The sequence below is a fragment of the Panthera leo genome, chromosome C1 (genome assembly GCF_018350215.1).
Source record: "Panthera leo isolate Ple1 chromosome C1, P.leo_Ple1_pat1.1, whole genome shotgun sequence".
Classification (NCBI taxonomy): Eukaryota; Metazoa; Chordata; class Mammalia; order Carnivora; family Felidae; genus Panthera; species Panthera leo.
In genome coordinates this window covers 217621086-217746301 of record NC_056686.1, presented here as the reverse complement: position 1 = coordinate 217746301, position 125216 = coordinate 217621086, and the positions used below count along the sequence as shown (strand labels likewise).

The 125216-nt window shown below is 57.7% G+C and overlaps 5 protein-coding genes across 9 annotated transcripts; 3 read left to right on the top strand and 2 right to left on the bottom strand.

Annotated features, from left to right (window-relative positions):
* The first annotated feature begins 5667 nt into the window (after positions 1 to 5667).
* Positions 5668 to 45212, top strand: PER2 (period circadian regulator 2). 3 transcript variants are annotated; one of them, XM_042950730.1, is made up of 23 exons: positions 5668 to 5765; positions 14596 to 14819; positions 15306 to 15368; positions 16215 to 16369; positions 19173 to 19294; positions 20057 to 20258; positions 22236 to 22287; positions 23430 to 23572; positions 25189 to 25267; positions 27657 to 27763; positions 28321 to 28474; positions 28756 to 28864; positions 29642 to 29767; positions 30189 to 30276; positions 31805 to 31964; positions 32053 to 32177; positions 33001 to 33165; positions 34316 to 34555; positions 36444 to 37255; positions 38441 to 38618; positions 39518 to 39710; positions 40840 to 40990; positions 43032 to 45212. In XM_042950730.1, exons 2-23 carry the CDS (start codon positions 14614 to 14616, stop codon positions 43179 to 43181), a joined length of 3780 nt encoding a protein of 1259 aa, XP_042806664.1. In that variant the 5' UTR covers positions 5668 to 5765; positions 14596 to 14613; the 3' UTR covers positions 43182 to 45212. The 3 variants fall into 3 exon arrangements, with proteins under 3 accessions (XP_042806664.1, XP_042806665.1, XP_042806663.1); XM_042950731.1 differs by lacking the exon at positions 5668 to 5765 and adding an exon at positions 5806 to 6016 and having other exon boundaries at positions 16218 to 16369; XM_042950729.1 differs by lacking the exon at positions 5668 to 5765 and adding an exon at positions 5806 to 6016.
* Positions 45213 to 49464: 4252 nt separating this feature from the next.
* Positions 49465 to 51396, top strand: HES6 (hes family bHLH transcription factor 6). The gene is made up of 4 exons (XM_042953520.1): positions 49465 to 49754; positions 49829 to 49915; positions 50034 to 50115; positions 50335 to 51396. The coding sequence occupies exons 1-4, from the start codon at positions 49674 to 49676 to the stop codon at positions 50757 to 50759; spliced, it is 675 nt and encodes a 224-aa protein (XP_042809454.1). The 5' UTR covers positions 49465 to 49673; the 3' UTR covers positions 50760 to 51396.
* A 20846-nt stretch (positions 51397 to 72242) lies between these two features.
* Positions 72243 to 94100, top strand: LOC122226853 (ILK associated serine/threonine phosphatase). 3 transcript variants are annotated; one of them, XM_042950727.1, is made up of 13 exons: positions 72339 to 72372; positions 79849 to 79937; positions 80385 to 80441; positions 81737 to 81820; positions 82950 to 83066; positions 84608 to 84734; positions 86491 to 86597; positions 86975 to 87068; positions 87259 to 87346; positions 88689 to 88810; positions 91865 to 91984; positions 93517 to 93598; positions 93821 to 94100. In XM_042950727.1, exons 5-13 carry the CDS (start codon positions 82967 to 82969, stop codon positions 93959 to 93961), a joined length of 981 nt encoding a protein of 326 aa, XP_042806661.1. In that variant the 5' UTR covers positions 72339 to 72372; positions 79849 to 79937; positions 80385 to 80441; positions 81737 to 81820; positions 82950 to 82966; the 3' UTR covers positions 93962 to 94100. The 3 variants fall into 3 exon arrangements, with proteins under 3 accessions (XP_042806659.1, XP_042806661.1, XP_042806660.1); XM_042950725.1 differs by lacking the exon at positions 81737 to 81820 and having other exon boundaries at positions 72243 to 72372; positions 79849 to 79914; XM_042950726.1 differs by lacking the exon at positions 81737 to 81820.
* Positions 94101 to 95257: 1157 nt separating this feature from the next.
* ERFE (erythroferrone) lies at positions 95258 to 103087 on the bottom strand. Its single transcript, XM_042950728.1, has 8 exons — positions 102902 to 103087; positions 100595 to 100717; positions 99946 to 100048; positions 98682 to 98926; positions 98490 to 98598; positions 98306 to 98396; positions 97348 to 97426; positions 95258 to 96467 (listed from the first exon to the last, which is right to left on the bottom strand). The coding sequence occupies exons 1-8, from the start codon at positions 103085 to 103087 to the stop codon at positions 96369 to 96371; spliced, it is 1035 nt and encodes a 344-aa protein (XP_042806662.1). The 3' UTR covers positions 95258 to 96368.
* An 8313-nt stretch (positions 103088 to 111400) lies between these two features.
* KLHL30 (kelch like family member 30) lies at positions 111401 to 119815 on the bottom strand. The gene is made up of 7 exons (XM_042953574.1): positions 119042 to 119815; positions 117625 to 117757; positions 115818 to 115904; positions 114922 to 115077; positions 114074 to 114262; positions 113021 to 113166; positions 111401 to 111652 (listed from the first exon to the last, which is right to left on the bottom strand). Exons 1-7 carry the CDS (start codon positions 119813 to 119815, stop codon positions 111401 to 111403), a joined length of 1737 nt encoding a protein of 578 aa, XP_042809508.1.
* Between the last annotated feature and the right edge of the window lie 5401 nt (positions 119816 to 125216).

Genomic DNA, 125216 nt, shown 5'->3' with positions numbered 1-125216 from the left:
GGGTGACGGAGACAGCTACCTGGGCTCTGAGGTCTAGCCGGCCCCAGACTATGTGGGACCCCGCCCCTCTCTGGCACGTACAGACTGGAGCACACGGTCCGCGATCTCCCAGAAGGGAGCACAGAGGAGCCGGCCTCATCCCTCATTCTCTTTCGCTTTGAAGGATTCACACAGGGTGCAGGGAGGCCGGACCAGGAATGGCCTCACGGGGGGCCCTAGAGCCACACGTGCTCTGCCCACAGGAATCCCGGGCTGAGACTGTCAGACTGTGGTGCGTTCGCTCTTCCGTTTCACCCGCTGAGCCTTCCTTCAGGGGGGCTAGAAGCTCTGCCAGGTGGCCCTCCCAGGTGAGAATGACAGGCTCTGATCTCCCAGGGGCCCCGGCCTTCCACTTTTGTCTTCCTTCACCACCGCCCCACAGCCCCTTACCTACTGTTGCCACAGGCCCCCTTTCGTCCCCCTCGGTCGTCCCCCTCTGTGGTCCAGGGCTTGGCAGGCCATCCTTTTCCCTCTGGGTGTCCTTTGTTCCCAAGCCATAGCTACACAGCTTGGGAGAAGGGCAGGTCCTCCCTGCCCCAGACAGGGATCTGGGAGGACTGTCCCATCCCTAAGCCTGCCTCCCAAGGGGCAAAGCCCCCACCTCCCCTCTCTGGAGGGCCCGCCCACATGAAACCGCCCACTGCCTTCTGAGTCCAGAGAGTGTTGTCAGGGGGGCTCTCTGGATTCCCACCAGTTCTCTCAGGGGCTCCTGGCCTCCGTGGGGTGTCCTAGTTTACGCCCCGGGTCTGAGGGAGCTCCCCCCCGACAGGTCTGCCGAATTCCCTCGAGCTCGCATTCCAAGACGCAGGCAGGGATGCCCCGTGGACCGGACTGCTGGCTCTGCAGCAGGGCCCTGGGCTGGTCCCCACCGCCTGCCATCTGCTTTGCTCAGCAGCACTGATGTCACCTCTCATTGTGCAGACAGACCACGCGGGCTTTCTGGGAGCTCCCGGCTCTCCTCTGAGCACCTGTGTACTCCCACCCGTAAGGTCTCCCCACTGCAGCCTGGGGCCCAGCAGCTTCCATGGTGCCAGGGGGTGGGCGTATCCTGTTTCCCTCCTCCTCCCTCATGGGACCCGACCTGTTGAGGAGGAGCCGGGAGATGGGCACACGACAGCCTTTCTCCTCCAGCTCCCTTCCACGTGGGACCGCTGTGTGCCCCAAGGCTACTGCAGTCCACAGTCACCTGCGCTCAGTCAGGTGACCCACCACCGCCCCTAGAGGGGGTGGCTCCCACTCTGAGAGCAGTCCAAGAAGCTCTGCTCTGGGGACAAGTGTATTTTTTCCATGTTGGGCAGCAAGGAGAAGCCGGTGAACGAGGGCAAACACTGCGACTGATGCGCTGTGAGGCTCAGGGCAGAATTCACCGGAGGAAAACCGGAGGCAGAGACTGAGGCAGAATCAGAGGGCCCTTTCATGCCAGGACAGGCACTGTGGGCCCACATGGCTGCATGGACAGACACACGGTATGTGTTGGGACATGTGGAGGACCTGTGTTCCTGCTGTCTACACCTCTGAGCCTCTACGGATCTGAAAAGGAGTTACGAGGATTCAGGGGGCACCTGCCAGCCACGTCATAGAGGGAGATTTAGGGTGGGGAGGATGTTTAGGGGACAAGAGGGACACCGGAGCTTGGACTCTGTCATCACCTGGCTCCCAGACTCCACAGGCACAGGGTGGCGAGGGTGGCCGCGAGATCATTCTATGTAGGCAAAGGTTGTCCCATTTGGTGACATAAGACCTAGCCCCACACGATTCCTTGGTGCATCATGACATCAAGGGTGCTTTTGCAAAGGGACAGTGGGGATCCGGACACGTGCCCTACAGAGGTGTGAGGGATGAGGAAGAGCCCACGTGTGGAACACCGAGCTTGTGCCTGACACAGTAAGCACGTGCTGAATCATAGCTTGTCAAGGGCGAGGGGCACCTTGAGGTCCGTGCCCACCCAAGAATGTGCCGCCCAGACCCCAGCCTCCTGAAGGACCGGATGGGGAGGGGTCTCATTTGTCCCCCAGGACACGCAGAGCCCCAGTTCCCGACACTGCCCCAGGACGTTGTGGTTGGGGGGCGCCTGCTGGGCTACCCCTCAGAGCCCACCCCAGCACTACAAACAGAACCAAGCTGAGGACACACGACGGGCAGAGTGCGACTGGACAAGAGACGCCACTGCAGGGAGCTGCATTGTCCAGCCGAGTGGCATGCCAGCCGATGAGAGACTTCCGCCCTCTGAAGAAAGAGACACCTCGGACATGGGGGTCGCCTCAGACATCGGGCATCACCTTGTACACAGGTCAGCTTGTTGGCCTGCTGTCTTTCCAGGAGACCGAGGGATACTGGTGGCCCAGGACCTTGGGGGGTGGGGGACAGGGAGTTGAGCTGCCAGAGACCAACTGGCCCAGAAGTCAGCCCTCAAGGTCTAGGCAAAGATCTGGCCAGCAACCCCACCTGCCCCCTTCCTCCCCAACCCTCCTCACCAGAGGGGACAGTTTTCTCCTCACTTTGTCCTTGGGCTTTAACGCCCTCATGGCCAGGGCATTCGAAGTTTTAGTCCTTTCTCAAGTGACATGCTAGCAAACAGGTTTTGGGCTTCCGTTAAAACCATGTCTTTTATTTAGAAAGCAGATAATAATAGCATAAGAAAAGCAGAATCTTGGGCACTAATATTTTCATTCACTTACATTTTTGGTTGTAAATTACGATAATGAAGAAAGCAAGTGTATACAGATTGTTGTAGAGTGGAGACAAAGCTGTGGTCATTTAAATTATTTGCAGATCTGCAAAAATAGACTGATTGGGAGGGGGTATTGGAAAATAACAATAACTGCCATGGATGAAAGGCCCCCTACACCTAGGTACGATTTTAAAAAACAACCAACCTCTCAGCAAACTGTAAGAGAAGGGAACTTCTCTACCTGATAAGGAACATCTGCAAAAAACTAAACACCTGAGGCTAACATCACGCTTCAGGGTGAAACATTGAGCATTTTCTCCCTCAGACGGGGAACGGGGTGGGAATGTCCACTCTGACCAAGGCGGGTAAGTCTGGCCAACACGGGGCGTGTCACAGAGTAGTTGCCCAGGAAACGCTGGCTAACTGAGCACCGGAATGAACATGAACGAGACTCTGCAAGGGCCAGGAAGGCCAGGTGCAGACCGGCCCTCCAGGCAGGGCGCAGGCATGGGTGGGCGGGGCTGACTTGAGCCACGCCCACCGGAGGAACCGTTGGTAGAAATGGACTGGGGGCTGGAGAAGAGCCGCCTTTGGCTGGGAGGCAGGGTGAAGGCTGACACCGGAGGCCAGCTCCTTCCACCGACAGCATTCCCCAGGGCTCACCATCCCCTTCCCCCGACTTCCTTCTTGCCAGCCTGCTTCCCCTAGTGCTAACAGCAATATGCTTGGCCAAGAGTTCTGTGCTAGAGGTGACAGCAACCCCAACACGTTTCTAGGTCAAGAAAGGATTCTTTCCACCTTCCCACCTAATGCTGCAACACACACACACACACACACACACACACACACACACACACTCACTCATGATTCTTGGTCCAGTGAGAATGGCATCCACGGACTAAGCCTGGTCCTGGGGGCGTCACCTCTTCTATGTTGCAAACAAAAGATCCAGTGAGATACATTTTTGCATAACCCCCAACACTTAGGTCTCAACAAGTATTTGTGGAGGGAATGAAAGTTTCCAACAAGAAAAAAACAACCTTGCAGGAAGACACTGAAAATAGATTAGGTTCTGAAGGGTTCTAGGGGTCCGCGATGTTTGATAATTTTTAAAATAATGGACTCCAACATCTTTCTACCAGATTGACAGTAGAAATAGAAAGAGCTAAATTTAGGGAGGAAATGTGACATTAGGCTACAGGCTGAATATGGAGCGAGACCAAGGAGAAGCTGAGCAGAAGGAGCTCTGTGATGTGGATGAGCTGTTTATTCTTGTTTCCAGAACAATGGAGCTCCCCGTGACGTCAATGTACATGAAGAAACAAAAGGCCTTTGGGTGTGTGCAGGGTGCAGCTGGGCCTGGATTTACTTGGTGTGTGTGTGTGTGTGTGTGTGTGTGTGTGTGTGTTAGGGAGGCTCGGAGGGTTTATAGGTGTCAGTGTTAGAGAAACAGGAGGAGGGGCCGCTCTCACCTTGGAGTCTGAGCCACAGAGCAGGCATCCCAGGGCTGATGTGGGAAGAGCTGTGCTGATGAACTTGGTGATTGCCCAGTTTACATCTGTGTCTCACAAAGTTGTATACGCACCTTGTCAAGGGGAGGGGAAGAAGTGGCTCCAACACAGGAATTCCTGGATGTGGGTTCGGCTTTGGGAACTAGCAGCTCAGTTTGCCTGCAGGCTATTGAGCAGGAAGAACGGGACCAGTGGAGGGAGATGCTAGGGCCCCCTCAGCCCTTCAGAGCCCAGCCAGCCTCCCCTGCCTGCTGAGACCCTGTAGTTACAGAGCCTGCTTCAGCTGAACTGCCTGGGAGCCTGCGTGCTGTTCCATGTCCTTCAAGCAAGCCTCGGCCCTCCAGCTGGTCTGAGAGTAAGCTCCACTCTCTCCTGGCACTTTAAACAGAAACTCCGGCTTAACCGTGCCCCCAGAAAACGCTTACAGAAAGAAAAAGTGGCAGCCAGGATGCTCCAGACCTACTCTCTCCCAGAACCCTATACCTCTGGCCCACGTGTCTCTGCGGCTTGCGCCTTCTGAAAACCTCCTTTTTCCATGCCTTTCCTTTCCCCTCTTCAAGTGCTGCTTCCTCCATGGACCCTCTGCCGATAACTCTGGCCTTGGTGAATTTATGACGCACACCGCCCCATTTAGTATTTAAGTTCCCTTTTTATGAATGAGATGGTCTTTTTCCCCTAATGACGTGGTTGGGAGCAGGGACATCATTTATTTGGTACCCCCTCCTAGTAACAATGTCTCTATTTGCTGAACCAAAATTTGCAACACATGATCTCAAAAATAAGAAGCTGACCGTCCTGGCAGGTGTGGACCTCGGCGGCCGGGGTGGGCGTGCACCCGGCGCTCCTGCTGGGCAGCCCTGGCTTGGTCCCCCACGCAGTTTCAGCGCCTAGGGAAGGATGAATGGGAGTGAGTAAATGAATGAATGGGAATGAAAGATGTCCGCAGGGAGTTTCTCGCGGGGGCGCGCCTCTGGCCCGTAGCCGCAGGTGGCAGCCTTCCAGGGCCCGGGCTTCCGCGGCATTTCGGCCGCCCCGCCGGCCGGTCCCAGGTGCACTGGGCCAGGTCGCGTCCGGTACCCAGCTCCCCCCGGCCCGCGGTGGTACGCGCCACTCCGGGCTCCCCCAGCCAGACGACGCCAGCTGTCTTGAATGGAAGACTCCGAGGCCGGAAGTGGGAGGGATCACTCGGGAGGACGAGGAGGGGGAGAGGAGCGCGCCGCGTCTTCATTGAGGAACCGACGAGGTGAACATGGAGTTCCATGTGCGTCTTATGTAAAGAGAGCGACGGGCGCTGTAGCCAATGGACACGCGGCGCTCGCAGGCCCGTCCCCTTCGGTATGCAGATGAGGCTGAGCGTCGGCCAATAGCGGGAGGCGGGGGCGGGCGCGGCGCGCGCTGTCACGTTTTCCACTATGTGACAGCGGCGGCGGCGCTGCGGGCTACGCGCTGCTCTAGGCGGCGGCGGCGGCGGCGGCGGCGGGAGCCGGGTCGGCGGGCCGGACCGACGCGCGGACGGACGCGCGGACCAGCGGGGACGCGGCTCGGTGAGGGCGCGGCGTGACACGGCGGGCGGGGCGAGCGGATAGGCCGGTGGGTGCCAGGCTGGGGCGCCGACCGCGGTCCCGCAGCCCGGCTGGCTGGTTACGTAACCGACGGGCTGGGCCTCGGGCAAGCGGTCTGGGGTCCGGTGGACGAGCTCCGGGCGGGCGGCGGCGGCTCCTGCAGCCCACGGAGGCGTGATCCGAGAGTTTTCCGGGCCATTTGACTCCTTCTCGTCTCAAAGGGGTGGGTTGGGGTGAGTACTGTTATCCCCATTTTGCAGATGGAGAGAGTGAGGTCCAGAGAGCTTAGGCAACTTGTCCAAGGTCGTGGAGCTACCGAGTGACTACCACACGGGACTGTTCTTCTCTAGATGATCTTCTTTAATGAGCCCTGCCTCGCCTCCCTGTGCCCCATGGGGAGAGGGTCCTGGGAAGGCTAAGGCCACAGGTTCAGTGCCACGGTTCTGGGAACGTGCAGAGCCCCTTAGGGGGCTGATTTCCTGCTCTGAGGCCAAAGAGCCAAGTCTCAGGCTGGGGAAGGGCCACTGATGGACGCTGGTCTAGGAGCTTTACCTGGACAGCCCACGGGTCCCCTGGGCTGGTTAAGCAGAAAGAGAAGAGAGCTCCTGTGCCAGGCCGGACCTAGAGCCCTGTGGGCAGGGAGGCGGCCCCACCCCCTTTGCCTCCCCTGGACCTCCTTGTATTTACTCCCTCTCCCCAGATTGAGTAGAAGGGGGCCCCACTTTGTGATGCAGCACTCACACCATCTTTTTGGGGTGTACCTTGGCTTCCAAGGCCCGGACATGGACCGGGGGCAGGTACTGGCCTGCTTAAGCGCTCCAGAAGGGCCAGGTAAGGGATGAGAATTGGGTTGCCAGGGTTTCTGTAATGTACACAGAAGAAAGCAGTTTGGAAAGCTGATTCATACAACAGAGACAGAAGGTACCCTGGAAATCATCCAGGGTAACACCTTGGCTTCACAGATTAGGAAACTGAGGCCCTCATCCCTGCTGGGCACACACCAAGGAAGATCTCCAAGGTCTTCCCGTCATCCTGAGGGTCTTGATCTGGGGTGGGATGAGCTTCACACATTCTACAAAGGCCTGAAATTGGGTACTGAATGCTGAGTGGGCCAGAATCTGGGGAGAGGAGTCCCAGGTCCCCCAAATGTTAAGCGCAGAACCATGGCAGAAATTCCTCCATGAATACTTCTTACCTCCCCTGTCTGATGCCGGGGGGGGGGGGGTGGGCAACTGTCTTCTCCCGGCTGCAGAGGGGCGATGCCCTGCCCCCAGCCCCACTGGGGGTTTCTTGCCCCAGGCTGGATTTGGTGGAGAAGAAACTGGGCTCTGTCTGAAGGCTCTAACTGGAAATTGAGTTTTTACATACAAAGTTCATCACTTTTCATAAGGTGTATGAGTAAAACGAGGAAAGGGACTCCTCTTTTTCTCAGTGGGAGCTACGTGATATGCCAGTGCAGGGCTGGCACTGTGGGTGTTCACAGTTATCCGTCAATGTCATCTCGGTGTGACTCACTAGGACAGAACTAACGCAGCCCAGCTTTCTGTGGGGGCTGAGGTGCTGGGCAGAGAGGGGGTGACTCAGCCACCCCTCTGGGCCTCAGTGTCCTTGTCTGCACGGAGGGGCTCAGATGAGCCAGACTGCCAGGTCTGTCTCCACTCCTAGGCTTTTGGATTCTGGCTCCTCTACGGCTGATTTCTCCAGGCGCTTGGGCAGGAGACAGGTGTCTGATGCGCTCTCTCCTTCCTTCCGGTCACATGACATTTCCCTGTGAGGTGTGTCCGCCATGCTTCGAAGAAAGTAGGAAAGGTTCCCTCTTTTGTGTTTCTCATGCACACGCTCGACTTTCAGAGAAATCCTGGTGGACACGCCTCTGTTTTTAGACGGTGATGTAACTTCACGGGGCCTCAGCAAACCACAGGCTCTGTCAGGTCACCGAGTGGCTGGCAGGACCTCTCGGCGTTTATTCCAAAGAACAAGTGACCCTCAAAACGACCTTATTGGGCAAAGCTCAGGAGAAACACACAACCCCTCCGCTGCGCATCCGCTCTGGGCGCCGGCCCCCATGGGAAGCTGGCCCACCTGCTGACCCAGCAGAGAGCCGGGGGGCTTGACGGGCCTCGGATGGGCCCTGCCCCTGAGCTGTCGTTAGGCCCGGCTTCAGCTCTGTAAGCCCGCGGTGTGCAGGCCTGCAACAGGCGTGTTACCGTCTTTGCTCGGCTAGAGCAAATCGCAAGCAGGTGGCGGGAGGCCCTGAGGGCTCCGGGTGCTCCCGCCGGGTCACAGGCGCCCAGGGTAGCACCCCCTCCCTGCACGCTGGAGCCAGGAAGCTGAAGTTGCCGCATTCTCGGTTTTAAGTCTCACGCCTATCCACGTTTGAGGCTTTGGAAGGCAGAGCCGAGAGAATCAAAAGGAGTCTCGGTGAGGCCGCCGAGAGGCGCCTCTCTCCTGCCTTCTTCCTGCCATATTTGGTCGGCGTTTTCCCCAGTCACCCGGCCGTCGCCATGGAGAGCGCGGGTGTTTATCTAGCAGGACAAACATTTTCTCTGGATTACGGCAGGCTGGCCCCGGGGGAATCGGCTCCTATCAGGAAGTAGCAAACGTGTTATAATATTCGGGGTTGTAAAATACCGCAGGCTTTCAGACTCCAGAGTGTGAGATCCCCGTCGTATAAAGTGTGAAAAGCGGCAGAAGTAACCCGGCCGGGAGAAGTCGGGCTGGCGATGACCCCGGGGGTGGGTGATGGTTGGGGGGTGGGAGGGGGAGCCCAGGGGCCTTCTGGGGGGGCTGGCAGTGTTCCACCTCCAGAGCTGGGCGCGAGGTATGCGGGTGAACTCAGTTCGTGGACGTACATCAAAACCTTACAATTTAGGACTTTTCTGGATGTATCTTAAACATGTTTCAAAAAACGCGAGCACCTGAAGCGATGGAACCACATATACGCTGACTTCTGATTTCCACCAAGAGATGAAGTGGTTCAAGGGTATTGAGTCTTGAGAAGCCGCCACTGTCCCCAAGGCCTGCCAGTGGCCGTGGTGGGTAGACCGAGGACCAGGCTGTGCATTCGTTCCCGGGACTTGCTTTTTTTTTTTTTTTTTTTTTTTTGCTATTTATCATGGAAACTCTGAATGCCTGTAAAGTAGGATGGTGTAATGAACCCTCATGAACTCATCAGCCGGCTTGGACGGGCTGGCTCCCGGCCCCTCTCCTTCCACGCCCCCACCCCCCTCCTGCTCCTCCCCACCCCGTGGTATTGTGAGGCCCGTCCAGACTGTGATCTCACTGTGGACTGTGCTTTCTAAATGTTCCCCTGTCCAGTCAAGACAACCCTCGCTAGTCAAGTGTGGTCAGTGACCAGGGTCCTTCCCTTGGGTCTGCCCATTCTCAGGGGCAGAGCCAGGGGATGGATGTCTGCGAAGGGGGCAGCAAGGGGGCCTCTAGGGACAGGAGCACCCCAGCTTCCCCAGGAGTCCCCTTTTTGGCCTGGGTGTCTTTGCCTTTCTGGGGCCCCTGGCGCCCCAAGCTCTGAGCACCTCTCCCCGGGGGTGGAAACAGGTGTGCCCGGGGCTCCCCAGGTGCTCCGGGAACATTTGTGGAAGGCAGGAGGCAAAGTCCGCCCTGATGAGCATGTTGGTTTTGCCAAGTTGGCAAAACGAGTTCGGTCCGTCAGAGCCCTCGGTGCTGAGCGACGCATCTTCTGGGATGGTGAAGTTTCGGGTGGTTTGGATGGTGTGTTCCTTCACATTTCTGCCTCCTCTTCCGACCCTCTTGGTGAAGATCTGCCCTCCAGCTCAGCTGATCTTGTGGCTCCTACCCGGTAAATCCTACTCCGCCAGGCCAGGCAGGCTCCCGGGGGCCGGCAGGGCCGCGAGGCGGGGAGCTGAGACACCAGCAGAGTATGCGATGCCTCCGTCCAGGGATGGGGGGTGGCCGGCTAAGCTCCTTGTCCTTTAAGTACAAGCCAGGGGCAGCTCTGGTGGCAGTGAAATATCTCCTTTAAAGAAACACACTATTTTGTTGCCCCATCTGTTTGCCTGTAGTGATTGGTGGTCCTGAAGAAAGCTAGCCTTTGTTGGACACGACTGCGTTCGGTCAGCTGGCACAGGCTGGCTCACTTAACCAACGAGAGGCGGGTGCCGCTGTCACCCCCGTCGTGGGTGAGGAGACGAGGCACGGCAGGCTCAGGAACCGGCCCGAGCTCACACCACAGGCAGGAAGAGGTGGAACCCACCAGAGCCCGTGCCGTGGCGGCTCACTTGACCCCTCAGCCTTGAGCCTCACTCAGCAGGGAGGACGGGCCGCTCGTCTGGGGAGGGCCGTGGGACGAGGTGGGTGACATCCAGAGTGCTGGGGCAGGAGGAGGGCAGCGGGGGGAGAATGCCCTCGGCGCCCCGGGCAGCCCCTTGGCACCTCTACTGAACTGTAGCAAGGCCCCTTAAAGGTCTCCTTGCTGCCACCTTGCCTCTACCCATTGCCCTGTCAGAGCGTAAGGCAGATCTTGTCGCACAGAACTCCGTTTCCCATCTTACTCGGAATAAAGCCAGAGCCCTGTCTGTGCCCCAGCGAGGTGCCCTGTGATCCAGCTCTGACCTTGTATCGCCCTCCTGCCCTCCGCCTCGCCTGCTCTGCTCCAGACTGGTCCATCTTCCTCACGTGCCCCTGCCTCAGGACCTTTGCACTTACTCCCCGACCTGGAATATTCTCCCTCCAGCACCTTCCTGGCCCACTCTCTCACTCTCTTCACTCTTACAAGCAGAGTCCAGGCCGAGACCCAATGGTAGCATGTCACTGGGAGGTGCAGTCCCAGGGCAGCAAGAGTGAGGGGAAAGGGAAGCAGAGAAGGCTCAGATGAGGCCCCGCTGAGAGCACATCCCGCTGAGACGGTGCCCCTCCGAGACGACGCCCTGCTTCACAGATGCCCAGCTGGTCTCTCAGCCCACTGGGGCCTTGTCACAAAGGCTATCCAAAAAAAGGAGGAGAAGGAGAAGAAAGGAAAGCTTCGGAACTCCGTCCAAGGGAGGGGTGCAGGGGTGCTTCCCTGCTCACCGGTCCTCTCCCCCATCCTCCATGGCCAGAGTTCACGTCCCTCAGGCCCGTTTGGTCCACCAGGCCCTCTGGCGGCAGCTGGGGAGGAGCAGCGGCCACAGGCCTGAGGGAGAGTGAGGCCGAGGGGCCGTGAATCGGCACCACCCGGGGTGGCGGGGCTCAAGGACAAGGTCAGACGTTGCCGACGCACAAGCCTTGCCCGGCGGCCCGCCCGGCCTCTCCCACACAGCAGCCCGTGGTCTCCTGCTCTGCCGCCTCTCTGCAGCACTTAGCAGTTCGTCCACCTCCTCTGCCGTTCCCTTGCCGATGATCTTCTCCCCGTTGGAACGTAAGCTCCACGGGGACAGGAAAGACACCTGTCCCCATCCCTGACCTACTCCAGCCCAAAGCGCCACGTGCCGTAGGAGCGCGTGAAGCAACGGAAGGCAGCGCCCAGCCCCGCCTGAGTGCCGTCCGTCGCTTTGTTGTTATTTCTTGTCCTGTGAGGTGTTCCTTTGTGTCTTAGAATCTTCCTACATCAGTGGGTCTTGTCTTCCTCTTTTCAAGAGGTGCACAGTATCCCCTAGCACAGCTGTCCCAGGCCTCATGCCTTTAGCAATTTGTGCGGGGCCCTGGGGTGACAGCAGGGAACGACTCAAAGCTGCAGCACACCAGGGCGGAGGGCAGGGGGAGTCCGGCAGCAGGCAGCGTCAGCACCATGGAGGAGAGGAAGCCAGGCCGGGGATGTGGAACAGGTGAGGAAGTCGGTGCTGTTTGTGCAGGGTGGTCAGGCTGTCTGCAGGATGGAGCCTGCGGGCACCAGGGAGCAGCACGTGCAAAGGTCCTGAGGTCGGAGCTCAGTGTCAGGGCTGAGGAGGCAGCCAGGGAGGCGTCGCAAAACTGTGGACCGTCATGCAGACCGAGGCTGTGCTCTGAGCCGGGGGAGCGGGGAGGTCACTCACTACTGTGTGGACAGGTGAGGCACACGCTCAGATTGAAGTCGAGGCTGGCACTGGCCGGGGTGCTCATGGTGGACCAGGTGCCTGAGATGACCTTTGGTGGTTTGTGCCTCTCCAAACACCACACTCGGGTCTTCGTGCAGGTGTGTAGACCCTCCCACGGAGCGGAGGGGCTCCTAGCAGTGGGAAGGGGTGCAGCTTATAAATGTTGCTGAACATGCCCAGAGTCCCCTCCAGAAAGACTGAGTTAGTGACCACAATGCACAGAAGTCCTCCGCCTTGTGGACACTGGATGTCGTCAGTCCCCTTAATTTCTGGTGACGTCATCCTTTGCCTTTTCCTCGTGACCACTGAGGTCGAGCATCTCTCCAGCTTTCTAGATCTTTGGTGTTTCTCTTGGTGGGAATACCTGTTCCTAGTCTCCGGTCTCTCTCTCTCCCAGAGTTAACACCTTTCGTTCTGTCACCGGATCAGCCAGAACTTGCCTGAAATGTTAAAAACAAACAAGCGAATCGGCAACACGAAGGCTGAGTAGTAGACTTGTTGTTTTGTTCCTGACTTTGCTCGGGTGTTGTGGGTTCTCTGATCCAGGACCCCGCTGGCCAGCTGCTGAGGCCATAATGAGCAGGTATGCTGGGCGGAGGTCTCCTCCCTTTGACCACAGCCGCCTCCTCTCTGAGCTGCATGTGGACTGTGTCTTCCACCCAAGACTCACGTGACTTTCCATCCTTTGTAGGTAATCCCTTGTTTCTCCTGTTTGGATGCAGGTAGATTCCGCCCCCCCTCCCCCCCCGGAAACATCGTTTGTCATCGGGACGTCGCTGGCTCCGACCGTCTCTAACTTTGCCTGGAACTCAGGGAGTCCTTCAGCCGGCAGGTGGGAATCCGTCTTCAGCCAGGCTGGCTTTCTTGGGGTGTATCTTCCGTTATAATCTCTGCTTTAAGGTGCGGGGTCTCTTTCAGGAAGAGCTATCACCACAGGTGAAAACACGAGGCTCCGATAGCATCGCCCTTTCTCTTGCCGCTTTTCAAAGTTCCTCGCGCTCACCTCCCCGTCGCTGAGGCCATCTTGTGCATTAGGGACTCTGGACTCAGTCTCTCTGGTGTTCTGTCTAAGGTGGCATTTTCTTCTCATTCTGTGGCTTCGGCTCATCCCTCGTTACTTGTTTCCTTGAACCCGCCGTTTCTCGCTTTTTATTTATGATACGGAGTAGGTGCCGTCCTAACTCTGCTGGTCTCCCCCACGCCGTGTGGCTTCTGTTCATCTGGTCCTTGTGGCACATCTTAGAAGGCGCACGTTGGCTTTTGCCCATCTGTTGGTTCACGCGCAAGACGAGGTCTCATCACGCCTGCTGTTTTCCGTAGAGTAATGTGGTTGGATTCCCCGTGGGCGCCCGTCTTCGGGAGCAGGTGGACACGGGATCCAGCCCTGTCACCTGCCATGCGTGGCCTTGAGTGGGTCACTGGCCTGCTTTCTCATCCGTAGACTGATACCAGGAATGGTTTCCTATGTGGTATCCGATGAGTGATCACGAGGGTTACGTGAAACACTGTGTCCATAGTCTCTGCCATCAACCGGGTGTCTGCTCTGTTTCTCTGAGCGCACGGAAGCCGTGGGGACACATTCTGCCCCTGGGGACTCCGCTCAGTCAGGGCACTTCGGCTGGGCCCTCTGGATCTTCCCTCCCCGCTCAGTGCCCAAGGGCTGGCCTTCCAGGCCTGTGCCAGCAGGGTCCCCTCGCTTTCCGGCTCTCTGAACGCTGAGGGCAGGAGGAGAGAGGAGCCAGGGGTCTATGCCCCCAGCTCTGTTCCCCCAAATTGCAGGTCGTCTCGGTTCTTTGGTTTCATAACCCTCCTTCCTCCTGCCCCTCCGGCCGGGGCTGGGGGCGGGGGGGGGGGGGGGGGGGGGGGAGGGGGGTGGAGTAGCAGCTGCCCCTCCCCCACCTGCCTAGCTTTTCTTTCCCGAGAGACCCTGAGGGAGACACCGTCCTGGGTCGTCCTTTCCCAGGGACACCTCTCTGCCCATCCCTAGGCTTCCGGTCAGTCCCCTCCCCCCTTGCAAACTCATGGTCATCTCATTCTCATGGTTGTGTTCCAGGATTGTTGCAGAAACCTTAGGGCTGGCCTGGCTCTAACCTCAGCCCCCTCCACCCTCCCGCCCCTAATGCGCCAAAGTTCCCGCATAGTACGGTGGTGAGGACCTGTCTGAACGCAACAGAGTTCACGCGTCTGCTACGTCTGCTGCCTCGAATCCTTCAGTGGCCTCACACCGGTCCCTCTCCCTCCACGTCCCGCGTGCACTCACCCCTGTGCCACTGTCCGGGCTCCCGCCCACTCTGCCCTCCTCACAGGGCAGCGCCTGCCCCACGGCCTTCTCTCTCCCGGAGGGTCTCCCCCGCCCACAGCCTGGGCTCGGGGTCTCCTGCAGCTTGTGATGCAAAGACTTCTGAGCCCTCCTGCTCTCCCAGCGTCACCTGGGGAGACTTGTAAAATGCAGGTTCCTAGGCCCCACCAGCCATCCGGTGGGAATCCGTGTTTTTGCCAAAGCTCCCCACGTGCCGGGCGGCGGTCGTTGATGCTCTTGTCGCCTCCTGACCAGGCCGTCGGCAATTAGAGACGTCGGGGGGCTGCGGCCACGCGATTCATCCGCTTCCTAATTCAGGGCAGGTAGGAGCTCAGTGAACAAGAGCAAAGAATGCCCACGGTTGACTCTGACCGCGCCCGGCTTACTTAGCGGACCCTGGAGACAGATCCCAGTGAGGCGCCCCACGCGGCGGCTGCGGTGACTGAGCTCTTCGAGGCCTGATGACATTTCTCTCTTTTCCCAGCTTCACTGTGGAGCCACCATGAACACGTACGCGGAATACCCCCCCAGCCGCCCGGCCCAGGAGCCCGTGGAGCCGCCCCGGCCCCACGGAGCCCCCCTCCAGGAAGACGTCGACATGAGCAGCGGCTCCAGCGGAAATGAAACTGAAAACTGCCCCTCGGGGCGGGGCTCGCGGGGCGGCAAGGAGCTGGGGGTGCTGGTCCGGCCGCCTGTCGCCCCCCCGGGGTAGGTGGGACCCTCGGCCCACCGAGGCCGGGCTGGGTGTCTGTTTTCTCTGTATCTCATCCTGTTGGATCGCTTTTGTGATCTTTAAATCACGATGGCCCGGTTTTTCAACATTAAAAAGAGAAATCTCATTAACCCAGAATAACTAAAATTTACTGTAGCGATGCGACCGTCGGTGTCGCGTATCTGGTTGCCGGTAGACAACCGCTCACGAGAGTGGTGAGGTCTTGGGGGCCGAGGACTCGGGAGCCCCGCTAGCGGCCGGGCGGCCTCCAGAAAATGAACTCGTTCCCTCAGTCCTTCTCGGAACACTCAGTTTTCCTGGTGTCTGAAGGTTTTATGCTCCCGCTTCCCCTTTCCCTCGTGTTTTTCCTCAGTTGCCTTGCTCTGGTATAATCTGGATCGTTGTCTCTGGCGGGATGGGGGAGAAGTGGGTGGAGCGTGCCGCCCTCTGAGTCTGGCCTTACCTCTCGCTCGTGCTTACAGTCCAGATGCCTTTGGCCTCCTGATGGCGAAGTCTGAACACAGCACGACGACAAGCGGCTGCAGGTGAGCCGGTTAGAACCCCCTTGCTTTCGGGTCTTTAGAGACATGGAGATTTGTTACTGGAGGTTACGTTCCCCTGGAACATTCCGCGCCCACGTTAGGTGTTTGTGACACAGGCATCCTTAACTTCATATCCACAGACATTTTCGTATGACTGCCGGAGCAGACGCCGGCTCTTAAGCCCGGGTGTGTGGGCACCTGGCCACCTCGCCCTAGAAAGAGACCTGGTTTCTAACCTTCTTTCTGCAGCACCCTCTGCTCTTACCAGGAGGTGCCCACCTGTTCTGACTTCCTCCTCTCTCTGTATCCTTAAGTTTAGATGTCCTTCTTAGAACCTTCCTCTCTGAGGACTTCTCGTGTTCCTCATTCACATTCCTGCCCCCCGGGAAACCAGTTTGCTGCGCTCTGTAATGGCCATCACCCGATGCTTTTCTGTCTGACACGGGTCAGGCAGGCAGGGCTCCCGAGGGGTAGCCTGCTCAGCCAGACTGCGGGTCGACCAGCAGGCCATGCTGGGCAAAGCCCGGCTGTAGCCATGGGGGAAGGAAGCCCAGGTGAAGGGGCTCGTGCCGCACCCACTTGGGTCAGAGCAGTGGCCCCCAGCCGGGGCGTCTCGTCCCCCTGCAGGAGATGTCTAGCAGGGTCGGGAGACAGCTCCGGTTGTCACAAGTGGCGAGGCGATGCTGGCCTCTGCTGCTGAGGCCAGGGATGCTGCGATGCGTCCCACAGTGCGCCACAGAGAACCACGCAGACCGAAATGTCCTGGGGGCCTGGTGCAGAAATGGGCCTAGAGGCACAGGAAGGAGGAGTCAGGAAGCCAACGTGTGATGGCTTTCTTTAATGCCACAGCAGCGAGCAGTCTGCCAAAGCAGACACGCACAAGGAGCTGATAAAAACCCTGAAGGAGCTGAGGGTCCACCTCCCTGGAGACAAGAAGGCCAAAGGGAAAGCCAGCACGCTGGCGACCTTGAAGTATGCGCTGAGGAGCGTGAAGCAGGTGAAAGGTAGGTCCGGCCGCGTCTTTGATCCAAACTCGTAGAAATCCGTTGGGTGGTGTCGACTTTCTAAAACCCAGTCCTGAAACTGCAGAAGGAAATTGTGGAAGTCTGGGAAAAGGCAATGATGGGAAACCTTAATTCTCTGGAAGTTTTCTATTGTACTTGGCATTTAGAGAGAAAAAAAAGAAAAACAGAAAAGCAGCTGATATAAGACGTGTATTTACAGCGTAAAGCTTCTGTGCTCTGGGCTGGGGTCAGGTGGTGCTCAAAAGACACAGCTTCCTCCAGGCTCAGGCGGGAGCTGGTGGCCCTACTGTGTGAGCAGCTCGGATCACGAATGTGAGTTGAACTGAGGGCCGGTGGCTCCTTTGAAAAATAACAAGAGATGCTCCTCTCCTCAGTTGGTTAAGCGTCCTACTCTTGATTTCAGCTCAGGTCATGAGCTCACAATTTGTGAGATCGAGCCCCATGTCAGGCTCTGTGCTGACAGTGTGGAGCCTGCTTGGGATTTTTCTCTCTCCTCTCTGTCCCTCCCCAGTGCATTCTCTCCCTCTCTCTCTCTCTCAAAAATAAACTTAAAAAAAAAAAAAAAAGAGATACGAGGGAGGCTTTTGCCAGATCTCACCCTCACAGGACGGTATTTTAGGGCCCCTGCTTTAGACCTTCTGGTTTGTGTAAAAATCTCCATGTGAGTCTCCGTGTGGTTGTGTCTTTCACCCAGGAAGCCAAGCAGGGAGCCTCCTTCCATCACAGGCCCCGCCCAGACTCCACTCCCGCTTGGGGGCATGTTTGGATCTGACTCTCAGGTGGCAGATTATGTAAGAGCCCTTAGGGCTGCCCGTGGTCTAGACTAAGGCTTCCACCTGAGGGTGCCTGTGCCCAAGTCCTCATAGATGCAGTGCGGGAATCTGAACAAACACTGCAGTTTCCAAAACCTTTGCATCGTCCGGCTCAGACACTTGACGTTTCAATAAACTCCAAGCCCCTTAAGTAACTGCCGACAGAGTGGGGACTTCCTTCACTCACTGTGGCTGGACTTCGCACTGAGCAGGTACCCCGCCCCCATCTCCTGGGACTCAGGCAACCGCAGGTGCCTCTGTCTCCGGGACGGGTAAGGGGCACACTGCCCTAAGGACACACACACGCGCGCACCAGATTTTCTAGAGAAGCAGGAACTTGACTGCTGGGTGAGCCCTTCTGCAGACACCCATCCCAAGGAGTTTGGGCTGTGACCCCTCTGTTTGGGTCACTTCGGGATGCTTTAGCTACGGGACAGTCAGAAAGGTTCGTGCAGCCTCGCCTTTTGGTCTGTTGCTGGGAATGGGGATATGAGCTTTGAGAGTTTTTTTAAATTTCCTGCAGTGCTTGAGAGAGAACAGCAGACAGCTTGGGGGAAGTATCCCTGATCTTCGAGCAGTGAACCCTCAGGCGAACCTTTCCGTTTTGCTGGGAACCCCCCACTCCTGCACTTTGAGGAATCTCTGAGCTGTTTGGGCCCCTTATGAGCAGGAAACAGAGACAGAAGAAAAGCCAACATCTCGTTAGGGCGGACGAGGGGGTACACGTCCCTCTACCAGGGAGCCCCAGCCCCGCTCTACCCACTTGACCTTCGTGTACCTGTCACAGGCACGCGGAGGGCCCAGTGGACCCTGCACAGTGAAAATGTGGGTAAGAAGAGAAAAACCCGGGAGGTTGAGATAAAGACTCAAACAATGGCTTTGTTCTGTTATCATCAGTTACTCCCTCCAGGCAGGGCTTAGCTCACAGCACGTTTGTCACTAACGGTGATGGATAAGAAGCCATACTCCAAATCGTCTTCATATTTCCTGACGTTTGAGCAACTCTTGTCAGAAGGGCGCCCTTGGTCTCCCATGCAGTCTGGTGGAAAGGTCCGGTGCTGGGCATGGGGGGGTCTGCGGTGTGTGGTATCCGCTGGCCTCCTGGGTGCCCTCGTCAGCCCCAGATCTCTCTTCAGGCTCCTGTCTAAACCTGTGTCTGTTTTGTGAGGGTTAATAGAGTAGAAACAGAAGCCGTGCTCAGCCAGCCTACCCAAGGGCGCTCACAGACTGCAGGGGTAGGGGCTTCTCTGAAGGGCGGGGCTGCCGGCACCCGTCCCTGGGGGCTGCCCCCCACCCCGGAGGCCTGGGGGGGGGGGGTGGGCAGTACCATGATATTGCCCTTGAAAGCTGTAGGTCCTGAGATGAGTGGATTCTGTCTGGATGGGAGCGCCAGGGCCACAAGGAACCACATACTGGGGCCACGGCCATCCTACAGAGAGACTCCCTTGTTGGGTCACAATTAAAGACCTTGTGGGCAAAGTGAGGGTTAGGGGGAACTCTCCACCCAGGTTACTTAAAATAATGTGTACTTACCATTTTATTTTATTTTTTGTTATTTATCTTTTGAGCAACAGAGAGAGTGTAAGCAGGGGAGGGGCAGAGAGAGAGAGAGAGAGAGGGAGACACAGAATCTGAAGCAGGCTCCAGGCTCCAAGCCGTCAGCACAGAGCCTGATGCAGGGCTCGAACCCACGAGCCATGAGACCGTGACCTGAGCCGATGTCGGCCGCTGCACCGACTGAGCCTCCCCGGCGCCCCGTGTACTCACCACGTTAGAAGTTCTGTAATCGCAGGTCTTCGGGGTTTTCAGGACAAATGAAAGATTTCTGTTTGCTTTGCCTTCACATTTCTCTTTCCGTTCTCTCGGCGTCCGAGGAGGCTAGTGTGCGTAGCCCCCCTTTCCCGTGAGAACAGTCGCGTCCGGACGCGCAGAGGCGGGAGCCATTTTCAGCCCCTTGGTCTCTCCCGCAGCCAGTGAGGAATACTACCAGCTGCTCTTGTCGGGCGAGAGCCAGGCCTGCGGCGCCAGCCTGCCCTGCTACACCGCGGAGGACATCGAGGGCGCCACTTCCGAGTTCATCGTGAAGAACGCGGTAAGCGGAGCCTCCCCCCGCCAGAAGCCGAGTCCTTGATCCGGTTAAGCCACCGCAGGGACGACGAAAACAAGGTCAAGTGAGCGATTCAGAAGCAGGTCGTGTAGCACACTCTTGCGGCTTTCTGTGAGGCTGTCCTTCTCTCACGGCGACTCCGCCCCATGCCTTGTGCGTGTAAGACCGAGCCCCACCTTGACCGAGCAGTGACCAGGTGATCTTAGGCTCACTTTGGGGCACCTGGGATTTGAACTCAGTTCCCGAGACTCCAACGCTCATGCTTTTTTAAGCAGCCTGTTAGGGTGGGGGCACCCTTGGGGGTCTGGGGGAAGGGGAGCGAGTGCTCCCTTCCCTGCACCCCTACTTCTCAGTCAGAGAGCAGGCTTAAGGGCAGGTGGGGACCCAGACATACTGGAACCGTGGCAGAACTGGCCTGGAGAGTGGGGCTCCCCAGTCCTTCCCGCGTCCTTCCTCCAGTGTCCCCACTGCAGCTGAACCCCCCCCCAGAGCTCCCCGGGCCAGGGCTCAGGCTAGCCGGCGGGGAGGGAGCCCAGGGCAGGAGCCTCTGGGGCTCCCCGGGAGAGAGATGGGCTGGCAGGGGAGAGGCCCAGGGGAGAGAGATAGGGGTAGAGGCGAGGAGAGTTCTGGCCAGGGCTGAGGAGGGGGACCAGACGCCTCCCCTGAGCTCCCAGTCTGTGGCCCCGGGGAGGGGCAGCCCATCCGGACCCCATCTGCTGTCCCCACTGAGCCCCTTCTTCCTTCCAGGGTATGTTTGCTGCAGCGGTGTCCCTGGTCACCGGGAAAATCCTGTACGTCTCCGACCAAGTTGCCTCCATCTTTCACTGTAAAAGAGACGTCTTCCCCGGCGCCAGGTTCGTGGAGTTCCTGGCGCCCCACGACGTCAGCGTGTTCCACGCGTCCACCACGCCTTACAAGCTCCCGCTCTGGGGCGTCTGCAGCGGAGCAGGTGAGGGCCCCGGGGGGTGGCTGAGCGGTGGCCACCTGGCCTGGTGTGCCAGCGGCACGGGGGTCGTGGGGCTCTGGGGCACGTGCCACATCTCACCTCTGCCAGAAACCGGCAGCACGCCCCTGCCCGACAGCTGTCGAGGCCAAAGACAGAAAGCTGCTCGCTCAGGATAAACTTAGAAAAGTAGTCTTTTCATGAATTTCAGAGAGGGAAAGCTGTTTGAGAAGACTCTAAGAAACATTAGGCATTTTAGAAACGAAGTCATTCTGAGAAGCTGGGGTCTTGGCGTGAACCCGCAGAGTGCAGAGACCGGGCCCTGCGTCCTGCGGGCGCCATGGCGGTCAGCCGCAGTGATGTCGCAGTGACGGGCGGGCGCTCCTCCCCTCGGCCAGGGGCGGCTTCGTGCTGGCGGCCTGCGACGTCCTCCTGGGCTCAAACCGCGAGCTCTCCGGGCTGGTCAGGCTCCAGTCTGCACAGTGGCTAGACGAGTCTCAGCAGAGACGTGGCACCGGGTCCTGGCAGAAGGTGCCAGACAGGGGAGGGGCCCAACCGGCTCAGGCCTTCCCTGAAGCCTCTCCACACTTCCAGGGACCAGGGAGGCCAGCAGAAGCCCCCCTTTTGCCGTGTAAGTCCTCCACCATCTGTCTACCTGTCCCCTGTGGGGCTCTGGTCTCTCGGAGCTGAAGTTGAACCAAAGGGCAGAAACACTAAGGAACCGGGAGGGACGGGACACAGTGGGACTCAGTGTGACTGTGGGGGTCATCCCAGATAGGCGTGACCTCAGTCGTGATCTTGGCTGGAGCCTGCCCGGGGCTGCATCGCCCAGAACCGGCTCCCGTTTCGCCCTTGGCTCGGGGGTCAGCATCTCTGCTCATATCACATGCTCCTCAGCCCCACTGACACCGTCTCCTGGATCGCGGGCCCCTGTCCCCACCTGCTCCCTCCTCCTCCTGCTTCCGGTCTGCCGGCCGGGCCGCCACCCCACCCACCACAGCTGCACGGCGGAACCTTCCCTACAGCAGACAAGCCAAGCCGGGAGTTGGCCATAGGGTTGACTCGTGAAAGGAGACACTCACTTTTGGTTTCAGATATAGAGCCACCTGCCTTCTCCCGGAAATCCCACCAAGGACTGTCCAATCAGGTCACTAAAGCTTGCAGGGCGTGTCATGAGGACCCGTAGGTCACTGCGTGGAAGGGACATCGCTCTGCACGTGGTTTACAGCGTGAACAGGCGGGCACCGTCTCCCTAGGATGGTTGCCCCTGAATTTTTGTCTGAATAAAAAAGAAGGACCGGGTGACTTCTCCGAGGCCTTTCCAGACCGTAACTCTATGCTGTTTTCCCTCGTTAGGGATTTCCTACTTTCCTCTTTCTTTCGAGTAGACGAAACTTTACGTGAAAGATCAGCGTCTGAGATTTCTTCTTAAAAAATTCCTTTATCGTGGAAACGCCATTCTCTCATCTCTGATGACGCCGCCTGAATGACCCCGTGTTGCTCAGCGTTTCAGATTTTGAAGAAGGTTAATATTTTAGCAGAAGGACTGACGTGAGCTTGGGTAGGGCCTTCTATCGGAACCGAATATCCCCCCAAACATGTAGGTGGAGGTATTAGAGCCTTACACACACACGTTCGGCCCATCAGTCAGTCGGTTTCCCCGAGTTAAATGGCTTGTTAGTTGGCGTGTTTGTGTCAGCTTCGGAACCGTTTCAAAAGTGGTAAAGTTCTGGCGGCAGGCAGACTTTTAGCCCCTCCTGATCCGGTACGTGCGACACTCACGAAGCACGTTTCAGTCGGAAGTGTGATGAATGGCCTCTGAGGGCTCCGCTTTGTGCCTGTGTGAACATGCCTTCGCGCCTGACGATTCCCCCGCCTCTCTGTGGCTTGGGAGAAGCCAAGAGTGCCAGCCCGTGTGTCCTGTCGTGCGATGGGATGAGATCGGATGGGATTGGGTGTGTGACTCCGGGCTCTTTCTTTCAGATGCGTTTACTCAAGACTGCATGGAGGAGAAGTCTTTCTTCTGCCGAGTCAGGTAAGCCCGTGCCTGGGTGTCCCAAGCTGGGCACGGTGCCACCACTTCCCCCCCGAGCCCCGCTTGTGAGGCTGAGGAGGTGTGGGAGCGGCCCCCACCGGCTCCCGCTGTGCCGTGACCCCACCCCGCGCCCCTCGCCCCTCGGCACCTCTTCAGGGTAGAGGCTTATGCGGGCACCCTGCCATGCAGTGCACATATTCCTGAAAAGTCTGTGTGAAAACTGCATTTCACATGTGCACAGGGAGGGGGCGCCTGGGGGGCTCAGTCGGTTGAGCGACTGACTTCGGCTCAGGTCAAGATCTCGTGGCTCGTGGTTCGAGCCCCACGTCGGGCTCTGTGCTGACAGCTCGGGGCCTGGAGCCTGCTTCGGATTCTGCGTCTCCCTCTCTCTCTGCCCCTCTCCTGCTTGCACTCTGTCTCTCTCTGTCGATGATAATATTAAAACAATTTTTTAAATAAAACAATGTGCATGGGGAGTTAAGGCAGCATGGTCAGCAGTGGGGTGATTGGACCCTTCCTCATGGAGAACATCAGCCCGAGGAGCCTGGACTTGGTGTCCGTCACCTGGGAAAGCCGCCCGGGCCCTTAACCAGGAAGGCACGTACCCCAGGGCCCAAGAGGACCCCGAAAGCACATGCAGCCTGTACCTCAAGTGTGTGTTTTTTCCAGAAAGAGCCCCCAGAGCTTCCCCAACAGGCTTTTGGCCTGAAACAAGGTGACCGGTTGAGCGTCCAGCCGCAGTGTCAGGAGTGACCCCCTGGCCGGGCTCTGGTACCCTGGGCAGTTGGGGCTGGGGCCTCAGTAGTGAAGCAACGTCTTCTCCCCCAGTGAAAATGTGACCCCCTGTAGAGAACGGCTCCTGGAGGAGCTCCCACTGCCCAGGGCTGTTCACTCTTCGCTGTGCCCTTTAATGTCGCTGACACCCGAGGGAGCGGGGCAGAGGCCCAGACCCAGACCCCGGGCGGCACCTCCAGCTTGGCCCAGGTCCCCAAGAGGGGAGCCTGCCTCCGCCTCCCGGGCTTCGGGACAGCCATGCAGGGATGCTCTTGGAGCAGCCGCTGCGGGCAGAGGTGGCTGGCAGTAAGCAGGACGGGATTCCTTCTGTCCTCGAGCCACATCGCTGACCCTGCCGTCCTCCACAGTGTCGGGAACAGCCACGAGAACGAGATCCGTTACCACCCGTTTCGCATGACGCCTTACTTGGTAAAGGTGCGGGACCCGCAGGGCGCCGAGGGCCAGCTGTGCTGCGTGCTGCTGGCGGAGAGAGTGCACTCGGGCTACGAAGGTAAGAGCCCGGCCCAGGCGGGGACACAGGCTCCGTGTGGTGCCTCAGTTAGTCCCGTGGCTCACCCCTAATGTCAGTAAGGCTGACTGCCAGCCCTGGCCTCTCCCCCCACCTTGCACAGTGTCCGTCTCCCTCTGGTTGCACGCCCACCTTTGTCCCCTGGGCCCCCCGGTGGCCCCTGCCATACCGCCTCCCCCTGTCCATCAGAGGGTCTGGGTGCCGGCATCTCGCACCCGTGACCAGGCTGTTGCTGTGTCCAGAGCGCCCTGCCCCTTCCCCAGCCACTGCCTTCCATCCATACAGTGAGGATGGCCCTGCCGGGTCCCCAGGTCCCTCCCATCCTCATGCACCTCCCACCTCGGAAGCGCAGGGACAGCACTGCCTGCTCAGGACCCCACACCATCCGCCCACTCGGGAAATGAGGCTGTGGCTCGTCCTACCTTCTACTGCATTCCCCGCCTTCCCGACGTGCAGCCTGGCGGCCTGGCTCCCACTGTTCACTCTGGTTCTTTCCTCCCTCCCTCTGCCTGTAGAAAACCACAGTACAGCAGGCTTATCCCACCAGGTGCCCGTTCCTGGTCCTGCTGGCTTCTCAGACCACCTTCTCCCCCCAAAAACCCCAAATCTGGACTTTCCCTTGAAGCCCAAAGGCCCCCAGGCACTTGGCCACCCTGATTCTGTCCTCCTGGTGACTCCACCTCCTGAACTGTGGTATGACACGGTCCTCGTGTGACCCACTGCAGGACCGGGCCGGGAGCCCAAGGTCCTCGCCCCAGCAGCTCCGCAAGCCACGTGACCAGAATTCCCAGAAAGCAGGCGCCATGTGCAACTACTGAGCCACAGGGATCCAGTTTGGTGCACGTTTCGTTGTGTGTACAATCTTGTCTCAGTGGTTAATGATGCCAGTTTTTAAAAAGGCATTTATTTCTTAAAACCGATAGAGATGTTTTAGGCATGTGGCCCTTTCTCAGATGTTTGAGGGGCTCCTCCATATGGAATATTCTCTTCCAAATATTCGAGAAGGACTGAGAAGGGTTACCTGGGTTGCACCGAGTTGTTCATCCCAACAGGATTCTGCTTCACGAATGGAAAGCTTTGGAATTTTGAATGTTTTGCCCATGAATTTGGTAGCTGAGGGAGATTCCGGATATGTGATTTCCTTTGTGCAAGTTACTCTATCTTCTTTGCCCGCCCTAGAAACTGTAAAGTCCCCGTTACAGTGACATTTGCTGAGAATGTTGAATCTAAGCACTTAACTCATCTTTTTTTTAAACAATTTGTTGAGCTCACCCTCGTTGGATCTGAAAGATCACGGATATGGCCTTCCGGCACGATTTTGCCGAGAGAAGCCTACGCGACAGCACGTGCTTCTGTTAGTGTGGCGGTCCTTGGCCTTCTAGACTGAACCTGCCCACAGAGGAGTTGAGGCTGGCTGGCGGTCATCTAGCGTAGGGTCTGCTCTGCTCCCTATGTGACAGGCTGTGGTTCAGAGTCCCCTTAATTCCTTCCTCCGCCACACATCCTGTGAATCGACACGGCGTTTTCCGGTAGCTATAATGTAACTGCACTAAGTGTGTATTAGAATCAGAAACTTGTGTAAAATTCTCTTCTTTCAGCCCCTCGAATTCCTCCTGAAAAGAGAATCTTTACGACCACGCATACACCAAATTGCTTGTTCCAGGATGTGGACGAAAGGTAAGCCGCCTGGCGCGGTGCCCTTTGCATGTCTTGGAATCACTGTCGCGCCCTTCGTGTCGGCAGACTCGACCACGTGATGTTTAGCGTTTCGTCATTATCTTGGTTTTACTTAATAGCAGCTCAACACAGCCCAGTCAATTTTTATGTTTTGGGCATGAACGCTATGCAGCTAAAGTTAAGGCTGCATGTTGGTTTGAGAAGGTAATCCGCAAAGATGTTGAACTGTAGGCAATGAAACGATTGTGGAATTGCACTAACAACCTCCCGAGATAGGAACGTTGTGTAAATGGAGCATTCTGGGGAGCTGATCATCGTTCTAATGGAGTCTATCTTCGTTATCCTATTTAAACTCATTTCAAAATCGCACACGACTAAAGCACGGCATGGCCAGGGACGGCGTGCTCGGGTTAGGATTGGAGCCGGAGACGCCATTGGCAGGATCCCAGCAGAAATGTGTCCCACACACCAGCGTGTGTGTCACAGCCTGATCCCCGCGGGGGGGGAGGGGGGGGCCGGCGGTCACCTCCGTTCCTGCCCGGAGCTTCGCTCTGTGTCCCACTCAAGGTGCTGTGGCCGGAACACATGGTGCCTGTGGGAGTCGGGAGCCCCGCCCTTCTCAGAGGGTTCTGGGTTGGCTGACTTGGGGCCGAAGCCCACGGAGCGCCTCCCCCCGGCCCCTCCTGCACAAAGACAGAAGATCCTGCTGGCTGCCGGCAGTGATGGGGAAGAGCCCCCCTCGGAAGACCCACAGGAAGTGGGCCCAGAAGCACCCCGGGCTTTCTCAGTCGGCCCAGGCGACCTCCACAGATGCTGTCGAGGATCAAGCCCACCCCGCTGCCTGCGCCTGACCTGGAGACACCAGGTACCCGGCCTGGACGCAGGGCCAGGGAACCGTCAGCCTTCAGCTCTGGGCGGCTCAGGGCTGCTCTGCTCGCCCCCTGTGGCAGAATCACCAGAGACACAAGGCTTCAAGGCGCAGGTTCCTGGGCCCCACCCAGCCCCATCCAACAGGGCTCGGCGTGGGGGCCGTGGGAGCTGCGTTCACAAAGCGGCCCCAGGATAATTTTTATTCTTCCAGGAGTCTGAGAACACCTGCCTGCAAACCAGCACAGCTGTCACTCGTGTGCAGGTGTTGTGAGCAGGTGCACAGGGCCTTCCTCAGCAGAGCCCTGCGGGCGGCCCAGCCCACGGAGCACAGGACACCTGGGCGGTGGCCCGGGCTCCTCCCCACCCTCTCCCTCCTTCCTCCCCCTTCTCCTCCTCCCCTTCTTTCTTCTCCCTCTCTCCCTCTTCTTCCTCCTCCTCTTCCCCTTCCTCCTCCTCCTCCTCTCCCCTGGCCAAACCTTGACCTGGAAGGGCACCAGGAACATTCTGTACATCCTATCAAATGAAAACATGAAGCCTGGAGAGTGTGTGTCAGACCAGGAGGAGAAGATCGAATCCTAACGCGGGGCCCACGAGAAAGCTCCATTCGAGGGGAACAGGCAGGCGTGGCTCTAACGGCTTGGAGAAGGCCCTTTCGCGTGAGGGCATCCGCTCGGAAGAGGTTGGGGAAACATCAGTTCGATGCGAGAAGGCTGGTCTCCAGGGTGGGGAGGCTGAACTGCGGCTCAGAAGAGGGAACAGTGGCTGCGTGGGCAGAGAATGCTGGCCGTGGGGGCAGAACGGGCACCGAGACGGTCACCCCAAAACCTCATCCTAAAAGCTGCAGGAGGAAGCCCGGTGGCCCAGAGCGAAGGCCCCCCGCCTGTGTGGCACCTTCTCAGAACCAGACACGGCGGCCGAAGTAACCGAAGCACAGCATCCTGAGCTGGAAAAGAGCCAAACAGGGTTTTCCGGCGTGCAGGCAAAACTTGTTTAAAAGAAGCCATGCCCAGCCCCATCCGGCCAAACTTACAAATGACATGAAGAAAGAAAAGACCTTAAAAGACAAAAAGCAAGAACGTTATCATGATTTACTCTTTCAGGAGTGAAGACGCCGCCCCGTGCTGGGGCACTTGGCCGGTATGCGTTGGGCCTCCTAGGGCGGCTGGGGCACTTGGCCGGTATGCGTTGGGCCTCCTAGGGCGGCTGGGGCACTTGGCCTGTATGCGTTGGGCCTCCTAGGGCCTAGCTCCCCGTCACAGACCTGTGGGGATGTTGTCATCTTTTGTTTGCCAATTAACTGAAAGACTGTTCTCTGTGAGCCCAGTTCCCCAGCTTTGCTCTCTGGGGAATTTGGAGTCTGTCCCTTCCCTGCCCCCCAGGAGGAGGATGGTCCTTAGAGATGAACTAGGGCCCCCCCTTCGAGGCTGTGTTCCAGACCGCGTCCCGAAGCGCAGCCATGAGGCTGGGGCTGGGGAAGGGGGGCTGCACAGGGACCCCCGTGTGTGTGCTTGCTTTGCAGGGCGGTCCCCCTCCTGGGCTACCTACCTCAGGATCTGATCGAGACCCCCTTGCTCGTGCGGCTTCACCCCAGTGACCGGCCTTTGATGCTTACCATCCACAAAAAGAGTAGGTCCCCTTTTCACAGTAAATCCTGCCATCAGCACCCAGCCTAGATGGGTCAGGCCGGCCGCCAGTGTGTGTGACGGGTGCCCCGGCCGTGCCCGAGCCCTAGTCCCGTGGGTCAGGAGCGCTCATCTCTCGTGGGGCCTCTGTGGCCCACAGCCTGAACCGTGGCCATCCTGCCTTTACGGTTGGCTTCCCTGGCGGGTGGGGGGAGGGGTGCGGGTTCAGCTGTGGCGACACCGGTGCTGACCAGGCCAGGGGAGTGGATGACACGGGTCCCCACTGAGCCCAGGCCTCGCAGACACGGGGGACGCTGAGCGCCCCCCTGGGGGCCGGTCAAGGCTACAGACGCGTGTGCCGAAATGCGTGGTGGCGCTTTTGGCAACGGTCCGTTGTTGCAGTTTAAAGCGGGGCGGGGCGCCGACAGCGGTAGCGTTGGGGAGGTTGGCATCTCTCAAGTTTCGAGGTGACTCCAGAACGGAGCGCCTCTCCCTCCCCTCTTCCCGAGAGCGCCAGCCTCTCGTCCTCACGCCCGCACCCTTCCCCTCCCCCTCCCCCAGTCGTGCAGTCCGGCGGACAGCCCTTCGACTCTTCTCCCATCCGGTTCCGCGCCCGGAACGGTGAATACGTCACCCTGGACACCAGCTGGTCCAGCTTCATCAACCCGTGGAGCAGAAAAATCTCCTTCATCATCGGGAGACACAGAGTCAGGGTGTGAGTGCTCTCAGTGCACGGCGCGGCCCGGGGACCCTGGCTCCCCCACCAGCACACCGCGTGGGGCGGGACCGGGTGACCAGGACCCAAGTCACCTTCCGCCACACGCCTTGCTCCTGGGGCGGGGGGTTAGGGGGACACCTCACGCAGGCAGAGCAGCGAGTGGAAAGGAGGAGGTCGTGAGTGGGTAGGTGGCAGCCCACGGGTCTGCAGGGGGGAGGCAAGCCTGGCAGGGGTGTGCGGCATGGGGCCCAACTAACAGACAGATTCACGCGGCACAGGGGCCCTTTGAACGAAGACGTGTTCTCGGCTCCGTCGTGTGTGGAGGAGAAGGGCCTCCACCCCAGCGATCAGGAGCTCACGGAGCAGATACACCGGCTGCTGCTACAGGTGGGTGCATTGCCTGCGCGCCCTCCTGTCCCCCTGTGGAAGTGGCCCAGGGCTGCTCGGAGACCCGGGGTGCCCCTCCCTCCCTCCCTCTCGGGCTCGTCTCCCCGCATCCGGCTCCCCCCTGCGCCCCGGTGCCCCTGGTCTGGGCCCCGGACAGTTGGGCACACCTGCCGTTTGCACCGTTGGGGGCAGCCCCAGCCATACATGTTGGGGCGTCTGTGCCTGAACGGCAGCCCGGGGCCAGCCACTGAAGGATGGCACCCAGCCCCCGAGTCCGCCCGCAGGCCCTGGTGCTAGCCCACGCATGGCCCCCCACCGGTGCACTGGGTGAGAGCGGGTCACCTGCTGGGCCCCGGGGGACCAGAGAATGCCTTCTGCGTGTTCTGGGGACAGACGCAGCACTCGAGAAAACTTAGCGTGGCCACCAGTCCCCCCAGCCAGGCAGCTTCTGCCTGTCCGTCTCCTCAGACCGCGGCGACACCACAGCACGCCCCTTCTTGTTCCTAAAACCCCTGGGTAGAAACCAGACTGGCCCATGAGGGAGCTGAGGGACAGGGTCGAATGGTCCCTCTTTCAGGGAGTGTGTGCGACTGGGATCGGGGGATGCATCCCGCAGCCTGACCCGGGGTTGCAGCCCAGCCCCCACCTTGTCCTTGCCCTGCTCCCCAGGGCAGGTCACAGCCTCTGCGAGACGGCCGTGTTGGGGGGCACCGAACCCGCAGTGCCAGCCATGTCCCCCAGCCACGTCCAAGGCCTTCCTGTCTGCTGTCTCCCCAGCCCGTCCCCCACAGCGGCTCCAGCGGCTACGGGAGCCTGGGTAGCAACGGGTCCCACGAGCCCCTCATGAGCCAGACGTCCTCCAGCGACAGCAACGGCCACAAGCACTCCCGCCGGAGGCGGACCGTAAGTCCCTATCCACCGTGTCCCTCCCTCTCCGGGTAGACTGACCCGCGGCAGCCCTGGAGCCCGCACAGCCCCGGCCACCTGCCCTCTGAACCTGCTCGCTCTGGACTCACTCTCGAGTCTCTAAGGGGGGAAGCGTCCAAGAGCTGTGGCTCAAGTCTGGGTGAAAATCCCTTAAAGCAGGCGAATCAAGCAGAAGTGAAGACGCAACAAAACCGTAACCTGCCGGGTCCCTTGATTTGTGTTCTTGGGACCATCAAGCTCGTTTTCTCTAGCTCGGCCACACTCTGATTTCTCGTTCAGAACTTACTTCTGCGTTGCTGGGAGTTGTCAGCTCTTCTCTGACCTCACCGTGGGGGACAGGCTGCGATGCCAGAGGGTCCCCTCGAGGGAGTGACGCGTTCTTGTGTTTTTCCTCAAGGAAATTTGTAAAAATGCTAACGGCAGGGTCAAAAGCAAAAGTCCTTATCCTGGTGACTCTGGAGAACAAAAGGAAAAACGTGCTACAGGTAGAGCATTATTCTCTGTTTCCTTCGTAAAACCTTTTTTTTTTTAATGTTTATTTTATTTTTGAGAGAGGGAGAGAGACAGAGCGTGAGCAGAGGGCAGGGGTGCAGAGAGAGAGGGAGACACAGAATCCGAAGCGGGCTCCAGGCTCCGAGCTGTCAGCACGGAGCCCGACGCGGGGCTCGAACCCACGAGCTGTGAGATCATGACCTGAGCCGCATTCACACGCTTAAACTGAGCCACCCAGGTGCCTCTCCCTGGCAAAACTCTAAGTGCGGGAGGCGGAAAGAGGAACCTGGTTTAACGTTAACTCCAGGTGGCAGGGATTTACCCTTCCAGCGTGCTGCCTCCCCTCCCCATTGGGCAGCCCCGCTCGGTGGCGTGCCGCCAGCGTGGGCCTTCACTCATTCAGTTTCGCCGACCCCGGCTGTTATGTGGTCACCTGGCTCCCCGCAGGCCTGTTGGGATGTGGCCAAGGCGTGCGTTTCTGCCCCATCGCCCCGTTCTAGCTCTGCGTACTGGCCGTGGGGTCGGCGCTTCCAACGACGTGAGCAGGTGCCCTCGCCCCCCTCGGGCTGCCCGGCCAGCCCACAGCGCTCACACCCGTGAACGCGGTGTCTGAAGTGGACAGCGCCAGCTTTGGTCAAAGGCCTCCCTCTCACGGGGAGCCAGTGGCCCAGGGAGCTGCCCGCGCACCCCCTCGCCGCCTGAGCCCACCCCACCAGGTTGTGTCCCTGCGCCCTCGTGCCTGGGCTCATGCTGTTCCTCTGCACGTACGTGCACACGCACACACATGCACCGCACTCCTCTCCCCGTCGTGGGTTCTTGCTCTTCCCTTGCACTCAGGGCTCGCCTCCTCCAGGAAGCCTCCCTGGGCTGCCCACACCTGGTCTTCGCCAGGATTTTTGGCCTTCGGGACGTGTGGGTGTGCACTTTGCCCCCAGCGGACAGACTGCATGCTGCGGTCTGTGCTGGGTGTTGGGGACACAACAGAGGGCAGGGCGTGGCTCTGCCCGTGAGGGCCCTTAGGGGAACGCGGTTTGGTGCGCGTGGTGAGGGCGAGAAACGTCCACAGCAAGCCGCACTGGAGACCATTACGACTGTTATCACCCACTGGGTCATATTTGGAAGGACTGACCCTCCCAGAGACAGGGAATGATATTGAGCAACTAAAAAGCGTCTGCAATCTAATTGGCCCTAGAAGCTTCAGGACTTTAAGTAAGAACTGGCCTTCCCCACTGCTGAGTCCCTGACCCTGGGGATAGCCCGGGCCGAGGGCCGCCGAGCCCCAGAGAGAAGCAGGCCTTGGCCCTGGTGACAGCTCCCTCTAGGTTCCCTCTGTGGGTGGCACAGTGACACTTGCCCCCACAGAGCTGCCTGAATATCTGGCTGTCCCTGGATTTCTGTGTCTGTGGATCATATTCTGAGCCCCGAGCCTCATTTGTAGGCAGAATTAAGAGACTTTGTAAACATACAGAATACTGTTTGGGGGAAGCAGGTATTAACTGAGCTATCTGGTCCTTCTTTCAGAGATACAGAGTAGTTCCTGTGCTCAGATGAAAGCTGTCCCCGTGGAAAAGGACAGCTCGGGCGCCAGCCTGCCCCCGGGCGGCTTCCCCGAGGAGCTGGGTGGCAAGAGCCCGCCCGCTGGCTCCTACCAGCAGATCAGCTGCCTGGACGGCGTCATCAGGTGCGGCCCCTTTCGGTCCCCCCCTCTGTCGTTCGTGCACTCTGGGGGCTCCCGTGTCACATGAAGCCCTTCCCGGCCCCCCGTGCAGGTACCTGGAGAGCTGCAGTGAGGCCGCTACTCTCAAGAGGAAGTGTGAGTTCCCGGCGAACGTGGCGACGCAGAAGGCCGGCGATAAGCGGAAGGCGGTGGCCGGTCTCGGGCCGCATGGCACAGGTGTCTTGCCCGTTCGAGCTGCGGGGGGTGTGGTAACTTGGATGCCCGCTGTGGGATCAGGTGTCCCGGAAGGCCTGGAGCCCCCCTCCCTCCCAGGGCAAGTCTGAGGGCTTCAAGGACACAGTCTGTGGGTGGAGGCTGTTTCTTCAGTAACCAAAGTAGCTCCAAAGTTAGCAGCCGTCTCACAAGCTAGACGTAAAGGTGATCTGGGACTTCGAGACGAGGGTCCTGTCGGGGCTGCTGGAGCGGGAGGACCGGGGGCACGTCACACGGTCGTTCTTGGGCAACATGGTGTCTCAGCAGAGCACCGGCCTCTGAACGTTGCTGCAGCCCTACAAGCCAGGTTAAGTCCCAGGCCCCTCAGACCCTGTGAGTGTCGCCGGTGGTCATTCCGAGAGCCAGAAACCGGGTGTCCCGTTGCTGAAAGAGCACAAGCTGGGCAGTCACACTGTGAGGGACTGTCTGTGCCCGGGCTGCGGGCAGAGCGCTCAGCAGAGGGCGGGCCCCTGGCTGCCTGTGCGGCCTCTCTCTCGGCCCGCGGAGGGGGTCCGGGCAGAGGCCCCTGACCCAGAGGACCTGCGGCTGCCCGGCCGCCCACCCCCTTTTAGAGGACTCGGGACGGGAGAGGTGTGATTCCGCCCACTTCAGAATTTCCTCTTCTCGCCCCGGGAATAAATACCTGCCGACAGACCGTCACCTGCCGGGCGTGTGCGGACCAGGTGGGCCCGTGGGTGTGGGTGCGTCGCACAGACAGTGCTGGTTCTTATCTGAACGGTCTGCTTTTATTGCACGGTTGTGTCTGTGTCCTTTCTGCCTCACAAAGAGACGGCCTCACCCTCCGAGGTGAACAGCCACGCGGAGGTCAGCGCGCACTTGACCTCGCTGACGCTGCCGGGCAAGGCGGAGAGCGTGGTGTCCCTCAGCAGCCAGTGCAGCTACAGCAGCACCATCGTCCACGTGGGCGACAAGAAGCCACAGCCGGAGCTAGGTATGCTTCTTGGTTCTCGGACGATGCCGAGGGTTCTCTGACTTTAACGGTAAAAATTGGGTTTTTTTAATTAAAAAAGTTTTAATTATTTTTTTAACGTTTATTCTGAGAGAGTGAGTGTGAGCAGGGGAGGGGCAGAGAGAGAGAGAGAGAGAGAGAGAGAGAGAGAATCCTAAGCAGGCTTCATGCTCAGCGAGGATGGAACCTGACCACGGGCTCAATCTTAAGACCCTGGGATCATGACCCGAGCCGAAATCAAGAGCCAGACATTCAACTGGCTGAGCCACTCAGGCGCCCCTAAAAATTTGAATTTTTGGCTGCCCTCCTAAAATTTTCTTTAAGTTTGTCCAAGTGCAAAAGAACCCTAGCACTGCCCAGGAACGGAGACCCAGGAAATCCTGGAGCATGAAAAACAGGTGGGGGGTTAAGGGGGGGGGGGGGGTGGCGCACACGGCGCCTGTGCCTGTCCGAGTCCCCGTTGCTCTCTGGCACCACCTGGTGGCAGGTGTCTGTTCAGGCATGAACAGGGAAGACGCTGAGGTGGTTCTCAGCCTGGGCCTGTGGGGGGCAGGGGGGAGGCAGGGGGACTGAGTAGGGATCCTCCGGTCCCCACCCCCTCCCCTGTTTGAGGACAGGAGCCAGCACAAGTCGTACAGCACTGAGTTAGCTTCTTTAGAACACCCGTGAGTGAAATGAAACCCAAAATTGTTCTTTTCTGGGCAGAGAGAGACAGGAAACAGTGCAGGTAAGAGAGTCGGTGTCCAAACCCCTCTTTCCGGACGGTCAGTGGGTTCCACCTGCCCCTGTCCCGTCACGGCTGTCACGCCTGAACCAGGATAGGGGTCATGCGCTAGCTCTGTCTGTGCTGCTCTAAATGCTAGGGACTAGGAGCGTCTCCAACGTTGAGCTGAGCCCCGAGATGCCCCACGTTTCACTTTGCTTAGAAGTCTGCTCCTGGAGCCGCCCCAGGCAATGAGACTTCCGTCATGGACTTGCGTCTTGCGTTGTTAGCCTTCTCAGGGCGCTAAGTGAGCTCACCGTGGATCTCAGCTTCACGAAGGATTTCTCTTCTTCAGAGATGCGGGGTGGGTTATCCATTGTTTTAGCCCCCGGGGCCCTCGCACACCGGAGGTGCCGTCTCGTGTTACAGAGCTGGTGGAAGATGCTGCGAGCGGGCCCGAGTCCCTGGATGGCCGGCCCTGCGGCCTGGGCGCGGAGAAGGACCCCCTCCGGACGCTGGGCCTCACCAAGGAAGTGCTGGCCGCCCACACCCAGAAGGAGGAGCAGAGCTTCCTGCTCAAGTTCAAGGAGATGCGGAAACTCCACGTCTTCCAGTCTCGCTGCCATTATTACTTACAAGAAAAATCCAGGGGGCCGCTGAGCGAAAGAAGTAAGTGGCGATACCTGACCTAGAGGCGGATTTCTAAAAGCTTCATACTCTTGGTGGAATGGGGTCCAGTGCTTCTTTCGAAGCGCGAAATGCCCCCAGTTTGGGACCCCCGCGTTTGTGAGATATGTGTTGGAACTTGGAGGCGATGCAGTCTCTTGCGGTAGAAACAGGTGTCCTCTCGGGTCCCCAAGGGCACAGTGCCATCGAGAGCGGCGACAGCGCCAGGCTGGCCCCCGTGGAACATGGGATGGGGCCGTTGCAGGGATGCCACGTCAGACGTTCTCACTGGGTGGCTGTGAGGGGCAGGGGACCCCATCTGTCCGCAGTACTGACGGGGCATTCGGTGTCAGGCTCGTGAGCGGGGAGGAGCCCCGGCTGACATCCATTCTCCTCGGGAGACGTGCCCTCCTGGCTGGTCTGGCCTCAGGGCCGGAGGACAGCCCCTGGTTGTGCAGAAAGCTGCCTTTTGGGTTGAGAGCCAGCGGCTGGTTGAAAGGCGTGGGGGGAAGTCAGATAGACAGGGCTGGACTGATCAGAGACACCACGCTTTCCCTGGGCCCCCGGGCCAGACACAGGGATCAGAGCTAGTGGGCCCAGGAGACGTGCACCACAAGCTCCCAGCTCCCACCATCTCTAGGCAGACACGCCAGGGTGAATGTATAAGAAGTAAAGTAGCTGATGCTGTCTAGAATCGTGTCTCTTCTACTCTGTTCCTTTTCTCCTTCTTCCCCAGACTCAGGGTGACTGCCAGGCCATAGAGAATCTCTGTGGAAATGAGAAGAAGGTGTCACCTCCCACTGTGGGCAGACCCACCCTGAGGGCCTGGCTTGGTGCGGAGTTCCAGCTCCCTCTTGCCCGCTTGGCCCAGTTTTTGCAGTGCACAGACTATACGGCTGTCCACAGCAGCCCTGTCTAGACCCTGATGTGCTATCCCAGGAGCCCAGTGCTTCAGCCACTAGTCCCACCAGGGGACAGATTTCCTATAGGAAGAACATCAAACAGAGTCTGAATCCCAAAACCTCTGCCCACTTACCACTTTGCCTTAGACTGGCTGGTTTGTCTTCAGCATGGAGCAAAGGTGTGGACCACACCCTGGCACAGGTGTCCCCGCATACCCGCTGCAAAAGTCCCAAATTACCCTAGGTGACACGAGAGGAGACGCTGAGGTTCCTGGGACCCATCCCAGGCGTGGCATGACACTCCGACCCAAAGTCCTGCTAGCGCACCAGTCGGGGCCCGGGGTGGGGTGGGGATGTGCCAAGGTCCTCCGGTTACCAGCACAGACCTCCCACCTTCTAAAGAAGGCATCATCTCTGCAGCACTGGTCGCCTGATAGACCTCCACTCAGGTGCAGTCCGGGCTTTGACAGGTGAAGCAGGAAATCTCTTGTTTTAAGGAACAGTAGTGATAACACTTGTAAAATTCAAAAATAAGGTTTGATGAGATCAGTGGGTCTATCCTTCAGGTTTCACAGACCAGTGTCAGGGAACAGCATAGATTCATCAGCCTTTTTACTTCTTTTGGCCCAAATAAAACCTTCTGAATACTACTTTTCATCACTATGATTTTGCAAAAGAAGGGACTTTTTAATAGCAGAAGGAAACAGGCATGTGATCTTGTAGTTAAGGGCAGTCTTAAATTGGTTGACTCTGGTTTCATGAGTATTTTGCCCTGATTATTTCACTTCACCAAGGGTCAGGGGACACCTTTACGGAGGCCCCAGTGGGCCCCAGGCTGACATTTGGAAACCCCAGACTGCTGAACTAGGAGGTGCCCTCACGTTTCTAAACTTCTACAAGTCTCCAAAAACCAACACAGAAGAGTCACATAAACACTTACATCTTAACTCTGGTGAGTTGTTTTTTTTTTTTTTTTTCCATTATTTTAGCCACCCCTGGACTAAGAAATGCCTCTGGAATAGACTCATCTTGGAAAAAAAACGGGAAGAACAGAAAACTGAAGTCCAAACGGGCCAAGCCTCGAGATTCCTCTGAGAGCACCGGGTCTAGGGGGCTGGCGCCCCACCGGCCCCCACTGGTGGGCCTGAACGCCACGGCCTGGTCGCCGTCGGACACATTCCAGTCCAGCCGCCCCTCGACGCCCTTCCCTGACTCCATGCCAGCTTACTCCCTGCCGGTGTTTCCAGCCCCAGGACTCATGCCCACGCCGGGGCCGGTGGCAGCCACACCCGTGGCTCCCCATGCCGGCTTCGCGGTGCCCACCGTGCCCATGGACACTCAGCACCCGCCGTTCACTGTCCCCTTGGCCCCCGTCATGGCACTGGTGTTACCCAACTATTCCTTCCCTACGGTGACCCCCGGCCTGCCCCAGGCCTTCTTCCCAGGCCAGCCTAACTTCCTGCCCAAGATGATCCCTGCCTCCCAACCTGAGCTCCCTGGTCGGACCTCATCCCCCAAACAGCCGTGCACGTGTCCTCGGGCAGAGTGTGGGCCACCGGCATCTCGTGCAGCCACCCCAGCCTCCCTGCCGTCCGCCTCTGGGCCCACGGGCAGAGCCTCCCCTCCGCTCTTCGAATCCCGGGGCAGCTCACCTCTGCAGCTCAACCTGCTACAGCTGGAGGAGGCCCCCGAGGGCAGCGCCGTGGCCGCAACAACGGCAGGGTCCTCGGAGACCACGGGGGCAGGGCCAGACTGCAAACCTGGCACGGCCTTGGACCGGCAGCCAAAGCCTTCGCCAATTGTAAGGACCCCCCCCCCCAATGTTCCTTCTCTAAGGCGGGCGCCACACGCAGCAGGGGTGGGGCAAGCCCGTGTCCTCCCAGATGGGAGTGGTTAGACACCGTGGCTTCTGCCAAACTCTTTGTTTTGACACAAATACTCATGCTAGAAATTAACGTCTTCCGGTTAAGCGACCCTATCAGAGTAGAGCGGTGGGAGCTCTTCATTGTTTGGGGATCCCAACGAAGGAGGCTGGATTGATGGACGGCACAGGCAGGGTCCGAATAGCCGCATGTGACTTCATGCCTGGCTACGAGCCGCCTGGAGATTCTAAACCAAAGTCCGATGATAAAGCACAGTCAGCCTAACTGCCAGAATGAAGGCTCGTCGGGGGGGGGGGGGGGCGGGGAAGCTGGCAGCGGAGGCACCCTGGGTGGACGTAGAGGCGGAGGACAGAGCTCTGGAACCAGGCGGTCGGTTTCCTTCCTCCCAAGTCCTAAGGGACGCCAGTGTGCCGTTCTTACTCGATTAATGAAATTGCAATTGTGTCTCCAAAGAACCGCTTCTGTGTTCTGAATGAGCTTAGGCGTGTGGCAGTGTTAGCGAGGCCGTGCAGTCCACCGGCGCCCCGAGGGGGAGCTGCACGGGGCCCCCGGAGGAGGACGCACAACCTCATGAACACAGACTAACTTGCCCAGTGCGTCCCTGCCCTCCCAATTCCTGTTTCTGGGGTCCTGGCCTCCTGTTCTGGTTCTGAGGACGGAAGGGTCCGGCTGCTGCCAGGCCACGCCTCTCCCTCGGTCCCAAGGCCCCGCCCCCCAGGCCAGAGCCCCACCCATGGCGAGGAGCAGCCACCTGGTGCTGCTGAGGCAGTTCCCCGATCCCCAGTCTGCACTGGTGGAAGGCCAAGCGGGAGCTTTTCCCTCAAGGATCCTGGAACTGCTGTCTTTGGTGTGACTGTCCCCAAACTAAGGTTGATTAGACGGCATTCATAGACCACTGGCGAGCATGCTGCTGTAGTCCCAGTAACCGCGGGATGCATTCACTGGGCCTTCTTCGTTGGCATGTGAAGGAAGGGCCAGCGATCTGGGGACCCCGCTCTGCCGCGTCCCTGGTGTCCCTGGTTGGCCTGTGTACACAGTGCCCTGCAGCTCCCCAGCCCCACCCGGTCCATCCTGACCGCGCCATCTTCTCCCTGTTCCTGAAGCGCAAGGAGCCCACAGATGCGCCAAACAGCGATGCCCTCTCCACGTCCAGCGGCCTGCTTGACCTCTTGCTGCACGAAGACCTGTGCTCGGCCACCGGGTCGGCCCTGTCTGGGAGCGGGGCCTCCGATTCCCTGGGCTCCAGCTCGCTGGGCTGCGATACGTCTGGCAGCGGAGCAGGTACGTCGGTGACCTGGGAGCACCCGAGTCCCACGGGAGTGGACGTGTTTTAGTTGCCTCAATTCAGGGCTTTTTTGGAAGATGGTCTCTTGATGTACCTGAGGGCATCCTCAGCTTTTCCCGACCTCAGGCCACGGTAGCGGGAGCGGACCAGGTCCCGACAGGCATCCAGCTGGCCCTCCGAGCGGCTGCCCAGAGCCCACGGCAGTTCACACCCGCAGGCACGTGCCCCTTGCTCCTGCCCCAGCTCTGCCCGTGGGCATGCCCTGCACCTGTTTGCTTTACACTCTCCTGGCATTGCAGGCCTCACCCCTGCTGGCTCTTTAGGACCGTCCCTCCGGCTCTCTGGGCTGCTAGGAGGGCTGGTGGTGTTCGCCCTGCCAAGGGAGCCTCCCTCATGTGAAGCTGGGGTGTGGGCTGCACGCCTGAGCGGCGAGGATGAGCCCGGTGTGCTGTGGAACTCCGTAAGGGGCAGAGCTCACTCCACAAACTGAGACCTCCCCTTCCCCCCCATGGGGTTTCCCTTCCCCTTGCTCTCTGGCCTTGCTCCCCACGGGAGGCTCACTGGAGAGCGATCCCCGACCCAGCTTCTCTGTGGCCTAGCCTCATCAAGGAGCGGGGAGCTCTTGGAAAGAAGACCACACTTTCTAAGACCTAGCCCCATCTGGACTTCTCGGGGCTGGCCCTGGAGGGAAAGAATCGCCTCCATGGTGCCAGCTGGTATTCCCCAGATAATGTGAGGACTGAAAACGGGGGGAGGAACATCCACCAACCTGGGCACTCACCGCCAAGTAAAACTCTTCAGCTCCCCAAAATTGCCGTCGCCTTGTACACGCGGGTCACACGAGGTTTAACGTTGTGTCGAAAGCTTTGACTTGCCACGTTTTGTGTTTTTAAAGGCAGTAGTGACACGAGCCATACCAGCAAGTATTTCGGGAGCGTGGAGTCTTCGGAGAATAATCACAAAGCAGAAGTGAAGGCGGACGTGGAAGAAAGCAAGCACTTCATCAAGTACGTCCTCCAGGACCCCGTCTGGCTGCTGATGGCCAACGCAGATGACAGCATCATGATGACGTACCAGATGCCTTCCCGGTAACCACTCGACCTTCTCCTAGGGACGTGGGATCCCCCACCCAGTCGGGGGGACTTCCCTCTGAAGCCTCATCTCAGATTGAGTTGAGTGCAGCAGACAGAGAAGCGGGGTCACTCCGGGTGGCTCTGTGGTCCCACAGAGAGCCATCTATGTGGACAGTGTGCCCGGAGCCCTGCAGAGTGACCTCCCGTGGGCTGTGAGGAAGATGGGCTCCCGGCCACCCTCCTGGGCGTCGCACTCAATGCTCACGAAGCATTTGTGCCAACGTCTGTCTCCCTTCTCTGTCGCCCAGCAACCCTGTGGGGTGGATGGGGTGTGTCTGTCTTAGAGATGCCGAAGCCAAGGTCGAGGTAGGTGAGCAGCCCTCGGCCACCGGCTGCTCTGCGGTGACTGGAACTGGGCCACCGCAGTGACTGCTTGTCAGGCTGTTCTAGTGAACCGTCATGGTCCCTGCCCCCGCGGAGCCCCAGGGTGGGGGAAGCTGGGGAAAGAAGGATTAACGCTGAGGCTCAGAACAGCCCGGCCTCTGTAGGGGGGGTCACTGGGGCTCTATCGCCGGGGCAGTGTCAGGGTTTGCAGGAGGCAGAGGAGTTATTCTGCCAACCGCCTTAACGGCAAGAGTCTCCAGCTGATCAGCTTGTGCAGGTAACCAGCTCCCGTGTCTAATTCAAAATAAAACCAGGGCGCCTGGGTGGCTCAGTCAGTTATGCATCTGACTCTTGATTCTGGCCCAGGTCATGACCTCACGGCTCATGGGTTCGAGCCCCACATGGGGCTCCACGCTTGGCGTGGAACCTGCTTACGATTCTCTCTCCCACCCTCTGCCCCTCTCCCCTACTCATACTCTCTTTTTCTCTCAAAAATCATAATAATAATAACAATAATAAAATCAAAATTGTTACTCAGGTTATCATTTTAGTAGGAAAACTATGGATTATTTACTAGGGAGATTAAGTTATCTTAAATAGGGTAATTTATTTTAAACAAAAAGGAAATTTGCATGAAACAAAATCACCAGAAATTATACTAATATGGAAAGAGTCGACAGAAAATGAGTGTGTAAAAGAGAAAACCACGAAAATCCCTTACTAAGACATTCTGAATTGCCTAACTGCATGTTCTCTGAAGGAATTTGGAGACCGTCTTGAAGGAGGATAGGGAGAAGTTGGAGCCGCTGCTGAAGTCCCAGCCCAAGTTCACGGAGGGCCAGACGCGGGAGCTGCAGGATGCACACCCCTGGCTGCGGGAGGGCCGCCTGCCCCCCGCCGTGGACGTCACCGTAAGTCACAGCGCGTAGTTTCTGACGTCGCATTAAAGGGCACTGCGAGGGGGCCGCTCCGTACTGTCTTTGCCAGTGTTCTGTAAACTTAAAACTCCTAGAATTTGAGAGCGTTCACTAACGACAACGAAAGACACCACGATACCGTTAGTCTGAGGAACCTTCTTGTAACGGCTCTGCCGCATTGCTCCCGAAAAGGCCTTCTGAAGGTTCGGTCTCGAGATCCAATGCTGAAATTGGAATGTTTTTTCTTTCTTTCAATTCTGTTTTCCATTAAAAACGAAACAAAACAGGAAACAGGAAGCTCTGCTCCTACCAGAAACCCTCACTGCCCCTGTGGACCATTAAATGGCCATGGGAACAGCGCTCCCACAAGGCCACGCGCCCCCTCCCGCGGCTCCCGGAGACATACCTGCGTGCCCATCCCTGCTCCCCGCTCCCTCCTGAGCCCCGGGTCCCCCGCAGCCACTCATTTCGGGGGCTCGGTGTCCTTCCGTAGCTGAACCCGTGGCCAGCCCTGTCCTCCACCTTCAGGATGGGAACGGCCACTCCCCATCACCTCCAGCGTCACCCCCTGGTCCAGGCACGATGCTTCTTCAGCTGGATCTTCCTAGTAGCCTCCCTGCCTCGTGTGGCTCCCCCGGTCCCCGACAGTCACATCCCTGTCAACGGGGCCCCGTCTCAGTCCCAGTGCTGCAGAGCCATAAAAATCTGACATCTCTTGGTTTCTCCTCCCTCACTCTCTGCACCACATGGGCCTCTCGCCTGCCCCCGAACGCAGCAGGCAGGCTCCTGCCACCGGGCCTTTGCACCTGCCCTTCCCTCTGCCTGGAACCCCCTCCTCCTGGATAGACACGTGGCTGCTTCTGGCTTCCCTCACGTGTTCCTTTCACACGCCACAGTATCGGCTGCCTACTGCTTCGTGTCAGATGACCCCAAAACTTAGTGTCCTAAAACAGTAAACACTAATGATCTCCCACTGTTTCTTTGGGCTGGGAATTCAAAAGCAGCTGGCGGGGAAGCTCTGGCTCCGTCTTTCCTGAAGATAAAGGCAAGATGTTGGCTGGGGCGTCTGTGGTCATCTGAAGGCCAGAAGACCCCCTTCCCAGGAGGCTCCCTCCCATGCCTGTCAAGCTGGTGCTGGCTGTGGACAGGAGGCCTCGGTTCCTCGCCACACAGGCCTCTCCCCACAGGGCTGCCTGGCTGTACTTGTGGCCTGGCACCGGATCCCCAGAGAGGACGGGAGGAAGCCACAGGCCTCTTGGGCCCCACGATGCCCTCCATCACACCATCACCTCCTCTTTGCTGGAGGCGAGTTACCAAGTCCAGCCCACACTTCGGGGATGGGGAATGAGGCTCCACCCTCTGAGGGAAGGGTCTCAAAGAACAGCCCTCCATCAGTCACCTTCTCTGGCCTTTTCTAAAGGTCCAACGTATACTAGGACCCCCTCCACGTGCCTTGTTCCGCGTCCAGCTAGACTTTCATTTTGAACACTCTAGGGAACCCGCCTCACTCTGTTTATTGTCCCTCTTCCCCTACGAGGGTGTCACCTCCACCGGGCGGGGGTTTTCATCTTTGTTCACTGGTGAGTCCCAGTGCTCAGGACATGTCTGACGCGTAGCAGGTACGCAGCAGATAGTCGGGGAATGAGACCGTACATCGCTGATGCCCCATTTCCCAGATTAGGAAACTGAGGTTGGCGAAGGCAGTCATACTGGGCCTCGATCGACTCCGGCCCCACAGGCAGGAAGAGGAGGAGCTGCGACCAAGCCTGAGTCTCCTGGCTTTGCCTCACCGCTCAGATAAGGGCTGGACTCTCCTCTGGCCTTGGGGGAGGGGGCAGCGCGGCCCCGGGGGGCCGCTGTGGCCTCCCCGAAGAGCAGGCAGGGTCCCAGCAGCCCCTCAGAGGCGCCCCACGTCCCACCCCTCCTCTAGCAGCCGCCTGGCCAACCCCTGGTCACCTGCACCTCCTCAGATTGAACTACACCGTGGTAACGAGCATGTCGTTTCTGTTACTGATTTGACATTTTTCCTTTTAAGGAGTGCGTTTACTGTGAGAACAAGGAAGAAGACAGCATCTGCGTGCCATATGAGGAGGACGTTCCTACCCTGGGTCTCAGCGGAGGCCCAGACACCAAGGAGGAGGGAAGTGGAGCCCTCTTGAGTCACAGAAGGGAAGAACAGACCTAAGTCGGTCCTGGCCCCGCCCCCCACCCCCGGACAGCCGTGATCTGCGCTAGGAGGTGCTCGGGAGAGAGGAGAGGTTTTCTCACCTGTTTGACATGAAGTGGACAGATACGCTTATGTCGCTTTTTTTGTTTTAGGGGGAAAAAACACATAGTTTTCCGAAGGGGTGATTTAAAACCGGAGGGCGGGAAGGGTCTGGGAGGAAAATACATTTTTATATTTAAAACATACCTACGGAGGTTGGGGGGCCGGCGGACAGATTTTCAGTATTCTTTAACTTGAGAAAGCCTGAACCCCCTCCTTGCACGTGTCGGGGAGCTTGTCCCAGGGCTCCCGGAAGTCTGTGGACCCGAGGAGGCTTCTCGGCGGTCCCTGTGGGTGTCGGGAGGCATCATGCAGGCTGCGACAGACAGCGGGGAGCCTCCCCAGCTTGGTGCGGGTCAGATCAAATTCTGGCCTCTGGGGGCTGCTTTTTATCTAAATTATCATTTAGTCAAACTAGGTGTTTTTAAAAACATGCCAAATGGGGATCACAGCCTCTGCCGATTTTCTTTCAAAGTGTTTCGCATTAAACGGCTTGAAACCTACTCTGGCAAACCAGCAGCTTCGGCTTCAGGTCCCGTAGCGGCAAACATTTCAGTCTGACGTAGCTTGTGTTTGGGGTGAACGGCGTGGAGATGCTCACTCGGGACCAGAGAGGCCCAGTGGCTTGTGTGGCCGGCTCCACCAGACTAGCACACGCTCAGAATCTCCTGTGTATTTCTACCGTGTTCTTGTATCCTTTTCAGACCGTGACCAAGAGGTAGATAAAATATGTGGTTGATTACCTCCCTGGTGACTTCCCTTTGCAGACCAGGCTTTGATCGCCACCCAGAGGACCATTCGTGTTGGTTGGTCCTTTGTTGGGAACCTCCCAGACCGGAGCTCTGGCAAAGAGTAGCCACTGACATCGTGATCTGGTGACCGCGTCTGCGTTTTCCAGGGTGCCACGAGCTCACCTCTCCCACCGCGCCCTGGGCTGGGATGCCGGCCCTCATTCTTTTCATGAGCCTGACCTCACTCGGGGCAGCTTCCGGTCTCTGCAGTGAGGTCCCCCGGTGTCACCAGCACTTTCAGGGCAGCGGGACAGCCGGGGAAGAGTGAGTCCTCTCTATCTCACCAAACCTCATGTTGCACCATGCACCCCCAAGATTTGGGGGGAAAAGTCGTATAGGTCCCTGGAGTGAACGGAAAGTTACCACAGGTGAAACAATGAACTTAAAATTGGACTGAGTTTGTAAAGACGGAAAAGAAAGCAGGCTTCCCCTTGTTCTCTGATGGAGAAGGGGCTCCTGGAGTCAGCCTCCCTGTAACCTGCTTGGTTTTCAGTCTTATGATTGGATATTAATCCCGTTTTCCATAAACTCAAATGCAAGAATACTGTGGGTTTTTTTTTTTAATTTATAAAGTAACATCACCTTCTCATGCCCAGAATGAGGTAGTAGCCTGTGCGTTTGTGTGGAAAATAGAGGTATCAAACCCGCCTCCCGCCTCTGAAGTCCGATCATCAAGGGATTAGACGCTGGTCAAGGTCACATGAATGTTACGTTAACATACAGCCGTCCAGACGTTCTCCACTGCTATGAATGTCTACCATCGGCATTGTTACCGTATGATTCGCGCCCATTGATTGTTATTAACCGCGTAGCCTCCACACGTGCTGGAAAGTTGACAATAGGAGCATTTTGTGAAATTGTTTACATGATGCCGCGCATCGAGATGTGTTTCCTTTAGTGTGCGTGCTTACACAGGGGTTATAAAACTTTCTCTCGATTTTAAACTGAGCCTTCTTTTTAATCTGTTCCTAAACAGACATGTAAATACGCTCTCCGTGTCTGTCTCACGACTTGGTAAGCCTTGCCGGACAAGTGGTTTGTCCATGCACCCACCAAACTTTCTCCACCCAGTGCAATATGTTTGTTTACTGCTCGTGTCTTTTTACGACTGTTTTGCTTTTTAGAAAATTGGTAAATAAAGCAAGTATATTTTTTATTGTTCCTTGGGTGTGTTTTGAATGTAGCACAGAGCAATCACAATGGAGATCAAAGATTTCCAAAAGGTGTGTCTCAACAGAGAACTCCAGAAATGCCGTGTTCGGGACAACTTCTGTCACAGAGGCCTCCCTCGCCCCTTCCGTTGCACAGCTGGTCCCTTCCCGTGTGTGTGCGCGTGAGTCTCTCTTACGTGCATCCTCACCACATGCTGTCGCACTGCCCGGTGAAGTCTTAGGATGTGAACTTCACAAAATGTAGATCTCATCATGTAATCCAGCGCTCCCATGGGCTTTTCACTTGCAGATGCAGGGGTGAGGCTGCTTGGCTCAGCCCCCAGCTCTTCTCCACTCCAAGGTGACCCCAGGCACCTCCTCTGTTTCTCTTGTGCCCTGCCCTGGGTGTCCGTCCCTTCTAGGGGAGCTGGCCGTGCGCTGGCCACAGGGCCAAGGGCAGAGGTCTGAAGGACGCCAGCCAGAGAGGCTTCATGTCTCCGTCGGAGACGATGGGGCAGAGCCACCCAGTCCCCTCACTCCACACGCCCTGTCCTTCTTTCCACAGTGATGGAGCCGTGTGGGGCCCGGGCAAAGCGGTGGGGTCCTGTTCCCCACTTCCTCCCACTTTTCACACCAGGGTCATGAGGAATGGAGCAGAGACGTGAATGGATCCTGGACCCAGTGCCCAGCTTCCCAGAAGCTCCCTGAGCAGGAGGGGGAGGCTTGAGTCCCTGCCTCCTGGCTTCATGGTGACAGGGGGGACGGCGTGGGGGTGAGGGAACAAAGGCAAAGCCCTCCCAGTAAGCACAGAGGCCTCTGCAAACTGGCCTTAAATGGCCAGAGAGGGCTGTTTCACCAAACTGACTGCCTTTGGGGACTCTTAATTGCATTTTTATTTACCATATAACCCCAAAGTCACCCCCCCCCTTTATTTCCAGACCAAAAGGAGCTTCTCCAAGCTTTCTGGGCTGATTGCCCACAAGGGGCCTGAATGTCCATAGGCTGGCTGCTGCCTTTGTTCCCTGGGGATTTATGGCCTGCCCCCCCTGCCGCTAACTGGTCCCCCTGTGGCCACCACAGCCCTGCCCAGCCTCTGCTGGCTTCTGTTCCTGGATCTGGGGGGATCAAAGGGCCCAAATGCTCAGGAAGTCTGTGCTCAAGCAACCTTTGAAGGTAGGATCAGTCCAAGGGACAAATGGCAGGAAATGGGTCCACTAGAGGAGGCTGTGCAAAGGAGAGAGAGGGCCTGGTGGCCCAGAGATGGAACAGCCAGGCTTCTTGGAGGAAAAGGCCAAGCCAGCCAATCAACTAAGGGAAATTGAGGCTAACTTCAAAGATGGGGCCTTGGGCAACTTCTGGTCCAACCAAGGATTTTGTTGACTCCTATACCCTGCTCTGTCCTTGTACCTCAGGGTATTTGGTCACACTGAGGCATATCCTAGCACCTAATTTCTCCTTCCTTCAACTCTAGACAGTGTTCCTCAAACCCCACCTTCCTTTGTAAGACAAGCTTTTTGAGGACCTTCGCCCTCCCTTCAGCCTCCTCCCTTCTCATGACAATAGTCACCTATCCTTTTGTTTTTATAAAGTCAACTTTATTTAATGTCCTGTAACCATAATAAGACTTTCTTGCCTTCTCTACGGTTTGATCCTAAATGTTGAGCCCCCATGAACAGTGTTATATTGTTGTGACTGTGGAAGAATTGTTAGCTTCTGAGTCAGTCAGTATGTTGAGATCACAGTTCTCTTTGGGAGGAGCTTTTTGTTTTTCCTGGAATTACTAGTTGCTTCTCATTTTTTGCTTGCACTATCCGCCTTTATCATGCCTTCCCCCCCAAACCCATACTCCATCTAATCAAGTGTTCTATTGATCTTTTCCCAAAGGCCTCCCCCAGAGCACTGACCATCCTGTTCCAACATGGACTGCCTCTCATGGAGAGCATTCTAAAATACCTGTTTGGCCTTATTCAAACAATACAATGGATAAGGGGAGGCATATTCATCAGACCACGAGAAATAGCACTGAGTCTATTTTTTAATATCTCAGATTCTCAAAGTAGGGGTGGAAACATAATTGTAGTTACTTGGGGGTCTCCTTCCCTGGAGTGATGTCTAAGTGATTAAGAACAGTAAAGTCACAGGCCAGTTATGTGCTCTCTTGGGTTCCACACTGAACCCCCTCCCCTCCCCTGTCAACCCCACCACTAGGTGTAGGGAGAGAAGGGCAGTTGGGGTTCTGAGCAGCCAGATGAGGGGGAAGGAAGGAAGAGAGCTGAGCTTTCTGGCATGTGGAGGAGACCGAGAACAACAAGGGATGACTGAAATAAAGGAGTAGGTTTCTACCTGGGTGAACAGTGCTGGGCTGGAGAGGTCTTCGAAGACTGCCCAAAGAGAGGCAAACAAGAGGCTGAGTGTGGACAGGTGAAAAGCAACAGAAGAAACTCTTGGGTACTTGTAGAGGTCAGTGAGGTGACTTTGGGAAACTGCAAACCTCTCATCAAACTTGCCTGCCTATAAAGGTCCTTCTGGTGGGGAGCCCAAAGTGAAATACTCACAGGGAGGGCTGCAAGATCCACCTTCAGGTGGCTGGGGTGGGGGATATCTGTGGCCTAGTCCTACCACCCACTACACTGCAGTCCCTGGATCTTTCCTTCCCCTGCTGCTTTCCAGCCAGGCTTGGGGCATCCCCTCACCCTGCCTATCCACCCGGGCTCTGCCGAGGCCCAACTCTGCTGGAGGTAGATAGGAGGTCCTAGGTACCCTTGATGAGGGATGGTTAGAGCTTGGAGGGGTGCAGACCAGACCCTGACAATCCCAAACCCTGGTGAGTGGTTCAGGACTGGGTAAAGGCAGGACTACTGTGGGGCAGGTGCACTCCCACCAGCAAGAGGAATAAGGAAGCAGAGACCTAAACAGTGAGGAAATAGACATTTGAAGGTGTTTGAAGCATTCCAGGTGGAAGGCTCGGTGGGTGCAAAGGCCTGGTGGCCAGAACCCATCTTGCCATTCCAGCTTTGCTTTGCTGTGAAGGTTACCTAGGCCGGTGGAGCAGGGAACAGGCCGGGATCCCCAGGGTGCTGCCCCAGGGCGCGGGCCCCACCGACCATTCACCCCACCCGCGGGGAGGCCAGTCTGGCAGATGGGCGGCCCGCGGTGGGGGCGGCGGTCGTCTGGCGGACACAGGCTCACCCGCCCTCCGCCGCCGGACAAAGCGGGCCTAGACAAAGGCGCGGCCAACACCTGTCGCTCTTGGCTCGGCCCCCGCTTTTCTCCACCGAAGCGGCTGCAGCTGCCAACTGTCATGGGCATCAAGTTACGGGGACCAGACGGCGACCTACGCGAGCCTGGGCGAGGGGAGGGCTGAGAGAAAAGGGAGCCGAGGGGGAGGGGTGGCGGGGGACGAAGGAGACTGCCACAGGGAGGGAAGCCGGGACGAATGAACGAGAGTGGGGACCAGGGAAGGACGGGCGAGGAGCGGGGAGGGCTAGGAAGAGTGGGCGCGGCGGGGAACCAGGGCAGGGTGTGTGTATGGGGGTGGGGAGGGGGAACTGGGAAGGAGGACAGGGAGATCAGTGGGGGACAGGGGAGCGAAGGCGATTAGGGGGACATGGAGAGCTCAGGGGGACAGCGATGATGATTAGAAAAGGAGGGGCGGCTGGTGGGGGCGTGGTACCAGAGAAGGAGCGGGGGAAGGGTGACCAGAGAAGGAGCTCCCCGAAGAGGAGGGGCGGTGTCGCGGGACCCGCCCCACTAGGATCCCCGCGAAGGCGGAGGGCTGTGTCGAGGGTCGAGACGGGACCCACACTTCCGCAAGAAAGTCAAAGGAGTCCTGGGGCCCGCTCCCAACCCCGCTACCCCATGGGTCTCTATCTCTCCGGGGTTCCGCAGCTATCCCAACCCGGACCCTTAGACCTTCCCAGGTCCAGAGACCGCGGCCTTGACTGCGGTTCTGCCCTCCACAATCTAGCACCCCGACACTCGGGCAGGAGCGCTCCTCTCCGGAGGCACCTTGCACGAACTAAGACGAGTGTGAATGCACGAATGAGCTCCTGCTCCCACGCACAGCAGACCTGGGGGCCCTGCTCAGGTAGGGAGGAAAACAAACGCCCCCCCCCCCCCGTCACAGCGCATCGGGTCACCGCCCCCTCGGGTGCCCCAAGCCGCCGGCGTTGCGCGGAGGCCCGGCTGGGGGCCCCGCCCGCCGGCCACGCCCCACCAGCTGCCTGTGGACCCCGGCGGCGGGGCCGGACAAAGCGCGCCGCTCCCATTGGCCGCGGCGCGCCTAGAAGCCGGCGGCTCCAGGGCCGCGCGGCCAATCCGTGCATTGAAATGCAAATAAGGGGCTATAAAAGGGGCGGGGCCTCGGCCGGCGGAAGACGCGAAGGAGCGAGGGCTGCGGCGGACCCGGCGGCGCGCTGCGAGCGGCGCGGGCGCTCGTCGCGCTTGCGGCGCTCTGGGCGGTGCGGGTCATGGCTCCGCCCCTGGCGCCCGGCCGGGACCGTGCGGGCCGAGAGTTTGAGGACGCCTGGGAGACTCGGGGGGACCGCAAGGTGCGGGCCGGGGCCGCAGGCGGGCAGGCGGGCGGGAGGCCCGGGACCTGGGCTCAGTCGCCCGCTTCCCGCAGGCCCGGAAGCCCCTGGTGGAGAAGAAGCGGCGCGCGCGGATCAACGAGAGCCTTCAGGAGCTGCGGCTGCTGCTGGCGGGCGCCGAGGTGAGACGGGCGCGCGGGCCGGCGGGCGCCCGGGGGCTGCTGGGCGGAGAGCGGGGGGCGCGGCCCTGCCCGGCCTCACCGGCCCCCCACACGCCCCCCGGCGCTCCAGCCCGCGCAGGTGCAGGCCAAGCTGGAGAACGCCGAGGTGCTGGAGCTGACGGTGCGGCGCGTGCAGGGCACGCTGCGGGGCCGGGCGCGCGGTGAGTGGCGGTGGGGCGCGCGGGCGGGGCGCGTTCGCCCGGCCCGCCCCCGCCTCGGAATGGGGTCTTCCCCGCCCGGCGCCCCGGTACAGCCCGCGCCCGGGGCTCCTCCGGGTCTCCTGGGTGAGCCCTGTCCCCGCGGGCTGGGACGGGCCTGGCCACCGCAGTCGCTGCTTACCGGACGGGGCGCCGCTCTCTCCCTCCCACTCCCGGGTGCAGAGCGCGAGCAGCTGCAGGCGGAAGCAAGCGAGCGCTTCGCGGCCGGCTACATCCAGTGCATGCACGAGGTGCACACGTTCGTGTCCACGTGCCAGGCCATCGATGCCACCGTCGCCGCAGAACTCCTCAACCACCTGCTCGAGTCCATGCCTCTGCGCGAGGGCAGCAGCTTCCGGGATCTGCTGGGGGACGCCCTGGCCGGGTCTCCGGGAGCCCCTGGGCGAAGCGGCTGGCCCACGGGAGGGGTCTTGGGGTCCCCTCTGCCCAGTCCCCCGGGCCCCGGGGACGACCTGTGCTCTGACCTGGAGGAGGCCCCCGAGGCTGAACTGAGCCGAGCGCCTGCTGAAGGGCCAGACTTGGTGCCAGCAGCCCTGGGCAGCCTGACCGCTGCTCGCATAGCCCAGAGCGTCTGGAGGCCTTGGTGACTAACGCCAGCCCCGGGTTTGCGAGGGTGGGTGTGGCCTTCCCTTGCTCCGTTCCAGCCTCCCTGGGGATAGATGTGGTGGGGGCAGGGGCCTGAATGTCTCCCAGATCTGCCTGCCCTCTTCCTCCAGTGAGTGGGTTGCAGGGCAGTCCAGGATGACCAGCCCATTCAGGCCCCTAGCCCTGTTTCTTAAGCGAGTGTCTCTTGGGGACCCCCAGCCCCGGGTTGGGTGGAGGGTGGGAGCTGCAGGCCGCGGGAAGAATCCTACAGAGCTACCGCGGTTCTCCAGGACTGCAGGTGGCCCAGCCTTCCCAGGTACTGTGTGCATCTGGGGGCAGAAGTGCTGAAACCCTCCTCCGTGCCGGGCACTAGTGTCGGGGACAGAGGGAGACCTCAGACCCTGGCGGCCCTGGCCTGAGCAGAAGCTTGAACTTGCCACTTCATTCAGGACATGGTGCATTCATTCAGGACACAGGAGGCAGGTGCATTCCCCAGCATTGCCAGTCCTCTGCCAGACAGAAGCAAAGTCTCCCTGAACGCCTCGCATTTAGCACACTTGGAGTTTGTGTATTAGGTTACCAACAAATGTTCCAGTTTTATTAAATAAAGGACTTTGGAGAGTTAGTTACCCTTCAGAAGTATGACTGATGTGGTGTCTTTACTGAGTCTACTGTGTAAACACTAAACTAAGGAAGGGCATTTTTCTTGTACCTAATGCTGGTGGATGTTTCTAAAACCTCTCACCCTTTGTCAGCAAAGTGAGGAGTAGAATGGTGGTGGAGACGAGACCCCCGTGCGACCTCTCACAGTGGATGGTGCGTCCACCTCCCTGGGAGATGGGTACCACCGGCTTGGGGTTTGTCTCCAGAGTAACTAAGCACCAGGGAAACAGCCTGTCCCGGGACCATTCTCTGGTACATGAGCTCCTAGGGATAAACTCATTCCTACTTCCTAGCCATGTGGCTTGGAAGTTTCTTTCAAAGCCCTGTGTCAGGATCCATGAGCGTGAGGCAGACGTCAGTCTCCCCGTGTTAGGTTGTGGGTTGCCCCTCTTCCTCACTAGAGGGAGCTGCCCTCAGTGCCAGGCAGCTCAGGGACACGGAGACCCTCCCGGTGCATGGCTTGAAGTCTAAGCGCCATGGCTCTGGGCAGCTTGGGCTGAAGATCACACTGCGCCCAAGAGGCCAGGAGCCTTGGAAGCAGGGCGATGGGATGGGCAGTTGGGGAATGGGGAGCTTGCCCTCCTGGGCTGGGGCAGGGCCTGCAGATAGCACGTGGTCAGTTGACAGTGCCGCCACAGGTAGCCCAACTCGGTCGTCTCCTGCTCCAGGACCCAAAGCAGCTTGGGTTGCCAGTGCCCAGACTGGGACTGAGGTGTGACGACTCAGGATTGTCACCTGGGTCTCCTCTCTGGTTGTGCGCCTTTGCTTCAAGGACATCTTTCTCGACAGCCCTCTTACAAAAGCCCCCCGACGGGTCCTGCCCACCAGGAGGGGGGGTTCACATTGGCTCCCCTCTGGTTCAATCTCAGATCTCAGCCACTAGCCTACATAACCAGATGCACCTTATTTTTATACAAATATATTATTTTTTTTTTAATTTACATCCAAGTTAGTTAGCACATAGTGCAACAATGATTTCAGGAGTACGGTCCTTAGTGCCCCTTACCCATTTAGCCCATCCCCCCTCCCACAACCCCTCCCGTAACCCTCTGTTTGTTCTCCATATTTAAGAGTCTCTTAGGTTTTGTCCCCCTCCCTGTTTTTATATCATTTTTGCTTCCCTCCCCTTATGTTCATCTGTTGTGTCTTAAAGTCCTCATATGAGTGAACTCATAGGATTTTTGTCTTTCTCCGAATGACTAATTTCACTTAACCTAATACCCTCCAGTTCCACTCATGTAGTTGCAAACGGCAAGATTGCATTCTTTTTGATTGCCGAGTAATACTCCATTGCATATAATACCACATCTTCTTTATCCATTCACCCATCGATGGACATTTGGGCTCTTTCCATACTTTGGCGGCTGTTGATAGCACTGGTATAAACATCAGGGTGCACGTATCCCTTCAAAACAGCATACCTGTATCCCTTCGATAAATACTTAGTAGTGCAATTGCTAGGTCGTAGGGTCGTTCTGTTTTTAATTTTTTGAGGAACCTCCATACTGTTTTCCAGAGTGGCTGCACAGTTTAGATGCACCTTATTTTTAGCGACTGGGGATGAGTTGGTGGGATGGGGTCGGAGAGGCAGGTCCGTAGGAGAGGTCTCAAGAGGGATGGGAACATTATTCCTGGGATTATTTTAGCTGTCCCAGACAAACTGACATAGGAGGTGTCCACAGAGACACAGATGGAGAGCAGGTCCCCCTGCAAAACCTCTGTTGCATGTGGCTTCTAGCAGCACACAAAGGCCACTGTGATGAGCTCTGATGCCATTGGGGGGGACTGTTTTGAAGCATCAACTCCTTCCTCTCATATGCACACTTGTCACATTCTCCCAGAGGCCCTGGACTCACTAGGCCACGGGACTCACTAGGCTGAAGAAGAGGCTAGTGCTTTCAGAACAGCTACATCCCCTCTGGAGGCTCGAAAGTGAATCCGTTTCCTTTCCTTTTCCTGCTTCAGAGGCCACCGACATTCTTTGGCTGGTGGCCCCCTTCCTCCAGCTTCTAAGCCAGTAACAATGCATCTACCTTTGTGCCTCCCTCTTCCTTCTACTTTTAAGGAAACTCATGATGATATTTGGGCCCACCTGGACAATCCAGGAGACTCTCCCTGTCTCAGGGCCCTCAATGCTTAATCAGGTTTGCAACACCTCTTTTGCCATGTAAGGTGACACACAGTTTCTGGGAATGACGACACGGACATATTTGGGGGACCATTATTCTGCCCAGGCATTCTACCTTCCATCAAGACACGGTGTGGTGCCAGCCTTCCACACAGCCGTTGGATTCGGTCCCCTCCGACCTCTCAGGGGCTCTGCTGCATCACTAATCCCTCCTCCCTCTGGATCATTCTACAAAGCTGTAATCTCTCCGTCTGGAGAAAGAGGAGACACAATCCCCCTGGACCTGCCATCCCTGGTTAGGCTCTGCCTCATTTTTCTGCTCTAAAGCAACATTCCTTAAAAGCACTGTTTACACTAGCTGTCTCCACTTCTGCACCTCGCTCCCCTTCCCTCCTCTGCAGTCAGGCCGTTCTTCCCCTCCGCTCCAAGGAACCTGCCCTGGCCAAGATCTCCAGCGACCGTTTCCAGACCCGGGGATTCTGTCTCAAGTTTCAGCTTGCTCAACCTTCTTCCAGTGAAGCACTCCTCCTGGGTTATCACTCCCTCCCTCCGGAAAGTCCACTTCAAAAACCCCCAATCCTTCAGGCTGTCACTGGCCATCCTCAGTCTCCTTTGCTGACCAACCTCTGAATGAGGGCATACACGTTCAGGACTCTGTGTCCTTCCCTGTCACCCCTGCCCTGGCCCATTTGGCTTGTTCCATCGTGTGCCCTTGATGCAAAGCCCATCTCTATCCTTGTCGGCCCCTCTATCCTCAGGTCCACTCAACACCTCCACTCAGACGTCAGATGCGCATCACAAACCATAGCCAGAACACAGCCGACTCTCGGCCCCAAACGCACCGTCACTGCGCCAGTCGTTGCCCCTTCACGGCACCCCATTGACTACGGAAGATAACCTATACAAGCCACACTCTTTTCCTGTCACCTCCCCTCCACTCAATCAAGTGCATGAGCCCTACTCCAAACTCCAGTTTCCAACCGTCATCTTTCCACCGGCAGAGGGCTAGGCACCCTCATCTCACCTTTAACCTGGACTTGGGCAGCAGGCCTAACTCGCCTCCCCACTCCCACGTGGGGCGTCTGGCAGCGGCCTTCAAGGCCGGACCAGAGACCAGCTGCCTCCGCGGATCCTCCCTCCCGCAGTTCTGCTCTGGCCTCGAGCCTTGGAGAGCAACCTGAGAGCGGGGGTGCGGCCAGTCTCGCTCAGCGCCGAGCGCGGGGGAAAGCGGCCGGATTTGGGAATGAGCGAGCGGAGCTCCAGGGGTCTCGGGCCGGACTCCCACGGCGCGCAGCTCTCGGACGCGCCGCACCGACTAGGAGGAACTCCGGAGACTTTTCCCAGGCTTGCTGGAGGCTTTCTTCGCTGGGCCTGGGAGCCGAGGCCTTGGCCCCGCCCCCGCCCCCGCCTCGGCCCGCCCCTACCCGCCCCGCCCCGCCCGAGGCGAGCCGCTGAGCCTCCTGGGAGATGTAGTTCTCGTCCTTCCACTTCCCCTTCCGCGAGGCCGCTGCAGGCTGAGCCGGGACCGCGACTCCCAGAGGCCTGCGGGCCCGGAGGCCACGCCCCTCCCGGCGAGCGTCCCGACCCAGGTGCCGGCCAGGATCCTCGCGCAGTCGGGTAAGTGGCCGTGTGGCCGGTCGCGTCCGGAGTGCCGTCCCTTCGGCAGCCCTGGCACCAAGAGAGGACGCGAGGCAGGCGCCGGCGCCCCGCAGCTCGAGCCGCGCGTCCGCGTGCGGACGCGAAGGCCAAGGGCGTCTCGGCCGGCCGGGCAGTCGCTGCGCGGGCCGCCGCCCGGGGTCGCCGACCGCCGCGGGTCCCGGGAGGCCGGGGGTATTGAAAGAGCAGCCAAAGCCACCAGCGACGGGGGTCGAGAAGGAGGGGGTCGTTCCAGGCTGTGGAACGGAAGCAGGTTTGTTGAGGAGGGGGACACGAGCCTTGCTGACGGTGCCGGAGACCGAGCCCCGGCTCCGCGCAGCCTTCACTCTCCGCCTGCGCTGAGCGAGCACCTGTTGTGTGCTGCGGTCCGAGACACACTGACCGGACCCCTGCTGCCGTGGACCCTTGCATTCTCTAAAGACGGCCGAGAGCCCACAGCGAGCCACTGGCCACCGCACACTGCCCAGAGGTAGACAGTGGCATCGCTTTTGAGAGCAACCGGGGAAGCCCAGAGCTTATCAGATTATTAATGTCTGTCCTTGGGTTTAGATGGGTCTAGAAGCGATAAGGTTTTAAACTGGTGACCGAGAGGCCTCCTGGATTGTCGTGGGAGCACCCAGGCATCTTACCCGGCTAGACCTGCGCTGCTGCGTCGTTGTCGTTGCCTCGCTGTCCATCAGCCATCAGCAGATGATACTAGGGGTACCGTCTTCTTGCCCCTCCAGATCCTGCCCCACCTTGACCTCGGAAATCTGCTACGTGCCCTTAGACATCCAAGTCAATAAGCATTCCGTGGACCTTGTCACCCCTCACTGTCGAGCTGGCTCCCAAACCTTAAGCTCCTACCTTCTGTCTTACCCACTCTCTCCAGCCGAACTTGTTAGACCTCCCTGGGACCTAATCACTGTCCTAGTTTCCTTCACAGTCCAGTTTCTTGAAAATAACTTCTGTTCTCATTGTCTTCACTTCCTCACCTGCTTGCTTATCACAGAATTTCACCCCGGCCTACATTTCCCATCACTGTACTGGAAACTTCTAGAAGTCTCCGAGGAAGTCCTTACTGCCAAGTAGACCCTTTAGTTTTCTTCTGCCTAAATATTGCAGCATTTAACACTGACAGTAACCTCATGCTTTTTAAAACCCCTGGCCGGGTCTCGTATTCTTGCTTCCTCTTCAACCCTTCCTTCTCAGATCCGAGACGGCTGTCAGCCCACCCTTTAAGTGTTGCCGTGTCCTGTGTCCCTTTCTGTAGCCCGCTTATCTCTAGACTACAATCCGTATGATCCCTGTGGCGTTCCCTCCTGTGTGGCTGAGTCCACACTTGACTTCCGGCCCAGCTGGGCTCTCTAGAGCTCTCGTGGGGTTTATCCAGATGCCCCTGGCTGTTGCCTTTCGACACCCCACAGGTTCTAAAGACACAGCAAGTACAACATGAGCTCTGCTCTCCTGCAAAACCTGTGCCTCCTGTCGTGTTCTGGATCCCTGGCCATCCTCAACCACCCAGGGCAGACCCCTGACAGGGAGACACCTCCTTGTCCTTCAGCCCCTCCAGCCCATGCAATTGGCGTCCAGGAGTCACCAATTAATTCTCCCTTGTTAATAGCGCTAATGAATGAATGAGTGAATGAGTTTGCATCTTCCTTGTCCCCGCTGTCCCTGCTGCCACATTCTTATTTCAGGTTCTTACCTCCCACCTGGAGAATGGGAATGGTCCTTAAGAAAACCACACCCAGTCTTACCTCCTGAACTTTGGTCCTTCAAAAGCCTGACCCTGCAGATTAGCAAAGTGTGGGAGGCCCATGACCCAGGGGTCTGCTCGGAGCCCCACCGCCAGGCCCCTCTCCTCTACTCCCACCCCCTTGCCTGGGGTGGGACCGGCTGCCCGCCACCGCCCCGCAGTCCTCTCCCGTTGCCTTCAAGGTTGGGAAGGTTTTCCTGGTCACCCTGGTTAGAGGCAGTTTTCAAGTTTCTTTTGATGCTGTATTTCAGACAACGTTTACTTATTCTTTCACGGTATTCATTGGATACCTGCTCTTCGTCAGGCATTATTCTCGTTGCTGGAGATAAAGCTTCTTCTCAAGCGGGAAACAGACCAAAAACACACGATATGGCAGGCAGTGTTCCCGGCCAAGAAGAACATAAAGTGGGTCGAGAGGCCAGGGAGTAATGGTGTGGAAACAGCGTGCAGGTTTAGGAAGGCTGGTTAGGAACCACCTGTCTGGTAGGTTTCATCTGAGCAGAGAACGGATGATGTGAAGGAAGGAGCAGGCAGCTCTCCTGAGAAGGAATGCTCCAGGGAGAGGAAGTAGCAAGTGCAAAGGCCGAAAGTGGGATGTGTGGGGCCAGTTCCAGGGCCGGTGCAGCTGGGTCCCTACAGTCTTGTAACAAGTGCTCCTTGGGGCTCGTGGGGGTCTCAGTCGGTTAAGCGGTTGAACGCCTGACTTGGTTTCGTCTCAGATCATGATCTCGTGGTTCGTGAGCGTGAGCCCCGAGTCAGGCTCTGCGCTGACAGCTCAGAGCCCGCTTGGATTCCCAGTCTCTCTCTCTCTCTCTCTCTCTCTGCCTTTCCCCCTCTTCCTTTCCCTCCCCTGCTTGCTCTCGTGCTCTCTCTCTCTTTCAAAATAAATAAACTTAAGAAAAAAATGTTCCTTGTTTTTTCTGTATTTCTTTCAATAATAACAGCAATACCATATGTTCATTAACACCAGGTGCCAGGAGACTCTGTGCGTGATCTTGTCCATTCCTCAAATGTCATGGTGACCCTCTGGGGGAGGTATTTATTACTACTCTCCCTTTTACAGATGAGGAAACTGAGGCTCAGATAGGTTAAGTAACTGTTCCTAAACTAGATTTTTATTTTAAAAGCAATACACACACCCAGGAAAAAGCAAACATTACAGAAGGCCTGCCATGGACAGTCTGGGTCCTCCTTCTCTCTTCTTGCCCCATACCTTCCTCCCTCTCTCCAGGAGTCCCCACGGTTAACAATTTCTTGGGTGACCTCTTTGATCCTTCCCATGCATCTGCAAGCATATATATCTGGGAAAAATGTCTTTTCCTTTTTCTGCCAATGGGACCATTCTGTACATACGATTCTGCAACTTTTTTAACCCAACAGTAGAATCGTCTATTCAGCGCTGTGGACCACGCCCCCGCTGCGTGCCAAGCAAGCAATGTCCTCGGCACCAGGGACACAGTAGTGAAGAGGAAAAGCCCCTCCCTCACGGGGCCCCCCTGGCCCACCACGTGGCCTCGGGCAGAGCCTTCTTGCCCACATTAACCTCACCAAGGGTGTAGAGAGGGTTTCCGAGGTTTCTCCAAGACCGGTACTCAGTGAACATCCTGTGTACTTTGCACATGCTTCTAGAATTAAAGTGGCCGGGCAAATGGTATGTCGTTGAAATTGTCAGATCATTGCCCTGAAAAACTGTCTGCGTTACACTTCTGCCTTCAGCAGAGGAGGGGAGTTTTCTACACTGTCTTTATTTTTTTTTTATGTTTATTCTTGAAAGAGAGACAGAGCACAAGCAGGGGGAGGGGCAGAGAGAGAGAGGGAGACATAGAACCTGAAGCAGCTCCAGGCTCCGAGCTGTCAGCACAGAGCCCAATGTGGGGCTCGAACCCATAATCCCCAAGATCATGACCTGAGCCGAAGTCGGACGCTTAATTGAGCCACCCAGGCGCCTGTCCCATCTACACTGCCTTTAGTGGCAGACATCCCTATTTCACTGATTTACTACCGTGAAAAAAAGTTTGTTTAGGGGCGCCTGGGTGGCTCAGTCGGTTAAGCATCCGACTTCGGCTCAGGTCATGATCTCACTGTCCGTGAGTTCGAGCCGCACCTCAGGCTCTGTGCCGACGGCTCGGAGCCTGGACCTGCTTCGGGTTCTGTGTCTCCCTCTCTCTCTGCCCCTCCCCCGCTCATGCTCTGTCTCTCTCTGTCTCAAAATAAATAAAAACATTTTAAAAAGTTTTATAAAAAAAAAGTTTAAGGGGAGAATATTGAATTTAGTGGGTGCCATTGACATCTGTGGAGGTAATCGCATGTTTTCTTATTTTTGCCCTTTTGCCTGTCCATGTGGAGTATTTTGTGATTGGATTCATCCATAATGAGCCACGGTTCTGGTTTTAACCCAACTGTAGAATCGTCTTAATGGGGTCAAGGTCGTGCTGAATTTGGTTTGTATGTAATTTTATGTAGGATTCTTTTCATAGACTTGATTTTTTTAGAGCAGTTTGAAGTTCATAACAAAACTGAGCAGAAGATAGAGATTTCCCATGTACCCCTGTTCCCACACACACACGACTTACCCCCTGATCAGTATCCCCCACCCGCGTGGTCCGTTTGTCGCAGTCGGTGAGCCCACCCATCATTATCTCCCAAAGTCCCTAGGTGACACTGGGGTCCACTCTAGGTGCTGTACATTCTCTGGGTTGGGACAAATGTCGGGCATGCATCCACCACAGAGTATGATACAGAGCAGTGTCACTGCCCTAAAAATCCTGTGCTCTGCCTGTTCATCTCTCCCTCCCCGCAGTGTCTCACAGTCACGATCTTTTTTACTATCTGCAGAGTTTTACCTTTTCCACAGTGTTTTGTAGGATTTTTTTGCATCAGAATTCTTACAAGGTATTGCTCTATGGTTTTTTTGTATGTGCGGTCTTCCTGATTTGGGTGTCTGTGTTAAGCTGCCCCTCTGAAAAGATTGGGAGTCTTGCTGTTTGTTTGTTTGTTTTAAGATTTTATTTTTGAGTAATCTCTACACCCAACATGGGGCTCGAGCCCACAACCCTGAGATCAAGAGTTGCAGGCTCCACCGACTGAGCCAGCCAGGCGCCCTGGGAGTCTTGCTTTTATTCCTGTGTGTTCTGGAACAGCTTAAATAGCATTGGGATAACACAGTCCTTAAGTTCTGAAAGTGTACGCCTTGAGGTGACCAGGGCCTAGGGAGTGCAGTGGCAAGAGGTACACTAATTTCAAAAAGTTTGTTTTTAGATAGTTTTTTTTTAAGTTTATTTATTTTTGAGAGAGACACAGCATGAACGGGGGGAGGGGCAGAGAGACAGAGAATCCCAAGCAGGATCGGCCGCTGCCAGCACAGAGCCCGACTCGGGGCTTGAACTCACGAAACCGTGAGATCGTGACCTGAGCCGAAACCAGGAGTCAGACCCTTAACCAATGGAGCCGCCCAGGTGCCCCAGAGGTGCACTAATTTAAAAAGTTTTCTGTCCGGGCACCTGGGTGGCTCTGTCGGTTAGACATGAGACTCTTCAGCTCAGCTCAGGTCATGATCTCTCCGTTCGGCAGATCGAGCCCCACGTGGGCTCTGCTCTGGCAGCTCCAAGCCTGCTTGGGATTCTCTCTCTCTCTCTCTCTCTCTCTCTTTCTCTCTTTCTCTCTCTCTCTCTCTCTCTCTCTCTCTTTCTCTCTCCCCGTCCCATGCTTGTGCTCACGCATGCACGCTCTGTCTCTCTGTCTCAAAAGAAATAGACATCAAAAATAAAAAAAGCTCAAAGCGATTGTCTGCATCGCTCCCTGTAAGCCTTTCCAAGGCATCTGATTGTTTCTCACTCCCATTTCCTGAGTGACGTGGGGCATCTTTTCTCAAGCTTACCAGGTATTTGTGTTTTCCTCAGAGCCAGGTTGGGTGCCCCGTCTACACCTCCAGAGGTCCCTGTAGGTACGGTGTTGGGAGTGCAGGAGCACGAAGGAAACCCGAGAAGGAAGTGGAGGGCCCTGGCAGCCCGCATGGACCCGCATAGGCCACTCAGACAAGGCTCGAACCACAGATGGATCCAAGGCTTGACAACACCCCTCCTGCTGTTCGTGGGATGCGACGGGCAGGGCAGGAGCTTGGCCAGGGAGGGAAGCGGCCCCCAGCAGCGGGCCGTCCGGGCTTCCATATTTTCACCTGGCCACTTTTCCGTGTCACCCTGCACAACGGCCCCGGGGAGCTGGCTGCCTTCGGCCATTCTTCCTTCCGTAGTCTGTGCGAGCAATAAACGGAATCTAGAAAGGGCTCGCGACTTCCTTAGTAGCACCTCTGTCAGCCTGTGCTGGACAGAATGGAAGGAAAGTGAGGCAAAAAGGGGTTGGGGGGGGAGGGCAGGGCCCACCCGATTTGGAGGGAGCCACAGATCTCCCCTTGCCCGGGGCCAAATTCTCTTTTCTGCCCCTTGTCTCCTCCAAGGCTTGATCGAGCCCCTGGAGGTTTGCCCACTTCTTCAGGATGTTGTATCCAGATCTGCCCCAGTCATTCCACCCGGAGAAACTCCAGTTGGAAGAGCTCTCAGATGGACCAGCAAATTCTAGAGGACTGCAGCTGCCCCAACACTGTATTATGGAAATTTCCAGCGGTACCGTTGACATCTTCCTCGACTTTTATCACATCTGGGCAGCCATCCGTTAATCCATTTTTATTCTTGATGCCTTCAGAGTAAATTCCCCTCCAACATTAACTAGCATCCGTTATTCACAGTCTTTTCCTTTGGATCCAAAACTTACAATGAAGTGCCCTGCTTGTAAGGGAACATCTGCTGAGTTTTGACAAATCTGTACAGTTTTGTAACTCAGACCCTACTGAGATACCAGTAAGAAAGTTCTCTCATGCTCCTCAGACAGTCCCCACTCCCACCCCGAGGCAACCAGTCAGTACCCTGCCTAGCAATACTGGAGCACAAAGCAAAAGGAAAAATCAAATTTGTGCTTAATTTTTTTTGCAGAACAATAAAGTAGGTGAAAAACCGTTGAAAAATTTTAAAGTAGGCATATTAAAATTAAAAATATTTTGAAGTTTAAATATTTTATTTATATAAAACCAATTGATGATTTTACTTAACCAGGTTTAATGGAAACAAACAATAATATTTCCAAAGTTTACTACTTATTTTCAGTTGGAGAGAATTGCCGGATTAATTTCCTTTTTTTTTTTTTTTTTTTTAATGTTTGTTTATTTTGAGACACAGAGAGCATAAGCGGGGGAGGAGAGAGAGAGAGAGAGAGAGAGAGAGAGAGAGACACAGAATCCGAAGCAGGCTCCAAGCTCCGAGCTGTCAGCACAGAGCCTGACTCGGGGCTGGAACCCACGAACTGTGGGAACATGACCTGAGCTGAAGTCAGAAACTTAACCCACTTAGACACCCAGGTGCCCCCTTTGGATGTGTTTTTAATGTGGGTTTTCGAACAGAGGCAAAAGGCAGCACCTGGGTGGCTCAGCGGGTTAAACCTCTGACTTCAGCTCAGGTCATGATCTCGTGGTTTGTGGGTTCAAGCCCAACACCGGGCTCTGTGCTGACAGCTCAGAGTCTGGAACCTGCTTTGGATTCTGTGTCTCTCTGTCCCTCCTATGCTCATGCTCTTTCTGTGTCTCTCAATAATAAATAAAACCAAAAAAGCTTTTAAAAAATGGCTAAAATGATACATTTGCTGTTAGGTATATTTTACCACAATAAAAAAATCGACTAAGGAAAGTATCAACTGAACTGAATGTAAACACCCCCAGGCCCAGGATTCCAATCCCTGGGCACGTGCCAGTGGGGATGGGTGCCAGTGTTTGCCAAAAGACACGCTTTGGGATGTTCCTACCAGTAGTATTTGTTAGAGCCTCAGACTGGAGACGACTCAGCTGTTCACGGAGGCCAGAACGTGTCCGTCAGGAACCTGCATCCACACCAGGGATTATCACACAGTGAGAAGACAAGGGCAGGTCTGCCCGCTGAGAGTTCACACCTACATGGTGCTGAGCGAAAGAAGTCCGGGCTGGAAGAGCGCGCACTGCGTGATTCCATTTATATGAGGTTCAAACCCCCACCAAATGGATCCGTGGCCCTGGTGCCAACCGTGGGGCGTTGTGACTGGAAGTGGTTTCTGGGCGCAGGAAATATTCCGTGTTGCGATCTGAGTCCTCGTCGGCGGGTGTGTTTACTTCGTGAAACTTCATCAGGGAATATACTTGGATTCAGTGTGGATTTCAGTAAAAAAAGTTTACTAAAAAAAAAAAAAAAGAAATCGATCATTACAAATAGCAGAAAATTAGGTACTGGGTGGAAATAAAGTAATAAAAATATTTTTTATCTAAAAAGTGAATTATGGTGACGTATTTATCAGTGTCTTAAGTGGATAAGGTGTAAAAGTTTCCTAGTACATTTATTTTCCTGGTTAAATGGTCTCAGAAAATGCTCGATCAAGTCTCACTTGTGAAAAGTCAAATATATCCCTAAGTGAGACGTGTATGGCTCATCTCCGTGCCTGAGATGAGGTCCAGAAAATCCTTTTGAGGAAGTGAGCTCTGAGCTGAGTTTGGGGCCTGGGAGGGGGGGCAGCCACTTGAGGAGCAGGAAAAAGTTGTTCTCATCAAAGGGAACAAGGGCCCAGGCTTGAGGTCCACAGAACCCGCTGCATCCTGGAGAAAGGGAGGAGCCCGGGGGTCGGGGCCACAGTCAAGGTTTGGGACTCCCGAGGTCAGAGGTATCCATGCCAATGCCCAGTGAGACAATGGAGGGCCTCGTAAGCATAGCAGGGAATTTGGATTTTATTCTACGCAAATGGGAAGCAATTGAGAGACTTAAAGCAGGGGAGGGCAGTGGGCGAAGTTATGTTTTAAAATGATCTCTCTCCCTTGCTGGAAAATCAACCGTAGGAGGACAAGAATCTAACAGAGAGGAGGCAGTGTGATTTGTCTCAGGAAAACGCAGTCATGCCTCAGAGATCTTGGGGGTTCGCCTCCAGACCACCACAGTAAAGCAGATATCGCAGCGAAGTGGGTCCAGTGAGCTCACTGGTCTCCCGGTGCACATGAGAGTTGTGTTTACACGACACTGTAGTGTGTCAGGTGTGTTAACAGCTTCATGTCTACAGGAATGGACAGACTTAAAACATTTTATTGCTAAACAACGCTAACCATCATCTGAGCTCTCGGTGAGTCAGAATCCTCTTGCTGGAGGAAGATCTTGCCTCGATGTTCACGGCTGCTTGGTGGTTGTGACCGTTTCCTAAATTAGTCAACAACGAGGCTGGTCTGGTACATCAAGTGACTCCTCCTTTCGTGGACGGTTTCTCTGTGGCACGTGATGCCGTTTGACGCCATTTTACGCACAGTAGGAATCTTTCGACACCGGAGTCCGTCCCCTCAAACACGGCCACGGCTCTATCGGCTCAGTGTACGCATCTTCCAGGTCCTTTGTGGTCACGTCAACAGTCTTCACGGCATCGTCACCAGCGGCAGATTCCGCCTCAAGAAACCACTTCCCCAAGAAGCAACTCCTCCTCCGTTCAAGATTTCCCCCAAGACCGTGGCCACACACTCGGTCCCATCATCAGGCTCCGCTTGCGATTCTGGTTCTCTTGCTGTTTCCACCCCGTCGGCAGCGACTTCCTCCACGGAAGGCTTGGACCCTCCGTGTTGTCTGTGTGGGCTAGAATCAACTTCTTTCAAACTCTTGTGAATGTTGGTATTTTGACCTCTTCCCGTGAACCGTGAATGTTCTCAATATAAAACATAGAGAGTGGTGAATCCTTTCCAGAGGGGTTTCAGTTTACCTTGCCCAGATCCCTCAGAGGAATCACGATGACACTTGTAGCCTCATGAAATGTAAAGACTTGAAAGTCAAGACGACCCCCTGATGCACGGGCTGCGGAATGGGTTCTGTGATAGCTGGCAGGAAAACAGCATTCGTCTCGTTGTCCTTCTCCATCGGAGCTCTTGGGTGACCCAGTACGTTGTCAGTGAGCACTAATATTTTGAAAGGAGTCTCTTTTTTTGTTCTGAGCCCTGGGTCTCAACAGTGAGATTAAAATATTTGGAAAACCACGTCGTGAACAGACGTGCACTCATCCAGGCTGTGCTATTCTGCCTACGGGGCACGGGTGGAGTATATTTCCCATAATTCTGAAGGGCCCCAGGATTTTCAGGACGGTGAACGGGCACCGGCATCAGTGTCAAGTCCCCAGTCGCACCGGCCCCTGGTAAGAGAGCCTGTCCCCTGGGGCTCTGGAGCCAGGCGTTGACGTCTGCTCTCCAACGTGAAAACCCTCGATCACGTCTCCTTCCAGCAGAAGGCGGCTCCGTCCACACCGCCCGTCTGTTGTTTAGGGCAGCCGCCCCCACCATCGTCCTGCCGGGTCTCCCGGAGAACTTGCCGCGGCTCCGGCACGAGCACTCGCAGCCTCACCTTACCCTTGCACTTCTGTGTTACGGACACGCTTCTCTCCTGAACCAACCCCTGCTCGCTCCAGACTTTCCTCCGGCAGCCTCTTCACCTCCCGGCCTTCACGAGGAGCGCCAGGGCCTTGGTCTGGATTGGCCTTTGGCTTACGGGAACGTTGTGGCTGGCTGGGTCTTCTATCCCGACCACCAAAACCTTCTCCGTACCAGCAATAAGGCTGTTTTGCTTTCTTACCATCCGTGTGTTCACTGGAGCGGCCCTTTTAATTTCCCCGAGAACTCATCTCTCGCGTTCACAACCTGGACGACCGTTCGGTGCGAGAGGCCCCGCTCCCGGCCTGTTTCAGCTTTCCACCGGCCTTCCTCACCGAGCTTCCTCATGTCTGGCTTTTGATTGAAAGTGGGAGACGTGCGACCCTTCCTTTCATTTGGACACGTAGAGGCCATCGTAGGGCTATTAACTGGCCTAAGTGCAATAGGGTTGTGTCTCAGGGAACAGGGAGGCCCGAGGAGAGGTGGAGACGAGGCAGTGGCCGGCGGGGGGAGCAGACAGAACACACACAGGACATTTATCGATTCAGTTTTCCGGCTTATATGGGCGCGGTTCGCGGTGTCCCCAATGACAGTAGTGACATCCGAGGTCACGGGTGACAGATCACCACGACAAATATTATAATGAACAAGTTTGAAGTATTGCGAGAATTACCCAAATGCGACAGAGACACAAAGTGAGCAGACGCTGTCGGAAAATGGTGCCGATAGGCTTCCTCGGCACAGGGTTGCCCAAAACCTTCAACTTGTAAAAACTACAGTATCTGTGAAACACAATAAAGCAAAGCGCAGTAAAATTAGGCATGCCTGTAATGGGCTTGGTCTGGGGTCACAGTCACAGAAATGGGATGTGGAAGAATCGCGGAAGCGGAACAGGTAAGATCCACCTACTGAACTGGTCGTATGGCGTAAGGAAAAGGTAGGAACTGAGGCCGGTGCCTAGGTTGGGCGGGAGCCACTGGGCGGATGGTGACTTGAGAAAGACTGGCGTGAACAGGTTTTGGGGACAAGGCAGGAGTTGTGTTTGGCATATATTGTAAATGGCATCATTTGAGATGCCCATTAGACATCCAGGTGGGGCTGCTGAGTGGACAGGTGGGGATACAGGTATGTCGAGTTCCAAGAGGAAGCCAAGGCCAGAGATATGCACAGGTGTGCCGTCAAAATACAGACGTATTTAAAGCCAAAGAACTAATAAATATGGTTTTGGAAGTGAATAAATTGCAGACCAAAGAAGGTCCCGCACCGTGCCCTCGGGCAGGTCAACGTTTAGATGAAGAAAAGCCAACAGAGTGAATCTGAAAAGGGGCATTCCGAGTGGGCCACGTTTCCCTTCTAGTATGAAGTGGGTGGGGTTACAAGGCTTCTGGGCTTCTTTCTGCCCTGAAAGAAGGGTCTATCCTCCCGTGACATGGCTCCAGTCTGCAGACAGAGGGCGCAAGCAGGAGAGCATGTGCCCTTCCATTGCCTTCTAAGGACACTGAAATTTTTCTAATTGTGGAAAGGTCTGCGGCTCCCCCACTGAGTTAAAGTCATCCTTTTGGCGTTTAGGACCCCTTGTGAAATGACCCCAAGTTAACTTGAGACCTCGAGTCCTACCCACCCACCCACCCACCCAACTCCTCTCCATTCCTTACAGAGCTGTGAACACGGGGCTTATTCATGCCATTGTGCCCTGCCCTCTACCCCAAAGTGAATCTAAAAATCACACCTGACTTTTTTTCTTTTTTTTTAGAGAGAGAGAGTGTGTGTGGGTGGGGGAGAGAAGAGAAGGAGAGGGAATCTTAAGCGGACTCCATGCTCAGTGCACAGCCCGATGCGAGGCTTGATCCCAAGACCCTGGGATCGTGACCTGAGCTAAGATCAGTCGGACGCTCAACCGGCTGAGCCACCCAGGTGCCCCCACACCTGACTTCAAAGGCCCCAGATAGAAGGTGTCCAGTTCAGGCCCCCTGACAGCCAGCCCTTTCACCATTTCTGTGCACTCCACACAGGCACTCAGGCACCCACCCACACACACACACACACACACACACACACACACACACATCCTTTGTATTTTGAGCATGTTCCTCTCCCGCTAGCAGATGCAGGAACTATTTCTGGCCCGGTGTGAACTTCGAGAATTACTAACCCTGTTCCTTCCTGACCTTCCCCCAGCCTTAGGTACTTATCTTACTCACGTGCTCGTACTCATCGGTTCTCACCCGAAGATTCAAGGGGAGCCCTCTGCACACCTACCAAACAGGCAACATTACTTTCCTCAAAAGGCTGTTAAGAGATTAGATCAAATTATCATATGCAAAGTGCCTAACTAGTGACAGGCCCCAAACAGGCACGCGGTGTTCTAAGTTCTCTTCCCCTTCCTCACAATAGGAATAGTAAAGTCGATCACTTTTTCACAGTGTGAGAGACTTTTTCTGACATTTATTCAAACTTCCCCAAACCAGGGCTGCTATAAAATCCTTCCCACCGCCCTGGAAGACAATGGTTATTTGTGGTTTCCAAGCCATCTTTCATTTTCCAAGCCGTCTGTCACAGTGCACAAAACAGGTGTGGTTATCAGGCTGTTCAATTCTTACTGCTGCCCTTGTAAGGGCCCCCACATTTCGCAGCTTAAAACAATCACTCCGTTTTGTTCATATTTTGTGGGTCAGGAATCCCACAAGGGCGGGGGCTTGACACTCGAGGTCCTTGCTGTCTGTGCACTTGGCACTTCCGGTGTTTTCCCTGGAAATCTCCTTAGCCAGATTCATCAGTTCATTGGGTACATTTTCTATTTCCCACAATATTGTGGGTAATGGCTGTGCTGAATGTACGTAACAATGGTATTCTTTCCTCCACCTTCCTCACTTTTTGTTAAGCCCTCATTTACAGCCTCCAGGCCCATCGGGGTGGGGGGCCTCCCACAGTCTTCTCCAGGCCCCTCTGGTTACCTGCTGACCTGGTCCCAAAGATAGTCCCTTATGTTTTGGGTTTTTGCACCTGACCTTAGCCAAAAGGCCGAGAAGTGACGTTTTGGCCTTTTGATGTGTCAGCACTCCCCGTCAAATTCCTCTTCCTGGTATTATTGTTGTGTAATCGATTACCCCTAAATTTAGCAGCTTAAAAACACTGCTTACTTTGCTTGCGATTCTGTGGGTTGGGAATTCTCAAAGGGCTCAGCTGGGCAGTCCTGGCTTGGGGTCTCTCACGAGGTCATAGATAGTGGCCGGGGCTGGGGTCATCTGAGGCTTCCTCAGGGATGGATGTCCTCAATGACTCACCCTACAAGGCTGGCAGCCAAGGCTGGCTATTGGCTGGGAGCTCGGCTGGTGTCGCCGAATACAGCGCCCATCTGGGGCTTCTCCAGCACGGTAGCCCCGGAGCAGCTGAACTCCTTAGTCGCTGACCGACTCCCCAGCAAGTGTCTCCAGAGCATCAGGCAGAAGCTGCATGGCCTTTTAGGACCTAGCCTTGGAAGTCATACAATGGCCCATCTTCCATTCTCTACCAGTCAAAGCTGTCACAGTTCACCCAGGGCCATGGGAGACGACTCACAGCCTACCTCTTGATGGAAGGGGGCAGGGATACATTTCAGAAGAGCAGGAGGGATGGGAGGTATTGTGGCCACAAACTGGAAAATATCATTGGCCACACAGGCAGCTGATAACATCCTGGGACATCAGGTGCTCCCTTTCCTTGTCTCTAGACAGCTCAAGTTCTTAAAATCCGAAGTCATGATTTTTTTCTAAGAGCAAAATAGTCAAGTAGGCTTGGGCAGTCCTGAGCAAGTACCCAGGGGGCGTCACTCTTGGCCCCAACCTTCCTCATATTCCTGAGGTAGGAAGGCTGTGTCATGCACTTTGAACTTCAAAAATGGACACAGTCTTTCACTCATTCATTCATCCAACCAATGTATACGAGCACCTATTACGTGCCGGTGCTCAGGGTACGTAGGACCAAACATGGCTCCTGACCTCCACCTGCTCACATTCTGACGGGAGATACGGTTCATCCACGAAATGATGACATAAACAACTGTAAAACTGTAACTATGACAACAGCTGTAAAGGGTGCTTGGGGCACTCAAGAAAGGTTTTCCTGAGGAATTGATGACTCGGCTGAAATCTGAGGAATGAATGGAATTTACCCAGGAGAAGGGGGTCGAGGAGAACATCTCAAGCCAGGGGACCTGAGAAAATGCCCTGGGACAAGACAGAGAAAGACAAGTACAAGGGATCGAGAGAAGCCCCAAGAGAGAAGCCTGACAGGAGGCTGTGATTTGGTGACACAGACTTGACGGGGGTGGGGTCAGGGAGTGGATCCAGAAGACATTCAGAAGATGAAACTGAGAGGACTTGGTGATGGACGGTGTGTCAGGCATATGCTGCTGCCTAACAAATGACCACAAACTCAGCAGCTTAAAACCACACCCGTCTAGTATCCCGCAGTTTCCACAGGTCAGGAGTCTGGGCGCAGCTGGGTCTTCTACAAGGCTGCAGTCACGTGTTGGCCCGGGCTGGGGTCTCATGTGAGGCTCAACTAGGAAGGATCTGCTTCCGAGCTCAGATAACCGTGGGTAGCGCTCATCGCCTTATGGGTTCTTGGATTGAAAGCCTCGGTTTCTAGGGGCGCCTGGGTGGCTCAGTCGGTTAAACCTCCGACCTTGGCTCAGGTCATGATCTCACGGTTCAGGAGTTCAAGCCCCGCGTCGGGCTCTGTGCTGACTGCTCAGAGCCTGGAGCCTGTTTCAGATTCTGTCTCCCTCTCTCTCTGACCCTCCCCCGTTCATGCTCTGTCTCTCCCTGTCTCAAAAATAAATAAAACGTTAAAAAAATTTTTTTTTAGAAAGCCTCGGTTTCTTGCCATCACCTGGAAGCCACCCTCAGTTCCTTATTGCTGTCCTCCTCTACTGTGGCTCACAACATGGCAACTTGCTTCTTCAAAGTCAGCAAGGGAGGGTGAGTCCCCAGGCAGGATGGGTGTCACAAACCCGTGTGAAAGAATCATATCCACGTAATCACATGCATCCTGACACCTTTGCTGGACTCTATTGGCCAGAGCAAGTCACAGGCCCCGGCCACACTCAAAGGTAGGAGACCACACAAAGGGTTGTATACCAGGAGGTGGAGACCATGGGGGCCACCTTAGAGGCTGTCTTCCATTAGGGGGGTTCTGGTGTAGGAGCACAGGGCGTCAACCCTGGAAGGAGAACAGATTGAAGGGGGTAGGGGTGGAGAGTGAAAAAAATGGTTTCAGTCGGGACTTGTTGAGTTTGAGGTACCTTTGAGACATCCATGAGGCATCACGTGGGTACTTATTTGAATATGTGGCTCTGGAGCTGGTAGGATATATAAATTAACAAACCATGTTCAGATGAACAGTAATTCAAGCCAAGTGTGGACGAGATTGCCAAGGGAGGGAATATGGGATGAGGAGAGGACCCAGGATCAAGTCTTAAAGAACTCCATCCACGAATAGCCAGGCAGAAGACCCTGGGCCTGTGGAGGAGGCAGAGACAGAGCAGTCAGCGAACAGAAATAAAACCAGGAGAGCGATGACGACGTGTCTTGCGAGTCAAGAAGTGGCCAAGGTGTCAATGCTGCTGGGGTTCGTGTAAGATGACTAGAAAGGTCAGTCGCATCTAACAATGGAGTGGGAAATTACCGGAGAGCTTAGCAAGAGCTGTTTTGGAGAAGTCAGGAGATCAAGCTGGCTTGGGGTCGGCTGCCCTGTGCATGAGAGGCAAGGGCATGGGAGGCTGTGAGTATTGTTACTGCAGAGTATTTCTGCTGTGAGGGAGGGGCATTTCTCTGGGGAGGGCGAGGAGTGAGCAGTCCTGCAAGAGAGAGGCGTGAAGGCTCGCTGGGCCCTTCAAAGTCCTAAAGCCAGACATCACCAGGAATACCCCTGCAATGGAAACAAGTTGGGTTTCCTACTCATCGCAGGGTGGGAGGGAGGGAGACCACCACCCTGGAAACGTCAGTGGTCAGATGTTGGAAAGCACTTAGCAGACTGGGATGTGTGGCCGGTAATTTGGGGAAACATTTTAAGGATGGGGGCTTTGCTCTGGATTGGAAAAAATGTCAACAAGAGGAAGAGATGCCCTGACAGGATGCCTTAATCGATCTTATCTGAAAGGCAGGAAGATCAGACACAGCTAAATCTGTGATCGGTCCAGAAGCAGCAGTCACTCGTATCAGGCAGGGCTCGTGGCTTGGACTACGTTCACATTTTGTCTGAGTTCAGACATGATCAGAGGGGCCTCATTTTCCTCCCCCGCCAGAGCCCGATGTCCACGTTCGCTCAAATTGTGTGTACTGGGTAGGGGAACGCCGAGGCCTCGCTGCGTGCGGGCTGGCGGTCGCGGGACAGAGCCCCGGCGTCACGGAAGCGCCGTCTTTCCCGCCCGCCAGGAGCGCGGACAGGGGCAGACAGGTCGAGGGAACACGCCCTCCACACCCCGCACTTCCCCGGGGTTCGGGGCCAGCGCCGACCGCGGCGGTGTGAGGGCTACGGCACGGAACGCCTTCCCGGACAAGAGTGCCCACTACGCTGGTCCCCTGAGCTTCGGCAATTCTCCCCAGGCCGGCTTCCTGGCACCGGACGCCCGACCGGAGGACAGCAGGAAGAGCCAGACCCGCCGCCTGCCGGGAACGTGGCTGCCGCGACGTCGGCTCCGCCCGCCAGGGCGAAATCAGCCTCGGCGCATGCGCGCCGCCCCGCCCACCCGCGCGCGGGACTCTGGGGTGGCCGCGCCACGCCGCGCGCCGATTGGTGGTGTTCCGGGCCCGCCTTCGGGTGATTGACGGCGCCCGGGCCGCCACCGCCCCGCCGCCGCCGCTGCCGCCGCCGCCCTCGGGCTGCGCGACCGCCGCTGCCGCCGCCACCGCCGCCGCTGCCGCCCAGTCTCGGCCATGGACCTGTTCGGGGACCTGCCGGAGCCCGAGCGCTCGCCGCGCCCGGCTGCCGGTAAGCGGGTGGCCGCCCGGCCGGCCAGGGGAGGGCGCGCGGCGGCGGCCTGGAGGCCCGCGGCGCCTGAGGCGGGCGGCGGGGCGGAGCGGGGGCGAGCGCGGCCTGCCGGGCCGGGGCGGCGGGCCCCGCGGCGCCCCGGCGCGTCTCCGCCATGTCGGCTGCGCAGGCACAAGGGCGGGCCCGGGAGCCGGCCGCGGGCCGCCGCGTCCTTTGTGTGCGGCCCGCACGTGCGGCGGCGGAGGGTCGGCCCGAGCCCGGGGCCCCGCGCGCACCACCCGGCCTCGCGGCCTGGCGGCCGACTCCCCGCCGCTGTCCTTGCGGCCGGGCCGCAGATTCGGGGCTGCGGTCCGCTCTGGTTCCACCCCCGACGCCGAAGCAACCAGCGGCGCGGTCCTTCGCGTTTCTGACGCCCAGAGGGAGGGCTCGTTCCCAGCGCTCTTAGGATTTTACTTTTCTCAGTAGTTTCTTCCCTCCTTCCCCGGGCCCCACGACGTCCCCCGTCTCCCCAAAGGCCAGAGCACCGGCGCAGGTGCGCGCGTCGGCTGCGCCCGGGCCTCGGCGGCTGTGCGTGTTCTCGTCGCGGTGGTGTGAGCTCCGCCGCGCTCGAGCGGCCTGGGACCAGGCCTTTGTTAGCCCAGCGCATCCTAGGCGTTGTGGCCGCCCCGGGTTTCGCTCGGCGAGGCTGATCAGTGCTTTCACACGCGGGGACGATCAGGGAGACGCTCCACTCTATAGGGCCTCCGTTCTAAGCCTAACTCGGTGGCAGAAGACCTGGAAAACTTTGAGAACAAGTTCAGATTTCCAGGCTTGCCTCCGTCCACTAAATCGGAAAGCCTCCAAGGTAGGGTCCTGCGTCTGTGTGGTTAAATCCCCAGGGGCTTTTGGCCAGTGCGGCAGAAGTCTGGAGACTGTGGTTTGGAAACTACTGTTGTGGGGAATAGGGGGGTGTACAGCGAGCTCCAGTCTTTGCCTGCAGAGAGCTTAAACGGGAATGCAAGTGATTATAATTAAAACTGGCAAAAGTTAGCGACCGTGGGAAATGCCGCAGGGCCTGGAGGAGTGATTGTAGTCCATCCAGAAACGCTGGGGAAGGAGGCGGTGCTGGGATGGGGCCTCTGAGCTTGGGTGGACTTGTGATTTGTCTAGGCGAGGCAGCGATCGGGCGGCGGCATTCAGTTCTCCGGACTGCGTGAACATACTGGTGTGGAGGAGTGGTGAACTTGGGGCTCTTAAGGAGGGGTGGTCCTGCCCTGCGCCAGGCCTGGATTCTGGCTTGTGGCACGTGAACCGTCTGGCCAGCCTTTATGGGGCCATCATTCCCAGTAATGGCACCGTTAACTCTCCCCCACTTACCATTCTGATGGTACAGAAGCATCTGAGTAACTGTCTTTGAGCCTGTGTGCTCAACTCGACCATTCACTTCCTAAATTGTTCTAGTTGGGGTTAAAAGCTCTGGCCTGGTGTGTGCAGTCTTTTTTTTTTTTTTTTTTTTTTTTTTAAACCCTGTTGATGGAATATACCTTCTCTCTGAGTATGTTTGGGGCAGAGTGTGGATTTGCGGATGTGCCTGTAAGCCTATCATTTAAAAAAAAAACAAAAAACAAAAAACTGTGACTTTTTACCAGAAATTAATTTGCTCAGGGGAGGGCACCCTTTAGGTGATACAAAATCTGACAACTCAGAAGGCTTACAAGTTGGTACTTGGCAGCTTGCCACCAAATCCAGGGTAGGGGGGGAGGGTGTCTCCAACCCCTGGCTGAGATGCCAGGGTGGCAAAGGGGCTGCAAAGTGTTTAAACCCCTGTTCCCTGGATGAGTAAACTGCCCCCTGCTTGTGGGAAGGGCACTGACACTGCCCAGGCCCTGCTTGGCTGAGTATATTTTTTAAAATAGCTTTAAAAACAAAGAAGGCATGCTTTCTGAATTTGTGGATGGCCAGAAGCTGAGCGGGATAAGCAGTAAAGTGAGTGGTAAGAATTGGGATCCAAAGTTCTCTGGCCGTGCAGTTGGTTAAAACTGACAACATGAGAGGTAACAGGTTAAAATCGCTTGAACGAGAACAGATTCTGATTTCACTATCTTGTGGAAATACTGTGATTTTTGAAAAATTAATTTCAACACCATATTGTGTTTTAGAAAATCTGTGGTATTGACTGATAAAATTAGTGGAGTACATGAAAGGAAAATAAGGTTGGTTTCATAAAGTGGATGGAGGGGTGCCTGGGTGGCTCAGTCAGTTAAGCATCTGACTCTGGCTCAGGTCATGATCTCGCCACCTGTGAGTTCGAGCCCCATGTCGGGCCCTGTGCTGACCGCTCGGAGCCTAGAGCCTGCTTCGGATTCTGTGTCTCGCTCTCTCTGCCCCACCCCTGCACATGCGTGGGTGCTCTCTCTCGCTCTCAAATAAAGAAACATTACAAAAAATAATACAGTGTATGGAAAGATGAGGCAAAACTGCATCATCGTGACCCTCACATATGATGTCCAGGTGCCACAGATTTCTGAGCTACTGCAGCGACCGGTAAAAGACTAGTCATTCTCACAGTCCTGGAGAAGAGTGGTTTTGGACATGTAGTCAAACTGGTTTCCGATCCACTAACTGCCTTCTGTGGCCGTTCCCCATATCTGTAAAATGGGATTGCTGGTTCCTTCTGTGAGCCCATGGACTAGAGAGGGACCTACATGTAAGGTGCTTAGCACAGGTGTAGCACATGGTCAGTGCCTAGCGGATGTTAGTTAGTAAATGAACTGTGAACTTCAGCGGCTACCTAAAAGGGAGTAAAAATGCACTCTTAACTGGATTTTGTGAAAAGGTAGGAAATTTCACACTGCTCAGCTCACATCAAGTGTATTTTGTTTAAGTAGCTCTTTGATTTTTGTTGTTGTTGTTGTTTTAGACGTTCCATCTAATGCTCCTGCCTCCAAGCCTTTTAATTTTTATGATCTGAAGAAACATGGAGAAGGAACGCATTAAATGTTTTCAGATTTTGTGCTAAATTATTAGTTTTCACTCCCCGTACAGATTAGATTGCCGAGTGAATCCAGTCTTTTGTGTGTAGAGGGTTTGTCAAAAAGAGGAAGTATGTCCATGTCAGACCGGAGTGAAACTTCTCTGCTGTATCTTACTCCTGAAAGTGCTCACTTGATGTCTTTAAGGTCAACAGCTTATCATTGATAATCCAAACAAGTTAAAGGTGTCCTGGTTTAAAGTTGCTTTGGCAGTAAGCTGGTTTCAGTTTTATAGGGTGGTTCTTTCACTTACTAGGTTGCTACGCCAGTATGCTTTGAAACCGACGGTCAGCTGTGGGGACTAGGTAAATACTGCAGGACAGTCTGTCTTCAGGATATTTCTTGGGAAAAAACCTAGAGACCTAAATGTAGAATAAAGGTTAAGATACTAGGGAAAAAAAGACTTTAATTATAAAACTTCAGCGATAAGCAAGGGAAAAAACTCATAAAAAATTGAAGTGGATTTAGCTATGTAAAAATAAAAAATTCTGCGGGACAAAATAACCACAAAGGCAAAAGATGAACAGAAAATAATTTAAGTACACATTACTAATGAGCCTTAATAAATGAAAGGCTCATACACTGTAATAATAAAAAAAGACTTTGGTACCTGGATGGCTTAGTCGGTTGAGCCGACTCTTGGGTTCTGGGAAGAGTCGTGGGATCGAGCCCCGCGCTGGGCGTGAAGCCTGCTTAAGATTCATATTCTCTCTCTCTCTCCCTCTCTCTCTCTCTCCCTCCCTCCCTCTCCCCTCTCCCCCTCCTCCCTTCTCTTCCCCCCTTCCTCTCTGTCTCCCTCTGTTCCTCCCCCACTTGCATGCATGCTCTCTCTAAAAAAAAAGAAAAAAAGACAAATAACCCATTTGAAAATGGTCAAAGGCCATTCGTGGAAGTTCATGGAAGAAGAGATGCGAATGACCAGCAGCTGGAACCAGAGCTGCGCTTCCTCAGTCACTGGGGAAAGGAATAGCACATCACTGATGGTTCCATGTTTTCACCCATCACATTGAAATTTGTCAACATGGCGGTGAGGATGGAGAGGAACGGACATTCTCGTGAAGTGTGTTGGGAGTGGGAGTTACCACAGCTTTGGGGGAACGAATGTTGGCATCTGCCAGGCTTAAACCGCTCATACCCTTTGAGCAGCAGTCTAGCACATTAGGTAGGGGACACGTCGGTGGTTTGCTGTGGCATTGTTGGTCCTGCGGGACACTGGAATCGGCCTGCGCGCCCACCAGTAAGGGAACTGGACGACCCCCCCCCCCCCCCCCCCCCCAGTACCCAGCTGTCAGGAAGCGTAATTCGACCCAGGTGTGCTAGCTGGAACGAGCCCCGAGGGCTTATATGAACAAGGGTGTGTGTACTGTTGTGTGCAGTATGCTTCTGCCTTCCAGAAGTTAGAATGCTCGTGCACAAGGGCATCAGCCTGAAAGAAAGTGGAACGTGCACACTCCTCTGTTACGGGGGGGGGGGCAGAGTGGGGGCTTTTTCTGATGCTTCTGTGGTACATTGCATTTGAGCCTGAAAAGATTCAGGTGCAGAGAACAGTTGAAGCGAAATATTTGACCCTCTTGTTGCTTTAGTGTGCATGGCAGCCGTTAGCTGATGTGAATATGATCCACCCAAAAGTAGTTTTCTCAGCTTCAGAATGTAGAGGACTCGAAACAGAAAACCCTGGGTGAGATTAAGTGTAAAGGAAAACAGTCTTTAGCCCTGTCTCATTCTTCATTAAGTTCTTATATTTAGAATTCTGGGGGGCCTTCTTCCAAAGTTTTGGGTCACAGTCACATTTGTCTTAAATATTGCAGCCCCAAATACTTTGAATTACTATTTATCCAAAATAGAATGTAAGATTCTGGCTGATCATAAGTTTTTGTTACATCATCTATGACTTACAGATTTAAAAACAAAATTTTTTAATGTATATTTATTTTTGAGAGAGAGCGTGAGCAGGGGAGGGGCAGAGTGGGGGGGGGGCACAGAATTGGAAGCAGGCCCCAGGCTCCCAGCCGTCAGCACAGAGCCCGATGTGGGGCTGGAACTCATGAACCGCGAGATCATGATCTGAGCCGAAGTCAGATTCTTAACCGACTGAGACACTCAAGCGCCCCCATAAATTTTTTTAAGATTTTATTTTTAGGTAATTTCTACACCCAACATGGGGCTTGAACTCAGAACCCCGAGACCAAGGGTTGCATACTCTACTGACTGAGCCAGCCAGATACCCCACAGATTTTTTTTTTTTAAGAATACAAATGCAAGCTATTTGATCCTTTCAGTGACGTATTCCAGAGACCTAGAGCCTCGAGATTGTGTTCGTGGGGTTGTTGGAAGGGTTAAATGAGATGCCGTGTGGAAGCAGTGTGGCACCTCACGAGAGCATGGACTGGGAAGCCAGGCTGCCTGGCTTGGACTCCCCACCCCTTACGGGCTTTCCCTTGGGCATTATTGCGCCTGATTGCCTCAGTTTCCTCATCCATGAGGAACACAGTAATGGTACTCACCTTGTAAAACTGTTGTAAGAATTGATGCACTGAAGATAGATAGAGTGCTAGAATATAGAACAGTGCCTGGAAGGCAGTAAATGTTCATTACTTTTACAAGCCATTCTCAGCTGTGGCCAAAAGAAATGAGATGCTCTCATGTTTAATTGAAATCGCACTTACGGGATTCCAGTATCCCAGAGTGAGAAGGAGTGGAGAAGCGCGTTCTATTCACCCCGCGGAGATGGGCCATTGCCTGGGGTGCTGCTCGGATCCGTGCCCTGCGTCCGAGTTGTAGCCACAGGGTAGAGGCCGGGCCGGGGCTGTGCTGGGAGGAATGCTTGCAAGAACTGAAGATGTCTTCCCTGGGGAGAGCGGACTTCCCCATTGGACAGTGGCAGTCGGGGGACCTGATTCAGATGGGTAGTTTAATTCAGAAGCGAAAACCTGACCTGGCCCCAGCGGAAGGGTGGGCTGCTTTTCAGGTCGGCCTCCTCCCTGTAACGTTCTGTCTCCTGAGACGCCTGGCCCCCGGGCCCCGCTGAACGCGGTGCGCCTGTCCTGCATTTGGAGTCTGTCAGGAGAATGGGCGTTTGAGGCTCAGACACAATATGGTTTGGGTTCCTCTTGGAAGTGCCCTGTCGGAACATTAGGGATCCTGGGAGGAGGACTGTTGACTAAGTGGTCATTCTGCATGCCATTTAATGGCCTGGCGATGCTGCTTTTTGAATACTTTCTGTAGGGTGTTTATGTCATGTGTGAGATAAACGGTAGTATTTGCCGTTAGTTTGGGAAATCCTGAGGGAGAACGGTATAATTTAATGAAATAGACATTTCCCATTTGAATTAGGGTGTAAAGCAGAAGAGTTACTACTTTTTGTTAAATTAGAAATTTATCAGGTATTTAAGGTACTTTTGACCTAAAAACCCCTGAAGATACTTCTTTCCTTGGAGTTTCTATATTTTAATTTAAGCTTTTGTTTTTAAAAGAGTAGGATTGATACCCAGTTCGTTTCTACATAGAGGCAAAAGGATGCTACGGAGCCTTTTGGAGCTTACAATTGAACTGGTTGTGAAATGAGGACATTTCTGTACCTGAACTCCGGGGAACCAGAGGGGGCCAAATGCAGGATGGGATTGTGCACACCTGCGTCTTCAGCCCTTACACACACACACACACACACACACACACACACACACCCCGTTCAAGTGTTTAATAGCTTACATAGAAATTTGGGGGAAAGCTGGAGAATAAGGAACGGTGGTTAAATTTTATGTGGAAAGGGATAATGGAGTATAAAGCATTTAAGACAGGTACTTTTGGTGTGTAAATTTTTAGATAAAAAATTTCCCTGGCTTTCTGCTGAGTTTATTGTCTTGGAGTATCTGAAATTCCTCATTTTCTCCATAGATGGTAATTGACGTGGGCACTTGCTGGGGATGCCGGGTTAACACCGATTTGCTTCCTTCAGCCCCTCACCTTCTCTGTGCTCATTTGTTTGACCTTCTATTTGGTGGTCAGTTCAGAATGCTATTGAAATAGGACTTTTGAAGACCACATATCTTGGAAGAGTCCCTCTGTCTTTGAAGTTTTATCTTGAGGGACCCAATAATTGTTTTCTTGGCCTAGAATCTGTATTTTTCTTCCCAGGATTTATTTTTAAAGAAAGGTTTTTAAGCGTTTGTTGCTTTCAGGCATGAAATTATGGAGAAAAAAAATATTTGTTTTCCTCAAAATACCCAGTGGCCCTTCAAATGCCAGTTGGGTCGTCTTTCATCGCTTTTCTGTTGACTGTAACTGTTGGAAGCAAATGTCCGTGTTAAATGGCTGTCCAGAAAATACTTTTAAAAAGTTTGTCCAACAAAGAGGAGAAAATTTGAACTTAATAGTAAACATCTCAGAAGGTACCCCCCCCCCCCCCCCCGAAAATGTGTCCTGGCTGGTGACCAGATGCTCTTTAAGCAGGTGCTCTGTGTTGTAGGCAAAGAAGCTCAGAAGGGACCTCTGCTCTTCGACGACCTCCCTCCGGCCAGCAGTACTGACTCAGGTACAGTCTTCAGGCTCTCCCAGGTGTGTGTCAACGTGTCATCCTGGGGTTGTAGTTGTCTCAAATCTTTCTCCCTTTCCCCCATTTTCAACACACAGATGTTTTAGGTGTTGGACTGTCTTAAGTTTTGAATCCATGGCATCAGGTAAGGCAGAAAAATCCACTAGTCGCTAGCCCTGAGGAGCTGCATAAAAACGTTGAGCAGTTTCCTCCGGTTCATTTGAGTGTTTACTTTACCAGCTGAAATCAGATTTAACTCTTTCAGGCAGATTTTTGTTTCCTTTGATTGATAGGATTTAAAATAAAATAGGTTCGAGCCATTATTTACCGAAGTATGAGTTGCCACTGGATTGACACGAGAGTTTTGAGATGATTTCATTGACCTGCATAGGTGTCCTGGTGGGATGGATTCTGAAGCTCTTGCCTCCCCCAGGTTTTGTGGGCTCACTGAGTGTTCTGCTGTGTTTCAGGATCAGGGGGACCTTTGCTTTTTGATGATCTCCCACCAGCCAGCAGTGGGGATTCAGGTAAGTGGGAGGGAAAAGGTTCAATGTGCCAATGGAAATAATACATAAAAATTGTATCCTTATGTAAAATGTATTTATTAATAGATTCTACAGAGCTTAGGATGACATGAAACCAGCATACAGCATGAGATTTATTAAAATCACAAAAGAAATAGGCACCATCGGGTGGAAACAAAAAGATTATACACAGCATCACTTTTTGGTGATTATTGTTTACTTCTTGGGGTTCCACCTCTTGCAACTGACTTTAAGAATTAAGAGCTTAGTCATTTAAACTTTGTTTTTAACATTTTATAAAAAAAAAAAAAAGCAGTCCGTCTGTGCCTCTGATAGTGACAGACTCCAGTGTATTCAGCAGAAGTCTCTGACTATATGACATAGTTAAAATATTTTTAATATCCCTGAACCTATAAAAACAGATAGTCTTCTCTTTTATGGCACCTACATTAAAAAGAATTTTGATCTCAAGAAAATACAATCTGAATGACACTGGTTTAGTAACTAGTACAGACCGTGTGCAGGAGTTTTCTTGGAATTTCTTGAAACCTTAGTTGGTTATTTTCATTCAGTCCTTATTTTTTCTCAAGAACCTTTATTGATTTGATTTCATTTTTGCCAAGCCTGTTCACATTGGTTCTACCTGTTCCTGGAAATGTTTTTTCCTTTCTATATCCCAGTTAGGTCGAAGGGGAGAAAAGAGCAGGTTCCGGTCAGTGGTCACAGTGATGAGTCTCCTCTTCTGTCTCACCGAGGACTTCTCACGTGGAATCGCTCTAAGTGAGGGCAGGACAGGGGGCCACAGGACAAGAGTGAGGGGACCGGGGGCAGGCTGTCTATTTTCACCTGCAGTTATCTGCTGGTGTAAATACCTTCCTTATGTCGTCAAGTACAACACTTGCTGCTGATTTTCAAGTCGATCTTTTGCGTTACTAATTCATTACATAAAAATAATCAGGGTTAGTCTAGAATGTATGGATTAAGTTAGCATAGTTCTGTATTTAGAACAAGTTATTACAGGCCTCTAACGTGAGAATTCTCAGGCTTTCGGGCTTTACTAAAACACCACAGCATTCTCTCATTCACAGTTAAACCTGAAACCTTGCCTATAAGGACAGCAGCCTTACAATGAAAGTTAATGCGTGCAAACATCAACTTAACAGGGCTCTTTACAGGTTTAATAAAAGAAAATTCAACATAGCTGTGTCTTAGTTCTTCCCAGGACAAAGGACAATCAACTAGTAACAACTTAGAAGATTTTGCACCATTATTAACAGGCTTGATTTTTTCGGATTTAGAATCTAACCTTGCATCCAATATATTGAATTTCTTGAGAAGACATATTCACCGTATACAAAATCGACTACATTCTAGGCCATAAAGTAAGTCCCACTAATGAATTGATTTCATATACAGACCACATTCTCTGACTACAAGTGATTCAATTAGGAGTCAGTAACAAAGCTATAAAAATGTCTCTGATTTGCGAGTTAAAAGAGAGGAAGATCGTTTTACATACGCACGGGAAAGCTGGGATAAACAGTACGTGACGGGAGGCTACTGGAAAGACCTTGGGGGAAAGTATATTGGAAACATTAGTGAAATTTTCTCAGTTAACGTGCTTTACTATGTGGGGCAGGGTGTGTGTTATGTCCTACTGTTGCAGATATCTGTCCTTTTGCAAGTAATTGACTCTGCAGGGACATTTTCTTCCCTTCCTCTGTACTCAGAAATGTCTGGTGAAGGATAATTGAGTAGATGGTCACATGCTTTTATGCAGAGAGTACTTAGGGCTGCTTACTATGACAACGGCTGCCATTTCTTGGGTACGTGATGACCCAGGCACTGTGATAAATGCTTCTACTTACCTCGTCCCCACCTTCCGAGATGACAGTGTTCTCCCTGTGTTACGGGTCGAGAAACCGAGGCGGGGAGGTCAAGTCACTTGCCTTAATTTGAGACTAGACTTTCTCCTTCCAAAACGCACGCACCCTGCAGGTGCTCTTAGCTTTTTGGCTTGAATACAGACTCATCCCTCTGCAAGTGTGAATGGCTTCAGCGGTCCTGTTTGGCCTTTCGCAATACACGGTTCTTAAAACCTGACATTTACCTCATTGTAACCCTCTCGGGGCACTTGATGCTTTCTTGACTTGTTCAGGACGTGTCACTTTGCACATTTTGGAAACTTCCCTGTTAATAAGGGCCTGTGGGTATGGAGCCTCGTGTGTGTCACAGCCCCAAAATGTGGGCTGTTTTTACCACTGACGACCCTCCTTGCAGATCCTCTCACAGTTGGCCTGAGCAGGACCTGGATCTTGACCTGTGGTCCCTCCTGGCGGGCACCCGGCCCACTGCCCACCCCTCCAAGTCCTCGCCATGAGATCCCTGTGCCTGCCTCTCTCCCGGTGTTCGCGCCGCACGTCGTTTCGTCTCGGGGCTGGGGTGGAGCCTGGTCGGCTGGGGACTTTGACAGTCTGTAGCTGTGTCTTTCTGGCTTCTCCTCGTGTCCAGGTTCTCTTGACGCTTCGATGTCCCAGACGGTAAAGAACGAAGGGAAAGGAGCAAAGAGAAGAGCCCCTGAAGAAGAGAACGGCAGCGAAGAGCTTGTGGAAAAGAAAGTTTGTAAAGGTTTTCAGACAGTTTGAAAACAAATGTATTAGACTTCCCATCTTAAAACAACCCAGAGCAAAAACGAGCTCAGCTTTCCCATTCGGGACACTTCTGTTTCGTGTCTGTGTTTAAGAAACTGGCAGGGTTCTCTTTTTGCAGACAGACTTCCGAGTTTACTTTTGCCTCCTCTCCTAACTTTTCTGTTCGTCTCTGGCCCATCTTTGGTCAGGCCGGAAACCCACGTTTGTTCTTCGAGGGTTAGAAAACCCAGGTCATTTTGACTTCACCTTGTCTAGTGAATGGTTAGCTTGTTGGGCCCCCACTTTCTCTCTGACCCCTGTCTTTGTTCACAGCCTGTTGCTGAGCACTTTGAATTTGTGATCAGCTTAGTAGGCAGCTTCCCAAGAAGGAGCCTGAGGCTGGAAAAACCGGTTGAAATTTGTAGTCAGCTCTGTAACTTGTCAGAGTGGAGAAGAAATGAAAAGTATCAGTTAAAGAGAGGTAGCCGTGGATGTTCACACACCGTACAGATCATTTTGTCCTTTGCCCCAGAGCTTCCGAGCGAAAGCCGTGGGGTGCGCCGGGAGGCACCCCACTGGGAGGCGTGTGAGGAGCCTACTAACCCGCTTAAGGACGGGGCCGTAGGTTAGCTGGTCACGGCCTCGAGCCTCAAGAGCACCGTGCTTACCAGCAACGGCTCTGTCAACGGCTCTGTCAACGTGTTCGTTTTATTGTTTACACAGCCCTAGGGTGTCCGAAAAGGAGCTTAACCAGGCCTGGCCGTTCAGTGTCGGCAGGTTTCTGTGCCCATGGTGTGTGTGCTCCTTTATCCTTTCCTTCCTCACTTGAAGTAGAAGCAACTGTCTTACTGTTTGTTCAAATTCATTACCAGCCTCAGGCATGGGAATAGAGTTTCACGTGTCCAACAGGGCATTTGGGATAAACTCCATGCATGTGTCTAAACTAGGAATTTTTCTGCCCTCATTAGATTACTGACAAGACTGGGTTTGCACACAATCCCTTGCCCCAGTTTGGGACGACAGCACATTCCTTGCTCTGCTGTTAATGCCTTAACCGAAGCTGTCGGTACTAACTTGCTGTCGTCTGCTACTTCCCTCTTCAGTGTTCAGCCTTCTCTTTTTTATTTTTTGAGAGAGAGGGGGAGTTCGTGTGAGAGTGGGGCAGGGGCAGAGAGAGAGAGCATGCGCGAGCAAGAGAGAACCCCAGGCGGGCTCTGTGCCCAGCGCGGTGGAGCCCAGTGTCGGGCTCGATGTCACCACCGTGAGATCCTGACCTGAGCCACCCAGGCGGCCCCACTGCCCAGCCTTTTAGAGACCGTCCTTGTCCAACAGTGGTCTGATCTTAGTTACAGATTGCAGCTGGGGAGGTAGGTGGCTGCGGGGGAGCAGCTTATTCGTGTGCACGGTTAGGACATCACTGAGTGAAACAGCCAGAGTCCCCTGTCGTCCCCCCCCCCCCCCCCCCCGTTTGCTCTGGGACTAGGGCTTCTGGAGGGAAGAGCACAGTTTTGTATTGGCCTTTTGTTCTCTTTCCCGCAGCCTCCTCGGTGATCTTTGGTCTGAAAGGCTACGTGGCTGAGCGGAAGGGCGAGCGGGAGGAGATGCAGGACGCCCACGTCATCCTGAACGACATCACGGAGGAGTGCAGGCCCCCATCGTCCCTCATGTGAGTGTCCCTGCTCCAGCAGGCCTCTGTGGACCGTTTGGCCCGAGTTCCGTGGGCAGGTTTCAGGAGCGTGGCCTGTCGCTTGGACTGCTCGGTTCTTGATTTTGCACAGTGCTTCCCTTCCCGACGTTTTTGGTCGTCACGTGGGCGGGGGCGCTCAGGTTGCTGCCAGACGCCCTGCGACAGAGAGCTGTCTGGCCCCAAGTTGTTCCCGGCTCTGGCAGAGCCGAGAACCCTGTTAAATGGGAACAGACTGCCCAGTGTCTGAGGAGCTTCCGGCAGGGAGCGCTCTTACTCTGCGAGCCCGTAGGTGGAGGGGGGAGCTGCTTCAGCGGCGCATGGTGATCCAGGAGAGCCATGTCGTGGTCAGGGCCCAAAAGAGAAAGAGCAGAAATGACATCAAGGAGAAGAACAGTGAAAATTTCCCTGCAACTGTGCAGATTAAAATGAGGCCTTTGGATAAGCTCTGAGGCATGGAGGAAAGACATCAGAAGGCAGGACATCAAGGCATGTCATTAACACACGTCCCATGTGCACACGGGGGACTCTGTAGGGCAAGGATCATGCGTGTGTGCACACGGGGGACTCTAGGGCAAGGATCACGTGTGTGGGCACCGCCGTGTTTCCACAGTCACAGTCTGTTATTAACGGACAGTGTGCCGGAGCCATTGGTGCCGGTGGGTTTTGTCCAGGTGAGGAAGTGATGGTCCCTGCTGGTACCTGGTCATGTGCGGAGAAGACCACGTGTATGCACAGTCCCTGGTGTTAGGCGGCCGTTGACCACTGTGGTATGCTTTGGAGTTCCTTTCGAAGCCAGGAAAGGCCTCTGGAGAGCCCGGGGAGTGGGTCTCACTGGGCTCACTAAACTGTGCCTTAGCAGGTACCATGTGTTAGGAACCAGACGAAGGTATTTAGTCACAGCTCATGAGGTCTCTGTTGAAAAGGAACTCGAAACATGTTTGAGAAAGAGCTCTGCAGAGTGAATGTCATTTCCCGTGGGCATTTTCATTCTTGCTTGAAATGCTTTAAATCGTTAATGGTGTTTATTCTGTATATGAAAGCTTTCTGGCAGAATTTGAAAGGGGAATAAGTGGTAAGGTGGGCATTGAGAATTCGCTGCTGGGTCAGTCTGAGTAACAATTCTGGAATTACCTCTGCTCTCCGAGGTATTTTTCATGGTCTCGGATCAGTAACTGGTATTGGTGTGTTAGGTTTAAAACGAAATCTGTTTTAAATACAAGTTCTGAATTTTAGTTTCATCTTCAGTGAAAGATCAGTTAATCTTGAGTTTTGAAAAATGGGAGTTTTTAACTAAGATTATTTTTAAGTGATCTCTATACTCAATGTGGGACTTGAAACCCCAGCCCCGAGATCAGGAGTCTCATGCTCCACTGACTGAGCCAGCCAAGGCCCTGAGCTTTTACTTTTAATTTTAAAATGCCGTGAAAGTTGAGGCGCCTGGCCGGCTCAGTCGGAAGAGTGTGACTCTGGATCTCCAGGTCATGAGTTCGAGCCCCGTGTTGGGTGCAGAAATCACTTAAATGAACTTAGAATAAAAAATACCATGAAAGTTACTTCCACGTTTGTCTCAGTTAACGTTGTGTCTTTTTTCTCCGTTGTGACAGTGTGGCTGATGTCTTAGCACGGGGCATCCTCAGTCTTTTCAGTGCTCACTGTTTGAAATAAGATTTAGAAACCTTAGTGGACAGGAGCAATCTTTGTGAAAATCTCAGTAACTGACAATTGATTCTTCCAGTACCCGGGTTTCATATTTTGCTGTTTTTGATGGACACGGAGGAATTCGAGCCTCAAAATTTGCTGCACAGAACTTGCATCAGAACTTGATCAGGAAATTTCCTAAAGGTGAGACTGAGAACAAAGTCGGTTCGTGTTCGTCTTGGTGTTTGCTGTCAGTGTAAATCAGGAAGACGGGTCACGTTGCAGAGAACCGTCAGTGGCTCTCTGAAGGTGGGGCAGAAGGGAGCGGGGCTCGAGGTGGGCAGGTGGGGCCGTGTAGGCGCCTGGCGTAGGACTTGTCGTCTGCGTGATGGCACCTTGCGTGAGCTGTGTGTGTGTGAGTGAGTGTCTTGCCTTCACACCTGGGAGACTGCTAACAAACTCCACTGACCCTGTCTTACGGGCGAGGAAGTGGGATGTTCTTGGTCACGACACAGAAACAAAATGGCAGCGGGAGGAGAATTTGCCCTTAAGAGTTTGTCGTCTGGTTGCTTCCGTAACAGGAGATGTAATCAGCGTAGAGAAAACCGTGAAGAGATGCCTTTTGGACACTTTTAAGCATACTGATGAAGAGTTCCTTAAACAAGCTTCGAGCCAGTAAGTGTAATCACATAAAGATGAGTGTGTGAGCGCGGAGGTCTTCTGACAGTCGCCCACCACCGAGTAAGCTCTCCTGACCGCTAACGTGCGTGTCGGGGTACAGACCTTACCATTCAGCTCTGGAAGGGAGTCTCGAAGCGCGGGTGTCGGTCGGCGGTGACCGTGTTTCTGACGTGTCTGCCCCCAGGAAGCCTGCCTGGAAAGATGGCTCCACTGCCACGTGTGTCCTGGCCGTGGACAACATCCTGTACATCGCCAACCTCGGAGACAGTCGGGTACGTGGCTCCGGAGCCGCTCCCGGGACGGCGGCGCTGGGTGTGGCCGGCACCAGGAAGCGTGCGCTCGGCGGGGCGGGAAGTGGTGACGGGCTGAGGTCTTTCTTGCGGGGCCGCTGCTGGGGCTTCTGCAGACTCCACGTTCCGGGCAGGGGGCTGGCAGCTGCGCCGGAGCTGTTTGTTCTCTGGGCCGTCTTGGGCCCTGGGGAGCGTGTGCGTGTGTGCGCGTGCACGCACACACGCTCTGCCGCCATGGGGCTGTGGGTCAGAATGTCATCCCTGTGCGAGCAGCTTGAATATTCCTCTGCTGCATGCCTCTGACTTCAGGTGGCTGGGAGGGAACAGGGCGAGCCCTTCCCTCAACTCCAAATAAGTCAAAAGTAGTTGGAGAAGCACTAGGTGATGCCGTGTCCGGAGCCCAGGCCACGTGACCGCGGGCGAGAACCTGCTTATTTCCCACTGGTGGCAGCCAGTGTCCCGGCCCCAGCGGTGGGGAATGGCTTAGAGCTGGAGGGCAGCGCCCTGCCACCTGGCTCCGCCCCCCTCCCCACGCGGCAGGACCTCTTTCAGCGAGCCTGGTGCTGCGGCAGCGGTCACGGTGACCAAGTGAGCCTTCCCGCTCTCAGGCAGCACCTGGAGACCGCTGCCCGCACCCCGTCGTGTTTAGAGTGATCTCTGCATAAATACTAGGCGCTGGGGGGACAGCAGTGAGCATCACAGACGGTCCCTGTGCAGTGGGTTTTATGTGGTGATATTCTAGCAGACCGTCCCTAGGTCACATGTGTTGAGACTGAATAACAAGTAACATGAGTAAAATTGGGGGGGGGGCGGTGGGGGGGAACAAAACCTTTGAGCCTGATCCAAATTTGCATCCTGTCTGCCTCCTGGCTCTGCTGTGTGACCTCAGGCACACACCTATCCTCCGGGCTTCCTGCTCCGCAGGACTGAGGTTTCCCCGGAAGTTCCCACGTGGTGGAGGCGGTGGTGGCGGCGGCGAATGGAGGCGCTTGGCCAGCCCGCCCTCCTGCCCTCCCCTCTGCCTGCAGCGGATCCTGGGAGTAGCGACGCCTCCCGGGGCTCTCATCCTCGTTGGGTGTCGCAGACGAGAGGGCAGCGGCCTGCGGAGGGTCAGCGACTGGCTGCTTGTCCCGCGGTGCTGGCGCCAGACTGGACCCGCACCACGGCCCCTCTCCCTGGTCGCGGTTTCTGTGACGCTTCTTTGCCGCCTGATGCTCTGAACTCGTGTTTGTCAGCGGGAGACTGAACTGAAACTCTGTTGTTAACCTTTCTCTTCACCTGGTAACTTTGAACTTCATGACCGTGGGACTGTCCGTGTTCCCAGGCAATCCTGTGTCGGTTTAATGAGGAGAGTCAGAAGCACGCGGCCTTAAGCCTCAGCAAGGAGCACAACCCCACCCAGTATGAGGAGCGCATGAGAATACAGAAGGCTGGCGGGAATGTCAGGTAACAGGGCTGGCGGGTGCTCCCCGTCGCCGCGGCCGGGGGGCCTCCCAGGGCAGAACTTGCCGCGTTCCGCAGTGTCTGTGGCGGGAGGAGACCAAGGTCGAAGCCGGGAGGCAGGGGAATGGAGGTTATGGGGTTTCGCACCGTGTGCCTGGGAACTTTCTTGAATACTGTCATTTGTCACAAGTGAATAAGCCACAATTTTAGGCAGATTCTCCAGGAGAGAATCTGAGGTGGTGAAGGCAGTAGCTCTTCGTAGCCCGCACCGACCTGCTCCGTCTGCGGCCCCATCTCTGTCTACACCTTTGACGACCGCATGCCCGCTCTGGTTCTCATACGCTGTTTCTCGAAGGTGGCTGACGAGGCTGACTTCTTTCCTCGTCTTTTCTCTACCGAAGGACGTTTACCGGAGTTTAGCCAGGGCGTTTTCTGGTCGGTCTTACAGTATGACCGTTAGGACTTGATGTCTGGTGGGGGTGAGAGAGCAGGAAGGGGTCCGGGGAAGCCCGCGGCCGTCTGTCCCCGGAGGGGCATTTTCTGTCCATCACTGCTGCTCTAGGCTGCTTCCGGCCAGTGGTGCGGGGCCTCTGGAGAGGAGTCACAACTCTGAGAGCTCCTTTGGCTTTCTTAGAACTTTAAAATTCTGCTTTTGCCCGAACTCCTTGAAAAAATTTGGACATTGACAGTCCCGTGGCTGACAGGAGTATCAGCCATGTGGCGGCTACCCTCTGTCCCCAGGCTCCACGGAATTGAGAGCGGTGTTGAGGTGTCCTAGCGATGTCGTTTGACGGTGTGGCTAGGACGAGCCCCTCGGAGAGGGCGGTGGCTCAGCGCAGCGGGCCGGCTTTGTCTTCTCCACGCCCGCCCTGCCGCTGCTATCATTGACACTTTGAGACCTACAGAAAACAATGTAAAATAGTAAAACATTTCAGCATCTACCGCCTGGATTCAGCAGCGAACATTTTTGCCACGTGTGAGGCTGCCCTGTGTGAAGGTTCGTTGCAGACAGAACGCAGAGAGTAACTTTGGTTGCCGGGTTCTCTCCTTTCCTGGCCGATTTCCCCAGCTATTGTGCGCTGTCTTGGTTGGAAACCGGCGTCCAGTCGGCATTCACTCACGTTGACCTGGGTCCCTCCCCTTTCCGTGAGGACAGTCGTGCGGGGTCGCCCGCGTCCCGAGTTCACCGCCTGCTTTCACACGGCCCGTCCGTTGTTGGCGTGCGTGTGTCCTGCGCCTGGGAGTGCGGGTCAGCTCTCCACGTCGTTTTCTGAAGTACAGGTGGCTCTTCCGGCCCCGTGATCGTTGGCGCTCCCTGCTGTGGCTCCCGCAGGGCGTGGGACACACTGAAAATGGCTGTGCTTCCGGGGGCGGGGCCTGCTGTGCTCACACCCCGCGCCCGGCCGGTTTCTGTGCGGAGCTGCTGGCGCTGACCGGGTCTTGGGGACCTGCGGCTGCGTCGAAGCAGGCCAGGCTCGTGCCTGGGGCGGGGGAGGCCACGCCTAGTCACAGGCCACCAAAGAAGCGCCTCCTCGGGTTCCTGTGGGGCTCGCGCTTTGAGCGGCTTCCCAGTTAGTGCTCTGGAGGCTGAGAGCGCCCCTCCCCCCACCCAGGTCTTCCTCTGCTCCTGTGCACTTTGTCCCCCTTGCTGTTCGTTTCCATGATTGTACTAAAGATGCCAGCAGGAGGCCCCCGCCGGGAGGGCGACGGTGTGGCCACGGTGAAGGGCCGGGACCGGACTGGATTCTGGTGCCAACACAGCGGCCCAGGCCAGTGAGGAACTTCCTGCCACCCGCAGCCATCTGCAGAGCATCTCTGCGGAGCATTTCCTAATGTTCCGTCACTTGGAAAAGCTCTGTAGACCCCCGCGAACGGCTCTGGCGTTTGCTGAGCACTCACGCGTCCCTCGTGTGCGCCTTCTCTGGTTTCACCAGCGAGGGCCTGCGGCCCCAGGGGTCTGCAGCTGCCGGAGGTCGCGTAGCACGCAGGCCCATCGGGATTGTTCTCGGGGGCATCGAGCGGGGGCCCTTTCCCCTGCTGACAGACATGCAGGCCCACTTCTAGGTTGCCTCCCCATCTCTGGATGCCTCATTGGAAAACGGAACGTGTAGGGACACCTGGGTGGCTCAGTCGATTAAGTGTGCGAATCTTGATGTTGGCTCAGGTCATGACCTCAAGGTTCATGAGATCAAGCCCCGTGTCGGGCTCTGTGCTGACAGCTCAGATCCTACTTGGGATTCTCTCTCTCCCTCCCTCTCTGCCCCTTCCTTGTTCGTGCTCTCTCTTAAAATAAATAAACTTGGGGTGCTGGGTGGCTCAGTTGGTTAAGCGTCCAACTTCAGCTCGGGTCACGATCTCACAGTTTGTGGGTTCAAGCCCCATGTCGGGCTCTGTGCTGACACCTGGGAGCCTGGAGCCTGCTTCAGACTCTGTGTCTCCCTCTCTCTCTGCCCTTCCTTTGCTCATGCTCTGTCTCTCCCTCTCAAAGATAAAATAAAACATTAAAAAATAACAATAATAAATTCATTAAAAATTGGAATGGGTAAAAGTCTAATGTGCAGAATACTACAATTGATGCAGATTAAGATAAACCACGTTCACAGCCTGTGTAAAGAAAGCGGTGCTTCGGCATCTGGGAACAGTTACCTTCAGGTATTTTCCAAGTCCGGTTGGGTGCAAGTTCAAAGTGGCCTTCTGCGGCAGCTGTTACCCTGGCTGCGGGCTCAGATGTGGCCTGAGGGGCTTCAGGGCAAACACGAAATAGAAAAGCAGATCTAGGCCCCGACCCAGTCCTGTCACATCCAGCTTGAGTGTGGGCAAGATAGCAGGTTGGGGGTCGGGGGCTGCCCCGTGCCAGCCAGGGGGTGTACCGTGCCGTCGGGTGCCGCGGGGCGGAGGCGCCCAGGATTCAGCACGGAACGTGCAGACGAGCGTGTGTTCCTTGAGGCTCAGGGCCGGCAGCGCGGGTCAGAGCAGACTCGCGGGCTCCGTCTTCCCTCTGCCTCGAAGGACTGTGGACCCACGATCTGTCACATGGAGTCTGTTTCCCCGATTTAGGGACGGACGTGTCTTGGGTGTGCTGGAGGTGTCGCGCTCCATCGGGGACGGGCAGTACAAGCGCTGCGGGGTCACCTCTGTGCCAGACATCAGACGCTGCCAGCTGACCCCCAACGACAGGTACGTGGCCGTGCCACAGGCACGGGGGTGCGTGCACACGGTCCGGTTTCCCTTCCCGACTTCAGTTTGTGTCATGAGCCTGGAGTGGGTGGAGCGGTCCTGTCGTGGGCACTGCCTGGGCCTGACTGCAGGAACAGACAGACTGCTTTCTGCCCTGGCGGGTCCCCCAGTCCAGGAGGGTAGCGCACGTGGGGGGGGGGGGGGGGGGGGGGGGGGGGCGGGGGGGTTCCGGCACCGGGTGTCGGGAGCACGGGTGCTCTGGGGGACCTGGGCCACGTCCCTGTGGGAGAGAGAAGGGCCTCCCGGCAGAGGGAAGATGCACCGCCACTGCAGCAGGAGAGCATGACACGCGGGCGGGCGGGCAGCAGTAGCAGAGAGCATCGAAGGATGCCAGCAGGGTGCTGGGGGGCGGGGGGTGGGTTGTGCGGGGTCCTGAGTTCCATGCTGAGGAGTTCGACTGGTGGAGAAGGGAGGTGTTGAAGCAGCGCCGGGCTGGGGCCAGAAAGAGACGGCCGTGCCCGCCACGGCCAGGGCCCCTCAGCGAGGAGTTGAAGGTTGGGTAGGCAGCCCGAGGCTCAAGAGGAGCCCCGAGGAGGAGCCCCGAGGAGGAGCCGCAAGGAGCGGGCCTGCTCCCTCCACCGCGCGAGGGCGCCTCCCCACGGCCCCACCTGCCCAGCGTCTCTTGCGGGGCCGTGTGCGCTTGCCGGCCTTGGGGTCTTGGGACGCTTCCTTCCACCAGCCCCTCCTCTGGTTTTCCAGACCTTGCCCGGGCCCCCCTGTGGCGTGCGCTGTGCCAGCTCCCCTGCTCTGGGTTGTAGTCGTGGCTTTGTGTGACCAGTTACTCGGGCTCTGTCACCACGGGAGGGGGGCGGGGCGGGGCGGGAGCCTCCCCGGACGTGCACCTGCTGGGTTCCAGGCACCCTGCGTGCTCACTGAACACTGTGGGGGAAGCGCCCTGCCAGAAGACAAACCAAGACCTGGGTGTTAGCATGAGCAGAGAGGGATGACCACCTCAGAGCTGTGGGGGAGCCCCCCTCTGCACCCTGTTGTACACAAGGACTTCCTTCGGGAGTCCAGAGGAGGGGGCCTCTGAAAGGGACCTGGTCCTGTTCTCAGACCATAGACGTACCTGGTTGTCCTGCCTGCCGTGTTGGACTCTCGCAGCGCTTCGTGAGGGTCGTGAGGGCTCGAGGCCCTCGTGTCTGTGTCTACACAGTCACGTGGTGATGGAAATTCAGTGTTTGCCGTAACACCTGATGTTTTTATTCCACGATTTACCTCGAGCTCACCTAAGAAGTACCTAGCGTTTGGGTTAGTCCATAATCATCTTGTGGGCGGACAGAAGGGTAGTCCAGTTTTGATGGATGGTATCATGGCTATAAATGCTAGTTTCCACCTCTCAGAAGTCAAATTGGTTTTAAAAAATTCTTAGCCTTTGAGTAGTTGGGTAAGTGTTTGTTTTACCTGCATCGTCCAGCCATTTTATAAGGTTTGCTGCTAAAACCCGTTTGTGTTTCTTCTTCCCGTTACAGGTTCATTTTGCTGGCCTGTGACGGCCTCTTCAAGGTCTTTACCCCGGAAGAAGCTGTCAACTTCATCTTGTCCTGCCTGGAGGTAAGAGCTCACCGGGTACCAGCTGCTCGAGCTGCACGCGGCTTCCTCCCCGCGGCCCCCCAGTGCACTTTTCCTGTGTGAACTCCACCCAGGGGACTCCTCGGTCCTTTTGTCCTGCTGCCTGTCCTGACGGAGGCTGGGGAGCAGTTCCTCCTTTCAGAGACCACATCTCGGAGGGTGACCGGATCCCCCGCTCACCTGTGCCCCTTTGCTGTCCGGTAGGATGAGAAGATCCAGAGCCGAGAAGGGAAGCCCACAGTGGACGCGCGCTATGAAGCAGCCTGCAACAGGCTGGCCAACAAGGCGGTGCAGCGGGGCTCGGCGGACAACGTCACGGTGATGGTGGTGCGGATAGGGCAGTGAGGGCGCGGCGAGGCCAGGGGCGCGGCATGTGCTGACTTCAGAGGTTCATTGTGTGTGTGTGTGTGTGTGCACATTACGTGTGTTTCGTGTACTCCTGTGGGACTCCCATGGTTGTAAATAAAGGTTTCTTTTTTTTTTTCTAGTCTTTTGCATTATTACATTTGAATGATTCTTGACCCTTCAGAGGTTGTGTTTGCTTTTGGATATGCTCTGGGTCTTTCCTTGGCCAAACCGTCATGGCATCTTGGATTGGCCTGTAGTGGTGACCCCACAGGCTGCTGTGACATTTGTAGTTCATGGGCACCTCACCTGTGCTCTTTCGCCCTCGTAATGCGCCTGGTTGGGGACGTGGCATCTTATAGTGGGAAACTGAGAAAGTGACCTGCCCAGACAGGCTGTCGGAGCCTTCTGGCTTTTTTTCAGTTCTCTGTGCGAAATAAGGTTGCAGAACATTGTGTGGGGGCGGGGTGCTAGGCCTAGCTGTGGGGGGAGGGGGTAGCCTGATACATGAGGTGCCTCTGGCAGGCCCTCCCGGAACGACATGGAATTCGGCTAATTTCTGATTCCCTTGATAATGGGTGCAGTCGGGCCCCAGGTCTCTGGAGTGCCGGGTCTCCTGAGTCCCCCCCCCATCTGGACCCCCTGGGTGTAAAACGGGCGCTTTCCCGGTCGGAGCAGCAAACACCTCTGAAATCCAGCTTCTGGTGTTAGGCATGTGCGTGCAGTTGGCTCTATGCTGGGCTGAGGTCAGTTGTGAGGACACTTGAAAGAGGGACCCTTCTGGTGAAGATGTTAAAAAATGCAGTCTACTTGCAGGAAGAAACTAAAATACTTCCCAAGCCCTTATTGATCCGGAAAACCGGTCACATGATCACCGCAACCGAGTTTTAGTAAAGCAGCTCTTGGGCCTCCCTTAAGTGTTTGCCTCAGGATGATGTAAGTTTCCACCACGTTGCCTTAGAAGCAGCAGTTTGGTAACTTGCGCTGGCCCCGCCCAGCACGCGCAGGCGCCTTATCGCCCCTTCTGCGCCCTTAGTGGAGCTGGTGGCCTGCAAGTCCCCCCGCCACGTTCTGAGCACACCCTTCCCCGGAGAGTGTGGAGCCAGGCTCCTTGCCGGGGACCGGGACTCCATTCGACGGGGTGTCACTGAAGAGAAGGACCCCTGACTTTCCAGAGGCGTGAAGCAGAACGCTTTTTATCCACTCGGCATCTTCAACCAGGAGCCAGTCTGCGACTCCCGAGTCCCCAGTGCCCAGAAAGCCACTGTCCCAGAGCCGTCCTGAGTGGACCTGGCCTAAATGTTTAAGGTTCTTTATTTTCAGGTCTGCGCTTTGTTTTTGTCCCTGTGCGTAAGTCCTGTAATGAGAGTTCTTAGCACTAGAACCACATCACGAAGTCAGTTATTTATATAAATACATTCCACCCGGCAAGATCATACAATAAATACTTCAACAAACTGGTGTGTAATACACTTAGGTTGAGAAAATGGAAGAGGTCCGTGGCTTTTTCAAGGGTAAAGCTTCTCTAAAATATGCCCACTGGACGCAAAGGGAAATCCAGAGAAGGGTGTGGCCGCAGCAGCCCTTATCGAACAGCCAGGGGAGGCAGGACCCACAGCAGCCGGCCCTTCCCGGTAGGGTGGGTACCAGTCCTACTGAGAATCGCACCAGGCCTGCCAAGGGCACCGAGTGCCCGGTTCACATGTACTGTGCCCGGCCCCCCCTCTTCCCCCCTGCAGGAGGGAGGTGTTGGGATTCCAAGAGGGGACACGAGCTGTGTGCTCTGGGAGATCGGTCAGACCTGGCCACCGTCACCGTCCTGAAGCCCGCTGGATGGTAAGGTGACTGCAGCCACCGCCCTCTTCCCTCTGGGCCTGAACACACCCTTGTCAGACTAGCCTGCCCCCCCCCCCCCCCGCCCCCGCCCCCCTGCGGCACCAGGTTCCTGCAGCCACCGTGGCCCGGGCTGCCGTGTAACTTCCCCAGCGGCACCTGGGAAGAAACACCTGTGTCCCCTCACGGGACCACCCCCCGCCAACCGCTGGCCTCTCCGCCCCAGTCCATCACTGGTACAGCGTCACATGAACTTGGGACCCAGCTTCCCCAAGACAGAGCGAGTACTTCTGGGCCGCTGAGCCCCATAGAAACGTTTGCCGAGTAACAGCCCGATGGGGCTCTCCTCCTCTTGAAAGACCACCTCCTGAAATCACTCCTGGTGCCGTGTGCACGTCACCTCCCTGGGCCGCTGGAGTTGGGCCGTCTCTGGGCTGAGCGGCAGGACCCACACGGGCAGTTCCAGGGGCTTCCTCCGGCGCGTGGCCCCCCGCCACTCCGGCGCCGCCCGGCCCGGATATCGTTCGGACCCGCTTCTGTTTGCCGGGCACAAGGAAGGGCCCGGTGTGGCCGCTCAGACGCCGAGGAGGACCGCGCTGAAGTGGGAGCCGCTGCGCACGGTGAGGGAGGAGCCGCTGGCGTTGTCCAGGAAGACGGAGGCGTACTGCCCCATCTGCGGGGAGGGTCAGAGCCAGCCTGGGGACCGCCAGCCCCCCAAATGCAGAACCTGGGGACTCCCCCAACCGTCTGCATCCGAGGACCCCAGGGGGACCCCGTGCCACCCGGCGGTGCCTGGGACCTGACCCTTGCAGGTCGCCTTACAGCGACCACGGCTCTGGCCTCCCAACTGTGTGGGAGCTTAAGCAAACGACGTAACCTTCCTGTGCCTTCGTTCCCGTGTTTGTGAACAGTGAGAACGCTGTCCATCACCTACACTTAAATAAAAACTTTCCATTCTGGTGACCTCAAGGCAGGTACTTTACGTAAAGAGCTGAGCGGGGGGGGGGGGGGGGGGGGGGGGGGGGGGGGGGGGGGGGGGGGGGGGGGGGGGGGGGGGGGGGGCCTGGCATGCTGCTATTTAAGGGTCAGCTGTCACTCCACATGTCTGCACTTCAACTCTTTCTCTTTGACTAAATCCACGTATCAATTTGTCACTTGCCAAGGGCCCCACGGTGCCAGAAGAGACGGTCACGCAGGATCCTGTGTAGAAAGTAACTACATCTGCTTCCCACGGCTGCAACAGGCCCAGGGTGTTACAGTGTCAGCCTGAGGGCACAGAGCCGACCTCCATTCCCTCCTGCCACCTGTCCCTACAGGGAGCCCCAGTCCTCTGTGGGATGCCGGGGAGGTCTGAACACAGCGGACTGAGGAGCAGGGCGGCCGTGCCCGGGGCCGGGGGGAGGCTTTGCTCTGCCCGAACCCGTGTGAGCTCCCCGGGGCGGCCCCCGATCTCTCCCAGGCCTGGAGTCGGAGGGCACTGTTCCCAGGGATCCTGAGCACCCACCCAGCCTCGCCCAAGTGGTGCCCCCCGTGCCCGAGCCTGTCCCACGCACCTGCAGGTACAGAACACCGTTTACGGAGATGGTGAAGAGCTCGCTGCTGCTCTCCAGGCCCATGACAGCCTCCAGGGAGCTGCAGCCAAAATGGGAAGACCGTCAGCCCGCACCCCGGGCCCCACCAACCTCCTGTGCTCACAACCACCCCAGCAAACGACAGCCGCCCAGCTCAGTGCAGTGGTAACAGCTGTCCTGGCCAGGTCTTCTGGTGGAGGGTGGCATCCACACTGGATCCTCCAGGGGAGTGGGGACAGTCTCCACAGGGCCAAGGGGGTTCTGCGAGTGCCCAGAAAGGCAAGCCTGGGCCCAGGCCAGGGCTGAAAGGTCCCGGCCCTGCTGCAAAGAGGACACAGGCCGGTGCAGCTGGAAGTGGGGGTGTGGTGGCAGCAGTGATGCCAAAAAAGTGGGTTCAGGCCAATCTATGGAAGGTTTCCAACCGCAGACTGGGAAGTTCCGAACTCTGTCTCCAACTGCTGTGGAGCGCGGGCGCGAGCTCTGTGCCTGGGCTCCACTGGGGGCGCTGGGGATACAGAGGGTGCTGCCCCTTGCCCTCCGGGGTGCAGGTGCCACGGAAAAGAGGGATCGTGTCAGGGAGCGGACGGCGAGAAGGAAGTTCACAGGCAGAAGAGACAGGGGCCGTGATGGGTTGCACAGGCACTGTGGCCTCCGGGTGACAGCGCAGGTGAGGGGAGCGGGCAGGCTGGGGAAGTGTTGGGGCAAGCACCGTGCGCCGCCCCCCCCCCCCTACCCCCCGCTGCTGGAAAAGGATGGCCTGATGGAGCCGGGAGCTGACTGCGAGATCAGGAAAGAGGGGAAGGAGGCGTAGCGTCACCGGCGGCTGGTGCGGCGGCGCTGGCGGACAGGGTCTTTCCAAGCTGGGCAGCGCTAGGGTGGGGTGAGGAGACTGGGGGGGGGCGGGTCTAGTGCCGGAGTTCCCCCCCACCCCCCAACTCACGCGTTGCGCTGGCACCGGGACTGGATGCAGATGAGCAGGCGCAGGCGGTCCCGGGGGCGCGGCGGCCCCCGCCTGGGCTGCTCGGCGAGCGCTGCAGGGGTGGGGGGGGAGGGGGCGGTCACGGGCGGCGGGGTTCCGAGCGCTCGGGGGCGACCCCCCGCGCCCCGCCCGCCGGGAGCCTCACCCGCGTGCAGCGTGGCGGCGAGCGCGTAGAAGCCGGCGACGGGCGCCGTGTACTGGCCGCTGGTCAGGTTCAGGCCGGGGCCGCGGCGGAAGGCGCCCTCGGCGTCGGGCTGCGGGGCGCACGGAGGTCAGCCCGGGCCCGCCCGCCCGCCCGCCCGCGTCCCCGTCCCCGCCCCCGCCGGCCCGGGCTCACCAGGTAGTAGCCGCCCAGCTCGTGCAGCGCGCGCCGCTCCACCGACGCGTCCCGGCGCAGGCGGCCGTGGAAGGCGGCCTCGACGCGCGGCGACCGCGGGCCCGGGGCCAGGGGCGCGGCCAGCAGGGCCAGCACGCCCGCGTCCCCCGCCGCCGCCTCCTCGTCCTCCCGCGGGGCGGCCGCGCCCGCCGCGGGGCCGCGAATGCAGGGCTCGGGCTCCGCGCGCTCCCGCTGCCGCACCGCGCCTGGCACAGAGCGAGCGGTGGCCGCGCCGCCCGCCCACCTGCCCGCGTCCCCGACCCTTGCCCCGGATCCACTACCGACTGCACGCGCCCCACGCGCCGGCGCCCGCGCTCCGGGATCCGCGGGAGACCCCCTCGCCGCCTGCAGGGCCTGGAAAACGTGGCTTCCCGAGCCCGCGGCTGTTCCTGTTTTCCCATCGAACTTTGGCTACCGGGAAGCTCGGGGCGGACTCACTGAACCCAGCGCCCGGGTTCTGCTGCCTCACCTCTCCATCCTGCCCACGCCTCCCCCTGCCCACTCCTGTCTTCTCCGCTTATAGCGAGCTGAAGGGGAGGAAAGGTTCTCCTAATAGTTGTCATAATAGAGTGAACTCTGGAAGATACTGGGAGATAGGACTCAGCAGCTGCCCAAATGCAGGGCCGTCTCCCGGACATAACAGCTCAGCGCCCCGCCTGCCCTCCCCCTCCCCCCCCCCCCCCCCCCCCCCCCCCCCCCCCCCCCCCCCCCCCCCCCCCCGCCCCCACCACCCCGGACTGCCCAGGACACTATCCTCCCTGCCTCCCGTGGGGCTCTTGACCAGCAGCTGAGACCTGCCAGGGAAAGAGGCAGGGACACAGGTGATCAAGGGGAAGAAGCTGGGGTCTCAGTCCAGGGCCTGGGGTGAGTGTCAAATCCCCATGGTTGCTTTGTGATCAGAGGAGCACTTTGCAAAGTTAAGAAGCTCTGATCCCTCACTGACGGTCCCCACTCTGGGGGTACGGGTCCCCTGGCCCCGATCCCAGATGGGGTAGGGTGCTGGTCCCCGAGTGGCCAAGTCCTCCTTCCCCTGCGAAGCCTCCCCCTTACCACGCTCCTCCCGGACCCCCAACCCGACCCTCAGCCTCACCCAAGCCCCCCTGTCACAGAGCAGGGGCCTCCTCGAGGGCTGGCCCACGCGGCCATGCCCAGCCACCTCCTCCAGGACACCCTCCTCCGGCCCCACTCACGCCGAGGGTGCGTGTCCACATGGGCGCACCCCTACCTTTCAGCAGCAGCTGGAACTCCTCCAGCAGCACTTCAGGTGGGATGATGGGGCCAGGGGGGCCCTGGGGACCAGGGGGCCCCGGGGGCCCCGGGAGGCCAAGCTGAAAAGGAAACTCAGCAGTGAGGAGACATGTCTAGTGAGCTAGATGTCAAGAGCAGGTTCCAGGCCTCGGGCTAGAAGGAATGAGACAGGGAGCCCCGCAGTCTCCAGGGCCCCCAGGCTCCCACCTGTCGGGAACCAGAGGGTGTGTCAGTCCAGCCTGACCGCAACCCTCCCGGACGGCCGTCCCAGGCCAGCCCGGGCCTCCCTCCCTAGGGTACAGACGGAAGAGAAAGGGGGTCGCTGAGGGCGCTGCCTGGCTTTCCAGGGGTGCAGGAAAAACGACAGCAACAGGCCTCAAATTCCGGGTCACCTGGGGCCCCAGCTTGGCACTTTCTGTGCTCTCCGACCCCAGGCCAAGGGTGAGGGTCTGTCCTCGCTGGCACTGCTCGGGGTGTGCCCGTGGGGCTGCAGAGGGGGGCAAGGGGGTGACGGTGGTGGGCTGCAGGTGCAGGGAAGGCCTTGCAGGTGGAGGCCCCCTGCTTCCCCACGGGTCCCCCCAGGACACACACACGTGCACACACGCTGCTGGAGCTCCCGTGCTCACCTTCAGCTTCTTGGCCTTGCCTCTGCCTCCCCTCTTGCCATTGACGCCTTTATCACTCTGCCTGATGAAGAGCATCCAGGCATCCCTGGGCTCGATGCCGTGTGTCCCCTCGGCCGGGGGCTCCTGGAACACAGCCAGCCGTCAGGCCGGTTTGCCTCCCGCAGTGGGTGCCGCCCCCGCCCTGAGCAGACAGGACACTTTTCGGGATGTCCCTGTGCGCAGGACGGGCCTTCCGCACCCTCGGGGCCTGGTCCTTGTCAACACTGGTGTCCTCAAAGCCAGCGCAGCCCCCAGCCCGAGCTTCCCGCCCTCCCGACGCAGGGAGGGTGACCAGGCCGCACTGCAGCCTGGGCTCCGTGGAGAAGAGGGCCTGGGCCGCGGGTGGGGGGCGGGGGGCGTGGAGCACCGAGCAGGTGAGAATCCTGGCCTGGCTGGCCCGCCTCTTCCGGCTTCCCTCCACAGGAGCTCCCTGGGAGCCCGCCAGCTCAAAAGTGCTCGGGAGGAGGCCACTGTGCCACCAGGGCCCCCTGTGCGGCCCCCGCTGGAGTGGACATGGGTTACGGCAGCTGACAGCACAAGAACGGGACGGTTAGGAGGCCCGGCGGCCTAGCACTGATCTGTTATGAATGCGGAGTGACACCACTCAGCCTCCTCAGGACCTCCAGAACAAGGACAGGGGAGATTCTAGAAACATCCATTCCTGTGTGCACGCTGCATTCGGACCAGTGCCGACACGGAGCAAAATCCCAGGAGGTGCCTTTCAGGGAGGGGCCTTTGGCTCATCAGCCACTGGGCCTCAGGTGGTCTGGCCCCAGGTGAGGCCACCAGCTGGGAAGGAAATCGGCCCAAGGGCTTAGATGAGGTCACAAGCCAATAACAACGGTGGCTGAAGGGAGGACGCCGGGGTTTCAGAGCTGGCCAGGACCTGTCATCGGAGACCGAGCTGGCGGTCTCCTGGCCACTCCGCAGGGCCTGGGGACTTCCTTCGGGAGCTAGTGTGCAGTGGTGGGGACACGGGGCCCCCCGTGCCAGAAGAGCCTGGGGTTGGACAGAGAAAGGGCTCAGAGTGCCCAGGGCCTCCTGGGCCGGGCGAGGTGCCGTCCTACTAGCTGCTCACCGTGGACACAGGACCGGGTTCCACCTTACGGCCTCGCTCTGCCTTCGTCGGGAGCGTGTGCCCAGAGGGTTCCACAGAGGCTGGATGGGCGCGCCAGGCTGACCCTCCCAGCTGGGCCAGTACTCAGACCCCAGTTTGGTTTGGGGGGGCAGAAACAGGTGGAGGCGAGTCACCCTGGGGCCGGGGGAGGTGGCCCGTGGCAGTGTGGGTGGGTGGCAGGCAGCTGTCCTGTCCCACTGGGGTCCCCAGCTGTGAGAGGCTCTCAGAAAGGAGGTGGGGGAGCCTCTGGTCCCGTGTGGGCCCCACAAACAGAGTCCGAGGCCAGAACCCCTCCTGGGAGCACCCAGGCCTCTTGCTTCCAGGTGACTGTATCCTGACGTCTGGCCACCCTTCTCCAGAAAGCGTGACCCATGGTCTGGGTGGGGTTGGCCTTCCTGACTTCCAGTGGTGGGAGAAGCACTTCGGGGAGGCTCCTCCCAGGGAGCCCTCCGGCGGGCTGCCACCTCCACCCTCTTTGGAGGCGGTGTCCTTGGCCTTGGTGGCTCCAAGGGTGAGCTGAAGGCTCCTCTGAAGTCCCCTCCCCCCGCCCTCGGGCCGGGCACTGTGTGCTGCCCTCAGAAGGCGAGCTCAAGATCATCCCCTCAGGGCCAGAAGCCGCAGGTCATTAGGGGCCCTGCACACACCGCCCCCACCCCCGACACGCTCCCCAGACCGAAAGGGAAGCACTTTCTTTGTTGTTTTTCAGAGAGAACTGCGCCTAGTAAATTCGGGGAGCGGCGGTCACACTTTCACAAATAGGTTCTTCCCAGTTTCATGCCGGTCAAGTTATTTACATTTTACCCACTTCCCAACTTCCTTCTGCCCCCACCCCGGGGAAAAGGCGGTTCACCCGGAGCCAGTGGAATTTTGCCCTTAATGCCGCAGAACTACCCCCAAAGTCCCGGCCAAGGTTGGCCCTGCCGGCGCCCGACCGCGCGGAGGGGCCGCGTCCACACTCCCCGCGTCTTCCCGGAGCCCCGCCGGCCACGCGCTTCCACCGCACGTTAGGAAGGCGGACGTCCGCCCGGGCCAGCCCCGGTCTCCGCCCGCGACGCCGCGCTGCGCTCGGTGCCCCCACCCCTCCCCGGGATCTCAGGGACGCGCGCGCTCCGGGTGGGGAAACCGAGGCCCGAGGGGGTCCGGCGTCTTACCGGCGGGCGGGCGGGCGGCCCCGCGCGGTTCTCCGCCGGCAGCTCGTTCCCGGGCCGCGGCTCCTGGCGGGCGCGGCTCTCGGCGGGCTCTCCGGGCTCCGGGGAGACGAAGCCCGCGGCGACGGCCAGCAGGCCCGCACAGACGAGGAGCAGGCGGGCCCCGGCGGGGCGGCGGGCGGGGGCCATGCGGGCGGCGGCTCCCTCTGGGCTCGGAGCGCGGCGTCTGGGGGACCGCGCTCCCGTTCCGCGCCTTATAACGCGCTTGAATCCCCCGCCTCGCCCTTCGCGCGTCACGGCCCTGCGCCCCCTGCCGGGCCCGGCGCGCGCTGTAGCGGGTGTGCGCGCGCGTGTGCGTGTGCCTGTGTGCGAGAGCGGTGCGTGTGCCTGTGCGCGCGCGCGCGCGCCTGTGTACGAATGCGTGTGCCTGCGCCTATGCGCGCGCGTGTGCCTGTGTACGCGCGCGCGCACAGCGCGGGGACAGGGTGGGCGCTGCCCTGGAGGTGGGGGGAGCGCAGCAGGGGGAAACGGGGGAAGGGGCGCTGCAGCCGTGGAGGGTGGTGCAGAGAAGGGGTGAGGAGAGGGGAGGAGGGACCGCGGCGGAGCGGGGGGGTAGGGGGGGTGCGTACAGAGAGTAGGGTGTGCGGGCGGGGGCGCGACATAGGGTTGGAGGTGCGAGGAGGGGACTACGGGAACGAACAGGGGCGCGGGGAGGCGAGGCGGAGGGGGAGGCCTCGCTCGCGTTGGCCAGAGCGCCCCCTCCTGTCGAGCGGGTTTGCGTTCCATCTCCAGGCCCCGGGGGCCATTCCTTTGCGCTGTCCAGCTCTTCTTCTCAGGGGGCATGGGGTGCCCCTTCTTCTGGCCCTGGACCCTCTGTCGTCTTGACAGCCTTTTCTCTACGGGGAGCCGGGTCGCTTCCCTCCTCTGAGCCTGGGAGCATCCCTTCATCCCTGTCTATTCCGTGCATGGTCGGTGGGGACCTCGAGGCATCCCATCCCCATTATTCCAGGTGGCGCCCCGTGAGGTCCAGGCCTTGCCAACATAGGTTTAGGACACCGGAGCGGGGACGACACCCAAAGACCCTGCCCAGTGCCTCTTTCCCAGGTGGGGACCCTACGCTTCTGGCTCTGCCTTCTGCCCATGGCTGGGATGCCCTAAACTCAGAGTGCGCTGTCCTTCCCCATCCCGGTGCAGGGGCACGGAGGGGGGGGGAATCCACAACCTGGGGCAGCCACCCTGCACGGATATGGTTGCACCTAGACCCAGGCTGGGAGGCCTGAGCCCTCTGGTGACCTAGCCAGGTGTGGGGGCTAGATTCCAGTGCCAGGCACAGGGCTCTGCTGGCATGGGGCGCCAGATCCTGCAGGCTTGAACTCCAGGCTCCTCCCTGAAAAGAGCCAGCTCCCTCATCCCCTCTGGGCTGCTTTGTTCCCTTACATGCCCGTCGCCTTTCTGTCTCCCCATGGCAGGTAAGGGCATGGGAATAGCACCGAAGTGCCTGCACCTGGTGGGCACACAGTGTCCTTTGTTCACGAGTGGGAGAAGACACAGCTAACGATTGCACCTTGCAAAGGTCTGCCCCCACCGAGGGATGATTTCCATCTCTTCTGAACCTCACCCTGTCCTATTTCACAGAGTGTGGCAGGCGGTGGCTCCCTAGCCTGGGGGAGGGATCGTGGGTAATCCTAAATCAGGAGCCCCCCACTCATGCCCTGTTTCGGTGGCTGGTTTTCTACACCAGACAGGGAAGGGGTAGGGGGGCTGGGGGGAGTGGGGAACACAGGAAATATTTCATATTTTAGAAAAAGCCTGGTATTCGGTGTTCATCGTTCTGTGATTCTGCCTCTTTTTCTGTAGGATGTGAATATGGTGATAGAATTGGGGTGTTTGGGGGGGGGGTCAGAGTGTTTAAACAAAAAAATACCCTGCCTCACCATGAGAATTTGTTCCCCGGGGGTCAGTGTGTCCCATAGACTTATTCTGTGAGGATCTTTCAGAGGCAAATTAAGACTACAACAGAGAAGTTCTGTCTTTAATCTTGAAAAAAAAAATTTCTCAGCAGAATGAAAAATGGAAATTCCTATAGAAATGACAGATGCTCCAGAAGACAATTGAGAGATACTGGCTTGCATAATATGTACTTAACAAAATATACGGCCTTACTTCCTCTGCAAACATTCAGCAGTGTTGTTACTAACGAGGACACTGGCTCCCGAATCAGTGGAGGCTATTATAAAGCCTTCAAAGGATTAAGCATTTCTCGGGTGGGTTCTCATTGCTGGTCCCACGAGGAAGGTCTGTTAAGAAGCTGGGTGTGCAGAACTTTGTAATGACGTGCTTGTCTGTGCTGGGACACGGGCCTCGGAGTCCACTACTAAAATCTTGACCATTTTCATTTCTGGGGGGGGGAGACTTTATCTGGGACCACTGGACGCCAAGCGTGGGGTGTGTTCTCTTTGCCGAAACCTGCAGTCTCCTGGCTCCAGGAGGTGCGGCCCGTGAACAGTAATTTCATGTTTCTGAAAAAGCACGCCCACACCCAGCACCTCATCCATTTTTCATGGACCGCACTGACTAGCCCAGAGAGGTGAGGGGCCTGCCCAGGGACACACAGCCTGGGCTTGGGGGTGGGGCCGGGCCCTCTCGCCCCCTGGGCGTGCTCACATCTTCACAGCCACAAATTTTGTCCATTACGGTCCTTCCTATTCTGGATGGCGAGAAATTGCAGCTACGTGATGAGCTTGCGGGTTATGGATGAACGCGTGGCCCTGTCTTTTCCCTGAGACAACCAGGTAGCACAGGTGGGGATTGCCCACGGGGGTCTGGCTGTGAGGGAAGGCCAGGGAAACGCACGTGGCTGGCCACTCTTGAACCCAGGGAGCACTCCCCACTTGGCTGGTGGGTAGAATGCTGTTGGGGGGCAGCCCTGCGTGGTGGGAGGAAAGAGACACCTCTTAGAGGCCACGTTCAAGCCCTGGCTTGCCCCCCCACCCCGGTGGGTGGCTGGTCTGTCCTGGAGCTTCTTGGAGTTTCCTTCCAGTTTCCCTGCCTGCGAGCTGGAATTAAGGGACACATGCCCTTGGGGCTGCTCTAGGGTGAGCTGACGTCACAGTGGGTGCCGTGTGGGGCCGTGAGTGAAGCCTGCTTGCCTTCCAGGCTGCCTCGGTGGTGAGGGTCCCTGGCCCGGGCCATCAGCACCACATCATGGGGGGCTGTCCTCAGACCTGCGTGAAGACGGAGGCTCCAAGCCTTGTCATGTGGCAGAGCATGATGGGAGCACAGGACAGACCCGGCAGTGGGTCTGCTCAGCAAATCTGGTTCTTGCTTGGCCACCTGCAGCAAAGGTCATATGTGGCTTTGGAAGAGGCACATATGGGGCCTTTAGGCACTCATCCCTCTGAGACTCAGTGTGCTGATTCTGTAGAGCGGGCATAGTGGCCGCTGCCCCTGAGCCTTTGTCTGGGATCCCACTCACACGTGAGGGATGAGCAGACAAAGCCAAGGCCAGGAGGAAGGTGGCCTCAGCATGGAGGCCGGGCTGCTTGGGCTCCCCACTGCTGGTTGCTGGCCTGGATCCCGTCCGCAGGGACGTGAGGCGTACTGCTGTCAGGGCCGGGTGCCATTTGGCCCGCCTGACGCCACGGAAGGCGAGGCTCTGGCTGTGTACCTTTCACGGTGCCGGGGACCCCTGGGAATGGAGGGATCCAGTTGGGGGCGTGGGGTCCCTAAGATGTTCGCGTGACTTCATTTCCACCTCCCAGTGGAGAGCCCCAGCCCGCCTGAGGCCAGCTTGGAGGACAGCTGCCATGTGAAACCCAGTTATTTTCCCAAACAGTGAACAATCCTAGTGATGTCATGGGCCCCGCCGGAGGGCCCAAATCAAATCGGTTCTGGTGCCGGTGCAGGCTCCCGTGACACCGTCCCAAGGTGACGACACAGCCTGGCCCTGGGGCAGGGGAGCGCAGAGCATGGGGCCTGCAGGTGGGGCTCCCTGTTTCTGGGGGTCACATTTCGGGAGTGAAATCCGCTCAGAGGAGGGCAGGCCTCAGCAAAGACTCCCCCAGGTCAAGGAGCACCAGAAACAGGTTCCGGTGGCACCAGACAGCTTGTCCCCCAGCCCCCTCCCCCCCGCGGCAGCAGCCCGGGGGTTCAGAGCCGGGCAGCATCTGGGGCTGAGGTAATGGGTCTCAGGATGGAAGTACTGAATGAGTGGGCACAGAAGGGGGCCCAGACGGAGCCCGAGGTGGCCTCCCCCGTGCGCCCTCATGCCTGGCTGAAACCTAATCCTCATTCTTGGGCCCTCATGTCACGGCCTCAGCCCTGGCTTCCCATCAGCCTGCTGCAGTCAAGCTGTTCTCACTCTTCTCTTTTCCTCCAAAGGAAGGACCTTTGCCGATGAAGTCATGGGAATAAAAGCTCCCTTTGCCCCCGAAAACAGTGGGAGCCTGAAGTCAACTTGTTGTGTGGCCTCCCAATGTCCAGGAAGGCGACCTTTGCTGTTTACTGGAACCTTCCAAACACATGACATCATCTAATTCTCGAATCGTGTGATTACCCCCATTGCACAGATGAGGAAACTGAGGCTGAGATCTTGGGACTGGCCCAAGGTCACTCGTCCAGGTCTAGCCTTCACGATCTTGGGTCAGCAGCTCATTCAGTGAACATTTGCTCAGTTCCCCGCTACATGCCAGGCACGGGTCAAGTGCTGGGGGTAAGCCGTGCAATCCTGGACAGGTCCGTGGGCCGCCTAGGTCTGGCAAGGGAAGGTCTGGTCTTTCTCACTTCCACCCGGAGGGTTTCTTGGTGTACTTTCTGCTCATCGTTTCCATGTTTTTGATTGATTAAGTTAAAAAATCAGCCTAGCTCACCTTCGAGTTTAATGTAAGAGGGTACATATTGGTGGCTCTGTCTGGCCATTGTGAGAAGAATTACATTCGTAAGTGTGGTTGCGATCCAAATAACCCCAGCTGCTGGCCCTGAAGAGCCCTGGGACAGCCGATTAGCTTTGGGGAAGTGACACTGGCTCCTGGGGTGCTTATTCCAAGCAGGGAGGTTCTCTTTGCAGCCCACTTCCTCCTGCAATTAATCGGCGTCGTGCCTGGCCACCCTCCCGTGTGCGTGATCCAGGGGCCTGGGGGAATCACCTGCACGCAGCAACAGTAGCCACACTTCCGGCTGAGTGGCACTGGGGACCGAAGATGAAGGACATGGCCCCGGAGGAGCGGAAAGCCTTACCTTTTGTGTGGCTGTGACTACCCCTTCTTTTTTTATTTTTTTTAATTTTTTTTTATCGTTTATTTATTTTTGAGACAGAGAGAGACAGAGCATCAACGGGGGAGGGGCAGAGAGAGAGGGAGACACAGAATCCGAAACAGGCTCCAGGCTCTGCACGGTCAGCACAGAGCCCGACGCGGGGCTCGAACTCACGGACCGAGAGGTCATGATCTGAGCCGAAGTCAGAGGCCTGACCGACTGAGCCACCCAGGAGCCCCTGTGACCACCCCTTCTTAAGTCACAGATTCCTGGTCAAAATTCATACTTTCCACCGGGCCAACTGGTCGACCAACTGGAGTAGAGGTCTGAATTGACCACAGTGAACGGTCATTGGATCACTTCATTTATTACAGATATTTACATGGGACTGTCAACTGCTTGATTCCAGCAGTCACCGTCCCTGCCTGGTACAGGAAAGATGCTCAATAACAGGAGGGTCTTGTCTGCGAGATACTGGAAAACCCAAGTCCAGCGGAAGTGGTGAGAAGCGTCCATGGACCCTGGCTCATCTGGGAACCAAAGGGAGTTGAGCCTGGGTTGGTGGCCACTGAGGGCACTGTGTAGCACTCTTTGGTCACCAAAGTCTCAGGGCTGCTGAGGAGTCTCTGTTTACCCAGCACCGTCTGTGAGAAAGACAAGTGTGCACCCGCCCGGCAGACGTGAGCTCTTTGGGGCAGGACAGGTGCTCTCCTTCCTGTGGGCCTGAGAGTTTGGTGGGCTTTTGCGCATGTCCCAAGGTTATCCGTTCTCCTTTCTGGAAGTCCATACTGGCCCCCAAACCGATGTGTCCTTGTTTTCCAAGGAAGAGAAGAAGACGGCTTGGGTTGCTCTGCAGACGTTCCTCGTGCGAATGTATGTTAGTGTCTGTCTCCCGTGAGGATCCCTTGAGTGTTCAGTTCCTGCGAGGCAAATCCGTTTGCCCATCCTGGTGCCCTGTCTCCACCTGCTCTCTGCCAGTGGCCCGTTCTCCCTCTGATTCTGGTTGGATCTGGCCAGTGGGAGGCACCGGCAGGAGTCCGGGAGGCAGGAAAGAGAGTGAGGTCGGGGTATCTGTCCGGCCACTTGGTCCCCGCTGGGCCACAAGGGACAGTGGTACAGGCTGCGTTCCTTTAGCAAAGGCCCCAGACCCTTGGCACCTCCCTCCCTCCAGCTGGAGGCTGTGGCTGCTCCTTCCCATGTCCTCGGGGGGAGAGGGCAGGTGACAGCTCCCCACTGTTGCTGGACCCCCCCGCTGGGAGCCTCTCCAGCCTGCCTACGCCTTGGAAGTAGCCCTTTGTGAAAACGTCCCCCATTACTCGATTCCAAGAGTCATCTGTTTCCTCCTGTGACCCTGAAGGACACGATTGGCCTGACCCAGGTGCTCCGTGTAGGGGCAGCGCAGCTGATCAGATGAGGGGCGGTCTGGCACCAGCGGGCCGAGGACCGGGCCCTGGAGTGGGATGTGCGCCCCCACCCCAGGTGCCTCCCCGCATCGCCATGAGGTGTGCGGGAGCAGAAGCAGGCCTTATTCTAAGATACCGCCTTCCGACTACCTAATTGTGATTTAAAAAAAAAGAAGTCCATTTGACATGTTGAGTCTTTGTTTTGAAAGAGTGCGTGGCTGTCTTCAATAACCGTTCAGAAAACATTTCAGAAGGTTTTCGTGTGGAGAGACTCAAGGGTGCCAGAACCTTCGTCTTCATGTGCATCCGCTCCGAAGGAGCAGGACCCCCAGCTCTGAGGACACCCAGTCAGCTGGTGGAGCTCTGCCTAAGCCCTGGGAGACACATTCAATCCTCCCACGAGAAGTGGGCATGAGAGACCAGGTCTGGGAGCAAAGTGGACGTGGAGGGACCCAGGGATTCCTTCCTCAGAACCCGGGGATGTCAGAGGCCCCTCCCGTCCCCAGTGGGTTTCAAAGAAGAGGAAACCCAGGGGGCGCCTGGGGGGCTCCGTCGGTGAAGCGTCCAACTTCAGCTCAGGTCACGATCTCGTGGTTCATGGGTTCGAGCCCCACGTCGGGCTCCAGGCTGCCAGCTCAGAGCCTGAATCCTGCCTCAGATTCTACGTCTCCCTCTCTCTCTGCCCCTCCCATACTCGTACTCTGTCTCTCTCTCTCTCAAAAATAAATGAAAAAAAAAAATTTTTTTAATTTAAAAGAGAAAACCCAGGTCCAGAGGGAGGTGGGGGCTCCCCAAACCTCAGTCAGTGCCAGGGCTGGAGCCAGGCTGGACCTAGGACCCCCGACTTGTAGTCCTGGGTCCCTTGATGAAGCTTGTGACCAAGGGGGAGGGCCACTGAGCACCCAGTGAGAGTCCTTCAGTGCAATACCTTGTTAAGGACCAGTGGGAAGGAGCAGGGAGGCTTGAACCAGTTCTACGTGGGACCCCGGTCAGACCCAAGGCGCCCTGGGGCAGACCCGAGGCACCCTGAGTCACAGCACAGGCTGGCAGGAGCCCGTTAGGCACTCCCCTCGCTCAGGAGGCCAACTGGGAGCAGGGCACCACCGTGCCCGAGAGGCATCCCCCGGAGTCCCTGCGGGACCCCCACCTTTCCCCTCATGGGTCTGCTGGGAACTCTCGATGCGTCATGGGAGCAAACCACCCCAAGAAATCGGGGGATTTCTGGGATCGGGGGATTCCTGGCCAGAGAGCACCCCTCCTGCTCACCTTCCGGGGAAGCCGTTGCTCACCGTGTCTTCCCTCAGCCCTGACACTGACCCTCTCTCCGGGGCCCCATGCCCGGCCTCCTCCCTTCTCAGTGCCCCATGGATGCGGAGCCTGAGGCCCAGAGACGGGCGGCTGCCGGCTGCGGTCACACAGCTGCAGGCCAGGCGGCAGCAGGCCCACAGATGCCTGGTGTAGACCCCGCCCCGGGATCCTTTGCTCTGTGATGTGGCTTCCAGAAGCCACGGCCGGACACACGGCTGGGGCGGCAGCATTTGGAGAGCGCGGGGGCCCTCCCCGTGCTTCCTCGGGCCCCTCGGCTCCTTTGAGGCCTCAGACGCCCCGTGGGCAGGACGGCCGGTTCTCGCCTCCGTGCGGGCGGCCAGAGTCCAAAGCCCTGCCGCTGGTCAGCTCAGGGCCGGGGTGGCGGCTGCGGTGTCCTCTGATGTCCCTGGTGGCCCGAGCCCTGGGGGGCCCGGCAGCACCAGCTGAACAGACAGGCAGCACACGAAGGGGGGCCGTCCCCTGGGTGGGGGGCTCAGCCACCACCCCCACCCCCACCCCCCGTCCGACCCAGAGCTGCTCAGTGCTCCTGGGTGGGGCTGAAGGGCTGGGTCCACTTGGACACGTCCAGGAAGACGGTGGAGGCCCCGTGGTAGAGCCAGAGGCGGGGCAGGGCGCCGTGGTGGGTCCAGGCGTCCCGCCCGCGGTCGTAGACCTCCATCTCCACGTGGTAGTCGCCGTCCACGCCCTGCCAGCGGCCCCCCGTCACGTACAGCGTGTCACCCAGCGGCACCAACGCACCGTTCTCGTGCAGGCTGTGCAGGGACTGCACCTGTGGGTGGGCAGCGGTCAGTGCCCAGCGGGTGGGCGGGCGGGCGGGGACGGTGGCCAGAGTGCCCTCGGGGCGGGACACGGGGGACACGCAGGGAGGACGGCCAGCACCCTGTCCAGGACACCGGCACACCTGCTACCTGGGACCTCACCCAGGCTCCCGGTAACTCCCCCCGGGACCCTCAGACTGCCCCGCCCGTGCTCTCTCTCCGGCCCACATCGCCCAGGATGATGTCCCCAGGCCCCTTGGTCCCCTAGGCCCAAAGTCACTCATATCTGAAGTCAGGGTGTTAGAGGCGCTGGGAGCTGCCTCCCAGCACGTTCCAGGCCGGGCCTCTGATTCATGGCTGCTCTTTTGGAGGGGACAGGTGGGTGGGGCCCCAGGGGTGCCCTGGACAGGGCTCGTGAGGCCAGAGAGACATGAGGGCCCTTGTGGAGGAGCCCAGGGTGGGCGGGAGGGAAGAAGCCCGTCTGTGGCCTCCACACGAGGACGATGGGCAGCCACCCCGGGCCGGGACGGGGCGAGGCAGAGCCCTTCGTGGCCGGGATGCCCCCAGATCGGTGGCCTGGGCCGTGACCCAGCTGGGAGGCCCCAGAAAGAAAGGGCCTGCCTGGCAGGGCCCACCCTGCACCTGTTTTGCACTGTAATGGGGGCCTCCGGTCAGCTGAGCTCTGACGCCAGGGGACAGCTGCAGGCGGCAGGAGGGCAGGGGCCCTGCTGTCACCCGGCCGGCCCGCCCAGCCCTCCTGGGGTGGCCGCAGGAGGCCGTGCCACCTCCTCGGGCCTCCAGGGATCGAGGACCTCAAGGCAGGTGCGGTGGGCTTAGGGTGTCCCGCTGGGGCTGAGGCCGCCGCCATGGCTCTGGGCACCGCCCTCCTCTTTCTCCAGAAGGAACACAGAGAAAGGCCGGGGCTTGAGATGCCCAGCAGCTGCTCTCTCCCTGGGCCCCGAGGCAGAAGAGGAGGGGGCAGCAAGGAGGCAAGCGGGGCACCAAGGAGCTGGCTGTTCCCAGCTTACCCACAGCCAAGGGATCCCCGTCCCTGCACCCCCGTGGGTGGGGGACGCCCTCCCTCCCGGGCCTGGCCCGCACCAGGACAGCCACGGCCGTCCCTGAAGCACCTCTGGCTGAGCCTGGATTGGCTCCCCGAGAAGAACAGACCACCCCGTGCTGGGGACGGAGCACCCATGGTGACCGGGAGCCCCCGGTCCTGGGCTTTTCTGTCCTGGAATCCGGGCCCCTTACCTCCCTTCACGGTCAGCCCCCCGTGGTGACACCCCCAGCCCCACCGTCCCCAGGCCCGCTCTCATGGTGTCGAGAGTCTTGGGGTGGGGTGGGGTGTTGCCCTGGGAGGTGAGGCTGAGGCCCACCTTCTGCCACAGGTTGGCCCCGGGGTCGTACATGTAGACCTTCTTGGTGTTGTCACCGACCAGGTAGAGAGTCCCCTGCAGTGCGGCGCAGCGGGGCGAGGACAGGTACTTGGGGAGGAAGGGCGAGGCGATCACGCTCCACAAGTCTGCGGGGACATGGCACCAGGCCCACCGTCACCAGGGCGGCCGCTCCCCGGGTCCCGGAGACCTCCTGCGGGGCGTGGACCCCGCTGCCCTCTCCTCCCGGAGCCCCACTCTCCCTCTGGGGGCGGGGCTCCGCAGAGTTTTGTCCTCAGGTCCGCAGGAGGGGCTCGAGGGCTTTCGGAGGCCTTGGCCTGGCTGCCGCCCCCACCCCCCACCGTCCTGCCTGGGCCCCGGGGCCTCTGCCTCTTTCCCACCCGGTCGAGTCTGGGGGTCCCACGTGAGCCTGGGATCCTCCTCACACCCACCCTCCAAAACGGGTCCTATTATCATCTCCACCACCCAGAGGACAGAACGGAGGGTGAGAGCCAGGGCCAGGAAGGCCACCGAGCCGGAGGGAGCCCAGCTGGGGCCCAAACCCTGGCACGGAGTCCAGAGCCCAAGCGGGCGCCCACCAGGACTTGTGGGTCCGGGCCACCGCTCCCGGCCCGTGAGGCCAGCTCCGGGCAGACGCAGCGGCCGGGCAGCATCCAGGGCCTGGAGATGGGCTCCCCACCACCTAGCCCCCCGCCCCCATGCCTCTCGGCTGGCACGGGGCTGTGGCTCCGTGCGGGCTACCCACCCCCTCGGTTCCCTGCCCCCCGCCGGGGCCCCCCCCTTCCTCCGCTGTCACAGCCACCCCTTGGTGGGGCTGTGACCGTTTGTAAGAGGCCTCTGGCTGCCTGCTCCCTGCGCCCCTGGCCCCGCCGTCCCCGGGGTCCCCGCCCTCTGGCTCGCCGAGATGGGACTGTGGCCTGCAGGGGGGCCTGTGGCTGCCCGCCTCTGTCCCCTGCCACTCGCCCCACCCCCCACCCCCCAGCCACGCGAGGAGTGTCCCTGCGTGGCCGGGCGCCTGGGTCCCGTGCCCCCTACCTGTGACAGGGTTGTAACACTGCAGGGCCAGGGCGTTATATTTGCAGGCGCTGGAGCCCACCAGGTACAGCCTGCCCTGGCAGCCGGCCGCGGAGAAGTTGCTGACGTACTTGAGGGCCGGGCTGATGGGCGTCCAGGTGTCTGTGTAGGGGTCGTAGCTCTCCACCTCCACCACGTCCAGAGTGGTCCCTGTCGGGCCGGGAGGGGGTCAGGGCCGCAAGGGGCGAGGGGCAAGGGAAAGTTCCCGGAAATGCAGGCCTGGGGGCTTCTCGGAGGCGGCGGGGAGCATCCCGGGAGGGGAAGGGCTTGGCCTCGCGAGGCGGCCGACTTACCCCGTTTCACAGAGAGGGAACCGAGACTCCGAGGGGCGAGGGCACTTGCCCCGGGCCATACCGTCAAGCGGCGTGGGCACCTGGACCCAGGGACCCTCGACTCCAGACTGCACGGCGGGGGGCCCCCGAGGCCACTCCCATTTGCCCCCACCTGCCCCGGGCTCAGGAACTGTGTGGGCCCTCTGCTCTGGGGCCTGGCTGCCGGGCCAGGACAGGCGGGGCACTTAGGAGGGGCCTCAGGACCGCTTTGTCACCTACAGAGGCCTTGGGACACTCTTGCTCTCGGCCACAGTCTTTGTCTTTTCCAATATTTATCTAACTGTAAGGGTCCCTGGGGTGAATCCTTGTCACAGCTCTGGAGGGTAGGAGGGACGAGGCGGGCCTCAGTGCTCAGGCTGGGGGCATGGTGGAATCAAAGGTGACAGCCAAGGCGGGGGGACCACTGTGGGTCTCGTCACCCCAGGGACTTCACGGAGCAGGAGGTGGCCCCGGGGAGGACGGAGAGGGAGGCCTTACCGCCGATGGCATAGATCTCCCCGTTGAGCGCCACACTGGCGTGGTTCGTGCGGGCCTTCAGCATGGGTGTCACTGGCTTCCAGGCCGCCTCCTTCAGAGGGAAGCACCAGGCCTGGGTGGTTGACCAGGTGTCTGTCTTGGTGCCCCGGGAGCCACCTGCAGGAGAGAGCTCTGAGGGGGTCAGGCGGCCGCCAGCCTGGGGTCCCCAGGCCAGTGGGTGCTGGCTACCAAGGGTCCGGTGTCCTCCCCGCGCGGGGCCTGGGCGCGGGGCGGGACGGGGGGTGGCGCAGTCCAGCCGTGTGAGTTGGACGGATTGCTCCAGGCCCCGTAAGTAGGGGAGACGAGATCAGGGGTTTCAGACCTTCAGCCGTGAAAGCTGTTTCCCCAACCAAATTAAAATAGATTTTTGTTTTAGTGTTTATTTATTTTTGAGAGACAGAGAGAGCGTGAACAAGGGAGGGGCAGAGAGAGAGGGAGACAGAATCCAAAGCAGGCTCCAGGCTCTGAGCTGTCAACGCGGGGCTCGAACCCACGAACCGCGAGACCGTGACCTGAGCCGAAGTCGGGCGCTTCGCCGACCGAGCCATCTAGGCGCCCCTCCCCAACCAACTTTTAGACGGGCCCCCAACTTCTAAGACTGACAAGAACAGAGCGACCCTCCTGCCCATCACACAGCTCCTTCCTAGCAAAGCCTCCCTGGGTCTCCGTCCGGCAGAACACAGAACGGTTCTTCGCACCCATGGCCCGTGGATTTTCAATCTCTTCGTGTTCATGTCACGGGAGTGTCTGCAGGAGTCTTGACCGGACGGCCGGGGGCCCCGCGAGGGGAGGGGAGGGCTGGTTCTCACTGGCGTCACCCCCACCAGCGACACCTGCCGGGAGCCGCGCCTGCCCACCTGTGACATAGACCGTGTTGTTGAGTGCCGTCAGGGAGAAGCCCCATTTGTGGTAGTCGGGGAAGTCTGGGAGCACCATCCACTTCTCTGGAGGAAGAGAGACAGGCAGGGGGGTCAGGGCGGCCGAGCTCGCTGCCTGCCGGGGCCCCCCTCGCCCCTCAGTGGGTGCGGGGATGTTCCCTCACGGGCGGGAGGAGCAAGGGGCGGGGGGGGGGGCGACACCCCGGGCCCCCACGTGCCCCTGCCAGGCCTGGCTCTCGGCGGCCCCCTCCTCCCCACCCCGCCCCCTGGAGCCCCCCGGCACCCGGACTGGACACAGGACTGCGGGAGGTGGCTCAGGCTCCAGAAGCTGGGTCTCGCCCTGACCCTGCAGGTGGCCTCACTGACCCCAAATGGACAATTTGGCCCCTGGGTTGGGTCCCTCCTCAGTCAGATGGGGTGACGGGTCAAAGCGCCCGATCTCCGGTCACTAGGGGGTCTCTCTACACAAGGGCGTAGGGGATCGGACTCGGGCCTTGCAGCAGGCAGTGTGAGTCCAAACCCTAGCTCTTGTGCGCGGGCTGTGTGGCTTCGGGTGACCCACAGCCTCCGTCTCCTCCTCGGTAGCCTAGGGGTGATTCCCACCTCCCGGGGACTATCTTTGACCACGTGTATCTGTCACAGGGCACACGTGGTACCTGTTAGGATTACCGTCACCATGACTGAGGGACAGAGTAATTGCACCCACGTTGGACCCACCTTCAAGGAGCTACAGGAGGTAAACTGAGGCAAGAGATGAGAAAATGCTTTGGAAAGATAAAAATGAGATAGTGTGGGAATGTCCAAACGGACACATTCTGGGTGCTTGTGGAAGGCTCTGAGGGAGACCCAGGCCTCGGCGACGTCCCCTGGGAAGACACGCAGAATTCTGGGCCTTGCCGGGCACCTGCCTTCTGGGCAGGGACTGCGTGTCCCCCTGACTCATGTGTGTGTCACCCTGGGGTGGGGACTCTGCCCAGCAGTCGCCAGGCCTCTGCCCGCCAGCGTGCCCCCCGCCGTCCTCCCTTGGCGTTGGAGGGACAGCTGCCCCGGGCGGAGCCAGCAAAGCTCATCTCCTGACGTCAGCCCCCAAATCCCCTCTCGTCAGCCCCTGACCTGGGCCAGCCGGCCTCACACTGCCTCCAGCCTGCCAGCTACTGATGGCCGTCGGTGGCTGGCGACTGGCCCAGCGGCCCCAGGACAGCAGCCAACCCTCGTCGGAGCTCTTGGAAGAGCTTCCCAGGGCCAACGTGGCCCCTGCAGAGACCCCGCCGGTGATGGGGCCCCGGGCAGGAGGGGCCAAGTCCCTGCCCACTGGGTCCGCTGCCCAACCACGTGAGGAGCCCATTTCACAGATGAGGTGAGGTGACCCACTCTAAGGCTGGAATTAGAACCTGTGTGAGCCGCCCTCGCCCCTGGGCTCTCACCCTCCAGGCCACCTGCCCCCCGGCCGCCCGCCCTCCCCCTGGGGCTGGGGTTCCATTGGGCGCGCAGGCCAGGGGCCATCCTCCCACGCGGCAGAAGCTTCTACCTTGGGCTCCGGGGCCCAAAAGACCAAAGCTGGGGGCTGGGGCCGGAGGGTTAGGGGGCCCCGGTGCCCCCACTGTCAGCCTCCCCTGCCCCCACCACGGCCTCTAGACTCTCCTGCAGCCCCCCACCCCCCGCCCCGCAAGGCCCCGGCACAGCAGGAGGTGGACTCGGCGGGCCCCTGTGCACCTCGCTCCCTCCACGTGCAAGGTGGACACGAGTGGCTGACGTCGGCCGCAGGGACAGCGTGAGGGGTACTCACTGGCCTTGGTGTTGTAGAAGGCGAAGTTCCTGCCGTGAGGGGTGGCTTCCTCGGCCCCCTCCTCATCCTCCAGTGCCCGCCCGCCCACAACCACCAGAACCTCCTGCAGCTTCTGCGGGAGGCCCGGCAGCGCCTGTGGGGCCGGGAAGGCTGGGTTAGAGAAGCAGGTGACCGTATTCCCTGTGCAAGGGGCCCCCAGGTGCTTTCGGGCCTCAGTGGCCTCTTCGGAGGCAGGACTTTGGTGGGGCAGCCGTGTCAGGGCACCTGTGTAGGGTGATGTGCATTTCAGTGTGTGTGTGTGTGTGCGTGTGCGTGCGTGCGTGTGCGAACACATGTGCACATGCACGTGGTTGCCACGGCCCCAGGGCTGAAGGCAAGCGCTCAGGACTGGGAGAGATGTGGGCCAGCAGGTGCATGTGTGCCCCAGACCTGGGAGCCGCTCCTTGCCAGAAATCCCCACGTGCCTTCCAGAGGCGTCCCTGCACCCCTCTTTGCAGCCAACCCCGACTCTGTCCCCAGACCCTCCCCTGGGCGGGCGTGCCGTGTGCCCAACCGGGATGACCCTGGCCCGGCGGGAGATGCTGGAATGCCTCCACCCTGGTTGGTAAGAAGCCACCGCCCGGAGCTCCCGGGCCCCCGGGGCCCTCCTGCCTCTCGGGCCCCTTCTACAGAAGGCCCAGACTGCCCGCTGCCAGCAGCTACAAGGCGACCGCCTAGTGGGGCGGGGCCCCGGGCCGGCCCGCCGTGCCCCGGGGGTGCCTGAGGGTAGCACCCCACACCCTGACCCTGGCCTGAGCTGCATCTTTGTCCCCAGACTTGGCTCCCGAGGAGTCCTCCAGAGCTGGGCCCCGAGCAGGCTGCCAGCCGCAGACGGGCTCATCGGCTCTCTGTCGCAGTCCTACCCTGGTCTGAAGCTTTGTCAGGAACTGCCCTGCCTGCCACGCTCACTGCCTGGACGCCACGAATGCTCGAGAGCTTTCTAAGGGGCAGGAGGGGAGCCTGCTGCTGTGCCCAAGCTGTGCGGTCTTCCCGGCTTGTTTTCCCTCCTACCCGACTCCTATCCCTCCTCTAAGGCCCAGCTAAGACGCTGCGTCCTCTGGAGAGCCCTCCCTGACCGGCCACCCCCCCCAGGATGCCACCAGCCCAGCTTTGGCCTTCCCCATGCTGCCTCAGGTCCCTTTCCAGGCTTGCCGCCAGCTGTGGGTGCCGACCGGGGTTGTGAAAGATCACAAGACCTGGGTTCCCCCTCCCCTCACGGCCGGGGGCGGGGGGCACACAGGGGCACGGGGCACCGAACAGAGGTGCGCTCACAGGTAATCGGCCCAAGGCAGGCAGAGTTGCGAGGTTCAGGGCACCTGTCCCCAGCATCCCCTCCCAGGCGGGGTCCCCGGGGCTCCCCTCCTTGCCCCTTACTCGCCTCGTCGTGACCCTGCGACAGGGCCACCCGACACTCCTCCGAGCCCCGGATCAGCGGCTCCGTGGCCAGCAGGTGCTGCACGCGCGGCCTGGGCACGGCGTCCAGGCGCACCAGGCTGAGCAGCTCGGGCAGGTGGACGGCCCGGGCCTGAGGGTCGTGACGCGCCCAGCGCAGCAGGGCCTCCAGCCGGCTCTGGTCCGGCTGCACCTGCAGCAGCTCGCCGGCCAGGCAGGTGGCCAGCCGGTCCCGGGGCAGCTGCAGGAACTCGTCCTCCCGGGCCACGGCCTCGAAGTTCTCCCGCAGGAAGGCCCGGGCCTTGGCGGCCACGCCCGGCAGCCCCTGCTGCTCCCCGAACTCGCAGATGCCCAGGCAGTTGGTGGCGTCCAGCTGGTGCTGCAGGTAGCGGCCGCAGACCTTCTGCACGGCGGGGAAGTGCAGGCGGGCGGCCGCGCGCGTCAGCGCCTCCACGTTGCCCTGCGTGACGGTCAGCCGGCCCGTGTACACGAAGTCCACCAGCTGCCCCACCACGGCGGGCTCCACGTCCCGCAGCTCCACTCGCGCCGAGAAACTCTCGGCGAAGTTGCCCGCGAACATGGCGTGGAAGTAGGGGCTGCTCAGCGCCAGGAGGGCGCGGTGGCAGGGCAGCTCCCGGCCACCCACCAGCAGCGTGAGGTCGGCCAGCTGGGGCTGGGAGCGCAGCCGCTGCAGGCCGTCCAGCGTGTCCTGGGCGTGCGAGGGCACGCGGAAGTCCAGGTCGTCCACGTTCCGCACCATGGCTGCCAGTGCCACCCGCTCACGGGGAAGAAGAGCCGGGCCCCACGCCCCCGGGACCCTGGGGAGAGAAGCGGGCAGGGTCAGCCGGGGCGGGGCGCGGTCCGTCCGCCCGATCGCCCGGCCGACCGTCAGTCCTTTCTGTCTTCAACAAACACTGAGCGTCAGCGGTGTGCCGAGCGCCTGGCCCGGCGTCCCGCCTGATCCGGCCCCGTAGCCCTGCGAGTAGGGCTCTGCGCGAGTCCCATTCTGCGGCCAGAAGGCTGAGGCCCAGAGGGGGCCCGAGACCTAACCCTGGCCGGGCAATCAGGGCGGGACGAGGCCAGCAAGAGAGCCACGCCTTGACCCCTCCACAGCTCTGGGCTGCACGGAACAGACGCCTCCCCCCTACCCCCGGAGCATGGGGATGGGATCCCTGTGGCCCCCCCACGTCCAAGTGGCTTCCTCTCCTGCCAAATCGGACATTGCTGGGATGGTGATGAGAGTGCTCCCCTGCCCCACCGATCCCCACTGTCCATAGGTAAGCGGAGTCTCGGGCTGCCGTGACCTTGCTGGGCGACCTTGGTCCCTGTTCTCTGGAGTGAAGATCCAGAGTCTGGGGGGGAGAGGGACTCCGTGTGCACCCCGACACAATGCTCCCCGTGGCCAGGCCGCACGACAACCCTGTGAGGTCCGTGCTGTCAGGATCCGGGTAAAGGTGGGGAGACGCAAGCCACTTGTCCCAGGTCACACAGCTGGGAGTGGGGGGGTCAGGCTCAGCCCACGCGCTGAACCCCCAGGTTACAGGTCCTGGGGTGTAGGTTGGTAAAGACAAACACGACTGAGGGGAACATTCCGGAAAGCGATGTCGAATCGGTGTTCATATCATCTGATTCGGCAAATCCACTTCTGGGCTTAATTATGTGCGTATATTCATTTATGTACCTCTGACATTTTACCCCGAGAAAGCTGCCCCAAATCTTGCCCAGCACTACCTACAACCAAAAATAGCGGCACCCCTGGGAAATGGTCTGTCCACCAGGGGGCGCCTTCCAGAGCCATAAATGGAAGGAGACCGACCGGACGTCTCTGCGGACCAAATGTTTGCTTCAATGTGTGATCAAAATAACGAACCCCGGGAAAGAGAAGTATGAACTGTGGGTGCCAAGGGGCGGGGGCCCTACCGAGCTCTGGTGCTGTGGCCGTGGCCGTGGCCATGGTGGGAGCCCAGTGCCCTTCCCCACCCCACACCAATGCCCCAACAGAGCAGGGCAGTGCCCGGGGAACCCACCTAGGGGACCTGGCTGGGCTCAAGCCTGGACAGGACAGGTCAGGGGCCCCGCCCAGCACCCGTCCTGCCTGACCCCCTTCCAGGGAGGCTCTCCAGCCCAGTGAGGACAGGCGATGAGCCCGCAGCCACTGTCCCCAGGCCTCACATTCCCATCGTTACTGTGTCCCCTGTGGCCAGCTGCTACCGCCACAGGGGCCACCTTCTCGTGGGGCTTTCGTTGGGTCTGCTGATGCCTGTGACCCTGTGGTCTCAGTACACACGGGTGGGAGCTTCTAGAGAGTCTCAGAGCCTCAGCCTGGTGCCCGTCCAGGCCAGGAGTGAGGAGGGCTCAGCGGACAGGACAGCAAAGGGCCTCAAGCCAGTTGTGGCCAGTGACTAGACACGGGGTTCCTGGCTGCCGTTGGAGGGTGTCACCCGGCCTCCCTGTTGCCCACCTCTCCGGCCAGGACACGGAGGGGAGTGTGACAGCTGAGACTTCACCGCAACCCAAGGGGCCCAGCTTGACCAGGTTGGGGGGTCTCTCTCCCACCCTGTGATCTCTGCACCGAGCAGGCTATGTCACCGTAACCTACCCTCCCCTGCTGCTTCCTGCTGTACCTCCCACCTCCTGTTCCCGGGGTGCCCACCCTCCAGGGCCCCTTGGATCGTACCTCTCAGTCGGCCCCCGGACCTCTAAGAACTCAGGACGGAGAATAGGACTTCCCAGCCAGCGACAGGCACGGAGGGCCTGCTGGGCTGGGCTGGGCTGGGCTGGGCACCACGTGGGGACAGACAGAGGGGTATTTTTAGCTGCTGTCTGCACTGGGAGGGGGAGGGGAGGGAGGGAGAGGCCGATGGGGGGGTAGAGATCGAACTCCTCCCAGGCCGTCTGCTCTGAAAGCCCACACTGGCCACGTCAGGAAGGCTGAGGTCCCCCAGGCCCCAGGGGCCAGGACACATAGCAGGAAGCATTCTAGGGGGACAGTGGAGCCTGTGTGAGGGACTCAGGGGCACATGGGGGCCCCAGCTCAGGGCCTGGGTGGCAGGAGGGCCTGGGAGGCAGGAGGGCCTGGGAGGTACTGGCTTCTCCAATGGTCATCGACAGGCACCCCAGTGGCCTCCGTCCACCTCCCAGTGGGGGACGGTAAATATCACGCAGGCTCGTGAGCAAAGGCTTTCAGAACTCGGGGTCCAGGGTGGTGGTAGGGAAGTCTTCGGTGGTTAAAGTGGTGCCCGGAGAGGTAAGGAGGCATCCCTGAGTGCTCGCCAGGCTGGTGACAGGGACGCTGGATCCAGAGGCTCCAGGTCATATCACGGCTTTGGCCTTGGGGCAGCCCCGGTGTCATCATGAGTTGTGAGAGCCAAAGATGGCTAAGAAATGGGGTCATCTAAAAATACAGCGGCGGCTTGCAGCCTCCCCTGCGGCTCTGTTCACGATGGTCCCCGGGGAATCCCTCAAGTCTGCTTCTCCGCTGGGCCCGGGACCTGGGCCGCTGAGGCGGGGTCTCTGGACATCTCTCATGCCAGTGGTCAAAGCAGAACTTCCCAGCCAAGGACCCGCAGGTGCAGGGAGAGCAGCCCGCGGCCTGGGGTGGCCAGGTGAGGGTCCGCCTGTCACCCCTCCTTCCTTCAGCCACCATTGTGCAGTGTGCGGGATGTGCAGGGTCGGGGGAGGGCCAAGTTCGCCGGAGGCCTCCTGCTACCTCCCTGGGACTGGCTTGCTGCTGTTACGGGAGAGAGAGGCCCAGGTGGCTCCCGGTGGGACAGCCCTCGCTCCTGGCAAAGTCGGGCAACTTCTCAAGGGTATCAGGGGATCGTGACAGCTTGATTCCTGGATGGATGACACCTGTGCTGCCAGCACAGCTGCTGGCCCTGCCACCTGCTGGGGAGAAGGTTGTGAGCTGGGGACCCCGGTCCCTGCTCTCACGATGCATGCAGTCTAGTTGAGAACTCAGTTGTCACACACATTACTGCCACGATTGACTAGCTAATCACCGGTCCGCAGGGTGCTCCCTATTCTGCTCACTCCTGCTTCCTGATTCCATGCTTCCCTCCCCAGCCCGGCTCAGCCCAGTCCAGCCCAGCCCACCCCAGCCCAGTCCAGCCCAGCCCACCCCAGCCCAGTCCAGCCCAGTCCAGCCCAGTCCAGCCCAGCCCAGCCCAGCCCAGCCCAGTCCAGTCCAGCTCAGCCCAGCTCTGCCTGGCTCTCCTCCTGCTTCAGATAGTCCCAGGATTTCCCCCCAGCCTTCGGCGTCAGCCTCAAGTGGTTGCAGGGGGAAGGCGGGTACTCATGGATGTCTCTGGCTCTCACCTATCCAGGACCACCCCGGGGAGGCCACTGGACGGGGAACAGAGGGGTCAGTCTGCCCTCGTGCTTGCAGCCAGAACACGAAGGGTTAACGTGCACCCAACCCAGCTGGAGGAAATGAGGACAGGGTATTCCGACGACAGGCCCCCGTCACAGGGAGCTGCCTCCCCTTGGGCACAGCACTGTGCTGTGCCAAGAACGGAGGCCTTACGGGGACTCGCGGAGAGGAGACTCAGCCCCTCACATGACAGGTCAGTTTGGGAAACCCGATACCAGGAGCTCAAAACAGATCTTTCTCAACAGATTGCTCCTGAGTGGTGCAGTTCTTAAAAATATGCTGCTTGTTTCTTTTTATGATGATAAAACTAACACACGTTCATTGCAGAATGTTTGGAAAACACAGAAAAATGTGAAGCAGCAAAGGACCGTCCCCATTAACACACGGGAATCTTCCCTTCCAGCCTTACACTTGTTGACGGTAGAATGGCCCCACGTGTGTCTGTGCGTGTGTCCTGTTTTATCATTTTATGTTACATCTCAAGTATTTCCCATGTGGTCAGTCTTTGGCAAGAGGATCTTCAAATTTCACCATACTGCGGATATATCACACTTCAAGAATTTGAAGTGACCTCTCGTCACTTCTATTACTGGACGTTCGGGCTGTGTCATCTTGGACTGTGGTAACCAATATGGTGCCACCTCTGTGTCTCTTCCCCCGGGACAGATTCAGAGTGTGAGATCACCAAGTTAACACATGGGATCGTCTTTCCGGCTCGATGCACCTACCAGAGAGTGGTCCGGGATGGGCGGCTGAGGCGCTGTCTCCAGCAGGAGGTAACACGGTCCCATACACTTGGCCCGGCACCGTCAGGCAGTGAAAGCCATCCCCGCGCACCTGACCCGCCCACGCCTCTTTGGGCGTCTTACGTCTCCACTGGCTTACCGTGTCTATTTTTCCGTCTGGGATTTATTTTGGGAATGGGGTGCCATAAGGTCATGCTCCCCTCTCCCCCAAGTAGTTTACCAACACTCTCAGGACCATTACTGACGATGCCTTCTTTCCCCCACGGATGTGCTGTGGTGTCTTTATCTTAGGGCAATGTTTTCTGTGTGCAGTATCTCAGCTTTCTCCGTTGTGGTCTGTTGATCTGAGTGAAGCGTACCTTGGGGTTAGAACCACCTGGGTTGGTGGACTTGGGCTCTATAATATGTCTTCACATCTGAAATGTAAGCCTCTCCATCACCCTTCCCCGTAAATCTTGTGTATTGTTGTTAGTTACCTGTGGCTGCGTAACAAATGACCCTAAAACCTGGTGTCTTAAGACAACAAACACGCGATCTCACGCAGCCTCATGGCCCTGGGGCACTTGAGCAGGTGCCTCTGCCTCAGGACCTGTCCTCAGCTGGCACCCAGGGGTCAGCCAGATTGCAGTCATCTGAAGGCTGGACTGGGGCGGGAGGCCTCACTTCTTGCCTGCACGAGCCTCTGTTACCTGCACGGCCGCAGGCTTTCCCCAGAGAGAAGGGAGCAACGAAGATGGGAGTCTTTATTACCCACCCGGAAGCGAGAGCGGTCCTTTCCGCCCTGTTCTGCAGCCCAGTCCGGGAGGGATACACAGGATGTGCTATCGGGACGGGGGGCCCTGGAGGCCCTCTTGGAGGCTGGCGGCCACAGCTGCATTTGTTCACTGTTCCTTTCATATGAACTTCAGAGTCATTTAGAGGGAGGAGGAGGAGGAGTGGGGGAAGGAGGGGAAGGAGGGGAAGGGGGGGAGGAGGAGGGGGCGGGGGAAGGAGGAGAGGGGGAGAGAAAGGGGGAGGAGGGGGAGAAAAAAGAGGAAAGGGAA

What these genes read in the sequence shown, in the direction of transcription:
- KLHL30 (XM_042953574.1), bottom strand. Translation starts at nt 119,815, where the DNA reads ATGGTGCGGAACGTGGACGACCTGGACTTCCGCGTGCCCTCGCACGCC. An exon ending in TGTCGCAGGGTCACGACGAG is followed by an intron (nt 117,758 to 119,041) that starts GCGAGTAAGGGG and finishes CCGGCCCCACAG; the next exon opens with GCGCTGCCGGGCCTCCCGCA. An exon ending in GTGTTACAACCCTGTCACAG is followed by an intron (nt 113,167 to 114,073) that starts GTAGGGGGCACG and finishes ATGTCCCCGCAG; the next exon opens with ACTTGTGGAGCGTGATCGCC.
- HES6 (XM_042953520.1), top strand. Translation starts at nt 49,674, where the DNA reads ATGGCTCCGCCCCTGGCGCCCGGCCGGGACCGTGCGGGCCGAGAGTTT. An exon ending in AGACTCGGGGGGACCGCAAG is followed by an intron (nt 49,755 to 49,828) that starts GTGCGGGCCGGG and finishes CGCTTCCCGCAG; the next exon opens with GCCCGGAAGCCCCTGGTGGA. An exon ending in GCTGCGGGGCCGGGCGCGCG is followed by an intron (nt 50,116 to 50,334) that starts GTGAGTGGCGGT and finishes TCCCGGGTGCAG; the next exon opens with AGCGCGAGCAGCTGCAGGCG.
- PER2 (XM_042950730.1), top strand. Translation starts at nt 14,614, where the DNA reads ATGAACACGTACGCGGAATACCCCCCCAGCCGCCCGGCCCAGGAGCCC. An exon ending in TCTTTCTTCTGCCGAGTCAG is followed by an intron (nt 22,288 to 23,429) that starts GTAAGCCCGTGC and finishes CGTCCTCCACAG; the next exon opens with TGTCGGGAACAGCCACGAGA. An exon ending in ACTCCCGCCGGAGGCGGACC is followed by an intron (nt 29,768 to 30,188) that starts GTAAGTCCCTAT and finishes TTTTTCCTCAAG; the next exon opens with GAAATTTGTAAAAATGCTAA.
- LOC122226853 (XM_042950725.1), top strand. Translation starts at nt 72,318, where the DNA reads ATGGACCTGTTCGGGGACCTGCCGGAGCCCGAGCGCTCGCCGCGCCCG. An exon ending in CTTAAACAAGCTTCGAGCCA is followed by an intron (nt 87,069 to 87,258) that starts GTAAGTGTAATC and finishes GTCTGCCCCCAG; the next exon opens with GAAGCCTGCCTGGAAAGATG. An exon ending in TCATCTTGTCCTGCCTGGAG is followed by an intron (nt 93,599 to 93,820) that starts GTAAGAGCTCAC and finishes GCTGTCCGGTAG; the next exon opens with GATGAGAAGATCCAGAGCCG.
- ERFE (XM_042950728.1), bottom strand. Translation starts at nt 103,087, where the DNA reads ATGGCCCCCGCCCGCCGCCCCGCCGGGGCCCGCCTGCTCCTCGTCTGT. An exon ending in GTTCCAGCTGCTGCTGAAAG is followed by an intron (nt 98,927 to 99,945) that starts GTAGGGGTGCGC and finishes GCTCTGTGCCAG; the next exon opens with GCGCGGTGCGGCAGCGGGAG. An exon ending in AGCTGGGCGGCTACTACCTG is followed by an intron (nt 98,599 to 98,681) that starts GTGAGCCCGGGC and finishes TGCGCCCCGCAG; the next exon opens with CCCGACGCCGAGGGCGCCTT.